The following is a 119065-nucleotide window of genomic DNA, read 5'->3' as shown; positions in this document are numbered from 1 at the left end:
AAAGCCAGCAGAAGTATGAGCTTTATTTTCAAGGGGGAGGGAGATGTTGATGGTTGGTGAACAGAGGGTAAGGCTATTAGAGAACTTAATGTTTTGAAAATTAACTGTCTATGGTATAGAGATAGATGGGCAACGGGAAGGGGGATGGAAGGTAGAAACCTGGGCCTGAGGAGGCCACAGTAATAGGAAATGACCAAGGTCATGGTTATAAAACATTTTAAGTTTTTTGAATGCCTGGAAGCCACCATGCTCTTCATGAAATTAAAATAATAATAATAATAAGGAAGAGAGGAAACAAAAACAAAAAGTATTCATATGTAATTCTTATGTGAACTATGATTTACCAAATACAATTCCTGTTTCACACTATGAAAATAATATATGAACACTATAATCAAGAGAACAGGGGCACCTGGGTGTGGCTCAGTTAGTTAAGCATCCAACTCCTGATTTTGGCTGAGGTCATGATCAGTTTGTGAGTTCAAGCCCCACAGTGTGGATCAAGCCTGCTTGGGATTCTCTCTCTCCCAATCTCTCTGCTCCTCCCCTGTTCTTGCTCTCTAAATAAATAAATAAATAAATAAATAAATAAATAAAGGTACGGTGTCTATGAAAGCAGTATCGGTTTTACTATGGTTGGTTCTTTTGAAGTTTAACTGTTCACTTACCTGTGAAAAGCGTTTTTCTTTTTTCTTTGTTACCAGGTGAATGAACAAGCTTCGAACAGTTAAGAAAAATGTGTAGAAAAAAAAATTTTTTTCCTTTACAAAAATGTATCTAACGTGCTTTAAGAATATGAATTAATAAAAACTATCATTCTGTTTTAAGAGAGGAACTGAGGCCCACCTTCCTGCCAGAATAGCAAAATCGGATATCATGTATTAATCAATAATAAAACTAATGACTTACCTACAAATAACAATTTGCTATAAGCAATAACTAATAAATAACATTAACAAAAGGCTGCCATTTACTAAATACCACCTGCTTGTCACACATGTTAGAATGTAGGTATTATTATCTTCTTTTTACAGATAAGGAAGTAGGAATGAGAGAAATTAAATGAACTGCTCTAGGTCACAAAGCTAGTGGGAACTGGGTTGAGATTTCACGCGAGGCTGGTCTGATATAAATATCAGCATTCTTCTTACACTAAGCTGCTTCCAGTTAATAGAGCACCTGCAATGGTTGATTCTCTTCCAATTCATACATCTCATCAGGCAACCGTCTTCATACCCAGCATTTTTCTCCACCATGGTCCTTACACGTTCAGGTGTATTAAAAAAAAGGTCAGTGAAGAAGTAGGTCATAGGAACCAACTTTCTACCACCAACAAAAGCACCACCCAATGCCCCTGGGATGCCCTACTCTGTAGTTTCCTATAATTTCACCCAGAAATTGAAAGAAAATGCCTGCTCATTTCCTTTGAATTCAACCTCTCACTCACCTGCCCATCTACTCACCCACCCACCTCTTTTACTTTGACCAAGTGGAATGTTCCTTCCAGGCAGACTCAGCTCTCATGGGCAGCAAGAATCCCACACAGACTGCAGGGTCCCTGGGAGAGTTCACATCAGGCTCTTAGAAGCTATTAATGCACGGACGTATACGGATGAGCCTCTCTCTTGAAACTTTGTATTCATTCAGGCCACTGTAAAATTTGGTCCAGAAGACACCTTAGAGAAAGCTGAGTGAGCAGTTTGCACATCCTGCCCTGGCGAGTTTGTCTGTCTCCCCAGGAGACTGAAGGCTCTTTCCACCCTAGGAAAGTTGCTCTGCTCTGGACACGGGCCTCGGCCCCTCTCCTGACACCCAGCTCACACTAGGCACTCAATGAAGGGATGGATCTAATCCAAGCCACTGTCTCCCAGATATGACGGTCCCCAGGCCCACAGGAGAGAGATTCCTTTTCCAATTCTGCCAGGGCCTCGCTCCTGCTCCAAAGTGTTTGCATAAAACCCGGCTGCTTATTTTTACAGACAGAGCAGACCGCGCTGGAATCAGACTTTACTACCTCCTGCTGTAACACCGCGGGCAAGGAGCTGGCCTCATTTGCAAAATGGGGCGAAAAACGGACCACCTTAAAGGGTTGGAGCGAAGGATTTAGAAAATTGTGCATGTAGAGTGCTTATCACAAGGCCCGGCCCTGGCGGCAAACCGGACTGTTTCGCCGGCGAGGAAGCGGGGGTGCTGACGGGAAACCGGCGGAGGAGCAGCGGAAGGGGTGGGCGAGGGCTCCGCGTGGCGCCCCGCGGGGTGGCAGCGCAGCTCCCGCGAGGTCCCGCCGAAGCCGCCCCGCGGCAGCCGGGCTTTCCTCCCGCGGCCGGAGTTCTGCCTCCGCTGAGCGGCCGCGGCGGAGATCGCGCAGCGACGGCCTTTGGACCCTCCAAAGGCACGCTCCGCCCCGGAAACACGCCCCCTGCCGCCTTGGCGCGCTTTTGAAAGTCTCTTCCCTCGCCCTGGTACGTTTCGCCGGCTCCCGGCTGCTCGCCGAGCGGGTGCTCTCGAGCGCGCCCACAGGGCCCTCCGGGACGCGGTGGGAGCCCCGAGGCCGCACAGCGATGAGGACCCGCGAGGAGGTGGACGCGACGCTCCAGATCGCCAAGCTGAATGCGGCCGAGCTGCTGCCGGCCGTGCACTGCCTGGGCTTCGGCCCCGGGGCCGGCGCCGCCGCCGGTGACTTCTGCCTGCTGGAGCTGGAGCCCTCGCTGTGCCAGCAGCTGGAAGCCGGGCACAGGTGAGCCGCCAGCCGCCGTCCCTTTGCCCCGCGGGGAAGCGCAGCACCGGGAAACCGGGCCGCAAGGTGCATTGATTTGAGCAGGGGGCTGGCCGCTTCCCGGATGCCTGGTCCCCAGCGCGCTGCCTTTTTCCGAGGAGTCCGCACCTACACTTAGCTGGACTGAGGTGATGCTACAGGACCGTTCCATCTGATCTGGGAGGCCTGCGTCCGCGGAAACCAATCAGGAAATATAACCTCAGTGACGTTTTGCAGACCTTCACGGTGATGCCGGGAAGTGCACTGAACCCTTCGCCATTCTAGCTTAAAATCCAGGGCTACTGTCTAATATTTATAGAGTTCTCCTTGTCTTCTACTTATATTCATTTCGAGACAATCGGTAGGACTGTAGAGAGTAAGCTGAAAAACGTTTTACCGAGTTGCTAATTGTGAGAGGCCCTCCAAAAACAGACCTGCTTGGGGTCGTTTAGTGGGAATCTGAAGCTGTTTCTAATTTTGGGTCAGCTACACACTTGCTGCAAAACCATGGGTTAAAAAACACAGTCCGGGAAGGAGTCTAGAGAATCATTCTCTCAAATGTGTGCCCTCCCAGCTCCTGGAGATTAGGAGTTAGGGCTCTGGTTTGTTTCTTTTCTACACCACCCTTCTCCCAACACCTATATTTCATTAGGTAGTTTGTTCTCTTGTAGATTCCTTTAAATTGAACTCAAGATTTCAGTTTTCATATTTACTCATCTGGCAGTATTATAGTTAACTGGCCAGCCTCCAGCTGCTAGCCACAAAGTATCTTTAAGGGAATGGGAGCCTCACTCCTTGGTTTTCATCCCCACTGAGTTCTTGGCGAGCTAAGAAAGAACTTCAGGTGTGTGGACCTTCTTTTTATCCAGTTATTGTTCATCCACCTGGCAATCCAGAATGACCCGGAAATGTGTGTTGTGAAAACATTTTTGCCAAGGACGGATAGTTGTTTCAAACAAAATATTGAGGCCTGGATAGTGCAATGTAGAAGTAGATGTTGAAGAGTGGGTACTTGGGACTCTTAAGTGTTATTAGCACTGGGAAGCTAAAAAAAAAAAAAAAAAAAAAAAAAAAAAAAAAAAAAAAGCATTCTTTTCACTTAAACTGAGTCTTTGTTTTCAAAAGTGCTTATGCATTCTTCTATTTCAGGTTTTATTTTTGTTATTTCTTTAAAAGAAGTGAATAGTGTACAGGAGGGTTAAATGTTTTATAGACAAAACTGCTAGGAACTGCTCCCTTGCTGTCAACCCCATCATTTTTTTTTTTTTAAGATTTTAAAAAATGTTTATTTATTTTGAGAGAGAGAGAGAGAGATGGGACAGAGAAAGAGGAGAGAGGGAATCTCAAGCAATTTATCCTGACGTGATAGGCTGAGCCGAAATCAAGAATCAGATGCTGAGCCACTGGGTCACCCAGGTGCCCCCCCCATCTCCATCTTTAGTGTTTCCTCTTCTTCCTCACCTCTGTCCTTCCTCTCTTCTTTCTTCTTGCTCCTTTCCCCCTGTGAGCCTTTGTCAGAGCTTTACTGAAGTTTGTAAACCTATCTGTTTTATATTTTTTCATTCAGCGTTGCATCTCTTTTCATAAAGTCCCAATATCTTTGTAACAAGAGCTGATGGGTAGGCTAGGATGTGTCCTTTGATTGTTAGGGGATACTCAGAACAAAACAAGAAGAACCACTCCTAGGTGGATACCCGGACCACCAGGTGATGATGATCATCTGGGAGCTTGTTAGAAATGCAGAATCCTGGGTCCTGTCCCAGGCCTGCAGATTGGGATTGTTTTTTTAAGAAGATTTTCTAAGATGCCCGTGCATAGGTTTGAGAAGTACTGCTTTAAGGTGGTTTAGGAAATTGACGTTGTGACTGAAGCTACTGGGTGCTTTGTCTTGTGCTTTTCCAAGCAGTTTGCGTGCAGATGCCATGTGGTAACATTTGGACTCTTGGCCTCTTTGGATCTTTCTTTCGGGTTGAATTATTTTTCCTTGGTGAGGCCACCTGGTGCCCCTCTGTCTCTCAACTGGTTCTGCCATTGCTCTGTGGAGCCCAGCATTATGTGAGGGTGGTGAGAACAGGGGCCAGACACAGCCTCAAGACTTAATTTTAAATTCTACAGGCCTAGAGGCCTTCTTTACAATGAAGATGTCCATTGGTGACTCAACAAACCATGTATTTTCTCTTCCCGTTTTCCTGCAGTCTTGTGATTCGTGGTGATAAAGATGAGCAGGCTGTGCTGTGCAGTAAAGACAAAACGTATGACTTGAAAATAGCAGACACTTCCAATATGTTGCTTTTCATTCCTGGTTGTAAAACTCCTGACCAGCTGAAGGCGGAAGAAACACACTGTAACATTATTCATACTGAGGTACTGTTATTTGTGTTCTACTAATTTATATTTGAATCACAACACATGTGCTAATATTGCCTTTAATTAAAATCTTTAGGTGTGAAATGCATAATCACAGGGAACCTGAAAGGTTCTCTAATGAGATTTAAAATTTCTTGGCATCATTTGCTTGTTTGGAGTCTCGTGAGGTTGTCTTTATTTTCCGTATTTGGTGTTTAGGTCCTAGACAAGTTGACCATGTCTGTCTGTGACGTAGAAAGTTTGTTATGAGGTGACATATTCCAAGCGTTTTTACTTACTTTTAGTAAGCCTTGCTGTATGTATGTTTTGAAAGAAGACTCCCTCAAACCACAACTAGCACCTTAAGTAATATCTATGAGGCAGAGAAATGAAGAAATTGGAGTTTTTGAGGCAAGTGTGCGTGTCTCTCACCTTTGAAGTCCATTTAGTTCATTACTACCTCTAGCCATGTATGACGAAAGTCTTAATTATTATGGAGGCTACTTGTGGCAGATGCCACATAGAAGTCTCCGTCCCGGTTAGCTTATTACACATGTCGTGATCAAAACACAGCCCTTAATTCTCTCAGAATGATTTTAGGCCAACTACTGCCTTAGAATTGGAATAGAAATAAGGGAAAATATTGGGAAATCTCTGACCCACGATGTTGCTAGAACAAAAGAAATTCAGGAAAATTTTGTATTTTGTTTTTTTTCGGGGAGGGGGAGGGTCTTTTCATGGTAATTAACTAGAAACATGGGCAGTTTAATCTTTTTTAGACCACGTTACTTTCTCATCGGTTACCTGTTCTGTTGGTGTTTTTGCGGGCTGTAACAATACGGGAGTACCTTTGAGCTCTCCTTATGGGAATTGTGTGCACTGAGACTGGGCAACGCTTAACAAAGCTCTACCGACTAAAGTGTTTGGTTTTTTTTTAATTTTTTTTTTAATTTTTTTTTTCAACGTTTATTTATTTTTTGGGACAGAGAGAGACAGAGCATGAACGGGGGAGGGGCAGAGAGAGAGAGAGAGAGACACAGAATCGGAAACAGGCTCCAGGCTCTGAGCCATCAGCCCAGAGCCTGACGCGGGGCTCGAACTCACGGACCGCAAGATCGTGACCTGGCTGAAGTCGGGCGCTTAACCGACTGCGCCACCCAGGCGCCCCTAATTTTTAATTTAATTTTATTTATTTTTGAGAGAAAGAGAGAGAGATCGGGGGAGGGACAGAGAGAGAGGGAGACACAGAATCCGAGGCAGGCTCCAGGCTCTGAGCTGTCAGCACAGAGCCCGATTCGGGGCTTGAACTCATGAACTGTGAGATCATGACCTGGGCCGAAGTCAGATACTCAACTGACTGACCCACCCAGGCGCCCCTCTACCAACTAAAGTTGTATTTATTTATTTATTTTCTATTTAAAAAAAATTTTTTTAACGTTTATTTATTTTTGAGACAGAGAGAGACAGAGCATGAGCGGGGGAGGGTCAGAGAGAGAGGGAGACACAGAATCTGAAGCAGGCTCCAGGCTCCGAGCTGTCAGCCCAGAGCCCAATGCGGGGCTCGAACTCGTCAACCGTGAGATCATGACCTGAGCCGAAGTTGGACGCTCAACCGGCGGAGCCTCCCAGGTGCCCCACCGACAGAAATTTTAATCTGAGGTTGCACTTCAGATGTCTGAAAGGGCTAGATGAGGAACGCGCATGCGCAAAGCAGGCTGTTGTTGCTACATAGGGACCCCAGTGTCAGCAGGTAATAGAGGATGGTGGAGCCTGTGGCAAACTGAAGAGCACAGGCCCCACGTAGGTGGGCAGCCACAGCTTGGCCTTGTGGGAAAGCAAGCCCAGAACTGCCAAATCTTCCGATTTCTTGCTTTCAAGTGAACCTTGACATTTAGATCTTGGGGCAAAATCTAATTGGTCCACACTGGCAACTAATTTAAAATCTGTCCTAATCCTCACTTCCCCACAACACAAAGCACACGCCAACAGCTGTGCTTTGGATAGAGCCTGAAGGCTGTGAGTTTGTGGACCCGGATGAAATCAGTCTTTTTGGTTTGGTCCTCACCCTCCTCTTTTGGAGTCCTCAGGTTTATCAGCATCATCAGCTGGTCTGGGCCCTGTCTTTTGTCAGTCAAGCCTTGTACGAGCTTGAAGGGAGAAGCATTCCCCGACCTTACATTTCCGAGTCAGAAGGCACTCCATATGTAATCCAGTTCAGCATTTTTTCCTTATTTTGTGTGAACCACTTACTGGGCACCTACTAAGTGCCACACACTGGCAAGTCCCGGAGGTAGAGAGGGATAACAGATAACGTATCATTTAGCCACTGTCAGCTGGGTTTCTCAGAGTCATAAGCCTCTCACTAATTTCAACAGTCAAATAAGGAATTAGCTGCAATTCTAAATAGTAAGAAGTTCTTGCAGTGAAAAGAAGTGTCTCATCCTTAACTTTCTGCCACATTTTGACACCATGAACAACATAGAACAAGGATGCTCCCTCTCGCCTTTCACATCCCTTCATTATCTGAACACTGTGATCATGTCTCTTCCTTGTTCTCCGTTTTCCTGCCTAAAAAGACTCGTTTTCTGTTGTTTCCATCAGGTTTGTAGAACAGTCACCATCCTGGTCATTCTTTTCCGGGCACACCCTAGTTCCCAGAACACGCTAGAGATATGGAGCTTGTGATTGGTTCTATGTTGGCAGTTTTTAAATTTTTTTTTAATGTTCATTTATTTTTGAGAGAGACAGAGAGAGACACAGTGTGAGCAGGGAAGGGGCAGAGAGAGAGGGAGACACAGAATCTGAAGCAGGCTCCAGGCTCTGAGCTGTCAGGCACAGAGCCCCATGTGGGGCTTGAACTCACGACCTGTGAGATCATGACCTGAGCCGAAGTCAGACGCTTAACCAACTGAGCCACCCAGGCACCCTGGTGGTGTCTTCTTAATTGGGGTTTGGAAAGATGTTTCCTGAAGATACCCATCCATTTGCAAAGATGGCTGGAGGGTACCTTCTCAACAGAAAGCAGAATGCTCGGCTCTCTTGTTTTCTTAGACAGCAGATGAGTTGGTTGAGATTTTGTGTGAAATTTTCGTTTAGAATAGCCCCTGAAAGGCTATAATATATTTATACTTTCTAGATCTTTGGTTTTTCTAATAACTATTGGGAATTAAGAAGATGCAGACCTAAATTAAAGAAGCTGAAGAAACTTTTGATGGAAGATGCCTACGAAGGACCTGACAGTCAAAAAGAGAAGGATTCAAATCAATCAAAAGTAAGACTTATTTTCATTCTTTTTTAATTGAAAAATAGAACTGTAATTAGAGGTACTTAATGGTGACATTCGTATTTTTAATGTTTGTATTATGAAAATTTCAAATACACACCAAAGCAGAAAGACCCCATATATTTATCACTCAGTTGAACATTTATCAGCGTTTTGTCAATCTTGTTTCTCCTGTCCCCCTGCTGCTTCCTACCTTTTTTTTTTCACTTCTTTTTCTGGAGTATTTAGAAAAAAAATTTTTTTTAATGTTAAATTTGAGAGAGAGAGAGAGAAGGGAAGGGGAAGAGAGAGAGGGAGACACAGAATCTGAAGCAGGCTCCAGGCTCCGACATGGGGCTCGAACTCATGGGCCGCAAGATCGTGACCTGAACTGAAATCGGATGCTTAACCAACTGAGCCATCCAGTCACCCCTTTCTGGAGTATTTTAAAGCAAATCCTAGATATCATGGTGGCTACATAGCTAAAAGCTCTGCGTGTTCCTAACTATGAAATACGTTTTTTAGAAGTTAAATTAATTTTTATTTAATTAAAAATTATAATTAGGAGCTCTTCAGAAAAAAAAGGCATTATGAAAATGGAAAGTATTCTTATTCTATTATGAGAATTAACTAATTCCTAGAAGTATGGAAAAATATTTATAAGCCAAGTAAAGAAATGTTCAAGTTTTTGATGAAGTTTAATATCATAACTGTACTGGCATTCTGAAGGCTGTATTTACGTTACTTCTCTTTTTCTCCATTGACTTTTTTTTTTTTGGTAACCACTTTATTGAGATACAATTTGTATACCAGACAGTTCACTCATTCAGTGGTTTTAGTACATTCACAGAGTTGTATGGTCATCACCATGATGAAGTTTAGGACATTTTTATCACCCCAAGGAAACCCTGTATTCCTTAACTGTTGTCTTCTAAACTTATCTTTCCCTGCTTCCCTCTCCCACCCAGCCCCTAGCAACCACTAATCTTTCAGTCTCTTGATTTACCTCTTTTGGGCATTTTATATGAATAGAATCATATAATATATGACCTTTTCTGACTGGCTTTCTTTTCTTTCTTTTTTTTTTTTTCCTGACTTGGCATATTTTCAAGGTTCATTCATGTTGTAGCATATATTAGTAGTTTATTTCTCTTTATACTCCATTTTATGGATATACCACATTTTGTTTAGTCATTCCTCAGCTGATGGACATTTGGGTAGTTTCCATATTTTATTATGAATGATACTTTTGTGAACATTCATATACAAGTTTCTAGGGGACCTGTGTTTTCCTTTATCTTGGTTATATACATAAGAGTGGAATTAATGGGTCATATTGTAACTCTTTGTAACTTTTTGAGGACTTGTCAGACTGTTTTCCAAAGTGGCTGCACCATTTTGCATTCCCATTGTATGGGGTCTCCAATTTCTCCACATCCTTGACAACACTTGTTATTATTTGTCTTTTTTGTATCCATACCAGCGGCTTTGAATTGGTATCATTGTGGGTTTTTTCAAAAATTTTTTTAACGTTTTTTTAATTTTATTTTTGAGAGAGACAGAGACAGAGTGCGAGCTGGGGGGGGGGGGGGTGGCAGAGAGAGAGGGAGACACAGAATCCAAAGCAGGCTCCAGGCTCTGAGCTGTCAGCACAGAGCCCGACATGGGGCTCGAACCCACGAACTGTGAGATCATGACCTGAGCTGAAGTCAGCCGCTTAACAGACCCAGCCACCCAGGTGCCCCTGTATCATTGTGGTTTTGATGTACCTTTCCCTAATGACTAGTGATGTTGACCATCTTTTTATGTACTTCTTGACTATTTGTATTTCACTGAAAAAATGTCTATTCAGGAACTCCTTTGCCCAAGTTTTAGTTGGATTATTTGTCTTTTTATTACTGACTTGTAGGAGACTTCTTTATATAATCTAATTACAAAGTTCCTTATCAGAAATATGATTTGCTTAGGGACACCTGGGTGGCTTAGTCAGTTAAACCTTCGACTCTTGATTTTGGCTCAGGAGCCCCACGTCAGGTTCCCTGCTGACAGCACAGAGCCTTCTTGGGATTCTCTCTCTCCCTCTCTCTCTTTGCCCCTCCCTGGTTCATGCATACACACGCAAGCACCCTCTCTCTCTCAAAATAAATAAACATTAAAAAAAATACATGTTTATCTTTTCTCCCATTTTGTGGGTTATTTTCGTACTTTTGATTTTTTAAAAAAATTGTGATATACGTAGGATAAAATTTACAGTTTTAAACGTTTTTATGTGTATAGTTTTGTGGCGTTAAGTACATTCACATTGTTCCGTAACCATGACCACCATGCATCATCCACAGAAACCTTTCACGTTCCCAATATGGGACGTTCCCAATATGCCCCTTAAACGCTAACTCCCCAGTATTCCCTGCCTCCCAGCCTCTGGCAACTACTACCCTACTTTTCATCTCTATGAATTTGACTGTTCTAAATATCCCATACAGGTGGAATCCTGTAATATTTGTCCTTTTGTGTTGATGATATTTTGAAGTACAGTTTTGCATTTTGATGAAGTCCAATTTATGTTTTTTTCTTTTGTCGCTTGTGTTTTTGGTATTGTATCTAAGCAATGTATTGCTAAAGCCAACATCATGAAGATTTTCTTCTAAGATTTCATGTAGTAATCACTATACATTAAAAAGAGAAATTAAGGCTAAATTTTGCCTTAATCTGTTCTGTGTATTTATTCCCCCAAATTTCGTAAGTCTTAAGAAAATATTTTTCAAAGCCTTTAAAATGTTTTTTGGTTTTTTTATTTTCTTGTTTCAGTACACAACTGAAGATTTGCTTAATCAAATTCAGGCAAGTGAGGAAGAAATAATGGCCCAATTACAAGTTCTAAATGCCTGTGAGATTGAAGGTAACATTACTTACTGTGATTATTCATAAGAATGGAATTGGGCATCATGTGTGAGAGAGATTTATGGCCATCTTGATCCTATTGCACACTATTTACTTTTATTTTGGGCTTAAAGATGATGATATTTATATTTTTGGGGGTGGGGTTGAGACTGTGTGACCTTTACCTGAGGAGGTCAACCGTGACCAGTGACTCCAACCATTCCTTACAGGGCTTTTCCTTGAAGCACATTTGGTCCTAAGCATTGGAAATAAAGTTTTTAATGATGAATGCCTGCTGTTAACTACCATGGTATATGGGTACCAGGAGTGTTGAGGTTAGAAACCAATGGATATTAATGCAGCCCTGTGTATTAGTCATTTCTTGCCTGGGGATGGGTAAGATTTTGGTATGTGTCAAGGGGTGCATAGATTATTCCTAGCATTGTTTCTGAGATTGACATCACACATTCCCTTTTCTAATGTTGTCTTGATTCTTTCGGAATAGCAATAGTAACATTCTTCCTTGGAAATGGTGGATTTGTGCTTGATTTGTTTCTCCAGGGATCGTGGTAGAGCCTTCGATTATAAGATAGCATTTCATGATCTTTTACCAGAATAGGGAGAGGTATCTTGATGCCCTGATTTTATCTTGCCACTGGTTCACATTGTACCTCTGCGTCTATTGACTCTTGAGTGACCTAGGCTTCTTTGTGAGCACGAGAACACTTCTGCAAGACGGCTGGGATGAGAATTAGAACCATGGAAGTGCCCCACAGCGGAGTTCAGCGTGTGGGATATCAAACCTACAGTCTTCACCTCCTTTGTATGACGTTCTAATGAAATCACTATTCCAGCTACAGGTTTCCACATTTCCATTTAGATTGACAAGATTATTCTGAGATAATTGAGTGTTAAAGTACATGAAAAAAATCAGTGTTAGTCCTATGTAAGGTACTTTTTAAAAACTGCTTGCTTTCTCTCAAGACACAATTCATAATAATTAGGAGAAAAGCATAAAAAGAAGCATTGCTTATAAAGAAAGCTAAGACTTTAGTGTCTCTTTTTTTGTACCGGGCAAGAGCACGCTGCTTCTTTACCGATCATTTAGCCAATTAATTTGCTTAAGATGTTCTTTGGTAAAGATTACATTTGGAATTTGTAGGTTATTGGAGGATTCTTGACTTTGATTATGAGATGAAACTTCTGAATCACATAACTCAGCTTGTGGATTCTGAATCTTGGTCTTTTGGTAAAGTTCCTTTGAATATGTGCCTTCAGGAACTTGGGCCATTGGAGCCAGAGTAAGTATTTTAATCGCTGTCCCTCCACATTTCCCTTAAGGAAAGAAAATTATTTTTCAGGGTGGCACTAAACCCAGGGCATAGGCTGTTTATAACTGGATATCATATAGACATTTAAAAAATATATAACCAGAAAGAGCTTAGGAATTTTGGTCGCTAGGCTGAGTAAATGTGCATCATCTCTGTTTTTTTTCCTGCCATAAAAAATGTAAAGAAATAATTCTATTTAAGCTATCTTATGATAGTAAGTGTAGGCTCACATAATTCATGTAAGAATGTTTAGCATGGGCCTGGCACATAATGGCTTCCTGTTATTTCTTAGTTCCTAGTGTAAAATTTTATGTGGCAATCAAAATCACTTAGAATTTCAGATCTTAAATTTATATATTAAGATTTTAGTTAGGAAAGGTGTTTAAGATGTAATGCATAAAAATGAGTATTTTTAAATTTTTCAGGGAAATGATTGAACACTGTCTTAAATGTTATGGAAAGAAATATATAGAGGAAGGTAAGATTTGAAAAGTATCTTAACTTGTGTGTGTTTAAAGTTGGTGTAGGTTCACCTGGGTGGCTGAGTTGGTTAAGCATCCAACTTCGGCTCAGGTCATGATCTTGTGGTTCGTGGGTTCGAACCCTGCGTCGGGCTCTGCGCTGACAGCTTGGAGCCTGGAGCCTGCTTCGGATTCTGTGTCTCCTTCTCTCTCTGCCCCTCCCCACTCACGCTCTGTCTCTGTCTCTCTCAAAAATAAATAAACATTAAAAAAAAATGTTTAAAGTTGGTATGCCTTTCTGAAGCGTGTGCCTGTTAAAAAGAACAACTCCATGGGCTTGTGAGTTGTGTATAATTTTTTCTGAGAAATTGCATTGAGGAAAAGGAAATGTTAGTAGTGCTTTGAATTGTCAGCATGAAACCATCTGATCCCTTTTCCTTAGGTGAAGTTTATTTTGAATTGAGCGCTGATAAAATATGCAGAGCAACAGCACAGATGCTACTTCAGAATGCAGTGAAATTTAATCTGGCTGAGTTTCAAGAAGTGTGGCAACAGAGTGTTCCTGAAGGAATGATAACCACGCTTGATCAACTTAAGGTAAGGTAGCAGTCATGCTTGCTTCCATAACTCACCAGCTTATCGTTAACTGTTGGGTGAAATGAAATTTGTGTTGCAACTGAGTTTGGAGCCACTTCATCTTCCCAGTCGCCATTTCTGCTAGGAGCACACCGTGCATTCAGTCCGTCACTGGCTTTAGAACACTTCTGTCACCTCAGTGAGATCCCTTAAGCCCGTGTATGGTTAAGCCTGCTTCCCACCCGGTGTATCTCATCTTGTTGCATCATCTTCATAATCTTCCCCGTAGCTTCATCTCTTCCCGCTTCTCTCCTGCTTGCTGCATAGCAGCCTTCTTGCAGGTTTTCAAGATCACCAAGCTGTCCTACCTTAGAACCTTTACTTAAGGCTTTTTGTTCTAGAATGGCCTTCTTTGTCATTTCGCCTTGCCACCTCCTATTTATCTTTGAGTCACTTCATCAAGGACGCTTCCCTTTACTCTAAAAAAAATGCCTCCTATTTTACTCGGCCATAGCACCCTGTGTTTTTCCTTCATAGTACTTACTGCTTAGCCCTGGGAAAATGTTTAATTGTGTGGGTTTCCTACTCTCTACTTAGAATTTTGTTCACTGTTGCTTATCAGTACATAGCATACTGCCTGGTCTGTAGCATATGCTCAGTAAATATTTGTTAAATCGTGAAAGGATTTACTGGGTATTTACAGAGTTCCTTTTATGTCTAGGCACCATGCTAGATGCTGAGGGGAAAACATCACACAACGGGCCATCAAGGTTCTAAGCCTGGGGTCTGGCAATGGGGGGGTGCACATCACCTGTATAAATCTCTTCTAATGATGTAGAGTGATCTGTGTCATGGGAAGGACGTGTACACGATGTTACGGGAGCAAAGAAAAGGGACTTACTCACCTGCCTGGTCAATCAGAGATGATTTTCTGAAGGAATGGCTGTTTTAGCTGCTGGGTTTGAAAGAATGAACTGTTAACTCTCAAGATGGAAGGGCAGAGATGAGGATCCAGGATAGCATGTTCCAAGGCGTGGAGGGACACAAATTGGGGCACTGTTAGTATGAAGAAGAGTTAGAGTAGAAGTTGTTGGTGAGTCAGTGAGGGACACTATAGTCTGTGCTAAGGAATTTCAGCCCTATTTAGAAAGCTCTTCTGGGGCCCTTTAGTGACATCAAAAGAGCTACCTGATGAATTTTGCCTTTTGGGAAGAACACTGACCTTGAAGATGGTTGGATGGAAGGTTGGCTAGATTGTGAAAAAGGAGAACTATCCAGGCTCTCTATACTTAAGTACTCCTGAGAAAGTACTGACTAAAGAACTAGGTGATGGAGCATCGATAGAGAAATGTTGAGGCCTTAAAATCTATAGGATTAAGTGACCACTTAGGTATGGGGTTTGAATAATGGAATCTAGGATAATGCCCAGGTCTCCTCATGTCCTAGGATAATAGGACTAGAGCAGGTTTGGGTGACAAACACAATGAGTTCATAGATAGGTCTGGATAGAGTTCTTGTGCCTGGAAGGGAGATTTGGGTTGAAGATTTTATATATATATAAAAAAAAAAATATATATATATATATATATATATATATAAAGAGATATATATACATATGAAGATATATATATACATATGAAGATATATATATATATGAAGATATATACATGAAGATATATATATATACACACTTGAAGATATATATATGAAGATATGTATATACATGAAGATATATATATATATATATATATATACACACACACACACCATCTAGCAAGTAAGTGGTGCTTATAGTTATGGGTTTAGTTGAGGTTGGTTGAGCCACCCAGGACAGTGACAGTGAGACAAGTTGAGGGGTCAGGGTAGAGGCCCAAGGAACTGCAACATTGAGGTAGGAGGAAAATGAGATGGTGGTGTCAGAGATAGAGATTCAAAGAGGTAGGGATCAACATGAATAAAGAAAACAGGGCTAGCAAGATGAATCCAAGAAAGGGCCCACTGGATTTGTCAAGGACACGTTATTGGTAACCTCGAACTAGAGCTATCCTGATAAACTGTGCAGTAGGAGCCAATAAATTGCAGAAGGGAAAAGGAGAACTCACTGTTTAATGGAGGTGGTTTTGTGAAAAAGGCTATTGAAGGTCTCTCTGTAGTTTGTGTGTTTCACATAACTGATATTTTAAATGGCTTGGGCTCCGGTGAACCTAAAGGTAAAAATGAGTTATATTTAAACATTAGACCATCATTTTAACTGCCCTTTTTCGTTTCATTTTTTCATAGGGTTTAGCCTTGGTGGATAGACAGTCAAGACCAGAAATTATATTTTTGCTAAAAGTAGATGATCTACCTGAGGATAATCAAGAACGTTTTAATAGTCTATTCTCTCTAAGGGAAAAGTGGACAGAAGAAGATATTGCTCCATATATTCAGTAAGTCGTTTGCTAAAATGGATTGTCTTCTCTGTCGTTCTCCACAACTTCCAATCCTGGGGTTGGAGAACGTGTTGTCTTTCATCCTTATCCTGCCTCTGAAACCACTTCTCTGCCCTCCTCCCTGCAAAACTGCAGCTCTTAGAGGAATAGTAAGGCTACGTACCCCACTATGACTCTCTGACTGGCACCTCCTATCTTTCCTGCTGCTTTGCTTTAACATCTTGGTAGATGCCAGATTTCAGGGAGAATGATTAGCTCTTTAGTCACTGTTTACAGAACCTCAAGTGCACTAACGTTACCACCTCTTTACTTCTTACCTCTCATGTCCTCTCCTCTCTTTCCCCAGGTTGGATTTCCTGGTCCGGATCTCTAGCTTCTACTGTGTGTGCTTTTCTCCTATTGCCCTCTCTCCCCCTCTTGTCATACCTCTCTGGCAAAAATCTGCAAAGATTAAACCCAACTTTCTGCTTCCTCTATGCCTCTACCTGGGCAAGTGGAATTTCCTGGAGAAAAAGACACAATGGAAGTTGCCAGTCTTACTTAAGAGCTTACGTGGTACTTGGCAGAGTTCTTGGCAAGGCACCGTTTCCTTATGAGACTTTTCTACCCTTGGAGCTCACTTTTCATACTTTTGCTTTTTGCATCATCAATACCTCCTTTTTCCTCTTCACCCTCAGCTTGTGACCACATTTCTTGAGAAAATAGAAACAGATGAGAAAAGACAAGGACAACCTCTTTCCTACTGCCAAACCTGCCAGCCTCTGTGTGTGTTTGTGTCTGCATACACTTCCTTTGCAGTCCCTCCTCTACAATGCATGAACCGTCCCAGCTCCTAAGGCCAATCCTCCTTCGGCACTAGATCCATCCCTCTGGCCTCATTAAAGACGTATATCCTCTACTTATCCTTTTCCCACTTGTGTTATTCATGTCTCCCTACCTGCTGGATTATTCCCACCAATATATGGTCTGCTGTAGTATTGCTCATCTTAAAAAACAACAACAACCTACCGGACCCCATGCCCTCTGTTCTCCTTCACAAGAAACTCCTTTTAAAAGTACTCATTTATATTACTTCGTCTCTGGGGCGCCTGGGTGGCTCGGTTGGTTAAGCATCTGACTTCGGCTGAGGTCACAATCTCGCAGTTCACGAGTTCAAGCCCCACCTCGGGCTCTGTGCTGACAGCTCAGAGCCTGGAGCCTGCTTTGGATTGTGTGTCTCCCTCTCTCTGGCCCTCCCCCACTTGTGCTCTGTCTCTCTGTCTCTCTCTGTCTCATAAATAAAAACACTAAAAAAACCTTTATATTACTTTGGCTCCCATTCTTTCCTTAAGCTGATGGCATCTTAACCTGATGGCATCCATTTGTCAACATGCAGTGGTCAGTTGTCTTGTTTCTTGGCCTCTTAGCACTGTTTGACACTGTGCAACTGCTTTCTACTTGAAACACACTGGTTTTTTCCCTTCTCTCCCAAGGTAGCTCTTTCTCTGTCTCTTTTGCTGATGTCTCCCTGTTCTTCCCAATCTTTAAATGGAGTGTTCCAGGACTCCATTCTTGGCCATCTTTTCTTCTATGTTTTTTCCTTGGTGCCCTCATCTAGGCTTGAATTTAAATTTAAAGACTTCCTAATTTTATCTTCACACTTGATCTTTTCCCTGAGCTCTAGTTTCTCTTATCTAGCTGCCTAATGAACATTTCCACTTGGATATCTAAGAGGAATTTTAACTTGCCATGCTCACAACAGAGCTGTCCTGACCCCATCTTCCACATCTCAGTTAACAGCACTACCATTAATCCACTTACTCAAGTGAGAAGCCCAGCTGTCATTTTCTTCCCTCACCCCCTGGTTCAAACTATGAGCAAATCCTAATGGAGCATCTAGTACCTGCCTCTGAATTGGTCTCCCTACTTACACTTTTCCTCTTCCCCTCTCCTCCTTTTCAAACTTTTTATTTTAGAAAACTTTAAACATTCAAAAGTGACAATATAACATAATGAACCCTCCCTCTACTCATCACTCAGCTTCCATAATCCACTCATTGCCTCCATTATTTACAACTCAGATCACATTCTGTTTTTCCATTCATTAAAACCCTCCTAGGGACTTCCCTTTATACTTAGAATGAAATCACAGTTGCTTTCCATGTTCTTTAAGGCCCTGTATGATCTTGCCCTTGCTTCCTTCTCCAACTCCTGTTCTTTTGTCCTTCCTTCCCTTCATGTGTTCCAGTCATAGCCTTCTCCTCTTTGGGGTACAGGAAAGGAAGCTCAAGTTGAGGGAGGGTAGGTAACCCAGGCAAGCACACATAGGTAGCCTATAATGCAGGGTCTCTGTGTCTAGATCTCCCTGTATTACATGGATTGTATTTCTAATGTGGAGGCCGTGTGATAGAATTGGGGGGGGGTGGGGAAAAAGGACTCAGAAGCCATGCAGACCTGGCAGCAAAATTTGGTTCCATCCTTGGCTGCCTGAGCTAGTTTCCTCATATCTAAATTTTTTTTTTTTTACATTTATTTATTTTTGAGAGAGAGAGCATGCGCGCGCACACAAGTGGGGGAGGGGCAGAGAGAGAAGGAGACACTATCCGAAGCAGGCTCCAAGCTGTCAACACAGAGCCTGACGCGGGGTTCGAACTCACAAACCGCAAGATCATGACCTGAGCCGAAGTCAGATGCTTAACTGACTGAACCACCCAGGGCCCCTAGTTTCCTCATATCTAATGTGGGGTTAAATAATAAATTACTTTGACTCTTTCTGTGAAGGTTAAATGAGATAATACATGTAATGTACCTAGTTCAATTAAGGCTTAGTAATCACTCCCTACCACACACACACATTCATTCTTTCTTTTTTTTTTTTTTTAATTTTTTTTAACATTTTATTTTCTTTTTTTGAGAAGGAGAGAGAGAGAGCATGAGCAGGGCAGGGCAGAGAGATAGGGAGACAGAATCCAAAGCAGGCTCCAGGATCTCAGCTGTCAGCACAGAACCCGATGTGGGGCTTGAACCCATGAACGTGAGATCATGACCTGAGTCGAAGTTAGAATCTCAACCAACTGAGCCACCCACGTACTCCTCACATACACACATTCTTATGCTTGTTGGAAAGATGGATTTAGATGAGAGAAATAACTAGCACTGTGAATATTATGTTATGTTCCCTAATATGTTCATGCTATTAATTTATTTTTTCATTGTTCCCACAGAGATTTGTGTGGAGAGAAGCAAACCATAGGTACATTACTCACGAAATATTCTCGCTCTTCAATACAAAATGGTGTTAAAGTTTATAACTCAAGAAGACCCATTTCTTAAAAGAACAACAGTCTTTCTTTGGGACTAAAGTTGCTTCATAAAGTTGATGGATATAAGAAAAAGATTCTTTCCTGTATTTGTATTCCAGACTTTAAAGAACATACTGCCTTGAGGAATTTTTCTCCTCATTCCTAAGCATGTTGCAACTACTGCTCTTTTTGTCCTTAAATGTAATAGGAAATTTCTGTATCTTTCCAGTTATGTTTGCATTATGCATACAGTGTAAAGGACAAAAGAGAGTGGTGTTTACTATATTTAGAATACCTAAGGAGTCTACACATTTTTATTTATAGAAAAATAGTTTTGTCTTTTTTTATATTTGAAATTGCATTTAATTAGGATTTGATATTCTAATCATTAACAAATTTAAAGGCTTTTTCAAAGAACTAAATAGTAATAGTTTCCTGGAAGAGAAATTTATTCAGTTAAATGTCATTTCTCAAGGGATTTCTCCTCTACTTTCAACATTCCACCAGAACAGGGAGTCGCTAGATGTTCTGTTATCTAAATTAGTTGTTTTCATGGATGAAATTGGCTTGGTAATAGCTCCTGTGTTGCCTGGCTGGTATAGACATATACTTTGGGATGAAACGGATTTGATATTCAATCTTTTGTGAAGAATGCTAATAGAGCAGTTTATAATCCTACAATGGGTAAAACTGACACAGCTAATACTAGAAAACGCCAGGTAATTTCTAGTTGGTTTTGGAATGCTTGATAAAGTTTGTTTATAGCTTTATTTTCCTAATTTGTATTCATTTAGACCAAAGTTCAAATTAACTTTTCCTTAGCTAATAAACTTGTCACCAGGACAGTTTGAGGGGTTAGGCCAAAGTTAAATCTGATCCAAGCTTAAAAAAAATGTTAATCTACAATTACCTGAGATTTAACTGTTACTGAAATTTACAACTGTTCTATTCTCTTGTACATGAACTGCAAGTTACTGATGGCTTCAAAATATTTGTCTTTCCAATAAATGTTTTATTATCAGTGTGCATTATTATTTTTTAAAGTACTGAGGCACCAGTACCTAGTAAGGACTGTGGAGTTTGAGTTAGACTACCTGGGGTCTAATTACACGTTTTCCAGCCCAAGTAAGCTGGGCCCAGTGAGTTCATGGTGTCTGTTCACACAGCAAACCAGCAGGACCCCCCCCCCCCCACTCCGGGTTTCGTGTATCCCTGGCTACTAACACCCCCACCAACCTCCTGTCTCGTTCTTCGCAAGCCACTATATATTTGTGTCGTATTTCCTAAATTTTAACAGTTCCCTCCCACAGAATATACATGGTCAAAGAGGTGAAACCCTCTAGCGCTATCGTACAAGCCCCGCCCCCTGACCCAAAGCTTCCGGCTTCCGCCCGCGCCGCCGTTCCACTTCCGCTGACTCCAGAGGTTAGAGGTGACAGGCAAGATGTCGGCCGACAGTGGCTTTGAGCGGTTGCTGAGAGGAGCATCTTCGTGACAAGCTCGGCGGAGGGGGCTGAAAGGAGCCGGATCGAGGGAGCGAGTTTGAGGCGGCGGCAGATTGGACGGGGCCGGGTGTGGGCGCCTAGGGAGCCCTGGCCGCTGGGCATGACTGTCGGGAGCGAGGGGGAGCGAGGAGTGGGAGGTGCCGGAGGCCGGTAATACCCCGCAGCCCCCGGGAAACCGGGAAGCCAAGCTCGGTGGGAGCGCTTCATGCCGCCAACTGGTTTAGAGCCCTCCAGAATGAACAGGAAGAAAGGAGACAAGGGCTTTGAAAGCCCAAGGCCATATAAATTATAAGTATTTTTTCATCTTCCTTTCCTCTTCTGGCTTTTGTTTTTATTAATTATACTTGGTGATTGCTTGAAACTGCCTTTGTGAGCCTGGGAAATCTAGTAGGAAACTAGAACCCATTTACAGTGATGGAAATGGTGTTTGTTGGATATCGTGTATGGTTTTGAATGACAGGGTTATTCAACAGATTTAATGTCCTTTGCTGGTTAATAGGTGTTTTTTTTTTCATTTATGTGTGTGTATATATATATATATATATATATTTTTTTTTTATCTGTTTATTTTGAAGGAGAGAGAACACGAGCAGGGGTAGGGGCAGAGAGAGGGGGGGAGAGAGAAAGAGAGAGAGAGAGAGAGAGAGAATGAATCCCAAGCAGGCTCAGCGCTGTCAGCACAGAGCCCCACGGTGGGACTCAATGTCAGGAACCGTGAGATCATGACCTGAGCTGAAATTAGGAGTATGACCATTAACCGATTGAGCCACCCAGGGGCCCTGATTGTGTTTTTCTTAAAGTACCTTGCTGTCTTTTTTTTTCCAGAGAAATCTTTTTCCATTTGTTTTGCTCAGTTTAAAACATGCAATTACCTTAATTTGCAGGATTTTAAATGGAAAAATTAAGTATTGTGAGCTGCTTATTCCTTGTTTATACTTGAATAGGCTTATGCTTTCGTTTACTAAAAGTACTTTTTTTTTTTTTTTTTTTTTAATATACAACCCATCAGGTCGTCTGCATCAACAACATAAATTTTCAGAGAAAATCTGTTGTGGTGAGTATGTTCTCAACAATTATAAGCAGTAACAAGTCACCTTTACAATATTTAGAAACTTTCACTTCCAGATAACTGTGTTTCAAGAGTAGGTGAGATTTGGGATTCAGATATGTATGACTCCAAGGTGAATAGCCTTGCTGCTATACTGGCTGCCTTCTCAATTCTTCTTTCTTTCTTTCTTCCTTCCTTCCTTTCTTTTTTTTTTTTTTCTTTTTTTTGTTTCCGGGTTAATATCTTATTCCATTTAATCAGTTGTGGAATGTGAAAGTCTGTATCACCAAGCATTTTAGAATTGTGAAAGAAACAAGAATAAGCCCATAGTGAAATTTCTTCTGTGGAAAAAAAAATTAAGGTTAGGGCTCTCATTGACTTGACTTGGCTGCTAGGAGGCCAGTTTTGTTTTCTAATTCTTGGCTGACCTGGTTTAGGTGGATTGCTTTGTAAAGTTTTAGATAAGGTGTTTGATACATATAGATTGCATATATATCCTTGGAATATAGAAGTCTTTGGCTACCTAAGTGCTTAATTTGGGGGGACTTGTATTAAATAGAACCTTAGCTGTTTTTATTTATTGTTTGGAGGTGGTGTGATGGCATGAAATTCCCCCCAGATGTTATCCATGTATTCATATGTTTACTTAAGATGAGCTATATAGTTAAAAAAAATGGAACCTCTTCATAGGAATCATAGAATCCTTAAAGGTTCATTAAGTCCCATGTCCTCAAAGAAATTTCTCAATCAGTATTCCTTACATATGATAACAGCTGACCCTTTCACAATGTAGGGGTTGGCGTCCCAACCCTCTGCACATTAAAAAATATGGGTATACCTTTTGACTTTTCAAAAACTTAGCTACTAATAGCCTGCTGTTGACCAGAAGTGTTACCAATAACATGAAGTCCATTACTGCATAATTGGTATGCTTATTATATACCGTGTTTTTATAATAAATATTGAGAAAGAACATGTTATTAAGAAAATCAGGGGCGCCTGGGTGGCGCAGTCGGTTGAGCGTCCGACTTCAGCCGGGTCACGATCTCGCGGTCCGTGGGTTCGAGCCCCGCATCAGGCTCTGGGCTGATGGCTCAGAGCCTGGAGCCTGTTTCCGATTCTGTGTCTCCCTCTCTCTCTGCCCCTCCCCCGTTCATGCTCTGTCTCTCTCTGTCCCAAAAATAAATAAACGTTGAAAAAAAAAAATTTAATAAAAAAAAAAAATCATAAGGAAGAGAAAATACGTTTATAGCACTGCACTGTATTTAACAGGACAAAATCCATATATAGGTGGGCCTCTACAGTTCAAACCTGTGTTCAAGGGTCAATTGTATTTACCTTGTACTTCACAGAAGGGTACTTTAGGTGTGTTGTGTTGTATGAATTGGGTAGGGAAGATAGGAGAATTAGGGAGTTTAGTTAAGAAGTTATTGTCATATTCTTACAATGAAGCCCTGAAGGAAAATAACAATAGTGAAAGTGGTATAGAAATAGAGTTGATATGGTTGACTGAATTATAGTGAACATTTATTGAGTATATACTATGTATGAGACTGTTGTAAGGTTTTATGTGTATGACCTCACTTAATCTTCACAATAACCCCATGAAATAGATACTATTTTACCTTTATTTTTATAGTTCAAGCAGCTGAAAGATTTCAGACTAAGTAACTTTCTTCAGGGTGTAAAGTTAGCAAGTGATTGAGCCATTTAAAAAAATTTTCTTTTTTTAAAATATTTATTTGGTTTTGAGAGACACAGAGTGAACGGGGGAGGGGTAGAGAGGAAGGGAGACACAGAATCCGAAGCAGACTCCAGGCTCTGAGCTGTCAGCGCAGAATCCAACTTGGGGCTCAGACTCATGAGCCGTGAGATCATGACCTGAGCTAAAGTGGATGCTTGACTGACTGAGTCACCCAGGCACCCCCATTTTTTAATTATAGATGATCTAAGAGTCACCTGCAGCTCCTTTCTGTCATTGTTTCCCCTTTCAACCTCCTCTGCCCCTGCCAAATTGAGAGATGGAAAGGAATTGCAGATAACTTTTACTGAGAATGTTAGGAAGGAGTTGTGAATGAGTTTTGGGTTTCCCACTAGAAAAATTGGTTGGATGGTGTATGGATTAGGGTCCCAGAAGGAAATAAGCAGCATATTCACGTAGGTTGAGGGAAAGTAGAAGACGACTATTTAGAAGACACAGGGTTAAGAGAAACCAAGAGATGGTAGGGCACACTAGGTTAGCAACAAGGAATAGTTATTACTTCTAAACCTGAAAGAACAAAGGAAGGAAGAAGTTACTAGAAACTATAGTAGTTGTCAGAGTGACCTTATAGGAGGTGTGGCCTTTGGTAGAAGAATGAAGCTACTGCCTCCCTTAGCTGGATAGGGAGGAACCTGGAGGGATAAATGTAATGGGCTCACTTCCCTTCCCCTCTCCAATTTTCTCCTTGTGCTTCCCATTTGACCTCCCCAACCAGAAGCTGAAGGGCTGGTGCCCAGTTAATGCAACTCCTGGGGTGTATAGTGTATTAGGAGGGGCAAAAGGAGAATATCTAGAATAGTCTACCCGTTTTGCCCCCAAGCCATCCTTGTTTTTTGTTGAGAAGAAAAGCTAGTGTTCCCAACACAGGGGACTTAACGAAGTCTTATCCGCTATTGCAGAGGTTGGCAATGGCCAGCTACCTATTTTTGTAACAAATTTTATTTGAGCACAGCCACACCCATTTATTTATATATTGTCTAAAGTGCTTTGGAGCTACACTGGCAGAGTTGAGTACCTGTGACAGAGACTGTGTGGCCTACAAAATCTACTTACTATCTGACCCTTTAAGAAAAAGTTTGCCAATCCCTCACCTAATGAATTCACATGAGGATATGGTAACTCATCTCTACTCCCATGTAAGGTATTAGATATCACCAGTAGCTTTCGTACAAACTAGTGGAAAGAAAAGTGGGTAAGAGAATGTGAAACTTAATTGCTAGAGCCACTGTTTTCTTTAGCAGGTGTCAAGGCCAGAGTTGATATAGACCGCTGTGTTACTCTTCCACCTATTCCATTTTTCCTTTTTCTTCTGCCAACATTTCTGTTGGTCTGACCTAGACCTTCATTCCTGTAGGATCTGCATCCTTGCTTGTCCTGTCTTTTTTGGGTTCTTAACAGTTTTCTGTTGATTAGTGCTATTGGCCAAGTGACCCTGAGATGCATTCTGTGAATCTCTGTGAACCGCAGATATAATTGTTGTCCTTACTGTATAGCAGAACCTTAGTTCCTGTTTGGTAATTGAGATTAGTCATTCCAGTCAGTATAGTGACCCTCTCTCTGTTGGTTCCATAACATGAGGAACCTAACGTGGCCAAGTGACAGTCTCAGCTTCCAAATGGAACCATGATTATATGCCCTGGTGGATGCATTTTTCTGTTGGCCAAACATACCGAACCGAACACAAGGTTACAAAGATAGCAAAAATTCCTTCCGTGGTTTTTTTGATGCAATAGTGAGAATAGTCACTCCAATTTTTACCTTTTGGTTCGCAGTCTATTTTGGCTTTGGAGAGATGTCTCTATATATATGGTACACTAGTTAAGACAGCATCCTGTTGTAGGTCTCTGAGTTGGTGCTGTAATTAAGCCTACAGCAGTTGATCATGCCAGTCCTTCTGGATAATCGGGTACAAGATAAAACTAGTAAATTTTGTATGTAAGAACCCATAACCACACTTTCCTATACACTAAGTTGGAGGTATGTATGAGATAATACAATGATATATAAGATTTTCTGTAAGTATGTTGTAGTTAGGGAAGGAAAATCTAGAATATGTGTCTGTTCTTGTAAGGGCATATCATGTTCTTGATATGAGCTGTCTGATGTAGTCATTCTACCAAGTGATTAACTGGTCCTTCCAGTACCATATTGGATACTTAGTATGATCCTCTACTACTGGTAGTGGGCACTCAGCAGTGGTGGTAGTCAGATCATCTTTGGTGTGTATGTCGGCAGGGGGGAAGACCATGTTGTTGGGCTCATGCATAGCCTCCATTTTGCCTCCGTGACCACTTTGTATATCGAGCAGGGTGTCTAGGGAAAGATTCTTTGAGATCTATTTCATCTTGCCAGTTGGTTTTTGAGGGTCCTTTCTACCGTAGATGCCCTCTGATGGCCGTTTATGTGATAATAACATGGACATTTTCACATTATACTTGTTCTGAGAAATCCATTAATACACGTCTTCTACCATCTTCTATTTTCAGTCTTTTAAGTTTGTTCTTACCAGGTTCCTAACCATCCTGTTAGCAATTGCCCATGGATCAGTGTAGTTGTGTACTTTAGGTCATCTCTACTACAAAGAGTGTACAGCCAGACGTATTTCCCAACGTTTTGTCTGCTGTAGGACTTTCTTCCACTGTCTCCCAGGGTCACACTTCAGTGGTATTCTTTTTTTTTTTTTTTTTTTTTCTTAATGTTTATTTCTTTTGGAGGGACAGGAGACAGCACAAGAAGGGGAGGAGCAGAGAGAGAGAGACACAGAATCTGAAGCAGGCTCTAGACTCTGAGCTGTCAGCACAGAGCCCAATGTGGGGCTCAAACTCACGGACTGAGAGATCATGACCTGAGCTGAAGTTGGACACCTAACCGACTGAGCCACCCAGGTGCCCCAACTTCAGTGGCATTCTAATGGCAGCTTCCACCCACTTTCAGCTGGTCCTAGCATCCTGTGAGCTTATTCATAATTCAGGCTTGTGCTTTGTTCTATTCTGTTAACTGAACAAGGGGAACTCTCCTTGTGGCCCGAGATGGAAATTGAAAGAGAGGTAGAGAAGCAGTGGAAGAAGTATTAATGGATTCCGAGCACCTGCTCATGCTGTTGCCTGTACTTTATGACCCTGCTTGGGTCTGGTTCAGATGTGTTGTCTTTTTAAAAGTGGACAACTGCTGCACATGCCCACTTTTGTTTTTCAGAGCTTTATATTACACTCAATCTCATCACGGTCATTTCAGGTAACATAGTCGTTGGGAGTCCCATGGTCATGTTTGAGTTTCTACTGAAGGGTCTAGAAGCAAACCAGTAGTTGCTTTGCAAATGGAATATAGTTGGTGACAGGAGAGGTTGTGGTTTTCCTCTCAAACCTCAAGAATTTGCACTGTCATTGTATTGGAAAAAGCCAGAGTCTGTACAGCATCTCTATCTGCAATGGGCATTTCAAAAAAAAATTTTTTTTTTTTTTTAACGTTTATTTATTTTTGAGACAGAGAGAGACAGAGCATGAGCAGGGGAGGGTCAGAGAGAGAGGGAGACACAGAATCTGAATAGGGCTCCAGGCTCTGAGCTGTCAGCCCAGAGCCTGACGCGGGGCTTGAACTCACGGACCGTGAGATCATGACCTGAGCTGAAGTCGGCCGCTTAACCGACTGAGCCACCCAGGCGCCCCTGCAATGGGCATTTCAAATACCATAGGATCTGCTGAGTCATAAAGCCCAAATAGCAGGGCAGCTTGAACCACAATCTGGACCTGCTGCAGAACGTTTTCTTGGTCTGGACCCCTCTCAAAGCTGACAGTGTAATAGGTTGCCTGGTAAGCAGAATGCCCAAATGTATATATTGCCTCCAGAATTCAAAGAAGCCCACCAAGTTTTTTTTTCCCTTCCTGAGCAGTTTTTTGTACCTTGCTGAGCAGTACAGAATGAAACAACTTATTTTTCATGTGGAAGGAATATTTTTATATGCCTTAGAATACTGGAACCTTAGAAGCTTTGTTAATGTGACAGACTCCTGAACTTTAACGGGATTTAACTTTCATCCTGTGCCACCCTTGTTTTTATTAAAATATTTGGAGAATTCCTTTCCCTTCCCAACAGGTCATGTTAGCATATGTTGTCAATATAATATACTACTATAATGCTTTATGGGCTATCTTGGAAGCAAGGTACTTTTGGACTATGTTTTGATTGAGCAGGAGAGTTAGTATAGTTTTTAGTTATTAGGTGACAGTGAAGGCATTCTGATGTTTTGAAGGCAATCTGTGATTTTTTTTTTCCTGATAAAAATTCTTTGGGAAAAAAACAGTTGTTTGATAATTAGCTATGATACTAGTTACCAAGAGCTATGCTGATTTGCTGTATAAAAATACTATATCTATAACTGTGGTTTAGATTGACAGATTTGTGATAATTCACCATCATTCTTTGAAACCTTGACTTTTGCATTGGCCAAATAAGTTAAGATGTAGTAAGCATCTTCCAAATATTAGAGGGCACTAATCTCTGCAGTTCCTCAAGGGATGTCTAGTTGCTTTGATTTACTATAGTTTCTAGGACTGGTGGAGTAAGCATGACTCCTACTCTGAAATAGCCTTGGACTGTTATCCCCTTTAGTACTTGACCTCCAAAGACTTCCAGTATGACTACCAGACCATGGTAGGGTTTTGGGACGCCAGGGATTGTCAGTTCAGAATCAAGATAAGACAACTCCAGAATAAGGGCAAAAAGTAGTTTATTTGAGTGTGATGTAGATCTCAAGATTTTAAAGTATATGTCAGACTTGAACATGTTTATAGGCATAGGAAAAAAATCCTGTACTAATAGGATAGGGTAGTTAATAGAGCGGGATTTTTGAGAATACTGCAGAGTATGGCCCCCAGTGGATGGCTGATTTTTGAACAGTTAGGGAAAGATATATACATGTAGCTGGAAGGCAAGAGAATTGATACTTGGCAGAACAGTGGTTGAAATTAAGGATCTGCAGTAAATGGAAAAGAAAGTGCTGTAAAAATGCCAGGAAGGACTGTAGTAAGAAACTGGAGGAGGTCCAGGAACAGGACTTCATGTGGTTGAACAGGAAGACTGAGAAGTAATAAGAAGGGCAGAAGGATAAGCATTGTGGACACTCAAGTTTAAAATGTCAGCTTGGGAGTAATTCTGGGCAGTGATGATGTATCTTTGGAGTGTAATCTTGATTGCTGTCCTGTAATAGAAGTAAAGATTGTAGGAATTAAGGTCAAGGAACTTTGAAGCAAGGTTACTGTATGGATCAGATATATCTACATTCAGATCATTTAGAGTTATGGTAGAGATGGGTTAGAAAAGTTGCTTATGAGCCTTCAGTGAAGGTTGGGGAATTTGGGAGGTAGTAATGAAGAGGAATAGAGGCTTGTGGATCTGTATGGGATGACTAAAGGAAAAAGAAATACAAAAGAATAATAAGAACATTTCTTAGATGTCCACTATGATTTTAAGTGTTTTCCATGTATTGCTCAGTTGTCTTACCACCAAAAGGTAGGTACTGTCATTATTCTTGTTTTATAGAGGAGGAAATAGACACTGAGAGCTAGAGTAAGTAACTCAAGGTCATACACTCACTAAGTGGTAGAGCTTGGAATTGAATGCAGACAGTTTACCTCCAGAACACATACTTTTTTTTGTTTTTTTTTTTTTGTTTTTTTTTTTAGTTTAGGGATAGAGAGTGAGCGAGAGAGAGGGGCAGAGGAAGAAAGAGTGAATCCCAACGCAGGGCTCTAGACCCTAGACTTGGACTCAACCAACTGAGCCACCCAGGCACCCCGTAAACCATGTATTTAATAATGACATACTGCCCTTACTCTTATAGCATATGCTATATAAAATTCTGTGAGTGGTCTAGAGTAGCACATGAAACTAAAAGGTTTTCTGTTTTCCCCTCTCCTAATTTACAGCGAGTGAAAGAATAAGTAGCTTCTTGTCAAAGGGGTTTCAGGAGACATTTCATCTAAGGCTGGAAGGTAGAGAAGGAATTTTTCAAAAGGTTGAATGGCCCAGGGGAGGTTATTTAGAATAGGATGGGAAGGTGGTCAGCTGTGAAGTGGTTGGGAGGGAACAAGGAGCAAGCAGAAGAGAGTAAGTGAGAGGTTACATGACCAGACAAGCTTGCAGTAATGCCAGTGGCCAAGGACGACAGAGAGTGGAGCCTTGTGGAAGTTAATGGGTCTGAATGTTGCAGGCAGATAGAGGTTAGGGCTCTAGGTGGTGTCAGAGACCAGATGATATGAGGAGACTGGGCTTTCCCTATCTTCATGAAATATACTCTATTCACTGTTTTGTTATTGTTAACCTTAGTCAAGAAAGCCAAATCCTGTTCTTCTATCCCCACCCATGTAAGCTAACTATTGACTTAAAGCACTTTCCATAATTTTTTCTATTACAGTACACTTTTGCTGTTTTGATTCTGCTTGCTTGCTTTCAGCTGATCCAAGCTTATTTATGTAGATTGGTCAATGGATTGCTGATAGGCTAATTAAAAGAATTTTGGTCTTTTCCCCTCCAGTTGCTGATAGTTTACACCTTTAAACACAGAGCTTTTCATTAACAGTATTTTGGCCTCTGCTCTTTCTATTCTCATTTGCTACCATGCAGATCTGTGTAGAGAGTCTAATTTATGGATGTATGGCTATCTTCTTATTTGGGAAGTGGTGGGGAAAAAGGGCTGCAGAATCTCTGTGCTTTTGAGCAGTTAGGCTAAGTGTTTTATAAAAAAATTCTTGCATGTTATTTAAAGCCCTGTACAAGAAACACGGTATAGTAGGATTCCACTGGAATCGTTTAGATGGAGATTTGAATGTCATTTCTCCACTTATTAATTACATAATTTTCTTTTTTTTTTTATTTTAATTTTTTTTAACGTTTTTATTTATTTTTCAGACAGGGAGAGACAGAGCATGAACAGGGGAGGGGCAGAGAGAGAGGGAGACACAGAATCTGAAACAGGCTCCAGGCTCTGAGCCATCAGCCCAGAGCCTGACGCGGGGCTCGAACTCACGGACCGCGAGATCGTGACCTGGCTGAAGTCGGACGCTTAACCGACTGCGCCACCCAGGCGCCCCTAATTTTCTTAACTTCATTAACTTATCTGTAAAAAGCGTAAAGTAGTACTTTTTTCAGTTCATAGAGAACATATGAAAGTATCTAGTGTAACATCTGGCGCACAGTGCTGCTCTCTAAAGCCATTAGAATGGTTATACTTGAGCCCTCTGTGGTTGCTGCCTCCATTTCATCTTAGCTATTTGTGTTGCAGGTTCTGAAATTTTCCTGTTCAGTTTGCAGCCCTTGAAATGCTATTTCATGCCTTCCCATTTTTCACACTTGAGTATATCAGTTTTGTTTTTTTTTTAATGTTTATTTATTTTTGGGACAGAGAGAGACAGAGCATGAACGGGGGAGGGGCAGAGAGAGAGGGAGACACAGAATCGGAAACAGGCTCCAGGCTCTGAGCCATCAGCCCAGAGCCTGACGCGGGGCTCGAACTCACGGACCGCGAGATCGTGACCTGGCTGAAGTCGGACGCTTAACTGACTGCGCCACCCAGGTGCTCCAGAGTATATCAGTTTTTTAACCCATCATATTAAAAACACTGGACATATGTGTCATGTTCCATTGACCCATCTTTCCCATTTGATTCCCATTTTGGAAGGCCATGTTCTTTTTCTTTTTTTTTTTTAAACGTTTATTTATTATTATGAGACAGAGAGAGCGACAGAGCATGAGTGTGGGAGGGGCAGAGAGAGGAGGAGACACAGAATCCGAAGCGGACTCCAGGCTCTGAGCTGTCAACACAGAGCCGGACGCGGGGCTCGAACTCACGGACCGCGAGATCGTGACCTAAGCCGAAGTCGGCCGCTTAACCGACTGAGCCACCCAGGCACCCCTACATAATTTTCTTAACTTCGTTAACTTATCTGTAAAAAGCGTAAAGTAGTACTTTTTTCAGTTCATAGAGAACATATGAAAGTATCTAGTGTAACATCTGGCGCACAGTGCTGCTCTCTAAAGCCATTAGAATGGTTATACTTGAACCCTCTGTGGTTGCTGCCTCCATTTCATCTTAGCTATTTGTGTTGCAGGTTCTGAAATTTTCCTGTTCAGTTTGCAGCCCTTGAAATGCTATTTCATGCCTTCCCATTTTTCACACTTGAGTATATCAGTTTTTTTTTTTTTTTAACGTTTATTTATTTTTGGGACAGAGAGAGACAGAGCATGAACGGGGGAGGGGCAGAGAGAGAGGGAGACACAGAATCGGAAACAGGCTCCAGGCTCTGAGCCATCAGCCCAGAGCCTGACGCGGGGCTCGAACTCACGGACCGCGAGATCGTGACCTGGCTGAAGTCGGACGCTTAACTGACTGCGCCACCCAGGTGCCCCAGAGTATATCAGTTTTTTAACACATCATATTAAAAACATTGGACATATGTGTCATGTTCCATTGACCCATCTTTCCCATTTGATTCCCATTTTGGAAGGCCATGTTCTTTTTCTTTTTTTTTTTTAAACGTTTATTTATTATTATGAGACAGAGCGACAGAGCATGAGTGTGGGAGGGGCAGAGAGAGGAGGAGACACAATCCGAAGCAGACTCCAGGCTCTGAGCTGTCAACACAGAGCCTGACATGGGGCTCGAACCCACAAACCGCGAGATCATGACCTGAGCCGAAGTCGGACGTCTGACTGACTGAGACACCCAGGCGCCCCTGGAAGGCCATGTTCTTTTTACTCACCAAACTGGTTTTGATTCTCTTTCTGCTCTTTTTTCTTTTTTTTTTCCTTCTTCCCTATTTGAGTTCCAGTCTGTCTAGAAAGCCTTGTATTTGAGAGTGTGAGTCCTTTTACTTTTTTCTGGCAGATGGTCCAGTTTTCACTGATGGTGAATGTGAATCACCAAGAAGATAAAGTCTATATAATTCATACCTGTTCATTCATTAGGACAATAGTGTTTGAAATGAAGATACTCAGAGAACACATATATATGTAGCTATTTGGAATTCTGTCTCTGGAATGTAATAGAAATAGTGGTATAACTAAGTATAAGTAGTAGAAATAAAAAAAAATATTCTAAAACCTACCAGTCTTAATTATAACAAAGTTATTATTCTTTATCATTGCAGGGATTCGTGGAACTGACTATATTTCCCACAGTTGCAAACTTGAATAGAATCAAGTTGAACAGCAAACAGTGTAGAATATACCGAGTAAGGATCAATGATTTAGAAGCTGCTTTTATTTATAATGACCCAACCTTGGAAGTCTGTCACAATGAATCAAAACAGTAAGTTTTATACCTTAAAGTTGATATTTCTAACAGCTATATATTCCCCATATTATTGGATTAATCTTTTCAAAGTACTTTTCTTAGATGATTACTAGGCTCTGAATCCCAGTTTTTTTCCTAATTATAATTTCTGTTTTTTTTATAATTTCTTTTATAATTTTTTATAATTTCTCTGCATATTTGGTTCAAGAAATTTTACTAGTTCTACCCAACATAGTAAGTTACTGAGTTTCCTTTCTTCAGATTACAGTTTTGAAGAAGTATTATCTGAGAATTAAAAAACAATTTTAAGCCATTTTTCTACTTTTAATATTTTTTAAAAATACTTTATTAACATTAATCTTCAATGGGTTAGGTGGTTGTTGTAATCCTTAGAGCAGAGACTACTTCAAAATATTTTGTAAAATACTTTGACTGCCTTTGAATGTCATATAAAAATACTATGTCTTAGATGTCTCTTCACTTTAAATATTACGTCTACTTCACTTTAAATATTACATTTTTACTGATAAAAAAACAAGTTTTTTTATCAGTAAACATGCTGTTATGAGCAGTTTTGTGTTCTACTTTTTTCATTTAAATACTTTGTCTCCACTTTTCCACATATGATAGTCTTCACTCTCTATCATTTTTATGGTCAGATAATATTTATTCAGTATATTATAGTTTGCATGATTGTTTTCCAGTTGTTTGGCATTTGTGTCATTTCCAGCTTTTGAGATCGTAAGTGATGTTGAGTGAATATTTTGGCATAGATAAGGTTTTTTCCTTGAATTATTCCTTTAGGCAAATAGGATTACTTACTATTCTTAAGGCTCTTCTTAGTATTTTACTTCATTGTGCCCAGTAATACTTGTATTAATTTAAGTTTACTTCATTGTGCCCAGTAATATTTGTATTAATTTAAGTACTGTGAACTATGTTTGAGGGCACTTGCTTTTTCAAAGTTTAGAAACCATTGGATTCAACCATGATTCTCTGTTTTGGAGTAGGGTGCCAAACCTTTATTATAAACTGTTTTTAGTCAAGATATTATTTTAACTAATTGCTGCATTAAGGCAGCAATTCTTAAAGTGTGATTTCCAGACAAGCAGTATCAGCATCACCTGGAAACTTGTTAGAAATGCAGACTCCCAGGCATTGCCTTAGATCTGCTGAATCAGAAAGTGGGGATTTGGTCCTGCAATTTGTGTTTTATTTGTTTTGGGTTTTTTTGGTGGTGTTTTTGTTTTTTTAAGATTTTATTAAGTAATCTCTACACCCAACGTGGGGGTCCAACTTACAACCCCGAGATCAAGAGTTGTGTGTTCTACCAACTGGGCCAGCTAGGTGTACCCCTGCAATTTGTGTTGTAACTAGTGTGCCAGGTGATTCTGAGAGGCTAATTAATGCCTATGAGCCATTGCCTTAAGGGTTTACAAGGGTTGAGACAGGAGGCTTATCTTTAGACACATTTTTGGTCCCAGTTATCATTGGTTTAGAATCTTTCAGACTCAGGGAAGAGAATAGAAAATGCTGTTGGAAAAGTTCGGGGAATCTCTGAATTACTCCTGTAACTTCCCATTTCACAAACTTGAGTTGTCGAAATTACATTGCTTTTTCAGCTACACTTGTAGAACTCATTTAAAAACACTTATTACAAAATCATCTTCCTCCTTTTTCCCCCAGAAAAAAAAAATGACCTGCCCTTAGAGTAGTAAATATATTACCACTGATGTATGGAAAAGGCACTTGTAAAAGAGCAGGTAGGAAAGCAGAGCAGGTAGGGAAGCCATGGCCTTGCTAGAGTCCAGAATAGCTCCGCAGTTGACACTAGAACTCTGCATTTGACGACAGGGCAAGTAGGCTCTCCATCTGCCAGTCACAGAACAGTGTTTGCACATTTGCTTTACCTGTTGTTTATGCTCCGATCTCAGAGAATATACTCTGTGGCAGTACAGTGACAGGAACGATGGTTTCCACGTCTGTTGAGGAAACAAGCTTTTACTTTTTGCCTTGTTTGTTTTGAAGTGATCTTATCTCCTAAAGAATTTCTCTAGTGATAGGGAAGATGCTTCATCACTTATAGCGTTATAATGGAAGAAAAGAAAGGTAAAAAGGGGAGTCTTTTCAAACGTTACGTTAGGAAATTGGGAAAAGTAGAATATATTATAATTTTTCTTTTCAGTTAGAAACAGCTCTTTTAGCCATGGTCACTTAGTAAATATTTGCTCACTACCCCTGCTTTTCTTCCAAGCTCTAGAATCTTGATTACTTTTAAAGAGGGATGACATTAGTTATTTTTTGCTGGTGTTTATTATTTGATTGGTTTAAAAGAGGATTTGAGGTTGGTTTTAGAATTTTAGTAGACAACAGTTTTAAAAAAAGTGGCTAATGGAATTAGCATGGAGAGTGAAAAAGCGTAGGATGGTGTGTACACACTGTTAAGTTATTGCACAATTGTTACAGGAAAATTATAGATTTAGTTTTGATGTTTCTGGTTGCCTTACCTAAGAGGACACACTCGTTTATATGATTGATAAGACACAAGATAGAAGATACCGGGTTATTCAGAAGAAATACTGCTTTTCTTAGCAGTTAAATGTGAAAAATCTTTCTTCTGGATGACATTATTTTTAGAGAACTTTGGGAAAGGCAGATACTTAAGGTCTTTAGCATGTCCCTAGATACTTCTGTTACCTTTCTTGTTTCTAAAGTAACTTTCTTTAATAAACCAATAAAATTTACACTACAGCTGAAACAAATTAAGTATAGCAGTTTTGAAATTGAAAGTTAAACTTAAATTCTGTGATAAAATTTGATCTTAATACATATAAGAATGTCCTAACATTCAAAGAAGTAATATACTACTTAATCACATCTTCTTATTTGTTTTAAACTTAAGATACCAGGCTATCCTGTTTTTGATGGAAAGAGTGTGCTTACCTTGGTTGAGATTCAGCATCTTTGAACTGCAGAGGGAATGTAAGGAAGAGAAACATTTAGATAAGAGACTGAAAGACATTTCTACCTATTTTATCCAACCAAACGTTAGTGGAGTTGTTAAATTACCTGTGCCAGCAATTAAAAACCTTGTTTTTTATGTAACATCTATTTAAGCACTTGCTCACACATTCTCTCTCTCTCTCTTTTTTTGTCTGCCAGTAAAATAATTTCAACACTTTCTCCAAATATATTTTGTGTGTGCATTCTCTTTTTTTTTTTGTCTGCCAATAAAATAATTTCAACACTTTCTCTAAATATATTTTGTATTTGAATCTTATGTATTGTAGATAAATTATAGTTTGCCCTATAGGAGCTTTTTGATTGTTTTTTTTTTTTTTTCCTACATTTTTCTCTTAGAATAAAATAAATACGGACTTTGCCAGAGAAGCTGTTTCTATGGATGGATAGGCTACAGTGCTGACATCTCTTTCCTTTGTTTCTTTTCCTTCCCTAGATAGACTTTCCCACTTTGAGAAAATCTTTTATATTTTGCTTGAAAAGCCTCAGTGTTCCCAAGTTCCAAGAATCAGTTTAATTCCTGTCTTTAGTATTCATTTCCACTAAGGAGTGGCAGTAGAAATGACCAATATTGAGATATAAATGAAGTAGCTATTGAGTGATTAGAATGATTTTTAGAGTAATTGGAGTTGATTTTTTTTAATTGCTATTAAAAAAATTTTTTGTAAGTCCTGTATTTTTTAATACAGACTTATACTACAGAGGTTTTAAATGTTATTTTGCTAATATTATATAGTAAAAGTAGTTGATTCCTTTACTAATTATGGTTAAGTAATATGGATATTTATATTTTAACTCAGCCACAATGCCTCACTGCTACTTATTTTTGGTAGTATTGCTCAGGGTTAATTTGTCGTAGTTGGAGGAACATTAAGGTTCATTTAGTCGAAACTTCAACAAGAATTTTTTCCTATACTGTTTCACCTTTTGCTTGAATGCTTCTAGCTCTGAAGAACTCACTATATATTTTTTTTAACATTTATTTTTGAGAGACAGAGGGAGGCAGAGCATGAGTTGGGGAGGAGAAGAGATGGGGAGGGGAGGGCGGACACAGAATCCAAAGCAGGCTCTAGGCTCCGAGCTGTCAGCACAAGAGCCCGGGGCTCGAACTCACGGACCGCGAGATATGACCTGTTAGTGAGCTCACTGTATTTTCAAGCATCCCTTTGATTTTTCTGAAAGCTAGGAAGTTCTTTATTACATCAAACTACAGTTTTTGTTATAACATTCACAAACAACCAATTTAAATATTGTTTTCCCCCAAGTTTTCTCTTTTCCAGTCTACAGAATCACAATACTTTCAACCCTTCCTTATCTAAAACTCTTCCCAAATTTGTTACCATTCTTGCCCTTTGAATGTTCCCTGGTTTGGCATTGTTTCTTCTTAAACGTGGTAACCCCAGAACTAGATATAATTCTTCCTATTTGGATTAATTTTTACATGCATAGCAGTAGAGCCATTTTATCCTTATCTGCATTCAGTGTTTCTACAGCTTGAAATACAGTAGCCTTTCAGAGATGGCTGCTTTGAGTAGTTCACTCAAGTTTGAGCTTGACTGAAATCCCCTAGACTTTTTCATAGAAAAACCTGTTACGGTAGAGTTTTCTCTAAGAATCCTTATTTCATAGTATCATATCAAATGTTGTTTTAATTATTTTTAAAAAGTCATCTTTATTAATTTTGGTATTGGTTTCACTTTTAGAAAATGGGTTTTCCTGCTGGCTGGCTTTTTTTTTTTTTTTTTTTTTCTGTGTGCAAACTCTCAGAACCAAAGAGAAGAGAAACCAAGTATTGACATGGATATAGAGTAACTAAACTTTCAAACACTGCTGATAGAAGTGTAAATTGAGTTTGAATATGTGCATACTCTATGATTAGTGTAGGTCTCACTCCTAGTATATACTCAGTAGAAATGTGTTCATATGTTCACCAAAAAATATGTACAAAATTGTTCACAGCAACATTTGTAATAGTCAGAACTGGAAATTACCTGAAGACTCATCAGTGGTAGAAGATAGATTGTGGTATGTTCTCACACCACTGGAATTCTAAACAGTGACAAGATAAATGACCAATAGCTACATGCACCAGTATGTCTGGATCTCGCAGGCTAGACATTGAGTAGAAGTCAGATACAAGAGAAAGTATATGAAGTTGTTAATCTATCACATTAGATGTCAGAATAATGGGTAACCTTTGGTGGTGGAAAGTGGGGTTGGTTAGTGATTATAAGAGGGCTTCTGGGAGGCTGGTAAAGTTCTGTTCATGCTCTGCATGCTGGCTCTTTTTGTTCTCTGAGGTGTACATTTAGAGTATATATGCTTTTCTGATGTGTATTATGCTTCCATGAATATTTTTAAAAGAGAGAAAAAGGTTTACCAATAATTGAATCTTAAGCGTTCACAAAACCTGCCCCTGAGTTTTAAGAAGTATATGTTATTGACAAAGAATTAAAACATTATTTTAATATGGATGCTTATAATAAATTCTTAGAGAAAATGACTAGTTTTTCAATATCTTCTACAACATTACTTGTCTCTTTGTTTCCTTGAGGAGGGGATGGGGTTGGAGACTGGAGGTTGGAGATGGTGGTGTTATAGGACAAGGACACTATTATTCTGAAAATTGAAAATACTTATTCTAATCTTGTCTTGTAATTTTTGGCTTTTATGAGGTTATTATGAAAAGAAACATATTTGATTCATATTATGAAAGGAAACACTGAAATCCAAACCATGAGAAGATTGTTCCTCATAACTGGCTTTCCAGTAGATTCCACTTACAGTGACTCATCATTTTATTTGGACCGCTTTACCTTTTCTCAGGAAATGAGGAGATTAAGTGAGAATAATTTCCCATAAAAAAAAACCTGAGTGGTCTAATATGTAATGTTTCAATTTGGCTTTTTATGTAATGATTGTTTTTTATTTTTGAATTTTACAGATAACTGGGGGGAAATTATGGTGTCTTCAACTATCTTTCATATTTCATGTTTTTGCATTTTTATTGAAAAGAAACTACAGTTTGTAGATATACAAAGTAGTCTTTAAAATTAGATGGTGGGGCGCCTGGGTGGCGCAGTCGGTTGAGCGTCCGACTTCAGCCAGGTCACGATCTTGTGCTCCGTGAGTTCGAGCCCCATGTCAGGCTCTGGGCTGATGGCTCAGAGCCTGGAGCCTGCTTCCGATTCTGTGTCTCCCTCTCTCTCTGCCCCTCCCCCCTTCATGCTCTGTCTCTCTCTGTCCCAAAAATAAATAAACGTTGAAAAAAAAAAATTTAAAAAAAAAAATAAAATTAGATGGTATGTTGGGGCGCCTGGGTGGCTCAGTTGGTTACGCGTGACGTCGGCTCAGGTCATGATCTCATGGTTCACAAGTTCGAGCCCTGTGTCGGGCTCTGTGCTGACAGCTCGTAACCTGGAGCGTGCTTCGGATTCTGTGTCTCCCTCTCTCTCTGCTCCTTCTCTGCTTGCACTCTGTCTCTGTCTTTCTCTCTCTAAGTAAACTTTTAAAAAAATTAAAAAAAAAATTAGTACGTTGGCTAAGTGCTGGCAAAAATGCAGAGTGACTGGCACTTTTATATATTTTTGATGGGAATGTGGAATGGTATAGCCATTCTGGAAAACAGTTTGGCATATTCTTACAAAGCTAACATATTTTTACCATTTGACTCAGCAGTCCCACTCTTAGGTATTTGTACTACAAAATAAAAATTAAATTCACATAAAAATTAATACATGGTTGTTCATAGTGGTTTTATTTGTGGTAGCCAGAAGCTGGAAGCAACCCATATGTTCTTCAGTGGCTGAATGAATAAACAATAAATAATCTGTGGTCCAGTCTGTACAGTGGAATACTATTCAGTATAAAAAGGAACAAATTATTGATATGTGTAATGCTTGAGATGGATTTCAAAGATTTACTACATGAGACAAACCAGCCTCAAAAGGTCGCATTCCAGGGGCACCTGGGTGGCTCAGGCAATAAAGTGCACGACTTCGGCTCAGGTCATGATCTCACGGTTTGTGGGTTTGAGCCCCGCATCAGGCTGTGTGCTGACAGCTCAGAGCCTGGAGCCTGCTTCAGATTCTGTATCTCCCGCTCTCTGCCCCTCCCCCGCTCACACTCTGAGTGTTTCTCAAAAGTAACAACAAAAAAAATCATGTTCTGTATGATTCCAAGGCATAGCACAAGGGACTCTTTGGGATGATGGACTTGCTCTATATCCTGATTGTGGCGGTGGTTGTATATGTGTAAGAATTTATGGAATTATATACCAAAGGAAAGAGAGTTACTGTATGATAATTTAAAAAATATAGATGGTATGTGAAAACCTTCATTTTTATTGTGATCCTATAGTTCTTGCACATTTTATTTTACATATTTATCTAACAAAGAAATTGTTAAAATTATTGAGAAGTCTGTTTCACTGCTTCCAGAGCCTTATGTTGTGTAGTTGTTAAAATCCTTCCTAATCCTTCCTAATCAGTAGAGACATGGAGATGGGAGAGGAATGGCTTCTGTCAGGTTAAGAGGGCATAACTTTACTGTTTTCTTTAATGGCCCTTTTCCCATTTAATTTTTCCTATAACCTCTCTGTACTGTATATTAAACTTGTTTTTTAACTAGTTAAAAACTTACTGAGCTAGTGAAATGTGACTGACTTTACTTCGTGGATTCATCTAATGGCAAGATGATCAATATAAAGGTGCTCAGCAAGAATATGGCTCATGGAGTTGTCTTTCATCTTGCTCTTATCATTCCTTGTCTTTTTTCTTTCATCCATCTCTTACATATTCCTTTAAACAGGTTTCAGCGAGGAAATGTAATATGTGTACAGACGGCCCCCAACTTCAGACAGTTCACCTTAACAATTTTTCAACTTTATGATGGTGCAAAGTTGGTGATACACTTTCAGTAGGAACTGTACTTTGAATTTTGAGTTTTGATTTCTTTCCCAGGCTAGAAATATGTGGTACCTATATGGAGCTGTACAGTGGGCCTCAGCTCCCCGTCAGCCACATGATCACGAGGCTATATAATCTGTATACTTAGGACAATTCTGTACCCATGCAACCATTCTGTTTTTCCTTTTAGTATAGTATTCAATAAATTACCTGAGATGTTCAACACTTTATTGTAAAATAGGCTTTGTGTTAGATGATTTTGCCCAACAGTAGGCTAATATAAGTGTTCTGAGCAAGTTTATGGTAAGCTAGCCTAAGCTATGATGTTTGGTAGGTTAAGTGTATTAAATTCATTTCAATTTCTAATATTTTCAACTTATGATTGGATTATCGGGACAAAACACCATTGTTGAGGGAGATCTGTATATGTCAATATACATTTAAAGTGTTTTTAATGAAATAAAATTTAAAAATTGGATGGGAACAGTGTTGTAATAACTTCATAAGACTTATGTGTATTGTTTTCATCCAGTGGGAAATAAGGCCAAGTAACTATTGAACAGCTGTTTATAGAGTATACCCCCCTGGCATATAGGAGGTACAGCAGTGAAGCAGCCAAAAGTTTCCCTCCTTTAAGCTTACGTTATCAGGCACTGGGGGTAAAGGTAAGCAGTACTACATTTTAAGGACTTGATTCCCATCCTAACTTGTTTTAAACATCTTAATTTCTGTCAGATCATAGTTTGTGGAATCGATTGAAATGTTTGCCATATTGATAAAGAATACTTCTTCAATTTTGCATATGTTCTTTTCACTTCTATCAGGAATGTATAGTGACTTTGACATTCCAAAATTAATGAAGGATATGGTAATTATAATAATCACATGGCATTGGCGAATTTGCTATATATGATATCGTATTTATAATTTAGTAGGTTTTGTCATGATGAGTAATAGTTACTTGTCCAGAAAGCATTCTCATAAATTATATAAAATGATATAACGCTTAACAAACAAATGCTACCAAATATTGAAGAAAATACTTGGTGAAATGTTTGGCTTATTATTAAAACATCTCTTTTTCTTTTTTTTCCTAGGAGAAATCTAAATTATTTTTCCAATGCTTATGCCGCTGCAGTTAGTGCTGTGGATCCTGATGCAGGAAATGGAGAACTTTGCATTAAGGTTCCCTCAGAGTTATGGAAACATGTTGATGGTAAAACACCAAAAATATATTGACTATACAATAAAAGCATGTTAGACTTAGTGACTGAAATCTTTTACATGAAAATTAATGATGTCATAATTGTAAATTAATACTTGAAATATACAGAAGTTGGAAGCTCTTTTTTTTTTTAAAGATCACTGGTTAATAGGAAAATAGCAATTAAGGGCTATGATAAAAAACAACTCATTCACTATTCTTTTTAAAGTGAAAGTTATAAAAAATATTGGATGGATAGAACAATTTGTCAAGAGTTGAGAATGCATGCAATATCAAATCAATTTAAAATTAGAGCATGTTATAGTGGGGAGAATCCTAAAAAAATCACCTAGTTCACTTCTTTCCTTTTACAGAAGAATAATCTGAAGTCTAGACAGCAAGTGACCTACTGAAGGTCACTAAATAGTAGTAGAATCAGTGCTAGAACATAGGGTTCCTAACACCCACTGTGCACTTTTGAGCACACTCTTTATTATTTCTAAATCTTTGTTTTCTCTTGGATAAAGTCACAGCCATTATAATTATTATGCATAACTTGCCTACTTTTATTTAGCCTTATAAAAATTAACAAAGATGAGGAAGTGAGACCTTTTTTGTTTTGTTTTTGCTTTTTATTTTTTCTTTAATAGTTCATGTGTTTGGTGGGGGGTTGAGGGTTGCCCACTTTTGGGGGATAGGCATAGAAGGCTATCATTTCATGTTCAGGGAATGGACATAGTCCATATGGTTGTGATGGTCTGAGGGAAATTAAAAGAAACCTCTTTTTCATAAGATTAAAAATCTTACAAAAGCAACATGTATTTGTTATGTATAAATTAAAGATAATGTAAATAACATATTACATAAATTCTTGGGTAGCTTTTCCCACTCACTCCCTATTCCTCCTGTTCCCCAAAGTCAACTAGGGATAACAATGTGGGGGACTTTTTAAGTCCTTACTTTTCAAGTTTTGCATTGAATCCTAAGTGTCCTTAAATTTCCTGTGATAGGTAGTTTTGAACTTTTTTCTTTAGACAGTATAGCATTGTCAGAAAAGTTGGGAGGAGGATATGGCATGACCTGAGTTATATCTTGGGAGAACACAGCTAGCAGTGACTAGAATTGAGTGGAAGGACATCAGTGGAGGCAGGCTATTGAGTTAATATAGGTGGAGAAAAGGTGAGAGCTGAAAGTAGGGTAAGTGGTGTGATTTTTCATTTAAAGCTGAGCTTTTAATTCTCGTTTTATGTTTAGTGCCTTGCTATATAGACCATTGTTACCTTATTATATATTTACGTATCAACGTATATGTATATTTATTTGTTGCAGAATTAAAGGTCCTAAAGATACACATCAATTTTTCTTTGGATCAGCCAAAAGGAGGTCTTCATTTTGTGGTACCCAGTGTTGAGGGAAGTATGGCAGAGAGAGGTGCTCATGTTTTCTCTTGTGGGTATCAAAATTCCACAAGGTAGATTATTCTTATATATTTCAGTTAATTTCACTTTTCAGTTGAATTTTTTGTATGTATATGCAGTACATGTGTTTAGTGTAAATTGAGAAGTATGAGCTTCATCCTCAGATTTACTTCTTCTCAATCTTGTTCCACTAGTCATTCCTTCTCAGTCCTGTGTCTTCCCTTTTGTCTTTACTTTTCAAAAAAGGGACTGTTCTAAAATCATCCCAATTCATTATTTTTTTAACTTTATACTGCAGTAAAACGGCATCTAGAAAGTTAAATTGTAAATAGGAAAGTTCAGTGAATTTTCACAAGTGAATAAGCCTGTGTAATCCACACTCACATCAAGAAAAAGAACATTACCAGCATTGCAGAGTCCCCACCTCCTACTCACTTCTAGTCACTACCTGCTTCCCTCATATCCTTCTGCCCGACAGTGACCACTATTCTGATTTCTAAAGTAATATAGCTTAATTATACCTGCTTTTGAGCTTTATATGAATGGAAGTGTATGCATTATGCTCTTTTTATCTGGCCTTTTTTGTTCAACACCATGGTAGTGAGATTTTCCTTCATTGCTGTGTGTGATTGTAGTTCATTCTCAAAGCTCAGTAGTTCACTATATATTGTTGAAATATTACAGTATGCGTATTCTCTTCAGATTGTTATTAATAATCCTCAGATTATTAACTTCTTCAAGCCAAGGATGATGTCTCATACTTCTTTGTGTTGCAGTATCAGGTATAGACCCTGGCATGTAGTAAAACCTGACCTTGATAGAATGTGGAATAGAAATTTTTTGTCTGGCTTTGCTAGCACTGTTGGAATTTATGTGATGCATCCCAATCCCATTCCCCAAAACAGTTTTCTAACTTATGGATTAGATTCTGCATATTGTGTTTTTTACAGCTTTATTGTAAGCTTTTTTAGTTTCTGGTAATGAATACTATATAAAAACTAATGTGAATATGCAAATGAAAATAGTTTTTAATTTAGAAGTTTGAAGCCAAGAATTGCCTACCTCTTTTTTAAGGATTTGAACTGGCTGTATCACATGATATATTTTCTTAATATTGCCAAAGAATATGTGGAGAAAAGTTTTTTTTTTTTTTTTTAAAGCTTATTTATTTTTGAGAGAGAGAGACAGAGTGTGTGTGGGGAAAGGGCAGAGAGAGAGGGAAACACAGAATCGGAAGCAGGCTCCAGTTTCTGAGCTGGTTGCACAGAACCCAGCGCAGGGCTCGAACTCATGAACTGTGAGATCATGACATGAGCCGAAGTCTGATGCTTAAGTGACTGAGCCACCCAAGCACCCCGAAAAGTTTCTATCTTTAATCAAAGTCTGAAGTTGCACAGTAACAAGCTTCAGCAGGCAGATAGCTTAAGTTTCTTTTTACACATACTCTATAAAAGTTAGACAAACTTATAAGTGGGGGAAACAATGTAGGTTACGCTCTCACTATATTTTTTACACTTTTGATATTTTTTTCTAGATTTTGGTTCCCATGCGTTGATTCATACTCTGAATTATGTACATGGAAATTAGAATTTACGGTAGATGCCGCAATGGTGGCTGTTTCCAATGGAGATTTGGTGGAGACAGTATATACCCATGATATGAGGAAGAAGACCTTCCATTATATGCTCACCATTCCAACAGCTGCGTCAAATATCTCTTTGGCCATTGGACCTTTTGAAATACTTGTAGATCCATATATGCACGAGGTGAGTCATAGCTTCTTGCCCCTTTCTCTCCCAGCTTTTCATTCCTGATAAAAGGAAGCATAGTAATGAAATGCTAAGTTTTTCCTAACTATTCTTTCCATTATCCAGAATATCATTAGACAGAAAAGGATTCTTTATCTGATATATTTAATGATGTGAATTCTTGAATGAATTCCTTTTAAAATGTTATATTAAAGTCTTAGGTTTTTTTTCAACAGAGAGCTTAGTGTTCCGAAAGAGCTTCAAGTATACCTTTTTTTTTTTTAATTTTTTTTTTTACGTTTATTTATTTTTGAGACAGAGAGAGACAGAGCATGAATGGGGGAGGGGCAGAGAGAGAGGGAGACACAGAATCTGAAACAGGCTCCGGGCTCTGAGCGGTCAGCCCAGAGCCCGACGCGGGGCTCGAACTCACGGACCGCGAGATTGTGACCTGAGCTGAAGTCGTACGCTTAACGACTGAGCCACCCAGGCGCCCCAAGTATACCTTGATTAGAGTATGTGGGTTGATTTCTGTAACTAATTTGTGTTCATGTCATCTTTTTGTTTGGTTTATGTTTATGAATGTTATAGCCCCATCTCTGGAACCTCAAACACTCCACAATTTCAAAATTAAAGAACAAGATTTGTTCTCACTTTAGCATATACAGAGGAAAAAAGAAAAGGCTGAGGCAGAGTTTAGAATTCTAGTCCACATACTCATGAAAGCTTCTTGCAGTTTTCTTCCATATCTTGCCACAAATTGTATGTTAATTGGTAGACCCATTAGTGCATTTAGGCCTCCCCAAGCATGAGACTTCTGGAGTTTAGGAAGTGATGTATTGGTTATTGACCCTCTCTACTTCTATGTGTTTAAAGTAACATTTGAATGAATCTCTCTTTATTTATTCTTAGTCCCATACATTTTCAATATTAGGGGTTTTTTTTTCTTAGTATAAAACTTACATTGTGACCATATATATCTCAACAGTATTTCTGTTATGTGAGCAAAAATTGAGGGCAGTTAGGTTTAGACTGTCGGTAAGCTCCTCACTCTGTTCTTAATTTGCTTTCCTGAAACTCACAAGATTTATAAAAGTCACTCATGGAAAATATTCAGGGTATTTTATGAATGGTTTTGCTTTTGCTGGCGTGACATTGATTCTTTAAAGTATATTCACTGATAAGATTGGCAGTGAATTTTATTATCTTTGGTAAATGATCAACTGTAAAATCAACATTTGATTAGTACCTACTTTGTATTTTGGAAGGATTTTTTTTCCCACTCCGAGCCATTGGATGGGAGAAAGGTAAATGATAGTTAAGAAATATTTTTCTTGAGTACTTAACGAAACCATGACTTAGTCTTTCTCTGTCTCAAATAAAGAGTTTTTGCTGCATTATCAGATTTGCTGTCATGTAGGGTTTTTTTTGTTTTTTTTTTTTTTCAACGTTTTTTTTTTTTTACTTTTGGGACAGAGAGAGACAGAGCATGAACGGGGGAGGGGCAGAGAGAGAGGGAGACACAGAATCAGAAACAGGCTCCAGGCTCTGAGCCATCAGCCCAGAGCCTGACGCGGGGCTCGAACTCACGGACCGCGAGATTGTGACCTGGCTGAAGTCGGACGCTTAACCGACTGCGCCACCCAGGCGCCCCTCATGTAGGTTTTTTTAATAGTGAATCTTTTTCTGATGAATAATATTTCGGTTTTTGTTTGTATACCAAGAGGAGTGCTCATTATGATGTAGTTTGGGCCCTTGACCATTAATCATACATAGATGTTCAGTACTCAGGTATGTTAGTGTCTATCTGTTCTAATGCTGTTAGAATAATTTTTATCATACATTAAAAACTTTCCTTGCCTCCACATTCCTACAACAGTCAGAACTCTTTAGGGATGCTTGGGTGACTCATTCGGTTAAGTGTCCCAACTCCTGATTTAGGCTCAGGTCATGATCTCTCGGTTTGGGAGTTAAGCCCCGTGTTGGGCTCTGCACTGTCGGTGTGGAACCTGTTTGGGATTCTGTCTCTGCCCCTCCCCATGGGCATTTTCTCTCTCAATCCAAATAAATAAATACACATTATAAAAAAGGGTAGCTGGCCTGGGTGGCTTAGTTAGTTAAGCAGCCGACTTGGGCTCAGGTCACAATCTCACGGTTCATGAGTTTGAGTCCTGTGTCAGGCCCTGTGCTGAAAGCTTGGAGTCCGGAGCCTGCTTCAGATTCTGTGTCTCCCTTTCTCTCTGCCCCTCCCCAGCTTGCACTCTGTCTCTGTCTCTCTCAAAAATAAACAAATGTTAAAAAAAATTTTTTTTAAGTAAAAAAAAAAAAAAAAACTCTTTAGTATGACTTTCAGTATCTTCTAGAATTTGACCCTAATTTTCCTTTCTAGCTTTTTTCTCATTACTTTCCTATTTGTTTGTTATATTCAATATAGTTCTGTAGATTTTCCTGACCATACCATATTTCTTTCTGTCTTTGACTTTGAGATGTCTACTTGACCTTTTCATTCCTATCAAACTTTTGTCCAATCCAAAAAGATTAGCTCAGATTTAATCTCCAGCATAAAACTTTGCTAAGTCATTCTAATCAGAGTGATCTCTGTCATTGTTGATACCATTTATTTGGCACAGAATCATAGCATGGGATGAGATGGTATATGATATTCAAGTGGCCATATCCAAGGTGGGATGTGACATAGTAAGGAGATCAGAATTACAATTTCCGTTGCTGGTATTTCGCATCTCTTAACTACCAGTAAGCTTCCCTATAGCTTTCAATATGTGGTTGAGATATTAGGAGTACTACTGGAACTGCTCTTTATGTGTAATGAAGGTAGTATGATTAATATTAACTATTAATTATTAAAATAGTACTATGATAAGTGCGATATTCACTAGGTTAGATATTTATGAATCAAAGGTGGATTTGCAATAAGCTATGGAAGTTTAAATCTTTCTTGTTTTGTGTGGTTATGCAGAAGAAATTTTAATTTGGAACCAAAGTTGTATTTTCTTTGAATCTAAGCGTTTCACAGACTTATAATCCATCATGATTTTAGTTTTCAAGTACAATGAATATTTTGTAAACAGTAAAAGTAATTATTAATTTCATACTAGCATTTTCGCTCATTACCTTGAATTTGTTAAGATTTATATTAATGTGAAGTTTCCCTTACAATTGAGACATTTGGGAAATTTAAAATACTAAAATTAAACTTTCATTTAATGGCCAATCTTCCCTGCTTTTTATTTTCAGGTTACTCATTTTTGTTTACCTCAACTTCTTCCACTGCTTAAACATACTACGTCATATCTTCATGAAGTTTTTGAGTTTTATGAAGAAATTCTTACATGTCGATACCCATACTCCTGTTTTAAGACAGTATTCATCGATGAGGCTTATGTTGAAGTGGCTGCTTATGCTTCCATGAGTATATTTAGGTTGGTATTTCTTAAGATTTGAAATGCCCAAATGAGGGTAATGATGTGAAGACAGGCTACCCTGTTGACAGATCAACTTTAAGATATGTTTCAAACTTTTTTCTTTTAAATATGGTTGGCTTTATAGAAAATCGAATGGTTTTAAAATTCAAAATGTAGAAAAGCATACAAAGGAAAATTTCAAAATAACCCAAAAGACTTCTATTATTTTCATCCAGATATAGCTGATAGTAATATTTCATAGATTTTTTTTTTAGTCTCTTTTGCCTGTGCATGTAAAAAAAAAAAAAATCATACAAGTTATATAATGGATGTCTAATGGGGTTATTTTTCCTAGCATCATTTAAAAAATTTACTGATGTTGACAGAAATGTCTTTGCTAGTTAAAAAAGAGAGAAAACTTTATTTTGTTCTTATACCCGTCTTCACTTTATCCCTTTTTTTTTTTTCTTTTTTCTTTTTTTTTGGAAGGTTCTAGATTTATAAATATTATATCTTAGATTCAATGATTTTACCCTTTCTGGGCCTAAATTTTCTCATCTGTAAAATGGCAGTAATAATACGGCCCCTGTATTCTCTGGAGTGTGTTAGAAAGATCTTATAGGTCAGTGTATTTGAAAGTAAACAATGGAGCACAAAAAATTAATAGGAGTGCCTGCCTGGCTCAGTCGGTAGAGCATGTGACTCTTGATCTTGACTTGTGAGTTTAAGCCCCATGTTGGGTGTAGAGCTTACTTAAAAAAAATTAATAGTTATTATTGGCAAAAGGTTTTTGAATTTAGAAGAGCCCTTCATAGGAGAATCAGTTTCTGATGAACATATCCATTTCTGGCTAATGATAATTTCCCCTTCTCCCAGAAAATGGTACTTATATTTTTTCACAGAAATGAATGGGAAACAATGCAGTCCTTGCTTTAGGCAAAAGTTAATTAAGATTATGGATTTCAGCTGAATTTTAAAAAGATGTGATAGCTTTTGGAAGCGTAATCTGTTTTTTTATGTCTAACTTGAATTTTCTTATTTTAAAAGTGTGATTATTTTATTTTGACTGAATCATGTTTCTTTCTTGGTTATAATTAGCTGTCTCTTTTAAATTCCAGCACAAATCTTTTACATAGTGCCATGATTATAGATGAGACACCTTTGACTAGAAGGTGTTTAGCCCAGTCCTTGGCCCAGCAGTTTTTTGGATGTTTCATATCCAGAATGTCTTGGTAAGTAATTTCATAGTTTAACAACTACTGAGAAAAGGAATTGGGAAAGTTTGTTTTCTTTTTCTGCGTTTTCTTTTCTATATGTATATATATATATTATATATATGTGTATATATAATATATATATATGTGTATATATATATAATATATATATATATATGTGTATATATATATAATATATAAAGGAATTGGGAAAGTTTGTTTTCTTTTTCTGCGTTTTCTTTTCTATATGTATATATATATATTATATATATGTGTATATATAATATATATATATGTGTATATATATATAATATATATATATATATGTGTATATATATATAATATATATATATATATATTCAGAAAAAAATAATTAGTGTAAATTTCATCCTAAGTTTTTGGCTATAAATTCAATATAGTTCTACAATTTTTAAAAGAATTTTGAAAGCAGTAATTTCTTAGGAAACTGAATGAGTACTGTAGAAAAAAGACCTTGAAGGTACACAAAACTATCGTTGGAACTCTAATGTCCATGTTGAGTGTAATTGGTAATGTTAAACATCATGTATAAGGGAAAATAACAGTCCTCTACAATAGTGATAATGATGTAGGGATTTTCCTGTTAGTGTTTAACTTTGTACTAATACACTTGAAAGGAGTAAGAGATAAGAACACTTTATTTTCTTTTTGATTAACTTGAGGTGAATTTGGAGAAATACATGAAACTCCCGTAAGATTATAATTAATTTTTGTGATTGTTCTCTGCTATACGTAGTGCACGAATATACTTGTTGGCAGGGAAAGGGCAGAGGGTAAGACCTCTTGATTTGTAATTTTTCTAAAATTACATAGTTTCAATGAATAACACTGCCTGGAACATGGTAGGCAAAATGATTGAATGAATGAATGGATGAATGAATGAATGGATATGAATGAAAGATGAATGGGTGGTGTTAATTGCCTTTCCTATTGAGAAACCAAGGAATAAATTAAGTAATTAAACTTTAGATCTTGGAATCCCACTGATGATTATGCATAAGGTTTGCAAATGTGGACTTTAAGAGTTGAGCAGTACAGTCCCAGCTTTGGGCAATTGCTTCTTTGGAGGCAGAAGTATTGGCCAAGAGGGAAGCAGAGCACAGACATGGGTACATTACTTGAAATAAGACTGTAAATCAGTCACCTAATTAAAGATGAAGTCAGATGTGAGTAAAGTGTAATGAATGGATAAGTAGAATTCGGTGGGAGGAAGTGGTTAAACCAAATATCTTGTTACTAAATTTTTCTTTTCATTTTTATTTTAATTTTTTTAAAAGGCATAAAAATACACACTATAACTTGTTCTGTTATTTGGCCTTATCTGAAAAATTTTTATGACTAAAAGAATATATTTTGACTTTTTGCTTAGGTCTGATGAATGGGTACTGAAGGGAATTTCTGGCTATATTTATGGACTTTGGATGAAAAAAACTTTTGGTGTTAATGAATACCGCCACTGGATTAAAGAGGTAAAAAAATGCCTGATCCATTACCCATTTAGAAGTCAACAAGACATGTTAATGTTCTTCTGATATACAAGTCACTTGTCCTTTACTTTTAATAATTGTAAAGTACTGTCATTGGAAAGTGCCTGATTTTTCCCAGCAAAATGAAAATTACTGTACTAAGAAAGACTAATGGTCTATTTTATCTAGTTCCAGTGTTAGTGTTGACTTCTAAAGAATTTTTTGCTAAACAGGAGAGTATTTAAACTCCTTTACATCAGATTAGTCATTAGATACATCCAAGCTCCTCATAGTAGCCATTTGTAATATAACCCTATGCTTCTTAAATTTATTTAGAGTTAGAGCGCAGATTCTGAGATTGCTTTTTGGTCTGCCTCATACATTTATAAGCTTTGTGACTTTGGTTAATCTAAGTCTCATCCTTATAAGGGGAGGAGATGGGGATTGTGAGATACCATACATGTAATGTACATGGTGTCTTGTACATAGTAAGTGCTTATTATATGCTGGCTGGTCTTTCGGTGCATTTATATTCTCTGTCATTGACACATCTTTTTTCTATTATTTAAAGATTTGGCCAAAAAGAAAAAAAATCAACTATATTTTGCCTAGCCCATTCTGTTCATATGTATATACATTTTACTCATTTTGTACTTAGCTCCTTTTTTCTCAGGTGGAAAAAAATTCAGCCCTTAATACCTTTATGAAATAGACCCCTCCATCTTTCCCTTTTGTCATTTTATGTATCTCCATCATCCAAACCTAGACTCAAGTAAGCCAAAAGGTAATTGCAAAGGATTTCAAGTATCTGGAACTATAAAAGAATTCATACATCTAAACTGGAAGAGTCCATTCTTCATTTCAAAACCTATTAATGAAGAAAAAAAATAATGTATAGCATTTACAGTGTTTCAGGAACTGTTATAAACATTTTATATATTAGCTATATTAATCTTCCAAACTACCCTGTTATTACCTCCATTTTACAGATGTGGAAACTGAGGCACAGACAGGTTAAATTATTTGGCCAAAGTTACACAGCTAGTGAGTAGTAGAGCCAGGATTCATACCTGGCTTTTAACCACTTCACTATGATTTTTACCACCTTTGTAATACTGCTTATATATTATTTACTCTAGTCTTGAGTTCTAACAGTTCTGTTGTCTTTTTTTTTTTCACTTTGATCTGTGTCATATTAGAGAAGATGGAGAAGTTTTAAAATGGTAGATACCTGACATAAACTTTATCTCCATTTCTTTTTACTTGCCTAAATCCTCACCAGAAACAAAATACAGACAATATACAAATGAACTTGGAACACAGGTCAGAGAGGTTGGGAAGAGCCATTAGGAAAAAATGCCAGGCTACCGGCCAGCCCTGAAGTCACAAAGTAGAGAAGGCTTTTTGGCTCTCTTATTGAGCCAGCTGTGTAGTCTGCTTTGTTTATAAGAACATAAACTACTTTACAAATACATTTAATTTATTTTAAGAAATTTACATTTTGATTCCAGGAAATGAGAAATCACAGTTCATTTCTAAAATTTTATATGTAAAGAATTTTTCACTGACTCCTATTTTTATCTTTTTTAGGAGCTAGACAAAATAGTGGCGTATGAATTAAAAACTGGTGGAGTTTTATTACATCCCATATTTGGTGGAGGAAAAGAGAAGGATAAGTATGTTTGTTGTTCAGAGGTGATATTATAAACCTTCTGTTATGGGTTTATAACTTGGGATGTGTATTGAGGCCCACACAGGCCAAAATAATATCATGTAATAATATCAAAGTCAAAAACACTGGTAATACTCTGATTACTCCTTTCCTTACTTGACTGTTTTTACTGATGTGGTGGCTATATGTGGATTTTAGCATTAAAGAAAGACTCTTAAAGTATATAAGACTTCTCTTTTCCATGTTAATTTCCAAATCTACTATATCGCATTGCTCTCAGAAAAGTTTAAAAATAATGGAAACAAGTATTTTGCTTATAGACCACAGATTATTATTTTTTTTTATGTCTGCGTAGATAATTTTAACATCAGGACATCCTCCTTATTTATCTGAGTGGTCACCTACCTAGACACTTATGTACTCTTTGCTTTTTCTCTGCTTTCCTTTTACTTCCCTCCCTCTTGACCTTCCTTCCCTTCTTTTTCTCCCTTTCTTTCTGTTGTGTAAAAAGTCTCTGTAAAGAAGAGACCCACTTACAGCAAAATAATGGTACTAGCAGGCAGTCTTGTTTGTTCTAGTGATTCCCTAAGGGAATGTGGATTGAATTGGATGGAATTTTTTTTTTTTTTTGTATTTTCACTAGCCATTAGATGAAATTTTATGTTTTCTTTAATTATGAATGTAGGCAACAGACAATGCTGTGACGGTCAATGGTAGTAATCGTTAAAAAAAAGAAACAGTAGAAATCATAGATCTTTTCCTGTCACATTATAATTGTTAGCAGATATTTTGAAATACTCTGCACTGATTATCACCACCTCAAAATTACTATAATAGACCACTGCTAGATGTTATTTAATGCATTAATAAACTAGCATGTATATATCGGTTTATAATAATGTTTTACTATTTTTATAACTGCATTTCATTATAATTGGTTTTCTTTGTAATACTATATGTTTTATTATTATTATTTTTTTTTTAATTTTTTTTAACGTTTATTTATTTTTGAGACAGAGAGAGACAGAGCATGAATGGGGGAGGGGCAGAGAGAGAGGGAGACGCAGAATCAGAAGCAGGCTCCAGGCTCTGAGCCGTCAGCCCAGGGCCCGACGCGGGGCTCGAACTCACGGACCGCGAGATCGTGACCTGAGCTGAAGTCGGACGCTTAACCGACTGAGCCGCCCAGGCGCCCCTATATGTTTTATTTTGTGCATGTGAAAGCAGTTTCTCAAAAGGGGCCCATAGGATTAACCAGACTGCCCAAGTGTCTAAAAGCACCATAAAGGTTATGAAACCTGAAGGTGTATAACCAGTAGCCTTTTTTTTTGTTGTAGATTAAGATTAAGTTCGTGGGAAATCTTAGACATTTGGTTAGATAAACTTGGGATTTTTATCATTATTTTTATGATCACTTACCTTTCTGGATGTGTGTTTTAACGTGTAAAATGACAGTGATAGTCCATCTTAACCAGGTTGGCTGTGAGAATTACTTGAGATAAAAGCTTCATAAATGTTAGTGTCTTTCACTTTCTTCTCCTGACTCCCTGCTATATGGCAGTTTCCCAGCACATAGTTAGAGCATTACCATTGTGTATAAGTATTATTGACATGAAATGCTTTTGCTTTGGTTCTGCCCATTTACTTAGCTCTTGTATGTTTACTTTTTAAAGGCAAAAAAAAAGTCTGGAAGCAATATACCTCCCGCCCACTCATTCCTCTTCCTGGAGATAACGATGATTATAAATTTGGTATATTGCTTCCAGGCCTTTGTGTGTGTGTGTGTGTGTGCCTTTATTTATATGTGACATTACAAAATGTAGTTTGATCATATACATATTATTGAGTAAATATCAAAATGACAAATATTTTAAATTTCAATATGTCACGTTTTTAAGGAAATGTAATGACTACTCTGACACACTGATCGTGAGAGTGTAATTTGGATTTTGAAGGGTAATTTGTTGGTACCAATCAAATTTTTTAAATAGATAATTTTTAGATTCAATAGTTGTGCTTCTAGCTATGTTGTCATATAGAAATTCTACTTTCTAGGGTGCCTGGGTGGCTCAGTCAGTTAAGCATCTGACTTCGGTTCAGGTCATGATCTCATGGTTTGCGAGTTTGAGTCCCTCATCGGGTGAGCTCGAGCCCCACTTTGGGTGAGCATGAGCCCTGCTTCGGGTGAGCCCTCCTTCTCTCTTCCCCACCCCTCACTCGTGCCCTCTCTGTCTCTTTGTCAAAAAAAACCTCTACTTTCTACATTTGCCACTCAGAAATACATGCATATGTATAAAAAGGTATTCACTACAGCATTATTTAAAATAGTGGAAGATTTTAAGCATCTTAAATGTCCATATATGTCATATATTTTTTTCACTAGACTGTACCTTTTATTTTTATTTCTATTTATTTTGAGAGAGAGAGAGTGAGCACACATGGGGGAGGGTGGGGACGGGCACTGTCAGTGTGGAGCTGGATGCTGGGCTCGAATCTATAAACTGTGAGTTCATGCCCTGAGTGAAAATCAAGATTTGGATGCTTAACTGATGAGCCACCTAGGTGCCCCTAGACTGTACCTTTCTTTTTTTTTTTTTTTTTTTTTAATTTTTTTTTTTTTCAACGTTTATTTATTTTTGGGACAGAGAGAGACAGAGCATGAACGGGGGAGGGGCAGAGAGAGAGGGAGACACAGAATCGGAAACAGGCTCCAGGCTCTGAGCCATCAGCCCAGAGCCTGACGCGGGGCTCGAACTCACGGACCGCGAGATCGTGACCTGGTTGAAGTCGGACGCTTAACCGACTGCACCACCCAGGCGCCCCTGTACCTTTCTTTTAATTTACTGATGATCTCTTTATCATTTCAGAATGTAAAATTTTTATGTAGTCTGGTCTTTGTCCTCAAGATTTTATATATATTTTAGGAAGATTTTTCCCACCCTAGAAATATGACAAGAATTTTTTTTTTCTTACTCCAGTACTCTTATAATTGTTTTTGATATGTATAATCCATCTTGAATGGTTTTTTGTGTGTGTGTATGGTTTAACCTTGGGATATTAGAATTACATTGATTATAAGGATGAATTTGAGGAGTGTTGAGATATTTATACTGTCGTGTCTTCCAATCTAGAAGCGTGGCATGTGTTTTTATTCAGATTTTCCTTTATGTTTTTTCATGCAACTTCATAATTTTCTTCCAGTTAAGTTTATTTTTAGAAGTTTCCCAGTTGTGTTGCTGTCATGCTAAGGAAATTACTGAGTCATTCCCATGAGGTTTTTGATTTATTATCTTGATGTGATCATGAAATTTATTGTATATTTAATATTAAAATTTGTTTTATTAAGTAAATCTGTTTATGTTTTTAGTCCAGCATCTCATCTACACTTTTCAATAAAGCATCCACATACACTTTCCTGGGAATACTACACTATGTTTCAGTGTAAAGCTCACCTTGTGATGAGATTGATTGAAAATAGGATCAGTATGGAATTCATGCTACAAGTAAGTGTTAAAGTTAAGGATTTAACTGTAAAGAAAGATGTGTTCTATATGTGATAATCTGAATACTATTCTGTAGAATAGGAATCAGGGCATCTGGGGTTATAGGAAGAATTCTGTTACTAATTAGCTGTCTGCTTACTAAGTAATCTGTGCTTTTTGTTTGCATTTCCTCAGATGTAGAATGAGTATCAGTATTTTAACCACTTAGTGCTGAATTATTGAGGTTATAAAATTAGAATGTGAGGATGGAGGTAAAACCTATTTATGCATAGGATTTTGTTTCCAACATTATTTAAAATATTAAGGATGAAGGGTGCCTGGGTGGCTCAGTCAGTTAAGTGTCGGACTGTTTTGTTGTTTTTTTTTTTTTTTTAAGTTTACTTATTTATTTTGAGACACAGACAGCACCAGTGGGGGAGGGGCAGAGAAAGAGAGTGAGAGAGAGAATTCCAAGCAGGCTCCACACCACCAGCACAGAGCCCAATGTGGGGCTCGAACTCACAAAGCCCTGAGATCATGACCTGAGCTGAAACCAAGAGTTGGATGCCCAACCAACTGAGCCACCTAGGTGCCCCCAGTTAAGCATCTGACTCTTGATCTCAGTTCAGGTCTTGATCTCAGGGTTGTAAGGACAAGCCCTGCATTGGGCCCCATGTTGGGCTCTGTGCTGGGCGTGGAGCTTACCAAATGGTTGGTTGGTTGGTTGGTTGGTTGGTTGGTTGGTTGGTTGGTTGGATGGGTGGGTGGGTGTTAGATAGATAGATACATAAATTACTAAGGTTGAAGTGCCATTTAGAATGTTTTCAAGAGAAAAAAGGAAACCTATGTCTAAAAGATAGTGAGTTTTGCTCTTAAGTTCTGCCATATATTTTAAGCAAGTTGTGGTGTAAATACTTGAGATATACTGGTTGAGGTAGTAGAAACCAAATGTATTATGAATGTTCAGCAATTTTTCTTCCATTGATAACATTCTTAAAGGTGAGTGAAAAATAACTTTTTAGTAATTTATTTTAAAAGGCATTTTACGTTTGCCTTAAAATTAAGTTTCTTTAATCTTTTATGTCCTTCACCTTGCCTGTAGAGTGGACAAATATTAATGAGAGGTGGTCCATGCAGAGTTGTATAAATCTTAATGGATGTTCTCAATTTGCTAAATATAATGTTTATAGTCTTTGTAAAGCTCGTGGTACAATAAATTATGGGTAGGGGCGCCTGGGTGGCGCAGTCGGTTAAGCGTCCGACTTCAGCCAGGTCACGATCTCACGGTCTGTGAGTTCGAGCCCCGCGTCAGGCTCTGGGCTGATGGCTCGGAGCCTGGAGCCTGTTTCCGATTCTGTGTCTCCCTCTCTCTGCCCCTCCCCCGTTCATGCTCTGTCTCTCTCTGTCCCAAAAATAAAAAAAATAAAAAAAAAACGTTGAAAAAAAAAAAATAAATTATGGGTAGTACCTATTGTTACTATAATCCTGAAAAACAGTGTTCATTATTTGGCCAGGACATTGTTAAAATTGAGTTATGTTAAAGAATAGTTTCATAGTCTGGCTGTTTAAATCTTTGCATGCTTTTATTGCTAATAGTCTTTAACTAGAACTCACCTATGTTGTAGTAAGATATGAAATTACTCTCTTCTGTAATTGACTATAGTAAAGTCATAATAAAAGTGGGTATTGAAGTACAGAATTGAAGGCAACAGGTATTATGTTATGCAGACTTACTAACCGACGCTTTCATCATTATAGGTTTTCAATAAACTGTTAAGTTTGGCTAGTACTGCTTCATCGCAGAAGTTCCAGTCACATATGTGGAGTCAGATGTTGGTTTCCACATCTGGGTTTTTGAAATCCATCTCAAATGTCTCTGGCAAAGACATCCAGCCTTTAATAAAACAGTGGGTGTATCCTTTTCAGTAGCAGTTCAACAAGGAGGGGAAGGGAATAATACGGTTATGTGTGTCGAGGGAAGGAGGAAAAAGAGATTTGGGAGACCAAAGGAGAACTATTTGAGCTTCTAAATTGTAGTAGAAATAACCAGAAAGAGTAAATCATTTTTGCTGAGATGCCTGTTGATCACTGAGATACACACACACACACACACACACACACACACACGCTTATAAAATTTGGCATATTTTGAATTACTTTTTAGTGTGTGAGTACAACAGTAGGCTTGATGGTGGGGGAGGTAAATAATCCACCAGACAGGCCTGAAGGATTACTTGTAAGATGTAGTGTTTGGTCACTTTTAGATGTGGTTAGAGCTTGGCACAACTTGAGTGGTATCTGGGAACTCTCAATTTTTACATTTTTTCGTATCAAAGCACTATTATATTAATAACCCCAGTAGAGTGGTTTTGCTTCTTTCAAAACACAAATTTGTTAATGTTTCAGACATTTTGTTTAAATCTGGGGAAACATTTTTCACAAAAATTTTGAATACTTTGCCACCTGGTTTACAGTGAAGTGTGCTCTCAAGCTTTGAACTGGTAAGAATGCATTTGAAAATTACTACCTACCATTACAAGTCATTCATTGTGTTTAGTACATATTCATTTTAATATGCAAAAATTCCTTTACAATTCTTCAGAGACCAAAGTGGAGTGGTAAAATTTTATGGAAGTTTTGCATTTAATAGGAAACGAAATGTCTTGGAATTGGAAATAAAACAGGATTATACATCTCCTGGAACTCAGAAATATGTGGTAAGAGGGGCACCTGGGTGGCTCAGTCGGTTAAGCATCTGACTTTGGCTCAGGTCATGATCTCGCGGTTTGTGAGTTCGAGCCCTGTGTCGGGCTCTGTGCTGACAGCTCGGAGCCTGGAGCCTGCTTTGGATTCTGTGTCTTCTTCTCTCTCTGCCCCTCCCCCACTTGTGCTCCGTCTCTGTCTATCAAAAATAAATAAATGTATAAAAAAATTTTTTTAAAAATAAGAATTTTTGGGGCGCCTGGGTGGCGCAGTCGGTTAAGCGTCCGACTTCAGCCAGGTCACCATCTCGCGGTCCGTGAGTTCGAGCCCCGCGTCGGGCTCTGGGCTGATGGCTCAGAGCCTGGAGCCTGTTTCCGATTCTGTGTCTCCCTCTCTCTCTGCCCCTCGCCCGTTCATGCTCTGTCTCTCTCTGTCCCAAAAATAAATAAACGTTGAAAAAAAAAAATTTAAAAAAAAAAAAAAAGTAAGAATTTTTCCAAAATGACCTGCATTACTTTCTTCTCAGTTTCAGTATAGGACGGGCTTATGGGTCGGAAGCTGCTTAGAAGTTTCATAATGAGATTTTGTTTGCAAAGATTGAAGTTGAGAAAATACCAAGTGTTAGTGATGGGTCAGTGAAGAGGTTACAGATGAAAATTTCAGGGAACACAGATTATTCCAGTTCTCCCCTCTTTTGGCACTGACTACCTTTTGTGTCTCCAGATACACATCTTGTATAGTATTATCTTATATCTTGATAAAAATGCCTGTACATGTAAGAATACATATTGGTGTTATCCGAGCATTCTCTTTGAACAGTGTGTTTCTTTTTAAAGGGACCACTTAAAGTGACAGTGCAGGAATTAGATGGATCCTTCAATCATACGTTGCAAATTGAAGAAAACAGCCTTAAACATGATATACCCTGTCATTCCAAAAGCAGAAGGTAGGCATTGAATCATAACTGTAAACTGAAGTTGATAATTAAACTATAAGTCTCACAGATTAAAATGCCAGAATAGAAATCCTAATGTATACCTAAGTTTTGAAGTAGAGAACATGTTATCTGGTATCTTTTTTTTTCCATTCAAGTTGGTTTAACCAAACATTTTTTATTTGCTCTTTGTTTTTTTGGTTTGTTTTTAAGTTTATTTTTAAGTTTATTTTGAGAGCGGGAGGAGCAGAGAGAGGGAGAGAAAGAGAATCCCAAGCAGGTTCCGCAGATGCATGGTGATATAGAGAAAAGGGAGAAAGACACAGTAAAGAAAACGCAGGGGCTTTCTGTGACATATGTATTCAGCTCTTTCCTTTATACTCAGTAATCATTTCCCCAATATTTACTACAGATATTAATCCAATGAGACTAATAATAAACCTAAGTGGGATGCCTGGGTTGGCTCAGTCAGTTGAGCATTCAACTCTTGATTTAGGCTGAGATGATGATCCAGGGTTGTAGGATCGAGCCCTGTGTGGGGCTCCGCACCGAGGAGAACATTTCATTTTGTTTTGTTTTGCTTATTTCAGTAATCTCTGTAACCAATATGGGGCTCAAACTCACAACCCCAAATCGAGTCGCATGCTCCTCTGACTGAGCCAGCCAGGCCCCCCTTTATTTATTTATTTTAAGTAATCCTACACCCAACATGGGGCTCGAACTCACAGCCCTGAGACCGAGTCACATGCTTTTCCAACTGAACCAGCCAGGCGTCTCTTAGAGAACATTCTTGATGTCTTTTAAAAACGTACATTGTCAGTGAAAATGTTCAACCATTCGTCTTTTATTTAATACATTTTTTCTTTACCATTCTTTTTTAACTCAGCCATTAGCATGTATTCTGAATAGTGAAAGATGGGAGCATTTTTGTGCTTTCCTGGAGGAATGTATAGTAATCTCAAAACTTTGGAACAGAAGTCTTACACTCACGATGACTACATTTAGGTCATCTCAGACAAATGAGGATGTCAGTTGATTCTGAAATCTCCCTGGAACCATTTTTCCTCTGAAAATTCTGTCTAGGTTCAGACTGAAATTCCCTTTTCCTTTTGTCTTGTCTTGGAAATTGGGAACATCTGATTGCTACCCTTTTCATAACATTTCCTCAGGTTTTTTTCTCTGTAGTAACAATATGTTTTTTGGGTGTTCTTTGGTATGAGGAACACAGGAAGACTGTTCTCTGTTAATTTGTCTTCACCCAAGTTTTTAGTGTATAACCAGTAGATTTTATGATTCAAGAGTAATCTGAATGGAAGCAGTTGCTTTTGTTTTGACTTACCCTAAATCTTACTCATATTAGTTAGTTGTACATATTAATTAATACTATTAGGATGTTTTATAGTTAATCACATACTTCATTTCTTATAGGACAACACCTTGCACTTAGAGGACATATTCACAATTGTTCATGTCTCATTTCAGGCCTGGTTATTTTTTCACTTTTGTATAAAGTAAATGCTCCAACCAGAAGACATAGGGTACCAGAATGGATTAAAACAGCAACAACAACAAAAAAAAAATAGGTCCATCTCTGCTTATGAGAGATGCATTGTAGACCTAAAGACATCTGCAGATTGAAATTGAGGGGATTGAGAACCATCTATCATGCTAATGGTTGTTAAAAGAAAGCCAGAGTAGCCAGACTCATATCACACAAACTAAATTTTAAAACAGATTGTAACAAGAGATGAAGAAGGGCATTATATCATAATTAAGGGATCTATCCATCAAGAAGATCTAACAATTGCAAATATTTATGCCCTCAACTTGGAAGCACCCAAATACATAAATCAATAACAAACATAAACTCATTAATAATAATACAATAATAGTAGTAGGGGACTTTAGGGGATTTCTTTGTTGATCTGTTTTTCTGTATAAAACAGCTTACCAGTTCTTGGAAGTATATATATACGCTTTAACCTGACATTTAGTTACACATTTTTGCTTTTTGTTAAACTTTGATCGAGAAGACATTTCAGTATCATTGGCTTCATTCCCTTCAGCTTAAATACTATAGACTTTTTTGTGTGTTTAAATTCCATTACACTCACTATCCTTTCTTCCTCAAGCTATCTTACAACGTTGCTTGCAGTTTTCAATTTGAATTTCAGCTGTTCTGTATCTCCTTTCAATTTGGAAATGTGCATTTGTTGGGGCGCCTGGGTGGCGCAGTCGGTTAAGCGTCCGACTTCAGCCAGGTCACGATCTCGCGGTCCGTGAGTTCGAGCCCCGCGTCAGGCTCTGGGCTGATGGCTCAGAGCCTGGAGCCTGTTTCCGATTCTGTGTCTCCCTCTCTCTCTGCCCCTCCCCTGTTCATGCTCTGTCTCTCTCTGTCCCAAAAATAAATAAACGTTGGAAATGTGCATTTGTAAACTTACTTTTCCCTAAATGTAGGAATAAGAAGAAAAAAATTCCACTGATGAATGGAGAAGAAGTTGACATGGATCTTTCTGCGATGGAGTAAGTTACTTGAGTTTAGGGATATATTTTGTGCATTCTCATTTATCTTGTTGTGCACACCTAAAGGTATATAAATGTGTTGGAATCAGTGCTTTCAAAACTTGTGAAAGGCCATAGAAGCATTGTTTAAATAAAATCTTACATAAAATTGTCATTAACCAAAGAGTGAGAAGTAAATTTCGCCTGGCCCAGGCGAAACTAAGAGCAACTACAGGATGGTTATGGGGTGGGCAGTTTCCTTGCTCCACTGGTGCCCTCTAGAGCAGTGTTTCTCAGACTCTGATGTGCATGTCATTCACTTGGGGATCTTCTCGCAATGCAGTTTTTGATCTAGTACTTCACTAGTGGGTCCTGATAGTTGGCAGTTCTAGTGAGCTGTCAGGTGATAGAGATTCTATTTGTCTTTAGACAAGGCTTCAGGGCACTTTGAGGCTCCCTGTGATTTCAAAATACAATTTAAATATTCCTGTTCTAAATTTTATGTGGTAATGTTTATTAATTGACAGAAATATAATGTGGCTCAAACCTCATTTTGCTCATCCATATTATGCCTGTGTGTTTTGTATAAAATATCTAATTATTAAAAAAAATCTAATTATTTACTTTGTTGCCAAATATTATTGCTGTTTATATATCATTTATGTACTTTTTCCATATCAAGTGCCTTGCCTGTAGTAAGCACCCACTGGTATTTGGTGAATTAAAGTAGTATTTCAGGTGCTGTTCTTTTGATGAAATTGTTGGCACAGACTAGGTTTTTAAAACTGTGCTTGTTACTTTGAGAGGTACTAGAGTACTAGAGGATAAATTCATGATATGCCTTTGATCTGTGATTTCAGAACATGCTGTTTGAAAATGAAGATCATGAATCTAACATTTAAAAAAAAATGTTAAGAATCAGTTAAACAAGTTAATTTGGTTAAATAAGTTCATTTCTTTGTCATAGATTGATTTCCAAGAAAAGGTGGCATTTACAGCCACAGTCTATTAGGCAGTAAAATGAAGAGATTTTTTTTCACATCACATAATCACAAGTCAGAATCCCCAAATTAGCATTTTCAGATGGAATTTCTTTGTGACAGCTATCTTCGTATCCTTGAGTATCGTTTAAGCAAGATTGATAAAGATTAGCCACTGTGAGAAAATTGAAATACATTAAACATAATGAGAATGTTGTCAGTGTGATTTAAAAAAAATGAATAGAGTAAAACTTCAGGCAGTCTTGAATGTTTCATGTATAGAAGAGAATCTGTTTAACAAATGCTTTGTTTTCACTTTATAAATATATAAAATTGAAAAAAAATTAAAAAGAAAATTGTATTTTCTTTCAGTGCTGATTCCCCTTTGCTGTGGATAAGGATAGACCCAGATATGTCAGTGCTGAGGAAAGTTGAGTTTGAGCAAGCTGATTTTATGTGGCAGTATCAGCTCCGCTATGAAAGAGATGTTGTTGCACAGCAAGAGTCCATTCTGGCCTTGGAAAAATTCCCTACGCCAGCATCTCGCCTCGCTCTCACTGACATACTAGAACAAGAGCAGTGTTTCTACCGAGTGAGAATGTCAGCTTGCTTCTGCCTTGCAAAGGTGAGATGACATATAGTAGAAAGAAAACAGGATGACTACTGCATATTAAAACAACAACAAAAGCTGAAAATAAATTAAAATTTACCATAGTCTTTAATTTTACTTGGTAGCAATTCCCTTGAAAGCTTTTTGCCAAATATGTGTAATAAGACTGATGTGAAGGAAACATGTTTTGACCTGAGCATGGATAATGCATTAAAAGTTCATAATTGCCAAACTGAAAGTAAGATTTTAAAACCAAAGAGAATTTTTTACCATTTTATTGAATTGCCAACCATATCGTTATAGCAAAGAATGTAATTGGCGAGCAATTCCTTAGTTTGATGTTTTACATTATAGTTCAGGAAGTCAGTTCATCTTAACTATCCCGTGGTGGTGACTATTTCATGGTGTGGGCTTAGTAATCAGTATTAGTGATACATAATTTAGAATGATAGGTCCTATAATTTCACATGCTAGAAAAGTTAATTTCTTAAGAAAACTAAATATTTTTCCTTAGATGCAAAAAAACTGAAGGTAGAACAAATGAAAACCAGAAAAATGCAGACAATTTGGCCACAAATACTGGGTTCCAGGTATTTAAAAAACATCTTGATGATAGGTTTGTTCCCATAAGTGACTCTTCTTCCTCACTGCTGAATCAATTTGTCCAACGTCTCAGAAGATTGTAAATGGTTTAGATTCATTTTATTTTTAATGAGAATTATTGAGTAGTTGCATTCCTACATTCTACTCAGATATGTGAGGACAAACATGATATTCTTTGATATAATTTCATTGCTTCTATAAAGATCTTTGTGACTCTTGTGTGCTAAATTCTTAGCAGATCCATGAAGTTATAGACTAAAGTTAATTATAAATCCATTCTTTTCAGACATGATTTTTATATACACTAAAAGTTTCAATAAGATATGGTTTTTGGAAAGCATTCTTGCAGACTATAAATGTTATCACTGTTATTGGCTTATTTTTCAATTAGGCTAGATTTTAAAACCTTATTTAAAATCCTTGGTGATGATTCTATATGGTAGATTTAAAATGTTAGAACTATATTTGCCTAAATGGACAAAGACAACTTATTCAGACTAGAAGCCATTTGCAAACATATTTTCTTAAAACATAAAAGAATGCTCCAATTTAGAAATTGTAGAAAATAACTGTAAGTGTACATAGGAATTTTACAGGGAGGTGAGTTATGTGTTTTGGAAATGGTAATAAAAGCCTTAAAGATATTAAATTTCTGAGAATTGAAATTGTTGAAAACTAATCCAATTGTATTAATAAATTTTAAAAAGCTGTTTTATTTAAAATATGTTTTCAGTGGTGATGGACATTACTTCGTTTTCTAATTATTTGCAGATTGCAAATTCAATGGTAAGCACATGGACAGGACCACCAGCCATGAAGTCACTTTTTACCAGAATGTTTTGTTGTAAAACTTGTCCAAACATTGTGAAAACAAACAACTTTATGAGCTTTCAAAGCTATTTTCTACAGAAGGTACAGTTTACTTTCTTACGATTGTTTTATGCCACTATCTGTATATCTCAGCTTAACTTGGGGACTATTTAAATAACAGGTGTGTTTACTTTTTATAAAAGGTTCTGCCTTTGTTCTTTTGTTTGTTTTTCTTCTTCCAAAATGTTCCCCAAATTTAATTGATTGTTCATAGAATTTATGAGCTGTGTGTAAGTAACTCTGTATCCACATTTATACTAAAGTACATAAAAATGGATAATATGACTTTTTGGTTGGTTACATGGTGGACCGAGGTATGGGTGAGGTCTTCTAATGGCATTCCTTCTAGAATGTGGACAGCCCTTCTGAGACAGACCAGTACAGTATCCATCTCTGGTTTCAGTCCCAGCTCTGCTCTCAGTTTTCATGAGGACAAGTTTCTTAACCCTTTGAGCCTCAGTTTACTCAGTGGTAAAATTTATATTTTTTAGAATTAAATAAATCTAGAAAGTCAAAGTGGTGTGATGGTGTCACTGTTTTAGGAAGGGATATGGGAATGGAACGGTTGTCAGCATTTGGGCAATTTGCAAATCATTTGTGAAATGTTTTGAGTAATTTAAATCAATAATGAAGGCAGAGGTGAGATTAAGTAGATCAGACTAGAAGGAAGAGTGAAGTTGAAATAGAGAAAACTAATGAAGCCTATTTAATGATTTTGGTGTTGAAGAGTATGAGAAAGACATGTTGAGGATAAAGCAGTGCTGAGAAAGGGACATTTTGGGTTTGTTTTGTATAAAGGGAGAAGAAACTTGAAGCATGTTTGGCACAGAGAAAGGTATCTTTGGAAAGGGAGAGATGAAATATTCAAGTGGAAGCGAGTCAGCATATAAAAGAGCAGGCGCAGTGTAAATTCTGAAGATACGAGCAGAGGGTGGGACATAGTCGGGAGTTCATTTTAGAAGAGATAAGAACGTTCCTTTTTCTGAGGCAGGTGGAAAGCAGACTGAGAGGAAGTGAAATGGTAGATGCTGAGGGGGATATTACGTAAGGTGAGATTTTGTATGATAGAGGCAGAAGTAAAAGATTACCCAGCAACATTGAGACACCTGCTGAGAGTAGAAGTTACGATATAATTATAGTGAATTTCATCAGCAGAACAGATTCAGAATGAGCCAGGTTTGGGGAAAGCCAGTATTGGTATAATCAAAGTAGTCTGTGACATCCTGTTATTTTACACAACTGAACATTCTGTACTACTTGTTGCTCAGTTCTCTGTTGCCATTTCACGAATTTGTGGTATGAAAACAAGTTAATTTCTGTGTCTTCCCAATATGTCCCCTCCATTGTGCCATTGTGTGTCTGTATACCTTAGTTTGGTGTTTCATATTGGGAGTTGTGTCCCATTAGTGTGGGGAATGAGATCATTTAGGAAGTTTTGGTTTGTTTGCTTTTTAAATAAAATGGTAGGCAGTATCAGAATGCAGCACATATAATAAACATAAGGGGTTTTTTGGTTTTATTTTTTTAGTTAGTATACGTGACATTTATGTGTGCGTAGACTGGGATGTAAATATATTTCTTACTGTAGGTTGCCATCAAAAACATTGGGAAACTAATGCGTTTAGAACAGTTTATCTTTCACATAATACTTTGAGTGGCAGAAAAGAGAGAGAAAAGATTACTGTCTAAACCAAACTTGAGTCCCAAAAGGGCAGAACAGGCATAGGAAAGGTATTTCTTGGAAAATAAATTATTTTATAGCAATTGTTGTTCTTATCGCATTAACGGTGTCTTTTGTTGCGCTGTTGTAACACTGACTATCCTGTTGCTTCTGGTCCTTCATGCAAGCAAAGGAGCCACCCTCCTATTTGTCCCTCTGTTTGGAAAATTTGACTATCTTGATCAGATGAGCATAGTCCAGATCTCCTTGCACACTGAGGACTTTGATGACTATTCAGCTGTGGCTCCATCTTGAGTTTAAATAGTTTTGTTTTACTGGTAAAGGTTACTGCTGTGTGAGTCAGGTTTCACTTCCTTAGAAAAGTTGCCTACAAAAATTTGGAAAGGGGAAACTTAGGCTGGATTTTAGATAATTTACCATTTTTCTTTAGGTTTACAGTGAGGTGGTGCTGCAGAATCAATGTCTCTCGGACTGATGATTGAACTCTACTAACTGTCATAGGCGTTCAGCTGCTGTATCCTTTCATCTTAAAAACGGTTGTGAGGAAAGGAAGCTTTCAAGTCAGCAGCTAGCTAAAATCATCCATCTCGGAAGTAGAGTAGGAGTTGAATAGTAGTCTCTCTGGTGTTAAAACCTCTTCCTTTTCCACTGGATTTATAGGATTTATATTACCTATAGTTTAACAAATGAAGACAAAGGCGCACAGGTGACAGAGTGCAGTTCCCTTGGTTTGCTTCTCGGCTCTTTGGTTGCAGTGTCCATGTTCTCAGTGGGAGGGGGTGGGAATTAGAAGGGTTGGGTTAGGCTCTATCCAGATATTTCAGTGAATTGTAGTAACGAAAGAGTTAGGTTATATGCTTAAAAAAGTTTGTTTTTGTTTTTGTTTTGTAGACAATGCCAGTTGCAATGGCTTTATTGAGAGATGTTCACAACCTTTGTCCCAAAGAAGTCTTAACGTTCATTTTAGACTTAATCAAGTACAATGACAACAGAAAAAATAAGGTAAGATACTTTAATGAATATTATAAAACCTACCTAGTGATGTTTGATTTTTAAAGAATATTTAGACTGTGAAATCATTGTTGAGTCCATGGTACTTAAAATTTCTACAGTTAGAAACATACAAATGTGATTTATTACAATGACCAGTGGAAAACAACCCAAGATTAGTTTTTTGGTTTTTTTTTGTTGTTGTTGTTTTTTTAACGTTCCTCATACCTGTTATAAGATGGAGCTATTAGTGTATCAAATTTAAGGGAGCCAAGTAAAACTTGCTTTGGTGAAGTCTGACAACCCAATTTTATTTTTATTCCTTTTTCCTTTTACCATGGGATGCACAGAAAACAGTTTCCTCTTGGAATAACTTGTTCATTGATGAATTTAACTCTTTTGTTTTTTTACCACAGTATGTGTTTATTAATTTATTTATTTGCAAACAGCTATTGAGTGCTATTCATTTTATCTTGTTATTATAACAGTCAGCAAATGTTTTTGAGGCTATATGCTATGCTAGGCAGTGTACTGTGTTTAAATAGAAGGAAGAGATGGTAAGTGCTGTCCAGAATTTCATTTATTCATTAAATATCTAGTGATCAACTGCTGTATATCCCAGTCTGATTCTGGACCCTCACAGATTCCACCTGATGGAGAAATCAAACAAGTAAAACAGCAACAGTCATCCATAGTGGAAATACATATACACAGTTTTCTAGGAGAATTCGGTTTTCTGGTACCTTCCAAGGCTATAGAGAGAATGACTCAGGGAAGTTTTATATGTAAGTGATGACCCTCAAACTGAGTCATAAAGATGAATAGGATTTTTCCCAGTCTGTGAATGGGGACAGTCTTGGAAGGTTATTCTAGGAAGAGGGAACAGGATATATAAACATGTATCTGGTAGGATAAGTCAAATTCATGGAAAGTTTAATGAGACATTACAAGAGTAAAGAAAAAGTGATAAGTATGTTTATTAAAAATGGTGATTATTAACGAAAGTCAAGAAGACCAATTTTTCCTCAGCATAGTAGAATAACAAAGATTTAAGCTAAAAAGAATCTTTAAAAAAATCAGTGCTTTGAAAGTACATTATAGTTGATAGACTTTTTCTTTCCATTTTTGAATACTGTTAAAAAAATTTTGTAAGATTTGTTCCTAGTCTACTGATTTGTTTTGACTTGTCATTTATAACATTCCTTTCTTCTGCACATGAATTTCTTTTACTGAAGATACAAGGTTAGGATTTTGGATGATATCAAATCAGATTATATTAAGATGGAATGGGGAAAAACTTTGTGCATTTGTTTATGTCAGTTTTCTTGTTTTGGGGGTGTTTATGTAATTTAAATCATGGTGGCCCCAGTACAGTACTTGTACTTTGTGAAGTGATTTCACTTACCTTAATTCTTTTAAACCTTACTTATTCTGTAGTTGGCAAATGAAAGCAAACCACAGAGGTCGAGAGTCTAAGATTACACAGCAAGTATAATCTGGGAATTGTGCTGTGTGCTGCTGCTGCCCATCTGTGTGGTGATCTTTTTAAAAAAATTTTTTTTTCAACGTTTTTATTTATTTTTGGGACAGAGAGAGACAGAGCATGAACGGGGGAGGGGCAGAGAGAGAGGGAGACACAGTATCGGAAACAAGCTCCAGGCTCCGAGCCATCAACCCAGAGCCTGACGCGGGGCTCGAACTCGCGGACCGCGAGATCGTGACCTGGCTGAAGTCGGACGCTTAACCGACTGCGCCACCCAGGCGCCCCAAGTGGTGATCTTTTTAGTATACCGTGCTGTTTTACATGATGCAATCATATATGTCATTAATGATTTTTTAAGGTGCAGCATAGTGATAGATTACTAAACTTTATACTTCATTATTTTTCGCAGAACAGTGTAAGACTCAATCTGTTTTAATCTTGAGCAGGCTAATCAGGTGTTATGGTTAGTGGCAATAAATTAAGATTAGCATCAGATGTGTGAGATAGATACTATTATCTCAATTTACATGTGAGGAGATAGAAGCTAATAAAGATTTACTTAGGGTAATAGGTCACGTGTGTGGCAGAACCAGGAGTTGAACCAGGAGTTAAACCCAGATCTGTCTGATATCAAAACTCATTCTGTTAAAAATTGCGGTTGGGAAAAAAAGACTTGGTTGTCATTTAAAGATCTATAGATTAATGGATTAAAATTTTAAGAACAGTTGCGATTAGATGGATCCCTAAGAATATTGCATCAATCGTTTTATCTGTTTTTTAAAGCACCTCACTTCCAACCACAAATGATTTATTACTGAGGGCTTTGGTTAAGGATTTGTTTTTTTTTAAGTTTCACTACATAGATATAAAATTTTAAAAGTGCATGAGAAGAAATGACAGGGTTTCTACAAGTAAAATTAGAGATACAAAACATTAAATGCCAAAAAGAAGTTGAGAGTCGGGGCGGCGGGGGGGAAATATTTAAACAAATTTTTCAATATCTCATTAATTGGCAGAACATAAAATTCAGTATTCCGGATGAGTTAGTTTTCAAGAAGACTAAAATTTAATCCCTTTGAAGCCTAGTTATTAGCCATTTTATATGATAATCTTTTATGCATATATTCGTATTTCTAATGAATCACATGTTTCTGAAATTTCTGTTTTTTCAAGTGTGGTACACAGAAATGGGTTGAACTATTCCTGATTCCAAAGGGTCATTGTTAACATCCGACAGTCTTTGCTGTAACACACTGATATTGATGCCTTCGGGTTTTTTTGTTTTTTAAGGAATTTTTGCTGTATTTGAATGTCTGCTGCCCCATGTGTGTTCTACATATTACTTCTTCTTCCTCATCTCTTAAAACCTTGAGGTGATCAGATTATCTCACTTGTTCAATTAAGATTATAGTAGCTGTGAGAATTGGATGTGGTCTGAGGGATAAATGTTAAATCTTGGTTTTCCTCCTTCACCCACGCTTCCATGTCATTTTTAATTTGTAAGTTATTTCTGTGATCTGAATACTTTGGTCAGAAACAACAGTTAAATAAATGGGCTCCTGCTTGGTTGGCAAAGTAGTTATCAGAGGTAGCAACGAAGCGATCAGAATACTTGAAGAAAATGTATAAATATAATTTGAATAATCTCTGAATAGAAATGGTCTTTCGGGGTGGGGTGCCTGGGTGGGTCAGTCGGTTGAGTGTCATGATCTTGTGGTCTGTGAGTTCAAGCCCCGCTTCAGGCTCTGTGCTGACAGCTCAGAGCCTGGAGCCTGCTTCACATTCTATGTCTCCCTCTCTCTCTGACCCTCCCCTGCTCATGTTTGGTCTCTCTCCCTCTTTCTCTGTCAAAAATAAACGTTAAAAAAAAAAATTTTTTTTTTTTTTAAAGAAAGAAATCGTCTTTCAGAATTTGAAACAAGGCTTAGAACCTGGAAAATAAAAAGTTGATAAATGCAAAATGTTAAAACAAAATTAGCATGACATAAGTCCATGACTGTTTTCTCTGGCCCTGGAGGAAAGAAATAGGACTTAGAGACTGAAGCTTCAGTGATTAATTTTGCAGTCATTAAAATGATTTGAAAACAAAACTTTGTTCAGAGTGAACAGGTGTGGAGTATTTTTTTTTTTATTTGTTGTTTATTTTATTTTTTTGCCCAGTATCTAAACATAGAATGTGTAGGGATTCTGTCATTACATATGTCCCTGTGGCCTTCTGGCTCCATGGTGGAAGTCACAGGGGCAGTTGTTCCTCTTCTGTCTCCTGGTAGCTTGCGTTGCCACAGCATATTCCCAACACTGATGATAAAATTGAATTTGCTTGCTCCATATTCAAATTCCTAGGCTAAAGTATCTGATTTGCTGAGTTTAAATCAAGCTACACCCAGATTGCCTTTCAATACATTGCTTCTCTGGGAATTGACTGGGATATGGATTTAGAAATTAGTATTTTTTGGATGGTTGTCCTGTTTCTCTGCCTTCTCTTGCTAGAACTCGCATTTGTATGTCTTCTACATCAGCCCTCTTCTTTCCTTTTCTCTCTACTTTAGATCTGCCTTTTTGCTTAGAATTTCAGGAGTTTTTTCTCCCACTGTTATATTCCAATTTACTTTGATTCTGAATCTCTGCATATTTCTTTCTTTTTAAAATATGTTATGCTATTGCAGGGTGCCTGGGTGGCTTAGTCCCTTAAGCGCCTGACTTCGGCTCAGGTCATGATTTCACTGTTCAGGAGTTTGAGACCCGTGTTGGGCTCTGTGCCGACAGCTTGCTTCAGATTCTGTGTCTCCTTCTGCTCCTCCCCAACTCATGCTCTGTCTCTGCCTCTGTCTGTCTCTCAAAAGTAAATAAGCAATAAAAACATTTAAAATATGTTATGCTATTGGAAGGCATACCATTAGTTATTTCTCAAATGATGTTCATGATAGTTTTGGGATTTTTTTCCCTTCTTTTCCTTGCAAACTCTTTTTCCACTAAGTTATTTCTTACCTTTTGTTTGTTCTGGTCTTTCTTTTTTATGTTGATGCTTTCCTAATAGCTGGTGATCCTTGATTATAAATTTATACGTAAGAGTAGAGTTAATAGCTGATTTCAAGTTCTGTGTTACCAGTAGCATTCGTGAAGCGTTGTCTTCCTTGTAGAGGAATCTAGCTAGGTGACTGTAAGAGTGCCTCACATGTGGTAAATACTAGTTGAATAAACTAACGTATTACTAATTAGTGAGTCTCTTTCACTCTTTCTCCCAACGTACAACTACACAAAAGGCATAAATAATTCCCAGAGAACTTGCTTGTCTTTTCAGATAAGTTACGTTCTGAAGTTGTAAATATTTTATTAATTTTTGAACAGAAGTGTGAATTTTGTTTTCTCGTGATCATTTTTGGCTTAGTTTTCAGATAATTATTATCGTGCAGAAATGATTGATGCCCTTGCCAACTCTGTTACGCCTGCAGTCAGTGTGAATAATGAAGTTCGAACTTTGGACAACTTAAATCCAGATGTGCGACTTATTCTTGAAGAAATCACCAGGTTTTTGAATATGGAAAAACTTCTTCCAAGTTATAGACATACTATCACTGTCAGGTATGATGAAAGTTACTTGCTTTTGTAACTATAAGAGAAATTTATTCTCATTGTAGGAACTTAGGATATAAAAGAAAATTAAAATGCTATATGATTGTACCATCACAGATTATTACTGTTTTGGAGAATAGCCTTCTAAAATTTTCCTCTTGTAACTAAATACATTTTTTAATTATGTGACAGATGTTGTATATGTAGTTTTTGAATTATATCATAAACACTTTGTCATGTCTTCAGAAGTTCTTCATAAGCATTATTTTGGATGTCTACATACTCTTTTTATCCCATTGGATAGAGTATAAACATCTCTGTTGTTAAGCTTATTTAGATGCCTTTTCACTTCTGTCATCTTGTTAATAAATGGCTATCAAAAAATTCTATTTTTTTAGGAGTTTGCTAAAAAGTTGATTCACTGGTTCAGACATCACCACCAGTTCTCACTTTCCATATATGTTATCGACTAAATTACTGCAAAAAATTAATGCTACAAAATTTAAAAAGATGGATTCAAATCATATCAGTGTTTCAGTTTACTGTTAGAGATTAATTCCTAATGCCTGGGAAATAAGTTTGATACAAAATACTTTTATAAAAATATTTAACTGTAAATACTATGTTTCCTAGTTGTTTGAGAGCCATAAGAGTGCTTCAAAAGAATGGACATGTGCCAAGTGATCCCGCTCTTTTTAAGTCTTATGCCGAGTATGGACACTTTGTGGACATTAGGATAGCAGCTTTGGAAGCAGTCGTTGATTATACTAAAGGTAATGCTTTAGAAATATATGCTCAGGGTCCTTGAGTGGCTCTGTCAGTTAAGCATCTGCCTTCAGCTCGGGACATGGTATCACAGTTCCTGAGTTCAAGCCCTGCATTGGGCTCTCTGCTGGCAGCACAGAACCTGCTTTGGATCCTCTGTCTCCCCCACTGCCCCCCTTTCTGTCCCTCCCCAGTTCATTCTCTCTCTCTCTCTCTCTTTTTCTCTCTCTCTCTCTAAATAAATAAATAAATAAATAAATGTGTGTGTGTGTGTGTGTGTGTGTGTGTGTGTATATGCATGCTCATATCATTTCAGAAATGTTTACTATTTAAAGCTGTCTTCATTATTGGGGTTGCATATTACAAACAATATGAGATATTTAAATTTTAAATTGAAAGAATTTTTGATAAATGTAGAACTTTTATAAGAATTAATAAGTGATAGAAAATAATAAAATTACAGATATCTTTGGTCTTTTAAGAAATCAGTGTATCATTCTATAGGTTTAATTCCATGTTATTAAACTAGAAGAAGATTTTGGGGAAATTTCTAATTAAGCACTCAAGAAAACATCTTGTGCCTTTCAAAAGTTTGTGAAAGTAGAACAAGATACGTACACAGAAGTCTCCATAGGGGGATTAGGCAAGGCTTTGTGAAGGTGAAGAAAACATAAGACAAAAAAATGAATAAAACAATATTATATATCTAAAACATTTAAAAAGATACAGGGCAGAAAAATAAAGAGATGAAAATATTAAAAATAAGTCATAAAGAATAGAGCGAGTAGAAGAAAAGCAATAATCCAAAAAATAATAGAGTACTAAGAAAGGGTATGAATGAAACTTCCTAAGCCAGAGTCTGATAAAATTTAAATTTGAAGGTTAGGGAAAGAATGTGTAAGTTCTTAGGAATATCAGAACTCAGTTATTATATAGGATAAAAGAATAATGTAACCTGTGACTTCTTCACAATATGAAGAGTTCAAAAGACCATAAACAAATAGCTAACACAATGTTTAGGGAAAACTGCAATCCTGCATTCTCTTTTTTGCCCAATTGTTACTCACATAGACTTAGATTAAAGACTTAGATGTACATTTCCTATGTAACATTCTTAAAATTCCCAGAGAATTCCCAGCTGACCTGGAAGTGAATCACATTATAACTCAAGATTGGTGAAAGTGTGAAATGTGACTATGCCTGTAAAATAAAGAACTGAGCCTAGGGGCGCCTGGGTGGCTCAGTCGGTTAAGTGTCCGACTTCAGCTCAGGTCATGATCTCGCGGTCCGTGAGTTCAAGCCCTGCGTCGGGCTCTGTGCTGACTGCTGAGAGCCTGGAGCCTGTTTCAGATTCTGTGTCTCCCTCTCTCTCTGACCCTCCCCCGTTCATGCTCTGTCTCTCTCTGTCTCAAAAATAAATAAACGTTAAAAAAAAATTAAAAAAAAAAAAGAACTGAGCCTAAATATTTGTTAACATGGTTGGACAATTTAATGGAAACTTCAAAAATAATTCCTTAAAAACAACATGCAAATATAAGAAATATGTCATTTTAATTTACATCTAGAATTTCAGATTATTGCACCTAAATATGGGAAGAGTAAAGAAGGTAGAGTGTGTTGTACTTCTCATCTGACTATGGAAAGAGAAGGAGTGGTTAATTTTAATATGTTAATAGAAGAAATATACTCAAATTTTTATAATTTTTTTGTAAATTTCAGAAGTATGTGTATAGTCAAATTATAAAAGGGTAAGAACAAAGTGTGTATCTTATATATGTTGAGCTAAGTTCAGAAAGGACGGTCATTTGTTCTTTTTATTGAGGGTTAAAATAATTCTTTTAAGAAGTGGTGAAAAACAGTGATCCTCTATCCCTCTATCAATCTTCAGTTTTGATTTGACATTTTACCAATTTGTGAAATCTAGAAGTTCTGAGATTTACCAAATATGCCAGTATTTCCAACCTTCTTTCCTAAGGGACATGAGTGATGTTTACTGTCAAATAACTACAAAGATTTCATGCATTAGTACTACCTGAAATGAAATAGAATGCTAATATTGTCATTTCCAAAAGAATGCTAAGTCAATAAGTACTTAATTGAGAAGTGCTTTGGTGTTATCCATGAATCTAGATCATTAGAAAGTAAAAAAATGGAAGATATTAGAAATAAAATTCTGATAATAAAGCTTTTCAAATCATAAAAGCATAACTTGTTGAAAAGGTGAATGGAAATAGCTAACAAATGACTTTATTGAGGTATATTTATAGCACGATTTTATGTGTTACTGAAAAGTTAAGGCTGCTCTTTAGTCTCAAGTGAAAGAAACCACTTGGGTAAAAACAGTTTTTCATATTGTATACTGTAATATAGTTGAGGTGCCATTGGGTATCAAGTTTCCCTATAATTTGATTTAAACATCTAGAAACACAGTTTTATTTAAACATATTTTTCCATTTAGAATTGCTCATCTTTAATTTAGGGTTTTTAATATAATTTGCTTTATCTTGTACTTGTCATTGATTTGAACATTAGTGAAAAATATGCACTTGGTTCTGTTTTACGTTTTGGCTATATGAATGAATGAAATTTACAAAGTGACTTTTCCTACGGAAAATGTAAGAAGGTGCGTACAGCTTTCAACTCTGAAGACGGCTAAGGCATAGCCCTAAATATTAAGTGTAAATTCCCTCCTTGTCCCTTACTATTTCATTTGTTATAATTAGAAGCAAATATATTTCTTAAGTTAGAGAAAGACAAATACATGATTTCACTCATGTGGACTTTAAGAAGCAAAACCGATGAACATAGGGGAGGGAAAGGAAAAATAAGATAAAAACAGGGAGCAAACCATAAGGAGAACAAACTGTGGGTTGCTGGAAGGGAGGGGTGTGGGGGGATGGGCTAAATAGGTGATGGGCATTAAGGAGGACACTTGTTGGGATGAGTACTGGGCATTGTATGTAAGGGATAAATCACTAAATTCTACTCCTTAAACCGTTACTACCCTATATGTTAACTAACTTACTAACTTGGGTTTAAATTAAATAAAAATAATAAATAAATAAAATATTTCTTTATTTTTATTTTCAGTGGACCGGAGTTACGAAGAACTGCAATGGCTACTTAATATGATTCAGAATGACCCTGTCCCCTATGTAAGGTTAGTTTTTGTGCTTATACTATTTTGATTTTACAAGTCCTAAAGTAAATTGAATAATTTTGGAAGATTATATATGAACAAAACAAGTTTTTATTATTTTCAAAAATAGAGGAATACGTTATTCATTTATTGTCTTTTTTATGTTTTTTTTTTTAATTAGATATGCTTTTGGAAAGACATTTTTAAAAACACGATTTGTTTCCTCTTTTTTTTTTTAATGTTTATTTTTTGAGAGAGAGAGAATGAGCATGAGCAGGCAAGGGGCAGAGAGAGAGAGGGAGACACAGAATTCCAAGCAGGCTCCAGTCTCTGAGCTGTCAGTACAGAGCCTGACATGTGGCTTGAACTCACAAACTATGAGATCATGACCTGAGCCGAAGTCAGAGGCTTAACTGACTGAGCCACCCAAGCACCCCCAAAAATATATTGCTAATAAAGTTTATTCCCTGCAATTTTACATACAACTTCTATTATAATTTAAAGAAAAGCTTATATAGCAGTTTGTACTGTACATGGTATATCCCTTATGTGCTGATTGATTCAGTCTGTTTTAAAAGTGAGAAAAGTGTCTTGGTGTATTTCATTTGTTCCTTTCTATCTCATATAAATCTCAATTTTTATTACATAGACTTAGTATTTAAAAAGTATAATATAATATTTAAAATTTAGAAAATAAGGGAAAATAGAAGAAAATCCCAGTCCTGACATAATAGCAGTTTTCATTTTTGTCTTTCTTCTAGTCTTCATTGTCTTTACTTCTGCTGCTTTTGCAAAGTAGGATGTTCATAGTATATTTGAATAGGATTAAATTTTTGACCATGTCTGTCTTCCTTTCTTTGTACATGTTAGGCATGTAAATTTTTGTTCATTTGTTTTAAGATTATGACTTCATAAAATAAAATTTGAGTCATTGAGAGTAATTTAGATTATAGTCCTTCCAGTTAAGCTGCTCTTTTTTTTTTAAGTTTATTTATTTATTTTGAGAGAGAGGGAGAGAGAGAATCCCAAGCAGGCTCTGCACCATCAGTGCAGATGCCTGGCATGGGGCTCACCAACCATGAGATCATGACGTGAGCTGAGATCAAGAGTCAGAGGCTAACCGACTGAGCCACCCAGGTGCCCTACAGTCCCTCCAGTTAGAAACAAGAGCATAGACCTAAAGATGTTAATTATCTTCCTCAACTTTACATATAGGTTGGCAGAGAGTTTTCTTTTAAAAAGTCAAACTGCTTTCTAACCTCACTGAATTGCATCTGGGCATGAGGAGTCCATCTAAGAGATTACAGCTTCCTAACAAAGACATTGTCTTTACCAACAGTTGTTTTTCAAGTTGGTTGTAACAGTGAGTTCTTGGTTAAGTCACCTTATTCAGTGGTTTATGTTTTACATTTCCCTTCCCACTTCCCTTCTCTCTTCCCTCCCCTCTTTCTTCCCTAACCCCAACCCAACCCTAACTATTTCAGGTGCTTATTATATACATATCTTTGTATGAAGTTTTGCTGTTAATTATTTCATAGTTCTTGATTTGTGATGTAAATTGTAATTTAAGTGATTTTTCCTTGTGATTGAGGTGTACTAAAAGGTAAGGTTGACATGGACAAAAATACTCATCCATTCTAAGGTACATATTTATATAATAAATAAAAAAGAGGATAAGCAGGAAACCAGCCTCATCTCTTATCTGACAGAGTTCATGCATTTGAAAATTTATAAGATCCTATTGATAGCAGGTAGGAACAGAACTTATAAATACAGTATAAACAAAGCTCATCATGTATTCATTTCTGTTTTCAGTTCACAACATCAGAACTAACATTAAAGCGTGTATTTCTGAGATCAGGGAATTATGTTTTGAAGACCATTTTTAGCAGATTATAATACTATGTAGTATTTAAAGTTGCCCTATTGTTAAATTATATGCTATGTGATTTAAATGATTGCTTTTGAAATACTGTTGTGAAACAGTGAAGAGCACTGTTATTTATAATCTGAACTGAAAATCTGTTTAAAGATGTATTTCATGATTATATTTGACATTTTTCTTCTTAGTTGATGTGATTCATTTATGTCATCAGTAGGGAACCTCTTAGCCTGTACTTAATATCATCTAGTCTGTAGTTACATTCTAGTTAAAAAATTCAGCACTTCTTTGAAAAATCTTTAATGTTAATGGTCAGAGGATAGAAGTGTTACCATGTGGCAGTTAATATATGTGTGTATTTTTTGGTATCTTGGGACATCTGTCTATATTTTTGTGTTTTCTGCTGTGTTTTTTATTTTATTTTTTAATTAATTTATTTATTTTGGGAGAGAGAGAGAGCGCACATGCACACGAGCAGGGGAGAGGCAGAGAGAGCATCCCAAGCAGGCTGTGCAGTGTGCATTTTGAGAGAGAGGGAGCATTGTCTGAAGTAGGGCTCAAACTCATGAACTGTGACATCATGACCTGAACCGAAGTCAAGACTCAGCTTAACCAACTGAGCCACCCAGCAGGCACCCCATCTTCTGTGTGTTTTATACTTTGAATAGGAACTCTATCCTTTTTTCTTTGTTCCCATCATTACTCTTTCTCTCTTTTTCTCTCTTTCTTTCTTTCTTTCTTTCTTTCTTTCTTTCTTTCTTTCTTTCTTTCTTTCAGATATAATTGACATAACGTTATGTTGGTTTGGGCATATAACATAATGATTCGATACTAGTAAATATTGGGAAATGATCGCCATAATAAGTTAACTGCCGTCACTGTACATAGTTACACATTTTTTTTCTTGTGATGAGAACGTTTAAGATCTACTCTCTTAACTTTCAAATATGCAACACAGTATTAACTATTGTCACCATGCTGTATAATACATCTTTATGACTTACAACTGGAGGTTTGTACTCTGATCTGCTTCATCCATTTTACCTCCCTTCACCCTGCAACCACCAGTCTGTTGTATTACTTTTTCTTTAACTCGGTAAGTAACCATAATACAGATCTGCTATGTTCTGCCATATTTATTGGATAGAATTATTAAAGATAGGTAGGGGCTCCTGGGTGGCTCCATGAGTGAAACGTTCAGCTTTGGCTCAGGTCATAATCTCATGATTCGCGAGTTCAAGCCTGGTGTCAGGCTCTGCACTGCTTTCTTTCTTTCCCGCTTTCTTCCCCGCTTATACCCTCTCTCTCTCTCTCTCTCTCTCAAAATAAATAAAGATTTAAAAAATTTTTTTAATAGGTAAATTTTTTTTTAATTTAAATTTTTTCTCTTAAAATCAGTGGCATTACTCTCTCCTACCCCAAACACAGCATTTTGTTTTTATGGCCCTTGGTTGATTTTTAAACTCCTAATGATAAAATGGCCTTCAGTGAGAATTAAATTTTAAAAATGTATGTTGATTTTCTCTGTCATTATTATCATATATATCAGAATTACTGGTTTTGGTAGAATTAGATAAAACTGAAGAATTCTGGGGTGAAACCTTAAAGTCTGGAGGAAAAAAACCCCAGATTACCTGTAATTACTCCTTGATGCTTTAGAGGTGAACGTGAATATTGTTTCTACAAGGATGCATCTTTGATTCCCTGTACTAGGTAATGTCCCTCAAGTCATGATTGCCCATAAAATCCTACAGTTCTTCCTAACCTTAAGTAAAGAAATACTTGCTATATATGTGTTAATTTTATAGCTGGAAATCTTTGATTATCTTTGCCGCATGGGAATAGAATTTCCAAAAAAACAGAGACCATGTTTCCTTTGGTCTCTGTTCTAGAACATAAGCATGGTCCCTTATATACATTTGATTCAGTACGTGTTAAGTGATTGGATGCAATTTTTTACTATTTCCTCTAATCATACAATTGGCTTTTTTCTAATCATATGTTTGTTTAAATGACGTCATATGTTAAAGAGAAGTGCTTTTATCTCTGTGTTGACAACTGTATATAGAAAAAAGCTTTAAGGTGTTTATTTTGAATTGTGTGGGGAAGTTCTCAGTCTTTCATGTTAGTTTGATGTTTGATGTTTTTATTTTTTTAATTTAAATCCAAGTTAGTTAACATACAGTGTAATAATGATTTCAGGAGTAGAATTTAGTGATTCATCACTTAAATCTAACACCCAGTGCTCATCCCAGCAAGTGTCCTCCTTAATGCCCCTCACCCGTTTAGCCCATCCTCCCACCCAGCACCTCTCCAGCAACCCTGTTTGTTCTCTGTATTTAAGAGTCTCTTATGGTTTGTCTTCCTCTCTGCTTTTATATTATTTTTGCTTCCCTTCCCTTATGTTCATCTGTTTTGTTTCTTAAATTCCACATGAGTGAAATTATATACTTGCCTTTCTCTAACTGACCTACTTCATTTTGCTTAGCATAATAATACTCTACTTCCATCCACATTATTACAGATGGCAAGATTTCATTCTTTTTTTTTAGCTGAGTAATATTCCATTGTATGTATGTATGTGTATGTACTTATGTATGTTTATACATACACACATACCAAATCTTTATTCATTTATTAGTCAATGGACATTTGGGCTCTGTCCATACTTCGGCTATTGTTGATAGTACTGCTATAAACATTGGGGTTCATGTGCCCCTTCAAATCAGCAGTCCCGTATCCTTTGGATAAATACCTAGCAGTGCAATTGCTGGGTTTTCGGGTAGTTCTATTTTTAATTTTTTGAGGAACCTCCGTACTGTTTGTCAGAGTGGCTGCACCAGTTTGTGTTCCCATCAGCAGTGCAAAAGGGTTCCTCTTTTTCCACATCCTCACCAACATCTGTTGTTGCCTGAGTTGCTCATTTTAGCCATTCTGACAGGTGTGAGGTGGTATCTCATTGTGATTTTGATTTGGATTTCCCTGATGAGTGATGTTGAGCATTTTTTCATATGTCTTTTAGCCATCTGGATGTCTTCTTTGGGCAAGTGTCTATTCATATCTTCTGCCCATTTCTTCACTGGATTATATGTTTTTGGGGTGTTGAGTTTGATAAGTTCTTTATAGATTTTGGATACTAGCCCTTTATCTGATGTGTCATTTGCAAATGTCTTCTCCCATTCTGTCGGCTGCCTTTAGTTTTGCTGATTGTTTCCTTCGCTCTGCAAAAGCATTTTATCTTGATGGGGTTCCAATAGTTCATTTTTGCTTTTGTTTCCTTGCCTCTGGAGATATATCAAGTAAAAAGTTGCTGCATCCAAGGTCAGAGAGGTTGTTGCCTGTTTTCTCCTCTAGGATTTTGACGGTTTCCTGTCTTACATTTAGGTCTTTCATCTAAGAACCTAAGAAAGTGGTCCAGCTTCATTCTTCTGCATGTCGCTGTACAGTTTTCCCAACACCTCTTGCTGAAGAGGCTTTTTTCCATTGGATATTCTTTCCTGCTTTGTCAAAGATTAGTTGGCCATACATTTAGCAGTCCATTTCTGGGTTCCTTATTCTGTTCCATTGATCTATGGTCTGTTTTTGTGCCAGTACCATACTGTCTTGATACAGCTTTGTAATACAACTTGAAGTCCAGAATTGTGATGTGTCCAGCTTTGGTTTTCTTCTTCAGGATTGCTTTGCCTATTCAGAATCTTTTCTACTTCCATATAAATTTTAGGATTATTTGTTCTAGCTCTGTGAAGAGTGCTGGTGTTATTTTCATAGGGATTACATTGCATGTGTAGATTGCTTTGGGGTAGTATCCACATTTTAACAATATCCTTCCAATCCATGAGCATGGATAGTTTGATGTTTTAAACGTAGTAATAGGGTTGTCCACTTTAATTGTATAGTTTTCTCTCAGTAAAAGATTTTTAGATTGTAGGTCAGTTCTTCATTAATATATCTTGAGAACTAAACTAAATAAATGCACTTAAGTTAAGCTAGATAGTCACCTGACAAATTACTAATACTTTTTTTCTTCATAAAGTTTGCTGTTCATTTTACAAGTTTGATAAGATAGAGAAATAATCTAGATGCATAATTGTTAAATAAATAAATCTAGGTGTACTATTTTTTTTTTTAATTTTTCAACATTTTTATTTATTTTTGGGACAGAGAGAGACAGAGCATGAACAGGGGAGGGGCAGAGAGAGAGGGAGACACAGAATCGGAAACAGGCTCCAGGCTCCGAGCCATCAGCCCAGAGCCTGACACGGGGCTCGAACTCACGGACCGCGAGATCGTGACCTGGCTGAAGTCGGACGCTTAACCGACTGCGCCACCCAGGCGCCCCTAGGTGTACTATTTTTAAACTAAAATGAAGTTTACGTTTTTTAAAATTACAGTTTCCTTTCAGTGGGCATGACTTTTTAAAATACTCATATAAATTTGGAAAAATATCAAATCACATTAAGAAGAAAACTTTCAAAAAGCCTGTAATTATTTTAACCAGAAACACTTAACATTTTGGAGTTTTGTTTTACACTTATTTCTGTGCATGTATATACTTTTTACATTGATAGGAAGAACTACTATATTCTCATTATAATGGGTAGGGATTATATTTAAAATAACATGGAATGATATTATGGTTTTGGAATCAAGCATACATATGATTACAGCATATCACTTCCTCAAGAGACACACATATGTCCTGTGCTTTTTCTCTTGAGAGATTTTGAGCATGTTTTTGGTTTTGATTTGACTCCATTTCTTATTGGTAGTGATTGGCAATAGATTGGACTAGCCTACCAGGAAAATTCTCAACTGTTTAAGGAAATAATAGGATGTTTTTGCTGCTATGAACTTGACATGATCCTATGACTTTCTCAAGATTTGCTTTAGATCTGTTCTAGTTGTCTGAAGCATATGCTTATTCTGAATTTTTATGTTTAATCTCTGTAAAATTAAGAACAAAATTCTCATTGTTTTCCCTTAAACCTATCTCCTCTGAGTATTGCTTTGGATGTTTTGTCATTTATAAATACTTTGTAAAAGCCTTTCTTCTATTATCTAAACTTTAGAGAAAAACAAAACTTTTGATGAAATGTTTAATTTGATAAAAGTAATATATGTACTGATCATTATTGCTCTTTTAGTGATCAAAGACCTCCTCAGTGCACTCCTTACAATTCATTGGCTCGGCTGTCAAGGGTTTATAATGATCTGAGTAAATACCATAAAGTTCTATCAGTTGGGCCCTCCCACTTTGGTATTTGGGGTAGCTGGGAAAGCAGCCAGATAGAAACTTAAGTTTTCTTCTTAATGCAAATTAAAAGTATAACAGCATTAACATGCTCTAAAGAACAAACTCATCCATATTTTTAAAGATTATTTACCTGTAATACTGGTCTATTCTTATAGATAGATTTTGAGATCCTTAAGGACAGGAATTGTGTTTATTTATAAAGGTACAAAAATATGGATATGACATATCCATGAAGATAAATATCCCTTTTACATTACCCATCTGCAAATTACATCTATAATCCCATTTCACTTTTTGTTCTCATAGCTTTTCAATAGTCTTTTATACAGTCTTAAAATTTCAAAGCACTAAAAGATAGTAAAGAGAGTAAAAGATAGTAAAAGAGAGTCCATCTCTTTTAGTTTTATAGACATGAAATTGAAGCCAAAAGGGGTTAAGTGTCTTAAGCTGCAACCTAGTAGTTTCACTTTCTTCCCATTTCTTTTTTAAGTACAAATCCAGTTTGATGCCTTACCACCAACAATTAAATATAAAAACTTCCTGGGTTCACCATTAAGGTTTTGCTAATCTCATTTATAATTATAATCTAAGTTTCTTTCTTCTCCAGTTATATCCAAGCATCCCATTACTCCGTGGTCTTGAATCTCTTGAGCCCAGGCCTGGCTCTTATCCCTGCACTAAATGCTAGGCTATGGCCATAGCTTCCTTGCTTCTCCTTTTCTTTATCTTTTTCTCTGGCATCTCCTACTCATAACACTGGACATTTTCTTTTTCCAATTTTGTTTTGGTCACATTTCCCTATTTTTAGAAGACTACAGAAGTGTTCAGGTAGCCTCTCACAAGAAGTAACTCTGAGTAGTGGAATTTCACTGTTACCCTCCATGAGGATACTTTTACTAATGAACTCTTCTAAATTTCAGCTCATTTTGAGGAAACCTTTTTGTGTGGTCTCCATATTTTAAATGCTTCTGCACATCTCCATGCTTTACAAAGATACCATAAGAATGCAGTTTATATTCATTTTATTATTTCAGTGTAGACTTCTTGGCCTGTATGTGATCTCCCCCCACCCCTCCACCATGTAAAGATTTTTCTATTTACTTACCAGTCTGTCTTTAAAAATTTTTCAAGGGATGGGGACATGGGTGGCTCAGTCAGTTAAGCATCCGACTCTTGATTTCTGCTCAGGTCATGATCTCACAGTTCATGGGATCGAGCCCTGCGTTGCACTGGCAGTGTGGAGTCTCCTTGGGATTCTGTCTCCCTCTCTCTCTGCCCCTTCCCTTGTTCATGTGCACATGTGTGCTTTCTCTCTCTCTCTCAAAATTTAAAATAAACACTAAAATATATATATATTAAAAAAATTTCTAGGGAATATAAAATGTTCATTTTAGAAATGAATAGGAAAGGTTGGTTAGGAATACATAGAGTCAGTTTTAAAAGACCTCGTTGTACATAAGGCCATTTTAGAAAGAACAAACCCACTAGAATTTTTTTAGTGGATTAACAATAGTAAATATTTAGGATGTTTAAGATAATGTCTTTGAAATGAAATTAAACTTAAACACAAAGGTAGATGTAAGAAGAGAGGATAAAATAGGAAGGAGGAACTACAGAAAATTTTTAAATGTGTTTCATGGTCAGCAAAAGTTTGCTGACATAAGATTCTATCTTTATCTTTCAGACATAAGATTCTAAACATGTTGACTAAGAACCCACCATTTACTAAGAACATGGAATCTCCCTTATGTAATGAAGCCTTGGTAGATCAACTTTGGAAACTTATGAATTCTGGTGAGACAGCAGTAGCTTTTAAAAAATTTTTATTATTAGAATATTTTCATTTTACAACAGGTTTTCGTACTTAAGGAACTATGGTTAATCTTTTGTCTTTTTTTTTTTTTTCTTTAAGAAGGATACTTATCACATCTTCCTTCACAGTGGTGAGCATGATAATATTTACTAAGGGTATATTCACTCATTTTGCCTCACAAGGTGGTTGAGGAAACAAAAATATTCATTTATGTGGAAGTATCCCAAATGTTCAAAGAGCTGTAAACATGAGTCTGCAAAGTATTATTATTGTTATTTTTATTTCAGAAGATTACACAGTGGAAAAATAGGTCTAGTGACCTTTCCCAGAGGTAACCAATTTCTTGTGTATCCTTTCAGGAACAGCACATGTTGTTATTGTTGTGCATGCTGGAGACCGTGGTATCTCATCACAGTTTTGCTCTATTTGAATGAGGTCAAAGGGCAGGATAGCCTAATAGTGCTCTTCAGTACTAGACTCTGGAACCAGTTTGATGAGGGTCACATCTCAGCTGAATGATTTACTCAGTGTGACTTGTCTAAGCCTTTGTTTTTCTGTTTATGAAATGGAGATGATGGTACCTACTTCTGCACACTGAAAATTAAATGAGTTAATATTTGTAAAGCACAGTGTATTCATATCAAGTGCCCAAAATGTTGTTAAATTTATGTAGTGATGACATCATTATGCTTCTCAAATATTTGAGCTGTATGTAGTTCCTATTTTGTAAGTCTTTCATATTCTTTGCCAATTGAATTTTTTGGTCTTTTCCAATTGACTTGTAAATGTTGTATATATTTAAAGAAAATTTGCCTTATGGCTCTGATGTGTTGAAATTGGATTACTGGTTTTGGTTTAAAATTCAGTTAAAAGGTAAATTTAACTGTTCTAGATAGATGGTGAGAGAGCAGTTGCTATTCTAGTATGTGTGTTACTTCATCTTCTCCTTACAATATTGGAAAATAACATGTCCTACTTGTTTTATTAGTGGCTACTTCACTAAATCACAACTAAATACCAAGTTCTGGTTCTTGAAAAAAAATTACTTACCAGCATTGTGATGTTAAGTAATTGCACGACTTCTGTCCCTCAATTTCATAATCATAGTGCAGTGCCCCAAGTAAAGACACCATAGTAGATATTTCGTTGAAATACAGTTGTATGGAACTTGTCCTCAGAGTATTTGGAAAACAGCACATAAACCAGTTTATATGATAAAGCTAAATTATTTTTCTAATGGTTTCCGTAATCCCTAGGAAAATGTTTACATGGTGTTTTATTTATATTTTGCTACTTGTGGTCACACTGAAGACTGTTATGATTACTGTCATTTAGATCCAGGGGATGAACACAAGGTCAGGAACTTGTAAAGGATTATTTAACAGTTAATATGTAGCACAAACTATACTGTGTTGAATGTATTCTTTAAAAAAATTTTTTTTAACGTTTATTTATTTTTGAGACAGACATAGAGTGTGAGCGGGGGTGGGGCAGAGAGAGGGAGACACAGAATCCGAAGCAGGCTCCAGGCTCTGAGCTGTCAGCACAGAGCCCGATGTGAGGCTCGAACTCACGAACCACAGGATCATGACCTCCGCCAAAGTCGGAGGCTTAACCGACTGAGACACCTAGGCGCCCCAGTGTGTTAAATATATTCTTAACAAGAGTGCTTGATTCCACAACTGAGATGGATTGTAACTTTGAGGAAGGCATAATGAAATACAAAGAATCTTACCACCGTCTAAGGAAGATTTCTTGAACAAAATAAATATACATTTAAGATTAATGGAACAATTCTTTAAGACATTTGAAGCCCATTGGAAGGTTGTGGTTATACAAATTCAAGCTCTGATTGATGCTTAGTATTTAATTTTGATAGTGTTCACTGTGAAACACAGTTGCTGCTTTGGGTTGGAATTTTCTATGACAGTAATGTAAACAAAACAGATCTGTGAGGTTGTGGTCATAAACAATTTACTGCTCAGCTCTTCAGAGCTATAAATTAGATGGGAGCAGTATGAACAGTGGGAGTGGTGTGAATAGTTGGGAGAGGTTTTTTGTTTTGTTTAGTGTTTTGGGAGAACATTGGACGTTGGGGGACAGTGGTTAGAGGATTGCTCATTTCCCTTCCACACCTGAGCCTCTGAGATACATGAATGAATCCGATCTAGGAAATCCCCTTTTTTGCTTAATTTTTAAAATTTCTTTTTTAAAAATTATAATGGTAATATAATCATGTTACAGAGTTTTATCTGAACAAAAAGAAGAAACAGTATATTTGGCCTATAGGGAAAAAACGTTGTGCGTAGTTTTAATGAAGGTTTAAAAATAGCATTCTATCATAATAATTTTTCATATTACTACGTTATCTTCTTACTAGTAATCGTTTTAAGAAATTATAATGAGAATTCTTTTGTAACAAGGAGGTAGGCCATCATCTAAGTCCTTAAACCTGCTGAACTCTGTCTGCCCCTCACTCCCTATTGGGGCTCCTGGGTTATATGGTCATTTGAGATAAACATTATCTTGATTTACATATGTAAATCAAACTGTAGACAGTAGGGGTTTAATTAAATACATTTATTTATTTCTGTCCTATTCCAAACTGGATTTGAGATGTCTTGACTTTGCATAGTTATATAATTTGGTGAACCCATTTGAAGTAGCATAGGGAGACAGTACCATGGCAGTTAAGAAAAGATCATCTTAGAATAGGTGGTCATCAGATGCTTTTGAAGAATCAAAGTTTGCTTGCTTAGCTGGTTTCAGAAATTTCTCAGTAAGATAGTAATTTTGGTAGGATACATAGTATTAGAATTTTGAAAATTGTGGGGCACTTGGATGGCTCAGTCGGTTAAGCATCCGACTTCAGCTCAGATTATGATCTTGCGGTTTACGAGTTTGAGCCCCACATCAGACTCTGTGCTGACAGCTCAGAGCCTGGAGCCTGCTTCAGATTCTGTCTCTCTCTCTCTCTCTGTCCCTCCCCCTACCTCACGCTCTGTCTCTCTCTCTCAAAAATAAATAAAAACATAGCCAAAAAATTTTTTTAGAAAAAATAATTTTTAGAAAAAATATTTTTGAAAATTGAAATTTGAGAATAAGACTAATTATATGAACTTCTATTCATGTTCTTTTTTCTTTCATCTATCACTCAATGAATATTAGTAATACTCTTTTTAGAAATATACTAGGGAGACTTAGAGCTGAAAGTTACCAAGAGGGACACCTGGTAACTGAGTCATTCTAATGGCCATGTGCTGGAAGCAAGGTTCCCAGACTTCTGTTTTTGAGATCCTAGACTGACTGCCTGGTGTCTAAGACTCTCTGTTTGGTGTATGGTAGCTCCACTTAGCCTTATGTTCTGGGTGCTGCTCTGGTATCATCCCAACGGTTTTGTTTTAAAGCTTCATTTATTTTTTTTTAATAAAAAAAATTTTTTTTAAGTTTGTTTATTTTGAGAGAGGTAGAGTGTGTGTGTGTGTGCGTGTGTGTGTGTGTGCATGCATGTGTGCGTGCAAGTGGGAGAGGGGCAGAGATAGAATCCCAAGCAGGCTCTGTGCTGCTAGCACAGAGCCATTGGGGGGCTCCAACTCACCAACCAGGAGATTATGACCTCAGCTGAGATCGAGAGTCAGCAACTTAACCTGTTGAGCCACCCAGGTGCCCTCAACAGTTTTTGTTTCAAAGGTACGCACACACACACGCAGAGCTATCTATGTATGTACACATACGTACAGACATCAAATATCTTGCCCCATTTTTTAGTTTAATTTTCCCCTGTAACTTTTTCTCCCCAAACTTTTGTTTTTAAATTTTTCAAAGTTTAGGGGCACCTGGGTGGCTCAGTCGGTTAAGTGTCTAACTTTGGCTCAAGCCACGATCTCATGGTTTGTGAGTTCAAGCCCTACACTGGGCTCTGCACTGAGAGTGCGGAGCCTCCCTGGGATTCTCTCTCAGTCTCTCTCTCTCTGCTCCTCCCAACTCACTTGCACATGTGTGTGCTCTCTCTCAAAATAAACTTCAAACAAAAATTTACAAAGCTTAGAAAAATCTTAAGAATAGTACAGTGAATGGCTGTGTATTTTCATCTTGGGTTATTAGTTGTTAACTTTTTACCATATTTACTTTGTTTCTTTTTCCTTTCTTTCTTTATACATACCTCTTTTTTTCCTGAATTGTTTGAAAGTAAGTTGTATCATGATGCTATTCCCAAAATACTTTAGTGTATATTCCTATGAATAAGGACAATCCTCAATATTGTTAACACACCCTACTCCAATATATATCTGATATTCAGATTTCTTTGTCTCCCAAAATGTCCTTATAGTTCCCATATAGCTTTTACAATAATAATGTTCCTCATAAAGAGTAAACATTTTTAAACAAACATCTTTCACATTATATGATCTTTGTTCTTAGTGGCTTTAAGAATCTTAATTAGGTGTTTTTTTTTTTTAATGTTTTTTTTTGAGAGACAGCACGTGTACACTTTCAGGGGAGGGCCAGAGAGAGAGGAAGACAGAGAATCCTAAGCAAGTTCTGTGCTGCCAGTGCAGAGCCTGTCACAGGGCTTGATCCCATGAACTATGAGATCATGGTCTGAGTTGAAATCAAGAGTTGGATGCTTAACCGACTGAGCCACCCAGGTGCTCCTAAGTAGATTTATTTTTAATCAAAATATCACATTGTTCGCGGGCAGTTCTTTTTAAAGGCTTCAGGTATTCATTTATTTATCATTTCTTGAGCACCAATTTGCCACTGTACTGTGTTTTGTGTGTATCAGATACTTTGTGTTAACTTAGTGTACTAGAAAGAGAGGCATAGGAACAGATAAATTATAATACAAATAGATAGTTACTGAAATAAAGCGAAGAGCAAAGTACTCTAGAAACCTGAAGAACAGAACCATGAGCCCTGCCTGGAATGGCAGAATGTTCATGGGGTAGTGACATTTGAGATATCTCTTGAAGAGCGCAAAAGAGTTTGCCACACGAGAAAGACATTTTAGGTAAGTCTCAAGTTCTGAAAGGATGTTTGGCAGATGGTATTATCTGGAAAAATAGATTAGGATGCAAAAGTGAAAGGCCTTAGGAGTTGACATTTTATTTATCCTGTATACAGTGGGGAACAGGTGGAGTTATGACCTGACTGGCTTCTATTAGATGTATATACTTGTTTCCACACAATGATTTTCCTTTCCCAACAAAAAAGGCTTTAAAATTCAGAACATATGAGATCCTACCTTTAATAGCTTTCTGTAAGATACTGGATTATAGACCAACATGACAATAATTTAAAAAAATATATTTAAAAATTAAAAACTTAGGAATTGGAGATTTTTACTGGTGCTTTACATTTCATTTAAAATATAAGTGCTTTCTCAAGTTTTACCTGTTAAACAGTGTTTTTTCATTTCTTAAGATAGAAGCCTGCATTGAAGAGATTGTATATTATTATGAAGGAAATTTTAGCTGTTACTTCCAAGCTGCTCTTTAGTGTTCGTCACATTACTGTAAGAATGACATGAAAACTTTTATGTAATTACTCAGGACATTGATGGCTGTTTACATCATACTTTTTAGTGTTTGGAAGTGTACAGCTAAACTCAAGGGGTAGAATGAAGGACAACTTCTAATTCAGTTTGGTGGGATTTGCCAAGTTTCAGAGTAAGAAAATAGACAATTTTGATATTAACATCAGAAGATTTCAAAGTTCTCCCCCTCTGTGTTTCTCCCGTAGAACACTCCTTGCTAGGAATAGGAATGGTCAAGAAAATGAAAACATATTAATGCATTTTTTTGTAGGAAATTATATATATATACATACACATGGATATGAATGAAATGTCTTCACTCAGTGTAATATGCATGGAGAGATCAGGACAGAACTAACCTGTGGCAGTTGTATTTGTCTGGCCCAACTCTTTAAAAATGTCCAAGCTTCTTTCATCTGTAAGAAATGCTGGGCTTTTGGAAAACAAAGGTTTCAAAGTGAGCTTTCTTCTTAGCAGCTTTTTATCTTAATTAGCTTTAGTAAGCAATGACTTCAGGAAATGAAGAGATTCTCTTTTTAGGCTCAGGTTTGCTGGTTTGGGGGTTGTCTTTAAGATATTTTATGATATGAATAGAGAACGTCAGTACTGGGTTCCTGCTTTCTTCATGAGTGTTGTCCTTCCGTCTCAAGTAAGCACGGTGGGTCCCAAAGTGTAACTACTAGTGAGGACGGAGCAGTCCACGTCTTAACTTGAGAGAAGAGAAGAATGTTGTTTTCACACATGTGAGGATTCCTTGCCATTTAAGTGATTGGGACCATTTCAGCTAGAAGAAGTTCTTCAAAATGCTGTCACTGAGGACAGAAATCAGGAGTTATTTCAGGGCCTCTTACTAAGGAATGGAAATGATTGCTTTCAAATCATAGAATTTGACCTGTGGGGATATTAAACACCATCTCCGTTCAGTGCTCTCATTTTAGGGCCCACCTCCTGACGTGCCCAGGATCACAGAGCTAACATAATTTGGCAGAAGTGTTTTCCTCACTATACCACTGAACTTAATTGCACTACAAATAATGACAACCATTTTAAGATTTTATTTCATGATTTTAAAATGTGATGGAGCTTTGATCTTTTTTTCTCTTTTGTAATTTTAACAGAAGTACTGCTATTCATTTTTTAGCTCCCTCTTACGAGCCCTAAATTTTCATTTTACAAATCAGTTTTTTTTAAATATGAAATTTATTGTCAAATTGGTTTCCATACAACACCCGGTGCTCATTCCAACAGGTGCCCTCCTCAATACCCATCACCCACCCTCCCCTCCCTCCCACCCCCCATCAACCCTCAGTTTGTTCTCAGTTTTTAAGAGTCTCTTATGGTTTGGCTCCCTGCCTCTCTCACTTTTTTTTTTCCCCTTCCCCTCCCCCATGGTCTTCTGTTAAGTTTCTCAGGATCCACATAAGAGTGAAAACATACGGTATCTTTCTCTCTATGACTTATTTCACTTAGCATAACACTCTCCAGTTCCATCCACGTTGCTACAAAAGGCCATATTTCATTCTTTCTCATGGCCACGTGGTATTCCATTGTGTATATAAACCACGATTTCTTTATCCATTCATCAGTTGATGGACATTTAGGCTCTTTCCATAATTTGGCTATTGTTGAAAGTGCTGCTATAAGCATTGGGGTACAAGTGCCCCTATGCATCAGCACTCCTGTATCCCTTGGGTAAATTCCTAGCAGTGCTATTGCTGGGTCATAAGGTAGATCTGTTTTTAATTTTTTGAGGAACCTCCACACTTTTCCAGAGTGGCTGCACCAGCTTGCATTCCCACCAATAGTGCAAGAGGGGTCCTGTTTCTCCACATCCTCTCCAGCATCTATAGTCTCCTGATTTGTTCATTTTAGCCACTCTGACTGGCATGAGGTGGTATCTGAGTGTGGTTTTGATTTGTATTTCCCTGATGAGGAGCGACGTTGAGCAACTTTTCATGTGCCTGTTGGCCATCCGGATGTCTTCTTTAGAGAAGTGTCTATTCATGTTTTCTGCCCATTTCTTTACTGGATTATTTGTTTTTCGGGTGTGGAGTTTGGTGAGCTCTTTATAGGTTTTGGATACTAGCCCATTGTCTGATATGTCATTTGCAAATATCTTTTCCCATTCCGTTGGTTGCCTTTTAGTTTTGCTGATTGTTTCCTTTGCTGTGCAGAAGCATTTTATCTTGATGAGGTCCCAGTAGTTCATTTTTGCTTTTAAGTCCCTTGCCTTTGGGGATGTGTCAAGTAAGAAATTGCTGCAGCTGAGGTCAGAGAGGTTTTTTTTCTGCTTTCTCCTCTAGGATTTTGATGGTTTCCTGTCTCACATTCAGGCCCTTTATCCATTTTGAGTTTATTTTTGTGAATGGTGTGAGAAAGTGGTCTAGTTTCATCCTTCTGCCTGTTGCTGTCCAGTTCTCCCAGCACCATTTGTTAAGGAGACTGTCTTTTTGCCATTGGATATTCTTTCCTGCTTTGTCAAAGATTAGTTGGCCATACGTTTGTGAGTGTAATTCTGGGGTTTCTATTCTATTCCATTGGTCTATGTGTCTCTTTTTGTGACAATACCATGGTGTCTTGATGATTACAGCTTTGTAGTAGAGGCTAAAGTCTGGGATTGTGATGCTTCCTGCTTTGGTCTTCTTCAAAATTACTTTGGCTATTCGGGGTCTTTTGTGGTTTCATACAAATTTTAGGATTGCTTGTTCTAGTTTCGAGAAGAATGCTGGTGCAATTTTGATTGGGATTGCATTGAATGTGTAGATAGCTTTGGGTAGTATTGACATTTTAACAATATTTATTCTTCCAATCCATGAGCATGGAATGTTTTTCCATTTCTTTATATCTTCTTCAATTACCTTCATAAGCTTTCTATAGTTTTCAGCATACAGATCTTTTACATCTTTGGTTAGATTTATTCCTAGGTATTTTATGCTTCTTGGTGCAATTGTGAATGGGATCATTTTCTTTATTTGTCTTTCTGTTGCTTCATTATTAGCATATAAGAATGCAGCTGATTTCTGTACATTGATTTTGTATCCTGCAACTTTGCTGAATTCATGTATCAGTTCTAGCAGACGTGGTGGAGTCTATCGGGTTTTCCATGTATAATATCGTGTCATCTGCAAAAAGTGAAAGCTTGACATCATCTTTGCCAGTTTTGATGCCTTTGATTTCCTTTTGTTGTCTGATTGCTGATGCTAGAACTTTCAACACTATGTTAAACAACAGCGGTGAGAGTGGATATCCCTGTCCTGGGTATCCTCCCTGGATATCCTGATCTCAGGGAGAAAGCTCTCAGTTTTTCCCCATTGAGGATGATATTAGCTGTGGGCTTTTTATAAATGGCTTTTATGATGCTTAAGTATGTTCCTTCTATCCTGACTTTCTCGAGGGTTTTTATTAAGAAAGGATGCTGATTTTGTCAAATGCTTTTTCTGCATCAATAGACAGGATCATATGGTTCTTTTCTTTTATTAATGTGATGTATCACATTGATTGATTTGCAAATGTTGAACAAGCCCTGCAGCCCAGGAATGAATCCCACTTGATCATGGTATATATAATTCTTTTTATATGCTGTTGAATTCAATTTGCTAGTATCTTATTGAGAATTTTTGCATCCATATTCTTCAGGGATATTGGCCTTAGTTCTCTTTTTTTGCTGGGTCTCTGTCTGGTTTAGGAATCAAAGTAATGCTGGCTTCATAGAATGAGTCTGGAAGTTTTCCTTCCCTTTCTATTTTTTGGAACAGCTTGAGAAGGATAGGTATTATCTCTGCTTTAAATGTCTGGTAGAATTCCCCTGGGAAGCCATCTGGTCCTGGACTATTAGTTGGGAGATTTTTGATAACTGATTCAGTTTCTTCGCTGGTTATGGGTCTATTCAAGCTTTCTATTTCTTCCTGTTTGAGTTTTGGAAGTGTGTGGGTGCTTAGGAATTTGTCCATTTCTTCCAGGTTGTCCAGTTTGTTGGCATATAATTTTTCATAGTATTCCCTGTTAATTGCTTGTATTTCTGAGGGATTGGTTGTAATAATTCCATTTTCATTCATGATTTTATCTATTTGGGTCATCTCCCTTTTCTTTTTGAGAAGCCTGGCCAGAGGTTTAGCAATTTTGTTTATTTTTTCAAAAAACCAACTCTTGGTTTCATTGATCTGCTCTACAGTTTTTTTAGATTCCATATTGTTTATTTCTGCTCTGATCTTTATTATTTCTCTTCTTCTGCTGGGTTTAGGGTGTCTTTGCTGTTCTGCTTCTATTTCTTTAGGTGTGCTGTTAGATTTTGTATTGGGGATTTTTCTTGTTTCTTGAGATAGGCCTGGATTGCAATGTATTTTCCTCTCAGGACTGCCTTCACTGCATCCCAAAGCATTTGTATTTTTGTATTTTCATTTTCACTTGTTTCCATGTATTTTTTAATTTCTTCTCTAATTGCCTGGTTGACCCACTCATTCTTTAGTATGGTGTTCTTTAACCTCCATGCTTTTGGAGGTTTTCCAGACTTTTTCCTGTGGTTGATTTCAAGCTTCATAGCATTGTGGTCTGAAAGTATGCATGGTATGATCTCAATTCTTGTATACTTATGAAGGGCTGTTTTGTGACCCAGTATGTGATCCATCTTGGAGAATGTTCCATGTGCACTTGAGAAGAAAGTATATTCTGTTGCTTTGGGATGCAGAGTTCTAAATATATCTGTCAAGTCCATCTGGTCCAATGTATCATTCAGGGCCCTTGTTTCTTTATTGATCCTGTGTCTAGATGATCTATCCATTGCTGTAAGTGGAGATTAAAGTCCCTTGCAATTACCACATTCTTATCAATAAGGTTACTTACGTTTGTGATTAATTGTTTTATATATTTGGCGGCTCCTGAATTCGGCACATAGACATTTATATAATTGTTAGCTCTTCCTGATGGATAGACCCTGTAATTATTACATAATGCCTTTCTTCATCTCTTGTTACCACCTTTAATTTAAAGTCTAGTTTGTCTGATACAAGTATGGCTACTCCAGCTTTCTTTTGACTTCCAGTAGCATGATAGATAGTTCTCCATCCCCTCACTTTCAGTCTGAAGGTGTCCTCATGTCTAAAATGAGTCTCTTGTAGACAGCAAATAGATGGGTCTTATTTTTTTATCCATTCTGATACCCTATGTCTTTTGGTTGGAGCATTTAGTCCATTTACATTCAGTGTTATTATTGAAAGATGGGTTTAGAGTCATTGTGATGTCTGTAGGTTTCATGCTTGTAGTGATGTCTCTCGTACTTTGTGGTCCTTGCAACATTTCACTCACAGAATCCCCCTTAGGATCTCTTGTAGGGCTGGTTTAGTGGTGATGAATTCCTTCAGTTTTTGTTTGTTTGGGAAGACCTTTATCTCTTCTTCTATTCTGAATGACAGACTTGCTGGATAAAGGATTCTCAGCTGCATATTTTTTCTGTTCATCACATTGAAGATTTCCTGCCATTCCTTTTTGGCCCGCCAAGTTTCAGTAGAGAGATCTGTCACTAGTCTTATTGCTCTCTCTTTATATGTTAGAGCATGTTTACCCCTTGCTGCTTTCAGAATTTTCTCTTTATCCTTGTATTTTGCCAGTTTCACTATGATATGTCACACAGAAGATCGATTCAAGTTACGTCTGAAGGGAGTTCTCTTTGCCTCTTGGATTTCAATGCCTGTTTCCTTCCCCAGATCAGGGAAGTTCTCAACTCTGATTTGTTCAAGTACACCTTCAACCCCTTTCTCTCTCTCTCTTCCTCTTCTGGAATTCCTATTATACGGATATTGTTCTGCTTGATTGCATCACTTAGTTCTCTAATTCTCCCCTCATACTCCTGGATTTTTTTTTATCTTTTTCTCAGCTTCCTCTTTTTCCATAATTTTATCTTCTAGTTCACCTATTCTCTCTTCTGCCTCTTCAATCTGAGCTGTGGTCACCTCCATTTTATTTTGCACCTCATTTATAGCATTTTTTAGCTCCTCATGACTATTTCTTAGTCCTTTGATCTCTGTACTAATAGATTCTCTGCTGTCCTCTATATCTTTTTTCAAGCCCAGCGATTAATTTTATGACTATTATTCTAAATTCTTGTTCTGTTATATTGCTTAAGTCATTTTTGATCAATTCGTTAGCTGTCACTACCTCCTGGATTTTCTTTTGTGGAGAGTTGTTCCATTTTGTCATTTTGGGTAGTCCCTGGGATGGCACAGAACTGCAGGGCACTTCCCCTGTGCTGTCTGGAGTAACTTGTGTTGGTGGGCGGGGCCGCAGTCAGACCTGATGTCTGTCCCCAGCCCACCGCTGGGGCCACAGTCAGACTGGTGTGTACCTTATCTTCTCCTCTCCCAGGGGCAGGACTCACTGTGGAGTGGTGTGGCCCCAGTCTGGGCTACTTGCACACTGCCAGGCTTGTGGTGCTGCTTTGATGGGATCGGCATATTAGCCGGGGTGGATCTGCAAGGTGCACAGGGGTGGGAGGGGCAGGCTTAGCTCGCTTTGCCATCGGTGGTCCCCTGCGGGAGGGGCCCTGTAGCACCGGGAAGGAGGCAGACCCGTAGGAGGGATGGATCCACAGAAGCACAGCATTAGGAGTTTGCGCCGTGCAAGCAACTTCGGTGATGGTAACTGGTTCCCTTTGGGATTTTGGCTGGGGAATGGGAGAGGGAGATGGCGCTGGCCAGCACCTTTGTTCCCCTCCGAGCTGAGCTCTGTCTTCCGGGGCTCAACACCTCTCCCTCCCGGTGTCCTCTCACCCTCCCGCTCACCGAGCAGAGCTGTTGACTTATAATATTCCAGATGTTAAGTCCTGCTGCCTGTCAGAACTCACGCAGTCCATCCCCTCCACTTTTGCAAGCCAGACTTGGGGATTTTGCCTTACCGGACAAGCTGCCCCTCCACTGCCCGGCTCCCTCCCGCCAGTCCGTGTAGCGCGCACGGTCTCTCCGCCCTCCCTACCCTCTTCCGTGGGCCTCTTGTCTATGCTTAGCTCCGGAGAGTCCGTTCTGCTAGTCTTCTGGTGGTTTTCTGGGTTATTTAGGCAGATGTGGGTGGAATCTAAGTGACCAGCAGGACACGGTGAGCCCAGTGTCCTCCTACGCCCACAAATCAGTTTTTTTAAAGGAAAAATCCAATTGCCCTCAGGATCAAAACAATGTTCATTCTTCCATGCAAATTGAAGATCAACCAAAATCTTCAGAAAATAAGACCAAAAAGCCCACATAGAAATAAAAAGTAACAAAACTCTTCTCATAGGGGTTTAGTGCATTTGGCAGCGTTCACTGTGCTGCCTAATCATCCTCAAACTGACTTTCAAAAAACAGAACACCTTAGCTCATCAGAATGTACATTTTCCATTTGCTAATAATTTTTTTTAAACTTTGAGGAATTTTACACTCAATTGCCTGACTGGTTTCAGTGTCATCTACAACATAGTTCAGGATGGTTATTTGCAGTAGACATAATTAGGTGATACTGATCTTCAAGGCTAAATTTTCTTCCAGTATAAATGTACCCTAAGCTGTTCCAGTTTTCTTTACTGATGAAACGCCTATGGTTCACTCCTTTTCTTGCTGTGCCCATGAATAGATAGTGCTGGCTGCTGTGGCCTGATTCCTTCCCTTCCCTCAGAGGTTTGAGCCACCAGCCCTTGTAATAAAAGGCCTGGGAATCTGATACGTATCCTCTGTGGAGTCTTTACATGTATAAACTGTTTTCAGAAGGAGAATAATGAATGCCTACCAAAATTCAAGCACTGTCAGGTCATTAAAGTGTGCAGATCTGCATATTCTGGAGAAGGAAATGGATTTCCTGTGCAAAATTCTTCTTTTCACTCTGTACTGTTCTTCCTGTTCCTAGTTTCTCTGTAGTTTTTATGACAAAAACTTCATTCTCCTCAGGAGGTCTTGCCTCTTTCTTTTGCTTCTAACAATGGTGTGTATCTTTGACCTTGTCACATAGAAGCAAAATTGAAGGTGGTTCAGATAGGATTGATGATCGCCGTTTCATGGCAGGCAAGTTACCTAGCACAGTGTAGTATGTCATACGAACTCTATGAAGTTATAATTCCTCCTATATGAATTTCCTTTGCATGTAATTAATGTCATATTTACTTCTGTTGGAGTAAATCTCATTAGAATCTTTACTTGACTGATTGTATTTTATTTCCTCATGGTAATATTTGTTGTTGAAAACCACAAAGCTTAATATTTATGCTGTCTAAAATTTGCTGCAGCAACTTCTTTCCCTTTTGTCTTTCCTTTTTAAGCATTACAGTCTTTTGAAACTATAGTTCTTGGTCAAAATTAAGAATTTGTAGAGTTTATTTTTCTTATCCAGAAGAATTTACATGTTACTTTTCATTGATTTTAAGTTTTGTGCATCATTTTAAATTCCACCTAGAAATGATAGCAATCGTCTAACCCTAGATGACAAATTTCATCTTATCATTCAGTTCTATTTGATGGAAGTATCTGCCTGGGATGTTTTATTGGGGAAAAAGGGAAAGTGAGAAAGAACTGTGGTATTGATGTCCTCTCTACTCTGTCATTGATAATAAGATAAGGTATAATCTGAGATCAAAACCCTTATTTTGGAGGTTAAAAAAAAAACAAAACCCGAGATTCATCAAAGAAATTGAAAGAACCTGTCTGTAGTCTCTCATCTACTTTAAATTTAATCTCTACACAGTCAGCTTTCTTCTGGTCATTATGTGTTTTACCAGCTGTTGCTATCTCTGGGATTTGCTTTTTCCTATAATTTTTATCTTTTAAACATATACCTTGCAGGGGCGCCTGAGTGCCTCAGTTGGTTGAGGGTCCAACTTTGCCTCAGATCATGATCTCACAGGCTGTGTCAGGCTCTGTGCTGACAGCTCAGAACCTGGAGCCTACTTTGGATACTGTGTCTCCCTCTCTCTCTGCCCCTCGCCTGCTCATGCTCTGTCACCCTTGCTCAGAAAATAAATAAACATTAAAAAAAATTCTTTAAAAACAACATACACCTTGCAGAGCAACACAAATATAAAGGTGTTTAGCAAAAACATTTTCCTCCTCCTCCTCAATAAAAATTTAGAATCATGTTATTTTAAGTAGTTGTAGGGTTTATTACCATATTTAAAACCTGAAAGTAATAAATTTGAGAGGATAATTTGTTTCAAGTGTCAGGGTTCATAAAGGCTCTTAGAGTGCTATCTTCCTAATGGGCTATTCAAGAAGAAAATCAGACAAGATGAACAGAGAATGAATGAATGTGTAGTATTTACCAAAGAGGAGGAATTAATAGGAAGATCTAAAGCCTGAAAAAATACTGCTTTTGAAATATTAAATGTTTAGTGGATGTCTAATATTCATTTGGTAAGAATAGTGTAATGATAACATGCTTTACCAATTGTAAGTTATTTGTTCGTTCACTACCATTACTGCTTTCGGAACAATTTCTGAGTATCTGTGTTAAGATGCATTTTTAGAGTAGAGGGTTTGCCTGTTGTGCCTAGGTCATTAGACGGCCCCTTTTAGCACAGTCCTTTTTCTCTGTATAGGTTCTGGAGCAGTTCATGGATAAGTGTACATATTGACTTCTTTATTATTTACTTCTTAGGTACTTCACATGACTGGAGGTTACGTTGTGGTGCTGTGGACTTGTACTTCACACTTTTTGGCCTCAGTAGACCTTCCTGCTTGCCCTTGCCAGAGCTTGGGTTGGTTCTTAATCTAAAAGAGAAAAAAGCTGTCTTGAATCCGACCATAATTCCAGAGGCCATAGCAGGCAACCAAGAAGCTGCGATTAATCCAAGTAGTCACGCACAGCTAGTTGGATTTCAGAACCCTGTAAGAGTCACATGCATTACAGAAGATACAGTTTTATTGTATAGAGCTCCCTAGGGAAGAGAAGTTATTTTTTTGAACTGGCAAATTTTAAAGCCACTGATAGTTTCATGTACCGCTTAAACTGCTGGTTGACAGTAGTTTAGCACTTTACAAAAGTTTATAAAGCACTACTGACAACTACATAGCTGCACATAACAAATGATGTGCTGCCAGTCCATTTACCCCTTTTGTGATGACATAATGATGTTTTTGTACTTGAGTGTCGAATTTCTTAGAGTAGCAGAAAATTGAAGTGAATATTTCATCTTGTCTGTATATCATATTAACAAACTATTTGAACATAGGGGCTCTGAATTTTTTTGCTATTCTGTGTAATACCTAGCACAGTTCTAAGCATATGATAAATGCCTGGCAAATGCTTGTTGAATTAAATAAGTAACAGTGAATGGTCAGGTAAATGAGTACACTGCTGATTTGGGAAGAGATTATGCATTACGTGGTTTTGTTTTGTTTTGTTTTAATGTATGCATGCATGTGTTTGCCTTTTAAAAACCTTTTACTTCCAGCTCTGCATTGTGAAATTACCAGATTTTTTTGTAGAAAGACTTTTAGCATACTTAACAATCATTTTATTGTAATTCAGAGAAAGTTTTCCAGAAATGATTTTCTTGTTGGTAACAGAATGTCCACAATAATGCAAGCTTCATTTTTCGCCAATATTTAGACCAGATTACTTGCCTGGCAATTCCCTACTGGTGTTTTGACACTTGAAAACTGAGATTCTCTTTATGCAAGTTAGTAATAATCATTTTAAATTACTTATTCACCTGGATTTTCTGGAATATAATCGTACTTATTTGTTGTAAATTTAAAATGTATCCTAGATTTTGGGTTATGAAGAAGTAAGATAGACCTTTCCATAGGAAAAAAGGGTCTCATTAAAGTGCTTTCTCAGATCGGAGTATTTATAAATCTGTATAAATGAATAGGTTTCTAATTCTTGCCCATATATGTTAATTTATTCACATTCATTCTTGGAGTCTTCAGGAAAAGAGAAAATGACACCAAAAGATACATTCTTTTGGGAAAACTCTTCAAGTTTACTTATATACCTCCCATCTCCCCCAAAAAAGACCAGCTGACAGGAAAAGGTGAAGTTTATTTTAAGCCCACTGCTGATAAATTTTAGGCACTGGGCGTGCTCTAATCTGCATGGTTGCTGTAGCTATTAGTGTTCAGCTATAATATGAGCTACTTGTCTTCAGAAATCTAATTTTGATCTTGAATATTGCCGCAGGAAGATGATCACCTTGCCAAGGAAGCATCATGTAATATGTCAGCTCATCAGCAGGGAGTGAAGAGGAAGGCTGATACACCACTGGGGTCCCCACTAGAACCTGGTCAAATACTGGAGAAGAATGAGGATAGCAGTAAAGTCAAACTCAAAATCAGAGTAAGAAATACAGGTTAAACCTGTATTAATAGTGTAGGATATTCACCTTCTTGTAAATCTTTTTGAATACTTCCAATGGTTTTTCCTTAGCAGGAACAGATGGGGCAGACTGAATCATAAAGAAATCCAAATGTCCGTTTAAGACCTTCCATCTGATCATTTAACTTGTATTATCACATATTTCTTCTCTGTTTGGGGGAGGAACTATGTGTATATGATCTGCCTTGGCTCACTACCTCTTCCCACAACATAAGAGTAGATTTTAGTTGCTATTTCATTTCCAGTAATATCCAGTCAGCTTCTTTAAGAGGCTGGACCATGTAATCTTTTCTTATTCTTAATTCTTTCTGAGAAAAAGACTACTTTTCCTTTTAAGATGTGGGGGTATATTCTGTGGCCTCTCTGCTACCTTTTCCTAAGAGCTAAGATCCAAATGTAAAGTGATGTAACGGTTCTTTTTCTCCTTTGTGTATGTGTTGTAGTTTTCAAATTCTCAAGATGAGGAGGAAATTGATATGGACACTGTTCACGATAGCCAGGCGTTTATTTCCCATCATTTGAACATGCTTGAAAGGCCATCAACTCCAGGTGAGATCAGTGCATAGCATCCGCAGGCTCATGAAGAGAGCTCATGCGGTACTGCTCTTCTAAGTGCGGTATTGCTTTATTTACAGGTGAACATTTGAAAGTAGCTAGTACAAAATACTGGTTGTAGCAGATTATAATGCATATCAGCAAAGGAATACATTTTTAAAAAGGGTTTTGTTTTTTTTAATTCTGTTTTATTTTGGTCCTTAAATTTTGGGCATACTTCTGGATTTGTTTTTTTAAAAATCCATTCATCAGATTCCTTCCAGTGGCTTTAATTTTTTTGTGTGTTTCCTTTTTTTTCTTTTTTTGTAGTAGGCTTGACCTCAAACTAAAATACTAGATCTGTTTTCTATTTATTTATTTATTTATTTATTTATTTATTTATTTATTTATTTTAATGTTTATTTATTTTTGAGAGAGACAGAGATAGGATGCGAGTGGGTTAGGGGCAGAGAGAGAGGGAGACACAGAATCCGAAGCAGGCTTCAGGCTCCGAGCTGTCAGCACAGAGCCCGACACGGGGCTCGAACTCACGAGCTGTGAGATCATGACCTGAGCCGAAGTCGGACGCTCAACTGACTGAGCTACCCAGGCACCCCTCTATTTTCTTTTTAATAACGTAACCATAATTTTAAACTTTGACTGAAGTTAATGCCTCCCATAACACTGCTACTTTCTCTTTTTTGTGTGCCCATTTCACGTAATATTGTAGAAGTCTTAGACTTTTTTTGCATGCGTCTCCCAAACATCATAATGTTTTCTTTTGAAAATAGTACCTGAGGCGGTATTGAGTTGATGTACTATAATTTATCTTATTTTGGGGGTTGTTTCAGGGTTTTTGTTTTTGTTTTTTTTAATGGGTGATTCTGCACTGAATACCTTCATACAGAAGCTTTTGTTTCTTTTTTGTTAAATTATATTCTTTAATTTCCCAAAATATTTTATTGGTGAAAAGAGTAATTTTAACTGTATTATGAGGTACTTCTTCAGAAGGTGTTCACGGCTCTTGATTCATTTTGTTATAATGCTTTTTGAAGAGCTAATACCTAGTTTATGTCAGCATTTTTTAATATTCAGGGATAAAGCATTGATGTAACTTGCATGTAAGTTGCAAAGCATAGTAATAAAACAAATATCTGTGAACCTGCTCTCCACCTTAACCTGTATGATAGACTCCATGCCGTGGTCATTCCCTTTATGCCTCTCCCCTGATTCTGTCCACCTGCCTTTGCACCACAAGTAAATATGGTCTTGAATTTTCTTTTACTTCTTTTAACCATTCTGTTACTTTTCTTTATAGTGTACCACATAGATATAGGATTTCCTTATACTTGTTTTTTTAATTTTATGAAAATGGTATGATATGACTTACGTTTTTTAGTCAGCATTATGCTTCTAAAATGTATCCACATTGATACATAATATATAATTTAGTAATTTTCACTTATTTCATTTTTTATGCATAATTGTTTTATTGTCATCAATATAACAACTTAAAAGATATTTATTAATTATAAATGATAAATCAAGTGTACTTTTTTTTTAATGTTTACTTTTTTGAGAGAGAGAGCACAAGTAGAAGAGGAGCAAAGAGAGAGGGAGAGTGAGGGTTCAGAGTGAGCTTTTCGCTGGCAGCAGTGAGCCAGATTCGAGGCTCAGACTCACAAACTGTGTGAGATCATAACCTGAGCCACAGTTGACTGAGCCACCCAGGCACCCCAATCAAGTACTTTTTAAAATTTTACCTTTTTTCTTAGAGCCCGCAAACATGAGAGGGGAGAGGGGCTAAGGGAGAAAGAGGATCTTAAACAGGCTCCACTCTCAGTGTGGAGTCCAACATAGGGCTCGATCCTATGACCCTCGGATCATGACCTGAGCTGAAATCAAGAGTCAGACACTCAACCAAATGAGCCACCCAGGCGCCCCTAATTTTTACTTTTTTTAAGTAATCTCTGTGCCCAACATGGAGCTCAAACTCATGATCCCAAGATCGTCACATGCTCTACTAACTGAGCCAGCCAGGCACCCCTCAAGTTTACTATATAATGCATTTTTTATTGGGAATGTAACTATTTTTTTTCTGGGTGCTCTTCCTGTTTTCACTGGCAAAAAAAAAAGGGAGTATTTATTTATATCCCTTACTGGTTGTCTTTTATGATCTTTACATTTGAGTAATGTTTTTCGTTTTCTTTTTTTTTCTTTTAAGCATGTTACATCTGTGCAAAGTCCTCCTTACCCACCTCGGTCTGCTTTTTATTAAATTTTAGTTTTGAGACCTAAATTATTTTTCACTGTCTAGTAAACTAGTAGAAGCTAGTAAAATTTGAGAACTGGCTTCAGATAGAATATGAGCCTAAGATTCATTTGAACGTTGACAGGTCATGAATTCTTTGGCTTTTCTAATTCTCAGAGATCTTAACAATTACTCATCTGTTCTATCTATTTTATAGATGAGTGAACTTAAGAGAGAGAGATTAAATGACTTGCCCTAAATGACACTCTCCAGTAATAACCAACTCAGGGCTAGACCAGCTGATCATAGAACTTTGCCATGTGACAAGTGAAGGAATTGAGACACAGTGAGATAAATGTCTCACCTAGATTATGTATCTAATTTGTTGATAATTTGGAATCAGGACCTAGGTATCCTGATAACTGCTACAATGCTGTTCACATTATATACACCATTACAACATTTCCTGTTTAAAATGTCTTCTTACTGTAAGCCCTAAATTATTTTGATGTATTTGTTGAGTAAGTATTACAATGGAATTTATTAGCAAATTTTCAGGGGGAGCAGGGAAAATTTACTATATGTAAAATTCCATATACATACTATAAAATACGGTTTCTGCCTCAAATGTAGAAGCCAGATTATGTATTTAGCAGACCAGTCACACTTTCCTGCCTTTCTTGAACATGTATTGTTCTTAGATTTAAACATATAGGAACCATGATAAAGGATTAAAATCAAATGAGATTTTTAATAGTTGGTAGTATTCTTTTTATTATTACAATTCTATTGTTGAACTGTTTCTGGTTTTAAGGTTAACTTATGAAAAAACGTCAGGCTTTTTTCTTCTTTTGGTAAACCAAGAAATAAATTCCTCTTTTCCCTCTTTGGCATTTTAGGGCTTTCTAAATATCGTCCAGCTAGCTCCCGATCTGCTTTAGTACCCCAACACTCATCAGGCTGTGATGGCACACCTCCCACGAAACCCCAGTGGAGCATGGAACTTACACGGAAGGGAACAGGTGAAATTATTATTAATATTTTATTGTTATTATTTTACTCAAGGACAAATCTACAAACTTTATAAAGTTTTATCAACTTAAAAAAATACATGAAAAATACAGATCTAAGGACTTGCTTTTCTTGCAACATGTTGACTTTGTATTATCTAACATAAAGAATATTTTAAATTAGACTTTTTACTATTTGAAAATAATGCACTCCTATTACATAAAATTTGGAAATGAGATGAGTAGGAAGGAGGGGGAAAAATCATCCCTCATAAGCATTTAAAAATACCCATTGTTGTTCTGCCTTGCGGTACTTTTTCTTAGAATATTATAACATGAAAAATGCCAACTTCGGTAGAAACCATTAAATCTGTGCCTTCTGTACTTTTATAAAATGCAGATGTCAACCACTGATTTCTCTTTTTCCTCTCCCCCTGAAAGTTTTACAATTGGTCATCCATGGTCAGTCATGAAGACTTGATGCTATACTAGAAAACTAAGATATTCTGTCTTTTAAATTATTAAATACAAATTGGACTTAATTTTATGAAAGGTTATTCAGTTCACATGTGTTTGTTACCTATTCTGATTTACATTGTCTTCTGCTTACTCTGGTTCTCTGGTTCTTCTGTTGCTTTTACAGAAAAAAAAAAAAAAAAAGATTGTAATCTAGATAAGGAATAAGCATTCAAGTACTGTTGAACAAAGATTCAGTCCTGAAGTTTTGAGGGAACAGGGAGTGAAAATGAGATACATAAGCAAAATCATTTTTAAAGAATAGTTTTTCCAAAACTCATTTGTCAGGCTTTAAGATTCCAACAGATGGATCTTGTTTATATAACCCATGTTTTTATGATATAAACAAAAGAGTAACTGTTTATTGATTTGAGGAGCTTAAGGATCAGCTGTGATTAATTCAAACCAAAGCAACATCTCAGAATATTTTGGTATTGAGACCCCAGACTGTTGGTTGCTTCTGTCTCTTTGTGTGCTTTATGCATTTATTGTAAGATTCATACAAAATTTATTTCAGAAGGAAATCAGCTGGAGACTTTATCATTTACTTTGATAAGTGAATTTTGACATTTCTTGGCCCTTGCCAGTTTTGTATTTTCTTGGTTTTGTTTTTGATTTTGGTGTAATTTTGCTTTTATCGTTATACTTATTAAAACTTTACTAGACATGAAAAATTTCCCACATTTTTAAAAACAATAAAGCTCCGGGCATTTCAAACCCCTTGATGCTTCTGCCTGTCCTCCATGCTTTTAAAAAATGAAAAACTTCTGTCTGAATCCTAGCAGTCCAATGTATTGCTTGCTGTTCCAGAAAAGAATCTGAATATTTTTGTTTGTTTTTTCTTAAACTAACCGATGTAGAAGCAAATCTTAACACCTTTTTGTGCTTACTAATGTGCACATCTGTATCATAGTTCCATATTGCTTTAAAAAACATATTTTTACCTTTTTTGGAATCTCTATAGTCTTACAGTTCTCATGACATCATGTGGGAAGATTGAGGAGGAGATCTAGGGCTAATGGTGGGGAATAAGAAAGTATTAAAATTTTATCTTTGGTTGCTAGGACCCTTTTACGTAATGAGGCAAAATGTATATCAGTATATTATTTGTACTGATCTGTAAAACTTAATTGTGAATATACTTTTTAGTATGCCTTTGTAATTTTCTTTAAATGTATTTATGCTTTTCAACACCCTGTGTCCATTGAGCAAGTCTTAAAATTCAATAATGATATTACTAGAATTTAGAAAACCTTCATTTTACAAGTGGTGTAGTTTTTTAAACAATTCTTTGTACATGTATTTATTTTGTAATTCTAAATATGGTTTTCCCATAGACACATTGTTATATTTGATAGGTAACTTTCCCAGACTAGCCAACATATACCATACAGGAAGGGCAAAAGTATCAACCTAGCCACTGTGTATAACAGTGTTTCTGAGAGGGTGCTTAGAGCTCCATCTTTTGGAATGTTAGGAACACAGCTTCAACCTAACCCAAATAAAGTTGGCAGTAAAACAGGAACCTCCTCTCCTTCCTCTCTTCCTGCCTCCCCCAGAAGGAGCCGGGGTCTCTTGCTGCAGTAGCTAGCCTGGCGTGACGTTTTGAGTGGAGGGCTCAGGAGAGGAAGCATAGAACCAGTGTAAGGGAAGCTGTGACCTCTCTTAGTTCTCTAAGGGATTCTAGATTAGAGTTCATAAATGGGTCTTACTTGGGGCCTTATTCAACACATCCAGCTGAGGCATCTTTTACTTTGTCAGTAGAAGTCTTGCAAAAATGTTTGAAGTAGTTGACTAAAAAGAGATTACACATAAAAATCTGGATTTCCAGCTTCTCTTGAGAAAGAGTTAACTGAGAGGTCCTCTTAGGGAGTGATGTGCTTTCCATTTTGTTGGTTCCATTTGTGTTGCACTTAGTATTGTACTTAAATTGCATCATTTGTGCTATCTCCTCAAGTCCAAGACTTTTGAGATTGGGACCCCTGCTTCCTTTATTTGAGCTGAGATGAATTCTGAGATGGCTCCCTTAGAGCCAGCAAACAAGATGATAATTGAGAACTGGAATGTGTTTCAGATGTCATCTTAGGGGGTAGGGGGATAGAAAAGGGATGGGAGTGTAGGTAGGATAAAGAAGAGGTGGGAACTAAGGTAGCAGGACAGGTCCTGGTTTCCTTGTCGCTCTTTTTCCCTCCAGTTTTCTCTTTCCACGCATATGATAGAAGAATATTTTAGGGGTGATATATAGGTTAAGCCATTTGCGGGTAAGAAAGCAGAAGTGGCAGAGGAATTTTCCTTCTTCCATCATGACCTTTCCCTCTGCTGAGGTGAGGAAGGAATATGGAGCAAGGGCTGTGTAATTCCCATGTCCTCTGCTACTACCGCAGCCCCTGTCCAGCTCTGCAAAGGCCTCATCATGTCTGCCTCCTGACTTGCTCGAGGGCTTCTAGTGATGGAGCACAGAGGAAGAGTGACAGGCATGGAGCAGAGGGAAATCCTTAGTGGTTTTGTGGGGAAGAAAAGGAGTGTTCCTGCTTAGCTGGGGCTGCTGTATTATGTAACACCTTCTTGCAAAAGTCAGAAAAGCACTATTCCAGTGCATGAAGTCTACCCCCTCGCCCCCACAAAAAATCTCGAGAGTCCTAGTTCTTTCTTTTGAAACTCTAATATGAAAAATAGACATTGATATTGTTTTTGCTTAAATTGTAGTGATAAAGTTTTACACTTCATTTTTTACAACGATCTCAAGAATCCAAAGACCAGACTGCACTTTTCCTAATAAAAACTGCAAGTTCTGTGTTAAGTTCACGTAGACACGTAATGTGAATGAATTTAAGAGAATTAGCAGATTATTCACTATTACTAGCACTTTAATCAGATGACTGAAAAGCTTCCACATTAGGCTTATAGTAAGTACCTCTTTCAGTTTATTTTGCATTTGTTAAATTGACTGCAGCTAAAATCCTTATCTGCAGTGCATTTTACTAGATCTCTAGGAACAATTTTATGTTGGGTAGAACAACAAAACAGAACATCTGTTTTGTTCTTTTCATATAACATGAAATAGGAAGATATAATATTCTGAATTATATATATCTCCTTTTTTTGATATGTGTGCTATCATAGACACATGTATTTCAGGTCACTACGAGGGCTTTCTTTAGGTTAAAAATGAGTGGCCCTCACCTTGGGTGGGCCTCAAGTTCCCAGGCATCTTGTAAACCCCTGAAATGATATGTGAAACTATGTGTGTAAATGTGTCATGGGGATGGTAATGTGTGCATTTTTCCCCAGGAGCGATTCCATAGATGATCTCAAGCCAGTGTGAAAGTAAGCTCCTGTGTGTCCCAAATCTGACTGTTAATACAATTCCACATGGGAAGGAAATTGTACTTTTATATCACCTTGGATTATACCTGGGAAAAATGATCTAGGAAAGACAGAGATTAAGCAAACAAAAAAATATGTATTGTGTATAGTAGATGAAAACTTAAGAGCTAAAGTTTATTGATGGTGGTGGTATAGTAACATTAGGTTTTATCAGATGTTCTGTTGTTACTATTCTGGTGAATATTTTTCATACGGGTGTTTGCACATATGCATGACCACATTTGTGCGATAAATTTCTAGAAATGAACATTCTAAATCACAGAATATGGGCATTTAACATTTTCACAGATAGTGCCAAATTGCCTTAACTTCTCCTTTTTAAAAAACACTTTTTTTGTGGAAAACTGTAAAGGAGTCAGACTAGTATAACAAACCCCCATGTATCCATCACTCAGCTTCTGCAGTGATCAACTCATGGTCGATCTTCTATAATCTGTACTCTTACCCTAATGATTATTTTGAAACAAATCCCACATGTCATCACTTTATTCATAAATAACTTAGTATATATCTCTAAAAGATAAGGACTTTAAAAAATCATAACCACAGTAACATTCTTATACTTTAAAAAATTAACAGATATTTTTTGTATTATTAAATACCTAGTCAGTATTTAAATTTCAATTGACTTCTGTCATTATTCTGATATTTACTTTTAATACTTTATTTTTTGAATCAGTGTCCACATAAGGTGTACACATTGTAATTGGCTGATAATGTCCTTTACATCTTTTTAAATTTAAAGTTTTAAGTTTATCTTTTTCTCTCTTTTCTCCCCTTTTACAGTGTATTTTTGTTAAAGGAACCAGGCTTTTGATCTGTAGTTTTCAATGCTTGTGTTTTGCTAATTGTTTACCCATGGTATAATTAACGTGTTTGATAGAGTCTTTATTTGATGTAAATTTATAGTTGGATATAGAAGCTTAATTGGATTTAGATTTATAGATGGTGGTTTATTCTTCCATGTGGAAGCATACAGTGCCTGGTCGACTTTTTTATGATGTTAGCCACTAAGATGTTTAAGGCCCAGATCCATTATTTCATTAAGGCTTGCATGATGGTGATATTCTAATACATTTTCTTTTTCTTTCTTTCTTTCTTTCTTTCTTTCTTTCTTTCTTTCTTTCTTTCTTTCTTTTTCTTTCTTTCCTTTCCTTTTCTTTCTTTTTTTCTTTTTTCTTTCTTTCTTTCTTTCTTTCTTTCTTTCTTTCTTTCTCTTTCCCTTCCTTCCTTCCTTCCTTCCTTCCTTCCTTCCTTCCTTCCTTCCTTTTGAAGGAGGGGTGGGGGAGGGAGGGGCAGAGAGAGGGAGAGAGAGAGAATCCTAATCTGTGCTGAGAGCGCAGAGCCCAACACAGGGTTCAAACCCAAGAACTGTGAGATCATGACCTGAGCTGAAATCAAGAGTCAGACACTCAACTGACTGAGCCACCCAGGTACCCCATATCTTTCCATTTTTGTTTATGAGCTCGTTTATTTCTATAAAGCAAAAATCCCCCTCATTTATTATTATCCAGTGGTATGGTATATAGATCATATGAGAAGAGAAAGATAATAGCTTCTCTTTTTATTTAATAATTTTCCAAAAAATGAGTTGGCTAACTATATCCTCCAATGGTGATCTGTTAGTTCCAGTTCATTACAATTATTGTCCTTATCAGTATTCAAATTATCCCATCTTTGGACAGTGAGAAACTCTTAAATTGACTCTTGGGTCTGTTGAGAAGAATTTAACTTCCTTGCTGTCATACCAGATGTTTTAGGTTCGTCTTGTAAATATTCTGCCCAGACCTAAAATCAGCCATTTGTCCTAGGAGCCCTTGTTCCTAACACCCTTATCTTTGGATCTAGCTAATCCATTGTCTTAAGAATAGACTAAATACAAATCAAGAGACATGCAAGATTTATAGTCAGTGTATCTTTAGTGCAAAATATAAGAGATTGGATTTACTTTTGAAGTGGTTGTAAGTATTCCTTGGAAAAGAGTACGCCCAAGTACACTTGGTTGTCCATTTGGCAGTTGCCTCTGCTGAGAAGTACAGTTTCCAATGTAATTATTGGCTTTTCTGCAATCCAAGTAGGTTGGAAGGTATTTAGGATTGGATGATGAAACTTCTCTCAGTGTAGAAGAGGACCTCAGACTCTTAATGCAGACTCTTGGTACAGACAGCCAGTTGGAAGGCTGCAGAGTCTGTTGTCGTAGACTGATTAAATAATGAGGTAGGATCTGAAGGCATTTTTTCTTGAGACTTTTAAAGTCTCTTATCACTTCTCCTTGTCATCTGGCTCTGTGTCCTGTTAGGTATGGACCCATTTTCCCATATTTATAGAATTGGAAACATAGTCATGTACTTCAATTAAAACCTAAATTAAAATCATATAGTGGCATATTTGGCTGATAATCTAAATCAGATCTCCCTCAAAATTTGTCATTTTCTGAATACTATCTGGGTAGCTAGTGATTATGGCAAAAGATACAGATCCCTAAACTTGCTTTTGTATATATATAATCTCTATAATTAGTTTATGCATTATTGTTAGTGTTATCTTTACCAAAACATTATGAATATAAAAATATGATTTTGTAATAGTCAATACATACATTATTTGAATAATCTGTGAGGACAAGAGCTTTGTCTGACTTGTTCATCTATTCTGAAATACTGGAACAGTGCCTGACACAAAGGAAGTATAGTTTCTGTGCTTTATCCCTCTCCCTTCAAAATTGATGACCTTCAGATTACACTTAGATGGACTAAGCTCACCTGACATCCTATCTAAAAGGAACGCAACAGTTAAATATTTCTGCTATTCATTCACTCATTTGTTTAGCAAGCTTTGGCAGGGGTGGGGAGGTGAGATGTAGGGGATGTTGGACACTGTGTGACACGCTGGGATACAAAGATTAAAAAGACAGACTCCTTGTTCTCCAGACGCTCTGAGTCTGATGGAAGAGACCCAGAGGTAAAAAGAGGTGCTACAGTGTCCTCTCTGCAATGTGCCCTCGGGCACAGACTCTGCAGTCACGTTCTTTGGGTTTGTGGCTCAGACCCACCGATGTCACCTTGGGCAACTCACTTCAGTTCTCTGTGCCTTAACTTGCTTTATGTATTACGTTGTGGGAACGTGAAAGAACCGATTCTGTTTGGGCAGTTGGGGGAAAACTTCCTAAAGAAATGACATTTGAGCTAAGTTTTAAATTATTAAGAAGTCTAAATTTTTGTTGTTGTTGTTTTCTTTCATCTACTTTAGGTTACCATTTAAACATTACTTCCTTGGGGAAGTTTGCCTCTGATCCCCCCACAGCTAATTTAAGTCTCCCGTTTTGCTACTGGTTTACTCTGTGTTTGTCTTTTTATTACTTGGGTGTACTTATTCAGTTACTTTCCTGTTGGCTAGTGTGTAAACTCCAGGAGGACTGAGATCTGTCCAGGTCATCACTGTTTTCCCCAGTTCCCATGCAGTTCCTGATACTTGTTAAATAAATCTGAGAGTCAGGGAAGTAAGGGAAGTGCATTTCACGCGTAGGGAATAGCATTTATAAATACACAGTTATGAAAGGGCTACCCTAGAGCACATGGAAAGGGATAGTGGAAGATAAGGCTAGAATGGTAAGTTCAAGACAGGTTGTAAAAACTGTCAGTAAAATTAGTGCTGGAACTGATTTTTAGAACGCTTCGGCAGTGATGCCTGTTTTGGTAAGAACCATGGTTTGGGGCTAGTTTGGGTCAAAATTAGTGCGGAGAATTTACTTGAAAAAAAAAACTTGCTTGGAAGTCCATTTTAGTGAAAATTTGGTTTTTTAGCTACTTTGAATAAAACTTACATATTTTTTAGAAATTGCTGCACTGGAGCCCAAGGAGTTTTTGCTTTTATTCTGTTGGTAGAACCAACTGAGTTGGAGTTTTTTGGTTATTTTTTGTTTGTTTCTTAAGAACCAAAGGAGTTTTAAAGCAGATAATTATGAATAGCTTTGTTTTTAGGAAGATCACTATGCAGCAGGGTTTTCCAACCTGAACACTGTTGACATCTTGGTCATGAGAATTTCCTGTCGGAGCTGTCCTGGGCATCCCTCGGCTCTACCGGTGGGATGCTAGTAACACTTCCTCCCCCGACCCTACCTCGGGGTGACAACAAAAGTGTGTCCAGATATTCCCAAATAACCCCCAGGGGCAGAATCACCCCTGGATGAGAACCACTGCTGCGCAGCTGTGTAAAGTGTGGATTTGAGTAGAAGACACGTCAGGCACGAGGAGCAGTTAACAGGGGACTAGTCCTGTAACCCAGATGAGGTGAGGTGGTCTGAATTAATACAGTTGCGGACAGGATGGAGGCAGATGTAGGAGATATTTGTAAGTGAAAACCAATGAGATTTGGTAGCCACCTAGATTTAGAAAGGAGGGTATTTGAGATGATTCTTAGGCTTTTTTTTCTTGGCTGGCAGCATATAAAGTAGTACCATTAGTCTCCAGTAATACAGAGAGAACTCTTTCTCAGGGCACGTCGCAGGGATCACAGCATCTGGAGAAAGCAAGAAATTGTACGCTAGAGTCCGAGAACTACGATTGTCGATTGCTAGACTGATAAAATGTTAGAAATGGAAAGAACCTTCCAAAACGTTTGATCTGTTTTTTAGGTGAGATAAAAAGAAAGAAAATGCGAGCTGAGTGTTAATAGCAGAATCTGTTCAAGAGCACAGGTCTCCTCATTCTCATTCACTTTCTCTCTCTCTCTCTTCTCTCTCTGTCTCTCTCTCTGTCTTTCTCTTTGTGACACTTCTCTTTTGTCTTTAAGTAGAGATGTTCCCTTTATAGACTCCTGGCTTTTTCTGGGTTTTGTAAGCTGCATGTACTGAATCTATTTAAAGCGTGCACTTTTGCCTATCCCCAGAAATTACCATCAGGAACTAGAGAAATTTGATTTTTGCTGAGACATCATTATCCCTAACTAGCATAACACGTTTTTGTGTGTATAAGTGGTTCTTGAGGTGGCAAAAACAAAGTACTGCCATTTCACCCCCAAAACCGTAGGGTTGAACTACAGTTAAAGGAGCTACAGTTGAAGGATGAATGTGGGTCTTAACTTACAACACGTGTAATCATTATTGTTGCCTAATAATACTTTAACATTAACGTTGAGAGGATGGTTTGGTAACACACTGGTATATATCATAATTTGTATAAACTGTAAGGAATTAATATTCAGTTTCCTGGCCACAGTGCTGAACACTTATCTGCATGTGACTAATTGAATGCCTTATTTATGTACTTCTCCCATTCCTGATGATTCCTGTGGAAGTGATAAACACTTAAGAGTCCCTTTTTAAAAATTTTTTTTAAACATTTATTTATTATTGAGAGAGAGACAGAGCATGAGCATGGGAAGGGCAGAGAGAGAGGGAGACACAGAATCCAAAACAGACTCCAGGCTCTGAGCTGTCAGCACAGAGCCCGACACGGGGCTCGAACTAACAAACTGTAAGATCATGACCTGAGCCGAAGTTGGACACTTAACCAACTGAGCCCCCCAGGCACCCGAGGAGGAGTCCCTCTTTTCTGTAGTGTCCTCAGCTCCCTCTTACTTTCATTTCACTTTCCTTGTGATCATCAGGAATTCATTTGGATGTTTTTAATTTTGAAGGTAAAGAACAGTCACCTTTGGAGATGAGCATGCATCCAGCTGCAACAGCTCCACTCTCAGTGTTTACTAAGGAATCCGCGTCCTCCAAACACAGTGACCACCATCACCACCATCACCATGAACACAAGAAAAAGAAGAAGAAGCACAAACATAAGCATAAGCACAAGCACAAGCATGATAGTAAAGAGAAGGACAAAGAGCCTTTCGCTTTCTCCAGCCCTGCCAGCGGCAGGTCCATTCGTTCTCCTTCTCTTTCAGACTGAGAAGGGGACAGAGGAGACCTTTCCCTCAGTGTCCAGAAGAATATATATAACTAAAGCTTTGTCCTCTGTAAAGAATGATAAAAGGAAGCAGAGAGACAAAAAAATCGTTGCCTTTCTCATTCAGAATCCATGGAAGTTCTAAACATTTGATTTGTGGTTTTTATGCAATTGAGATCTAATTAGAAAAACGTTTTACAGTTCTGAATAAACCATTTCACCCCATTTCCTCCTGAGAACACACACACACCCACACCTCAGACTTCATAAAGGCCCTCGTATCCACTGGCAGTTACCATCCACATTATGGTCTTCGTGTGGACTGCCAAAATCAATTATGTTTTGAAGTCTTTGATGGATGCTTTGGGGCAAAGTTGTGTTTTAAACAGAAGCTACTGCCAGATCTGTGGTGAAACCACTGTTTCCAGTGAAATACTGTATAACACTATTTGGAACTACTGAAAGAGACTGAGGCTTTTCTATAGGAGTCTTCTTTATTACATGGTATTTTTTGTGTTAACCATAGAGGCCAAACATCAGAATTTGTGAACAAGAATACATGGTATTTTCTTTTGCCCTAAAATACTGAAATTTTCAAAAGCAGCTCTTTAAAAAAAAATTTTTTTAATAGCTTTTTTGATAGTGCATTCGGTGATTATGATGTTGGAATTTAATAGAACTATCAAATCCACAGTTCTCAAATCAAGATATTTAAATTATAAGTTCTTTGTTTCATTAAGTATAAGTGAATATGTTCATATGTAGAATATGTTTGCTAAATGTGGACAGTTTACACACCCAACACATAATCTAAAACTATTTCTATAGAAGACAAAGTCTGATACCTTAAAAAGGTGTTTACATGGTGTTTATTAACTCAGACAAGTCAGCCCTCATGTGAGTATACCAGAAACATTTAGAAATATGAAACATTTTGGTTTCATACTCAAATAGTTTGTACGTTTGTGTGTTTTTATTTCTGAATTTACCATGTGCTTTATTGTTTAAAAATGTTTTTCATACCTGTTCTATTTTTATCATTTCTCTTATCATTAGTTTGACAAAATACTTCTTCCGGAATAGATATTTCAATGGGATCCAATAATGTTGGACTTTTAAATATACTTTTAGTTGCATTTAACTTGTTTAATAAATAACTTTTTAAATTGACCATTCTCCCTTTGTATCTTTTTATCTCTTTTGTTAACCTTTCTCCTTGTGTACGTATATAATGTACCTGGCCCCAAAGCTCTCTGCAGGCTTTATAGATTGGCAGGATTTGAGCTGGCCTTGCTAGGAAGAATGATTATAATAGAGATGGGGAAAGTTATCTCAGTAGAAGAAACGGTGTTTTTTCAAAAGGATGGAGGAAAGCAGATATGTGTTCAGGAGTTGTAAGGCAGTGCAGTTGACCTGGAGTCTTAAGAGCAAAAGGAGTGTGGTCAGATGTCAAAGGGCCTAAATGGCAGTTATTTAAAGATTCCAATTAATTGAGTGTTGCCCAACTGAAATTATTTTTGGAAAATGGAATATTTTACATCATGGTGTGCAGTGATACCATATAGAGAATTCCCAGCTTTGAAAATTGTAAGGATATATTTCAAAGTAATTAGTGTTGTAGGAAGAGGTGACAAATACCAGCCATCTTTATAACCTAAGGACCTCTTGTATATCCAGCATTATGTAGGAACTGTATGTTATGTATGTTATTTCTAAACTGGATATTTATAGTGGATGTTTCTTGGGAGGAACATTTTGTCATGGCAGGCTTTCGGTTACTTAAGTTGATGGTTAGAAGCAGACAATACAGAAATCATTCCTAGTTCTGAACTATGTAATGATACACAAAAACAGAGTTCTCGTGGAGTCTCATTGTTTAAAAAATTGTTTAATTTTTATTAAACGGTATATACATTGTTTAAAAAAATGATATTTGTAGAAATTTTTAATTTTGGTATAGTTTATCTTTTATGACATTGGTATATACATTGTTTATACCAATTATATACATTGGTATATACATTGGTATATACATTGTTTAAAAAAATGATATTTGTAGAAATTTTTAATTTTGGTATAGTTTATCTTTTATGACAACACATTTTGTGTCATACTAACAAAGGTCTTTCTTATTCCATGATTATAAAAGAATTCTCCCAGCTTTTCTCTTGGTTTTAAAGTTTTATGTTTCAGGTTTCTATCCAACTAGAATCCATCTGGAATTTATTGTGATAGAAAATAGGAGGTAGAGATCCAACTTTTTTTTTTTTTTTTCCTTCCAGAATGCTACCCAACACTGTGTATTT

General features: G+C 37.5%; 2 protein-coding genes across 4 annotated transcripts; both read left to right on the top strand.

Annotated features, from left to right (window-relative positions):
• The first annotated feature begins 2313 nt into the window (after positions 1–2313).
• DSCC1 (DNA replication and sister chromatid cohesion 1) lies at positions 2314–20345 on the top strand. Its single transcript, XM_047073803.1, has 9 exons — positions 2314–2737; positions 4951–5119; positions 8238–8372; positions 11172–11262; positions 12406–12544; positions 13000–13052; positions 13478–13632; positions 15892–16040; positions 19247–20345. The coding sequence occupies exons 1-9, from the start codon at positions 2562–2564 to the stop codon at positions 19353–19355; spliced, it is 1176 nt and encodes a 391-aa protein (XP_046929759.1). The 5' UTR covers positions 2314–2561; the 3' UTR covers positions 19356–20345.
• Positions 20346–20766: 421 nt separating this feature from the next.
• TAF2 (TATA-box binding protein associated factor 2) lies at positions 20767–117935 on the top strand. Of its 3 annotated transcripts, XM_047074130.1 has the most exons (27): positions 20767–21117; positions 21829–21883; positions 32783–32943; positions 41954–42072; positions 43390–43531; positions 45013–45244; positions 48482–48666; positions 49767–49880; positions 51271–51370; positions 52958–53043; positions 56407–56542; positions 58280–58434; positions 59124–59238; positions 60061–60170; positions 62616–62681; positions 64013–64265; positions 65625–65765; positions 68296–68406; positions 73266–73459; positions 74084–74223; positions 77306–77375; positions 86175–86284; positions 101443–101672; positions 102970–103125; positions 103608–103713; positions 106849–106971; positions 116500–117935. In XM_047074130.1, exons 1-27 carry the CDS (start codon positions 21035–21037, stop codon positions 116760–116762), a joined length of 3756 nt encoding a protein of 1251 aa, XP_046930086.1. In that variant the 5' UTR covers positions 20767–21034; the 3' UTR covers positions 116763–117935. The 3 variants fall into 3 exon arrangements, with proteins under 3 accessions (XP_046930086.1, XP_046930087.1, XP_046930088.1); XM_047074131.1 differs by lacking the exon at positions 102970–103125; XM_047074132.1 differs by lacking the exons at positions 20767–21117; positions 21829–21883; positions 32783–32943; positions 43390–43531 and having other exon boundaries at positions 41984–42072.
• Positions 117936–119065: the final 1130 nt, after the last annotated feature.

The sequence above is a fragment of the Lynx rufus genome, unplaced genomic scaffold (assembly GCF_022079265.1).
Source record: "Lynx rufus isolate CCGP_SWC_20201006 ecotype Redwood Valley unplaced genomic scaffold, mLynRuf1.p SCAF_12, whole genome shotgun sequence".
In the NCBI taxonomy this organism is placed as follows: domain Eukaryota; kingdom Metazoa; phylum Chordata; class Mammalia; order Carnivora; family Felidae; genus Lynx; species Lynx rufus.
This window is presented reverse-complemented; position numbering and strand designations above follow the sequence as displayed.

Coding starts and splice junctions, on each gene's coding strand:
- TAF2 (XM_047074130.1), top strand. CDS start 21,035: ATGCCGCCAACTGGTTTAGAGCCCTCCAGAATGAACAGGAAGAAAGGA. Junction 59,239..60,060: donor CTGGAACTCAGAAATATGTG/GTAAGAGGGGCA, acceptor TTCTTTTTAAAG/GGACCACTTAAAGTGACAGT. Junction 103,126..103,607: donor AAGTCAAACTCAAAATCAGA/GTAAGAAATACA, acceptor TATGTGTTGTAG/TTTTCAAATTCTCAAGATGA.
- DSCC1 (XM_047073803.1), top strand. CDS start 2,562: ATGAGGACCCGCGAGGAGGTGGACGCGACGCTCCAGATCGCCAAGCTG. Junction 12,545..12,999: donor CTTGGGCCATTGGAGCCAGA/GTAAGTATTTTA, acceptor TAAATTTTTCAG/GGAAATGATTGAACACTGTC. Junction 13,633..15,891: donor CCACGCTTGATCAACTTAAG/GTAAGGTAGCAG, acceptor ATTTTTTCATAG/GGTTTAGCCTTGGTGGATAG.